We start from the raw sequence: 121896 nt of genomic DNA, 5'->3' as shown, positions 1-121896 counted from the left end.
TATAATGAAAAAAAAACTTGGGTGAGAAAAGGTATTGATATAACAATACAAGATGCAAGAATGAGGTGCATGGTTGGATTAAAAGAAAAGTTTATATCCGCTTATATATAATGATTCTTTTTTGGAGACTTAACACAAACTCAAATATTATCTTACATAAGTAAAAACTTCACATAAGCCTCAAATCTAATTTTTATGTATTTTCAACAATTACCCCTAACCATATGTTATCAAAAATAGTTGATTATTGAAATAAACAGAACTAATTATACACAATTCAGCCCTTACCAATTTGCATGCAAATTCTTGGGCAGCAATGCTTAACAAAGAAAAAAAGTAAATGTATTTGAAAAGATAACTGGTGAAATACCAACAAGCTAAATTATAAATCATATAAATGACTTTAGAAAAATAAGATTTGGTTATAGTTTATATTCTGCATAGAATAATTTTGTTAATATTATAAAATAAGAATTTCAAATCTGAAATCCTCTTTTTAATATGAATGAGAATAGTATAGTTTCAGCAAAGAAATAAAAATGTTCATCTGAGAGAACATGAACTCAAATTTTTCCTTTGAGTTTTATCAGCTTACTCAAGGATTTAAATGTGTATGTGTATCTTATTTGCTACCTCAAATTAGAAACTTTGGTGATCTACTGTGGTCCTCTGGTAGATTATGTAGTATTTCATAATTTACTAATCAACTTGTTAATGTGAAGATGGAATTAAACAAGTATATTTGTGTTGCTTTTCAATTAATAACACATCTCTTTAAGATATTTTTTTTCTGATTATATTATGCTATTTTTCTAGGAAACTGCTATAGTAGCTATCCAATTTTGCAACAACCTGATATAGGGACAGAGATTTTGAACTTCAAATTTGGATAGAAATATTGCTAGAACATAAACTAAATTTCCAGGTGAAGTTTTATTTGAATCTCCTCAAATTTTAAAATAGATTTTATTTCCCATGCAATATAAAAAGAGAAATTATACCCATGTATAGTATTGAAATCTTTGCCTGTGGTTTTCCTTCAATGAATATTTAAGGTTTTCCTTCTTTCACATTTATGTAGCACTAAAATGGAATTGCCTTTTAAAAGTTATAATAGCTTAAACTGAAAACCTAGTTTCCATTTTATAAACAACCCATATGGAAAAATCATCTTGGCTCATTTAGCAAGTACATATAACCCCCAAAATACGAAGAAAACACATCAAATTCATTAAAAATGAAACAAGAGATCAAAAAAGTCATTGCATTTTAGCTTCTTTAATAATACACTCAAAATTGTAACACAAGAAGGATTCACTATTTTACTTAACATTTAAACACAGTTATGAAGAATAGAAGAGTGAACACATTTATAAACAAACTGCAGTATATCTTTAAGTTCTTAGGCTGCCCAACAATTTAAAATGTATAGCATATGATGTAACAACTATAGGGCTACAAGAAAATCCTACAAGTTAATAGCTTAACTACATTCAGAATCATTTTGATATAGAATAATCTTTAATCTCATTTGATGGTTGTTTTAGCTCATCTAACAAACCATATAGATGTCAACTACAGGGCCTTGCAAATGCAGAGTGGCCAATTACATTTAACATGAAGTATAAGACAACCAGAATCAAAACGATTCCTTAGTTACTGTTTTCTACTTTTAATATGAGCACTTAAGATGTTAATATGAAATGAAATTTCACTATCTAAACTCACATTACATATTTGGAACTACAAAAATGAATACAGCAAGATTATAGACATACTGCAGCCTCTGGATTTAACATCATACACTGGCCAAAATATTTAGAAATCCAAAGCATATAAAAATCACAGTATAGTATGGAAAAACTTGAAAACAATTTAATTTGGCTCATTCATTTTACAGCTGACCAAACTTTGGAGACCTGGGGCAACAAGACTAACAATCCACATGTGCTTTTGCAAATGATTGAAATTACTTTGGTTGTGAGAATGCAAGTTGACCACTTTAAGAGAATGAGAATTTAATCTTCAAATTGGCAATTCAAAATCTGTCATTACATGTGAATAAAATTGGAAGGATGCTAAATCTCTAGGAAAAGTTACTCTTGTAAGTCTGGACGCCTTATACTGAACCTTTAGAATAAAAGTACACTTCACAAATGGAACACTGAACATAAATTATGACAAGTCAAGATAATAGTCATATAGAAGTAAGGTAATTTTTTGATACATAAGAATTGTTTTAATAACCTTTTTCAATAATGAATCTAGTATTAGTGCATTAGCTCCAAATACAGGACAAACATAAGCCACTTAACTTCAGAGCTCAAGTAATATTCTTGCTGAAAAGAGTTGCTAAAAATATCAACAAAATAATAGAATATCTTTAAGCAGTGTCCTCTTTATAACCTGTAATAATTTCATTTGGCAATTTTAAGAGGTATTCTCTGGACTATAAATTTTCTGCAAATAGACTTCCACTTTGTTGTTACCCAAATTACAGATATCCAAGATACCAATGATATGTACTCTATCCAGTTCAGTTGCTGCTCTTATAATATCACCTAAAAGTAAAAAAAAAAAAAACAAAAAAAACAAAACAAAACAGATGGTAAGTATTGTAAAATAGTTAAATATTTACTTGCATTTAGAATCACATTACCTGATGATTTGTCTTACAATATTAACGCTGTCCCCCATCTCCATCCAATACATCATATGCATTTACCAAATTTTTGTTATAGTAATCTAACTTCCACAGATAAAAGTGAGCACATCAAAGAGATACTACCAATAATTTCAAGATATGGCTTTCCAAAGTCATATTTAATTTTCTTTTCTTTCTTTTTTAGGTGAAGCAACATAAAAATACATATTTTCAAGGTCATTTATAATGTTCCAAATAAACAGCTTATATTAAACTTCAAAGAAATGCAAATTTAAGTTTTCCTATTTTGCAATTAAATTATCAATGTTTTTGTAAAATTTATGAGCCATAAAGCAAAACAACATATATCTAACATATACTCTAATGACATATGCATATGCATATATGTGTATGAATATATAATTGAGGGTTCTTTTAAGTGTATTTCCTTTGAAGTGGCTTGTATCAACTAGGGCATCTTTAGATACTCTCAAGCTTTACCAAAAATTGATCAGGTGAATGATATCACTGAAAATAGAATAGGGAATTCCAGGGCCCTGTCTCTCCATTAAGCATCTTATAAGCTGGGAAAAATTCTCAGAATCAACATTTGGCAAACTCTTAATCTAGACAAAAATTTAGAACCATCAGAGGCAATGATTAAGAAAGAAAGAAAGTGCTACACTATGGTAAGAGTGTGCTATGATGTTTTACATAGCCTGGCTATCATATTTCATACTCCAGATGATTAGTGACCATGAAGATGACAACTCACACTCCTTGGTGGAGGTTGTTAGTACCAAAGAGAGCAATGTAGAACTTATTCTCAATTATGCAGCTGTGTGTTTTGACCCATCTGACAGTTCCCTCAAAGTCCAGGTGCAAGGACTTGCTTTCATTTTACCCAGAGTGGATCATTCTCTCACTTGGGGTGGCTTTCCCCACAACTGCTTTTGTTGAAAGCATGCAAAGAAAAAGTATTGAACAGTGAAATTCTGGGCAGGATAGAGGTTGAGAAAAGAGATAAATGGGAGAATAGATTTTTTAAAAGTGCCTTTGAACACTGGGGAATCAAGAAGACTTTACACATATTCAGGTCTTGATGCATGCTCAGAAAAGGCCTGAGAAGACTGATCATTTACCTCTAGCTGACCTTCAGGCTCTGAGCAAGCAGGAAGTGAAGGCTAAGGCAGAGTTCTAAATAGCCTTGGCTAAGTGTCGAAGAAGTGCTGTGGCACAGGGTCAATCTGCAAAAACTAGAATATATTTTTCTTTATTTTCTTGGCCCTTGTTGTTTAAGGAAACTCTGTCAAAACATTAGTCCACTACTACTAAGCAAATATATTATACAGAGTTCAGTGGCTACAAATGACAGACTTTTTTAAATATGAGAAAACAAAAAACTTGAGAGGTTAAGTAATAAACTCACATGATTCTAATCCAGACAGTAAAGCTTCAAGGTATAAGCTTTCAGCCTTTTATGGTAGAGCTATATCTCTATAAATTTGCACTAAAATTTGGGAGTGCATCTAGTGCACTCTGAAAACCTCTAAAGGGAGGACCCTTTTATGAAACAAAATACGATCAGAGAACCAACAGAGGCAATGATTAAGAAAGAAAGAGGGATTTGAGAGGGATCTATGTATGCTCAGGATTCATTAACTTCACAGTAAACCCATCTTAGACATAAAATATCTAATGAATGATTTAAAATTGTATAAGCTAAATAAAACACATGAATGTTATAACAAATGCTAGTACTATATACTTTTGTTCTTTTTTGAGTGGGATGGACTTTCATCCAGGTAACTGGAAAGATTTCAAGACCTTCAGCTTTGATTTTAACATCAATAACCCAAACCTTACTAATTCTAATTGCTATCATATATTGACTTTTATAAACAATGATTCACATACCACCCACTTTGCCAATTATGTAATACTTCAAGCAAAAGACAACTTCTCTATGTCTCAATTTGCTTCTTTAGAGCAGTGTTTTTAGGGTTAAATACCACAAAGCACTTTAGAGTGGTGGCTAACCACATAGAAAGCACTCAAATAATTGCAGCAATAATTTCTCTTAAGCAAAACTATTGTGAAATAAAGATATCATTTATATGACATAAATGTTTTAATCAAATGACTACTAATTTTATCTATAAAATAAACTTTTGTACATTTTACTTGAAATTGATAGTATAACAAGAATTACACATTTTAGTAACATCAGACATATATAAAGTGAGACAAAGAAAGCTCTATGTATTCTCACTTTGTTTGCTATTACTGGTTACAGGGTAAGACAAAGTGTCCTGGCATCCCTTGAAACTAGGTTGATATCATGTAATTGGGTTCTAGAAAATTAGAAAATGAGTGGGAGTGATGTGTCACTTACATAGGTCAAAAAATAAGTGAGTTTATCCATCTCTTTCTTTCTTTGCCTTGACAACCTTAGAAGTCATCTGTTCTTGCTAGGGCAGCAACAAGAGGGAAGTTAACACAATAAAAAAGTTTCTTGCTTCAGTGTGATACATGCTTCCCTGTTGGATTGGAGATAAGTACTGGGAAGAGAGCTGGTGACTCACTGTATCACAATGAAGCAAGAAAGAAACTTTTATTGTGTTATGTCACTGAGACTTTAGAGTTGCTTTGTAACTAACTGCAACACAGTCCAACCTATCTTGTAATAAAGTGTGGTATTCCTTTGCTAAAAACAGGATGGAAAACCCTGATTAGCTAGAGAATAAAACCATTTTCATGAATGTATGAAAAAAAAAAAACCCTTCTGCCTGTGCTATACTTCTGAAATGTTTATCAATAGATGTGTCAACTCAACGCTTCCAAGGGGGTGGAAGTCATTCATATTCTTGTACTTCATAATTAAATATGACACCAAGAAGGAATTCATATCAGCAAGCCATATTCAAAAAGTGACTTGGGATAAATGACTGTCCATTTGAAAAATAAAATATAAAACTGGATCCTTATGTCACCATCTACACAAAATTCCAAATGAATTAAATTTTTAAGTTGCCAAAATGAAGTCACATATATAATAATGCCTCTGCTAAAAAATTGTAAAAATGGGCAAAGGAATTGAATAGAAATTTCTCCAAATAAATTATACACATGGCCCATAAACACATGAAAAGATACTCAACATCTATAGTAATTAGGTAAATGCAAATCATAACCACAGTGAGATACCAACTCACACCCATGTTGGTGGCTGCTATCAAAATGAAATATAACAGCTTGAAAGTAACAAGGGCTTGAGTGAGGATGCCAAGAATCTGGAATCATCATGGATTGCTGGTGGGATTGTGAAATAGTGAAGATGCTGTGAAAAACAGTTTGGCTATTCCTCAAAAAGTTAAATGTAGGAATACCATATGATCTATCAGTTCCACTCCTGGGTTTATAGCAAAAAAAGTTGAAAGCAGAGACTCAGATACTTATAGACCAATGTTCATAGAAGAATTGTTCACAATATCCAAAATACAGAAATAGACCAAATTTACATTAACAGAAAAATGTATAAAGGAAATGTAAAATATAATACAAAGAAATATTATTTAGCCATATAAAGGAATGACATTCTGATATATATTACAATATGAATGAATATTGATAATGCTATACTAAATAAAATAAGTGAGACACAAAACAATATTCCATGATTCAATTTGCATGAAATGACTAAAATAGACAAATTCATAGAGAAAGTGGAATCGTAGTTACCAGGGGCTGAGGAGGGGGGATTGGGATGTTACTATTTAATGGGTACAGTATTTCTGTTTGGGATGATAGAAAATTCTGGAAATGGATACTGATGATGGTTGCACCACATTGTCAATGTACTTAATATAATTGAAAAGACATTTAAAAATGGCTAAAATGGCAAATTTTGTGTTGTCCATTTGATCACAATTAAAAATATATAAGCAAAAATAACAAAGTTCTAAAAGTATTAAGGAAAAGTATAGTGAATTTTTAAAAAGTGTCTTGAGCTGGGTGATGCCTTTTTGAGTATGAAAAGGAGCAGCCACAAAATAAAAGATGATGTACTTGAGTACACAGAAACAAAATTACTTAAAATACCAAAGAAAACTGCTATTGAATAAATGTCAAACTAGGTAAATAAATTTTTAGCACATAAAAAAGGGTTAATTTTTAATATAAAAAGAAAAATTAATAAGAAAAAGAACATTCTTATATCTAAATGGAAAAAATAAGACTAGCACTGAAATTTCTAGAAAGTTCTTGGCAATAAAATTTAAGTGACTAAAAATCATATGAAGATTTTCCAGTTCAGAAATAATGAAGAAATTCAAATCAAAATAGTAACACATTAGTTTTTCCAGCAGTCTGCCAAAGATTAATAAGAATAATAATACCTAGTCTTTACAAGGGTGTGAATAAAGTGGAACTCTTGACTTTGGCTCTAGTGTAAATTAGTAGACATTAGTTCTCTTATAGAGAAGCATTTAAAACATCTACCAAAATTTTAAATGAACACATCTTTTGAGTTAGTGACTTCTACGAATTCTTCTTACAGATATAGTAGTATATCAAGATTACACACACACACGCACATATACACACATACAAATATATATGGAAACCCATTGCAGTACTATTTGATAATTGCCCCCCCCCCCTCAGAAAAATAAAATACTTGGGGCTGGAGCTGTAGCTCAGTGGCAGAGCACTTGCCTACCACATGTGAGGCACTAGATTCAATCCTCAGCACCACATAAAAAATAAATAAAATAAAGTTATAACAATGTTTTTTTTTTTTCCTTAAAAAAACCATGAAACAATCTAACTCTCCATTAGTTGGCAACTGGGGAAGTAAATTTTGGTATATCCACACAGTGAAATACTTTGTAGTTATTAAAAAGAATGAGGTATCTCTGTATATACTAACATGAAAAATGTCCAAGGTAAACTGTTAAACTGTCAAAATGAAAAAGATGGTTACAGAATAACACAGTTATATAATTCCATTTGCGTGTACTTTGAGAGACAGAGGATGAGTAAGAATATAAACTGCTTTACACAAAAATAATTTCTTTTTTTTTTACAAAAAAAATAATTTCTTCAAGGAATAAAAAATTCTGTTTATCTCCAGAGAATAGGTGAGTGGGTTGGTGGAAGGGGCTGGATCTGGGAAGGGAAGGAGGGGAACTTGCACTTTTATTCAACACCTTTCTGATATTTGGGCTCTTTGCAAATTCCAGATTTCTTAATTTATACCCTAACCTGAGGTTTAAATATTTCTGTACTAATTTTTGTTCCTTTGTTCCTGTTTCAATTTTTAATTATTAACATGTATATAGCTTTTGTAATAAAAAAAGTTAGTTTATTAAAACTGTTTAAAGGATGAATCCATGTCTCACTATATCACACCACTCTATTTTTATCTTTTAGTTAGAATCATGAAAGGAATGGAAAAGTTTGGATCAGACAGATTTTGGTTCAAATTGTGACTGTTACTCATGTTGGTGAATATCTCTGATTCTCAGTCTAGTTCTCTATAAATAGGAAATATTAATATGCACTCCACAGGGTTATTAGTAAAATTAATTTAAATGTATAAAATGTACAGGCACAATGATTACCACAGAGTTAAATGGACACTATTATTATTAGTGCCAAAGCAAGAAAAACATGGCATTACACTCAAGATGAATTCCTTTGCTTTTGGTTACCATTTTATTTTCTTCCCTAGTGGTTCTTGTCCTTCATATCCAAATATTAACTACTTTGATAGACTTTTCATGTGACCATATTAGTGACTACTGTAATAATATTGGCACTAACAATAAGCATATAACTGAGAACTCTGACCTGATATTTTGTATTGTTGATGGAATATACATATAGCAGAAGATATGTGACAGAAGTGAATATCGCAAGGAACAAAAATTAGTACAGAAATATTTAAACTACAGGTTAGGGTATAAATTAAGAAATGTGGAATTGCAAAGAGCCCAAGGAGCTGTAATATAAAAAGTAATACTGCAAGTCAACCAATATATCATCTCTAAAATGGGCTGTGGGAAAATAGAAAACCTCATTTCTTATGAAAGTAGATACTTGTGTTCAGTTTGCATAACCATTACTGTCAAAAGTTACTTCATTGGGTGCAGTTCATAAAAGATTCATTCAAAAACAACATACACTCAAGAGCTTTGTCAGCTTAGAAAGACCTACCACAAAATCCCAGGAAAATAAAGCCTTTCTTAAATGCTCTTTTAAATGTATTAACTTTTAAATGTAAGCTCAGTAAAAACTGCTAGAATTTCACTCTATGCTTCGGAAATATAAATGAAAACAGACAATAAACAGGGTAATTACCATTTGACAGATAATTTCACAAGTTTAAAGAAATAAAGTTTGATATATTATTTAGTAGCCTAAACAAATTTTTGGTTGAAGAGTTTCACTATTGGGACCTCATACACTCCTAGCCGTCCTCAAGGAATTTATTGTTTAGCACTTGAATAACTAAACATTTATAAGAGAGAAATTTTACTATATTATACTTTGGAGATATTATGATTTCAGACAATTATAAGGTAAAAAGACAAATTGTCTGGCCTGAGTTAAAAGAAGAGAGTATCTCCACAAGAATGGAGTCCTAATTAGAATAAGATAAAATCTATGCTTATATAATTTTATCAGAATGGATTCTACTGTCATGTATAACTAAAGAGAACTAATAAAAAATAAAAAAAATAAAAAAGACTAGAACTGCACAGTTTCACATGTATGTCATTTAGATCTGATGAAATAATTACATATCAAATTATATTATAAGAACATTTCTTAATGCCTGCCCAGAATAGAAACAAGTTGCTCAATTTATTTAAAAGATACAACCTCATTAGGGAACATTTACCAAATAAACCTTTAGTCAAACTACATCAAGTTTTAAGTCTAGAGTTGCTTACATAATTAAATACTGTCAATGGGAAAAGGTTAAAATTGTTTATGATTTTTTTCCTGAGTAAAAGGAACACAGATTTTCTTACTTGCAAGTGCTCGGGGGCCTGGAAATCGGTCACTGACAGTGACTTCTGGAGGATATACACAGCTGTAATTCATGCAGGTCAACAATGTGTCTATTTGAGATGTTCGGACATCTTCTGGACAATACATGGGTAGGAATGCAACATCAATTGCAATCTCATGGTTCAGACCTGTTGGAGAAAATTACACATTATTAAAAGTTTGATGGGTTAGTTTATGGTGCTAATAACGCCAAATTTGCTGTATTGATCTTTTTTTAAATCTTATTTTGTATTTGTTCTTTTTAGATACATATGACAGTAGAGAGTATTTTGACATATTATACATACATGCATTATAACTTATTCTAATCAGGATCCCATTCTTGTGGTTGTACATGATGTGGAGTTTTACTGATTACATGATGTACATGATGGTGAATTTATATATGAACATAGGAAAGTTATATCCAATTAATTCCACTGTCTTTTCTATTCCTATCTTGGTTTGATCTTTTTTTATGACAATATCTTTATTTTATTTTTATGTGGTGCTGAGCATCGAACCCAATGCCTCATACATGGTAAGCGAGTGCTTTACCTCTGAGCCACAACCCTAGCCCCTGGTTTGATTTTAACGTGCTGAATTGCTATAGGTTGAAAAAGTAGGTACTTCAGTGCAACCTATCACCACTTCTAGAAATAACAATTAAAAATGTTTTCCCTACTGATATAAAATTAATGTTTTATTATCCAGAGAATAGCCTTGTCACATAAGTGAAGACATAGAGAGTGATTCCTTGGTCATTCATGACAGGTATGAGAATTAAGAGAGATGATTTTTGGTTCCCTTACTGCCATCTGGATATCTGGCTTCAGAAAGACCAGGGATGATGTAACTCGGTCCCATTTGTCCTCAAATACATAAGACACAGTTCACATACTAACTATTAGGGTTAATAAATGGTTTCAGTAGAAAGGGTTCTTAGCCATAGTGAATACTGTCCTTTGACTGCCATCTCTTTATGCTTGCTAGGGTGGATAAAAACAAAACAAAACAAAAACACTTCTTGGAAGAAGACAAGGATTTGATCTGGGTACTAAATGATGAGTGGCAATTAAGCAACAGAGAGGAGGGCATTTCAGGCATGCCATGGAGTAACACAAGCCAAAGATTTAGATAAGAGTAAGGTGACCAGTCTGGCTACATCAAGGGTAAACAAAAAGAGAACAGCTTTAAAACTATGAACTTCATATAGTTTCCCAAGCCAGAAATCCAGGAGTTATCATAATCCTCATTAGCCCTTTTATTCTTCCTGGATATTTGGTCACCTAAATTCTATGTCCTTAATATTTCTCCTGTTCATCCCTTATAGTGATTCTTAAGTACTGAGTATGGGCCACTGATGGTTAAACAAATTCCTTCTTGTTAAGCTGCAAATTGACCCAGAAGTGCAAATTCTTTGCTATTTATGAGCAAATGACACTAGATCCCATAACTTTAAGGTATAACTAAGGGCTGCTTAAATTTTTTTAAAGATCACTAAAATTTGGTATTCATAATGTAAAACAATAATGTTATCTAGAATTTCCTGAGGACTCCAATTCAGTGTTATAAGAAGTGTAGCTATCCTATAACTCTTAGTAGTGCTGCAATGCTCCTGTGAATGTACATGTTGGTACATCTTATTTCTGTGATTCTGAGAGTAAATTTAACTCTAAGCTATATCATTAATGTAATAAGTTATTATAAAAAGAATACTCTGCATTAAATATATCATTGATCATATGATACATTCCAACTTATAAATGTATTTTATTTTTTCTTTTTACACTTGACAGTAGAGATAATTTTGACATACTTATACAAACATGGAGTACATCTTATTCTAATTAGGATTCCAGTCTTGTGGATGTACACAATGTTGAGATTCACTGTGTTGTATTCATATATGCAGATAGGAAATTTATGTCAGGTTCATTCCACTGTCTTTCCTATTCTTGTCCCTCATTTCTTCCCTTCATTCAGCTTTTTCTAATTCAATGAACTTCTATTCTTCCCTCCCTTGTTGTCTGTTAGCATCCACATATCAAAGAGACCATTTCAACCTTTGTTTTTTTTTGGGGGGATTAGCTTATTTCACATAGCATGATAGTCTCTAGATCCATCCATTTACTTGCAATATCATAGTCACCCTTCTTTATGGCCTATTAATATTCCATTATGCATATACACCACATTTTCTTTATCTGTTCATCTGTTGTAGGGCACCTAGGTTGATTCCATATCTTAGATAATGTGAATTGAGCTGCTATAAATATTGATGTGGCTGTGTCACTGTAGTATGCTGATTTTAACTTTTTTTGGATATACCAAGAAGTGGGATAACTGGGTCAAATGGTGGTTCTATTTCTAGTTTTTTTTTTTTTGAGGGATTTCCATATTGCTTCAACTTGTAAATGTATTTTGAGCTGCTTTCTAAGTTATAAAATACTGTGAGTTTAGCTTTAACATTATCAGTAAAATTAAAATTATTTGATTGAAACTAGACTTGAGAGTGCAAATTCTAGTGATGTGCCTAGGATATTCTTATCCCAGATAACCACTTGGCTTGCTCTTTCTCCTCCTTCAGGTTTCTGGTGAAATGCCATGTTCTCACTGAGACCTTTGCTGAGTAATCTATTTAAAATGGAACCTTTCTCCACCACAGCATTCTTGTTTGTTCTGTCACCTATCACCATCTCACTCTACAGTAAGCTCTTTTAGGGCAGGGATTTTATTTGTTATGTTCACTAATTTAACTTTAGCACTTAGACCAGTATTAGGCACATAGTGGGCACTCAATATATACTTGTTAATTTGAATAAATAAATGTATATTTGTATATTTAATCTATAATTTTCCAACATCAGACTTTAAGACATTTTTGTATTAGCATTCAAATACAAATTCATCTATATACCCACTGCCTGAATGTCCTGTACAAACCTCAATAATAATGGCTATGATATATGAGAGTTGTTAATATTTTTCTAAAATTTTTATCAAGATTTTTGGAGCAAATTTGCTCACATGTTTTTTTTTCTTGTCTTTAAAATTTAAATGATGATGTAATATATGTGTGATAATTATGTATAATAATACTATGAAATATATAATGATATTATAATAATTTAACAGTACTAATTGTGACATCAAGAAAGTTTGTTATGCTATAGTTATACTGAAATACTAAGACTTTATTTAATCTTGATTTTTTTCCTCCTATTAAAGTAAGTTAGCCAAGCAGAGCAACATAATTCCTGCCTTCTTTGGTATTAGCCCGTTTTGTTCAGGACCAATTATTTGTATGTACCCCTGAAGTATATACCTCCTTATTTGTTGAAAGCCCTATTTATACAATTAGTTGAGTAGCACTGGTTCCCTCACTATTTATTCCCTCACCAAATAATTCTATTATTGGTATTTATATACCATGATTTCCAAAAGACAAATGGATGGCCCTTAAAGACTTATGAAAGGTTGGCTGGATTGTCTTCCTTCCTTCCTCTCTCCCTCTCTGTCTCCTTCCTTCCCTCCCTCCTCTCTCTTTTTATTTTTTTAACCTCTTCTTCCCTTCTTTTTTCTTTCTTTCTTTTTTTGTGCTGGATATTGAGCCCAAGGCCTTGTACTTACTAGCCACTATATCCTCAACCCCTGGATTATGTTTCTAATTGTCTATGCCAAATACAAATTGAAGAGAGGACTCTTAAGTTTTGATTGACTCATAATATTTCATTGGCAACTAAATCAGTGTTATTGGAGCAAATGTTATACTGTTAACATTTGTAAGTCCAATCAAGCTTTTAAGAGATATCTTTAAGGTAAGAAATAATTCTTAAAATTGGGAACGAATGACTAACAGATTCTAAATTTTGTACCTCTGAAAAAGCACTAAAGTCTTTTTAAAAAATCTTTATTTATTGGGGCTGGGGATGTGGCTCAAGCGGTAGCGCGCTCACCTGACATGTGTGCGCCCTGGGTTCGATCCTCAGCACCACATACAAACAAAGATGTTGTGTCTGCCAAAAACTAAAAAATAAATATTAAAATTCTCTCTCCCTCTCTCTCTAAAAAAAATAAATCTTTATTTATTTATTTATTTAATGTGGTGCTGAGGATTGAACCGAGGGCCTCATATGTACTAGGTGAGTGCTTTACCACTGAGCCACAATCCCAGCCCAAAAAGCACTAAAGTTTTAATTTGACACTTCATCTAGATATATTCTCCTTAAAGTATGTGATCATGAATGGTAAGCAATGGGCTAAAGTTTTAGTGATTACTGTCTATTGATTTGAGGAGATTGAGATAGCAAAACAAGAATTTTAAGACAAGAACCAGTGCTTCTGTGATACATTTGTGATATTGACAAAGTATCCAACTGCTTGTTGAGAGCCATTAAAACTATGGAGAGATTAACAGTTCTTTCAAAGTTTACAATAACAATTCACCCTTTACCAGTCAGAGCAATGGACCAAATTTGGGATCCAAATAACATTTCTGGTTTCAAGAATTTGGCACATCAAAATTGCTGGGTCCTCCAGAGATTAGCAAGATAATGAAGAGAACTAAGAAACCAGTAGGAAATAGTGTCAATATATGTTAGACAATCTCTGTGCTAGGAGTATGTCGAGTATACAGATCCGTAAGTCTAGATTGGTGATGGCAGTCTTAGCCAAGAACAGAGCCCTGGAAAAGGGGTCAGAAAATTATATGTCAAGAGCTATGTAATGTTTTGAACAACCAATAAAAAAAATAAAGTAGTATTCTGATTAAAAAAAATTAGAACCTGGGGGTCAAGTCTACTCTGTGCCTGGTTTTGTACACACCATGAGGTAAAGTTTGGCTTTTACATTCTTAACAGTTAAAAAAACAAAGGAACAATATTTTGTGATGGACAAAAATATGAAATTCAAAGTGCAGTGTGCATAGACTTTTATTTAAACACAGCCATGCACACATTCATTTATATATCATTGATAGCTGCTTTCTCATGAAAACAGCACAGCTAAGTTACTGCAACAGAAATTGTATAGCCTTCAAAGCCTCAAACCTGTTTGTCCTTTGTCCTTTACAGAAGTTTGTCCCCCTTGAACAGGATATACTTAAAGTCATCTTTTAGTTTTAGGATTCTATCTTTAAACAGTCCATTCATAAAGATTTAGTCCTTTTTCCTGTGTTCATTTTTTATTTCCACACTTGAAATACTTTCCTAAACTGACAAATTTACCACTCTTACATCTGATAATCAGCTCTCATTTTAACCAGTATAAGAGAATGTCTAAACTTCAAATACTAGTTAGAGAATAGTGGTTTTCTTTTTATTCTTTTTTTTAAGAGAGAGTGGGGGGGGAGAGAAAGAGAGAGAGAGAGAGAGAGAGAGAGAGATGAGAGAGAGAATTTTTTAATATTTATTTTTTAGTTTTCGGTGGTTGCAACATCTTTATTTTATTTGTATGTGGTGCTGAGGATCAAACCCAGCGCCTCGCGCATGCCAGGTGAGTGCGCTACTGCTTGAGCCACATCCTCAGCCCAGAGAATAGTGGTTTTCAACCTTTATTCTACTCCTGCATGCCTGATGATCAGATGCATCTTTGCTAGTGGCTTTCTCTCTGTGACAATGTCTGCCTCAAGAAGAGAAGAAGACTGAATAAGCTGCTTCTCTAGCATATCTAAGAATTCCAAGGAGTTCGGATAAGTTTGATAATGTACCTCCCTCACTAACATTATATGAGCATCATTAGATCCAGTACTACTTATCTTAGTTGCATATATTTTATATTAAGTTATGCCATTAGAAAGCAGAGTGCATGATTACATAATAATAAAGTGAAAATAAACACCATTATAGAAGTGCCTTATTATGATATGTGTAATGACTGTATAAGTTTTATGCAGGAATCAACTATCATTTAGGACATTTTTAAAAAAATATTTATTTCTCTTTTTTTTTTTTAGTTTTAGTTGGACACAATACCTTTATTTTACTTATTTATTTATTTTTATGTGGTGCTGAGGATCGAACCCAGGGTCTTGCACATGCTAGGTGAGTGTTCTACCAATGAGCCACCGTCCCAGCCCCATTTCCACACCTTGAAAGAGAAAGCTATAGTTGATGAAATCGACTCATTTGTTATTGTGTGCTATTTATATGATAATTTCATACAGTATATTCAGACTTGAATTTTGTTTGAAAGAAAAAAAAAGAATTCCTCTATTTGAATGTTTTCTCTGCAACAGAGGATGTTTAGAGACTTCAGGAATACTATTTTTCATCATGATCTGGCTTCAACCTAGCCAGATATTAAGACTAGAAATTATCCAACTTTGTTTAAGTTTTAACATTGAATACGTAATCAGAAGCAAAACAAACAAACAAAAAACTCTTTCCCCCTTCCTGCAAGAAAGCTCAGGGAAAATTACTGCTGAACAGTAGTAATTTAGTTATCTACAAGGACCTACTAACACCTTCCTTTTCTGCTTACTTTAAAATGTTCTGTAATGTTTTAGGCATAAATGGATTATTTTTCACTTTATTTTAACTCTGCAAACCATCCTTGGAAACAGGCAAGGAATATATATATATATATATATATATATATATATATATATATATATATAATGCTTCTAACATGAATTAGAGCTGGTAAGCAGAATAAACTTGTCTTCTATATTTGATTCTTGCTTCCAGCTGACTCATAGCCAAAGCTACAAAAAGTTTACAATTAGATGTAAGATAGCTGAGCTGTCTTAGTCAATCTGTTTTAATGGATTGGTACCATGTTAAGAGGAAGAAAATCATTCAATTTCTATGTTTTGAGATGAACTCACTGTTTCCATGGTTACTTTTCTTGATGTATGGGAAATCTTGTTACAGTTTTTGCTTCCCAGATATTAAACTAAGATTGATAAACCATCTGAAGAGATCAAGTAATATAGTCTAGTGAAGAATATTTGAACCTTAGATCTGTAGAAGTCAGTGGAAATTCATCCTTTTCATACATTATACATATATTTATCCACATGCATATACATCTTTATGTTTGAGGAGATAGGGAAGAAGGGATAGGGGAGAATAAAGGGGAACATTGTCTTGATAAAAATCAGGGCAGTTCGTTCCAGAACTACAGATGTAAAAATCCATTAACTTTATTTTTTCCAGGCATTAAATTAATGTGCTCATGATTCTTCCTCATTGCTTCCTTTTAAGGCAGCAAGATCTAGTGCTAAGATCTTCTTATGAAACACAAAATTCTTTCCTTGACTCCGAGAATTATTTTGGCAAAGGTTTTATTTTAGAATTATCTTTGTATATATTTTTCTTTTATTTAGAAAAAAACAAGTAAATCTAAATTTAAAATTTTCATTTTAAATGTTTTGAGTTCTATAGCTAGGTATCTCTTAGTTTTGAATAAGATGGGAAATCAGTTTATTTCCCCTTATGAGACAAAATTAGTTTTTTCAATAATTTCTTTCTGTTCAACCTGAGTTACTTGAGAATTTTGTTTCCCCCCCAGAGGCTAAATAGACCTATTTTTTAATATTTATTTTTTAGTTGTAGTTGGATACAATGCCTTTATTTTATTTATTTATTTTTATGTGGTGCTGAGAATTGAACCCAGGGCCTCGCACATGCTAGCCAAGTGCTCTACTGCTGAGCCACAACCCCAACCCCTAAATAGACCTATTTTCATAGAGGCTTACCTTGATTATTACTACTTCTCTTTAACTTACACTTTACCCTTCAACAGTTCATAAAGACTGAAGCAGAGTATATAGACAACAAAGCAGTGGCTAAGAAATAATAGAACCAGTCCTAGAAGTACAGTAGTCAGATAGTTAGGGGTGAAGAAAAGTTCCTTTAATTTCAATTCTTCTCTTCTCAAATACTTTCCAAGGATTTGTCAATGCTGAAAAGCCCAAAATTAGAGCTTCATTTATTGCAGAATTAGTGCTCTATTCCTTTATTTTTAGCCAAAGGGAAGCTCCTTGTGAGCTTAATTTTCATGAGCATGTGTGGAGGGGGCTTAATTTTTTTAAAGAGAAACAGTATCGATATTTAAACTATGTCATTAAAAATAACTGAAGAGAAGAACGGGTGACTTACCTAGGATGGTTACTTCGAAATGTCCAAGGCTTCGAGCACTCATAAAGTCATCAAGTTTTGGGGGTCTTCCTTCTGGTGGTACATATTTTGCAGGCTGAGAATTGTACTGCTGAGTAAGAAACTTTCTGTGTTCTAAAATAAATTTCCGTGGAATACTTTCAGGGTACACATGGCTGTAATGTAGGTGGTCTATTAAGCCAAAACTTTTCTCTCTCCACATTTGGCTCTCCCACCTATCGCTTATGGTTTTTCTGCCCTTGCCTAATGTACTAGCACTTGTACTTTCTTGACCTGTTGAAGACACAACGAAACAAATGCATCTGACTTATAAGCTAGTTAAAACAAGGCATTCACTATGAAAAAAGTATAGATTAATCAGGACTAGATGAGAAATTTGAAAATCAGTCACTTAAAACGCAAAATGAATATCCAAATGATAACTCTTATCAAAGCAAGGAAAGAACTAGATTCACTGATTCCAATAGATTAAAAGCAATATTTTTTCTGTATTGTCAAAGTTATCGATATTTGTAATTATCTTTTTTATTTTTTGGTACCAGGAATTAAACCCAGTTCCATTCAACCACTGAGCCACATCCCCAGCACTTTTTATATTTTACAGTAAGGGTCTTGATATGTTGTTTAGGGCCTTGATATGTTGCTGTGACTGGCTTTGAACTTGAGATCTTGCAGCCTCAGCCTCCTGAGCTGCTGTGATTACAGGCATGTACCACTACACCTGGCTATTATAATTAATTTCTTTATATTTTTTTCTGTATTTTCCAAGTGTTCTTAAATAAACATACATTCCTTTTATATTCAGTCACAAATTCAAGTGAAATCAAATTCATGAGAATGGCACCATTTAGAGGTCACTCATTATTGGTAGAATTTGAGCTTAAAATAAAATTTTGTTTATCTCTGTTAAAAGTGACCTGAACAAATATGATCTTTACTCTAGATACATCTCCTCTTAAGAAGGATCATTTATTATATATGACAATCCTTTTATATATAAATAACATAGAAAACAAAGAAGGAACTAAATTGAGATGAAAGAAATTAATTCTTGCTTGTTAAATTTTTATATTTTTGTGATATTGGAGATTGAACCTAGGGTGCTCTATTGGTGAGCTACATCTCCAGCCCTTTTAAAATTATTTTTCTAAGTGGCCCAGGCTGGACTAAAACTTGTGATTTTCCTGCCTCAGCCTCCTGAGTAGCTGGGATTATGGGCATATACCATCACATCTAGCTTCCTCTTCAATTCTTGAATGTTCTAAATCAATTTAACTCTTATGTACAACTTACCTAAAATGTTTAGTTTCAAAGGTAGAACATAATTTATCCCTTAAACATTATGACATTCATTCAACAAATAATAATAATAATAATTGTTTTGTACAAGGTATTGGACCTAGGGGTGCTTTATCATTGAGCCACATCCTCAGGTCTTTTTTTATATTTTATTTAGAGACAGATTCTCATTGATTTGCTTAGGGCCTCAATATGTTACTGAGGCTGGCTTTAAACTTGTGATCCTCCTGTCTCAGCCTCCCGAGCCACTGGGATTTATAGGTGTGTGCCACCTTGCATGGCCCAAAAAATAATTATTGAGTACCTATTATGGGTCAGACATGATGTTAAGAAATTTGTACAAAAGATATTCTAATTGAATAATATACCCTAGGAACTGAAGACATATGGTAAAATCAGAAAAATGGATGTGGAACAAGACTCTCTAGTTAGTTCTACTAGCTAAGGAAAGCCAACAGCAACTCCCTTTCAGAGTTTAACGAGCTTGCTCTGTTGCTTCCTTGTAGACTGCCTATGTCCTGGTACTGATTCTTACCCTAGTATTAAGAAACATTATTGAGACAGAAGATGGTTTTAACGGCAAGATTTCAGTACAGTTAACATACCACTTCTGCTTTTCAGATTTTATTGCATATTCCAAGACTACTTGCTTGGTTTCTTAAGCCTAGATGAAGACTTACCAAAATTGGAGTACAAAGTAAAATATTATATTGAGTTATAAGGAAAGATTAAGAAATTTGAACATATATTTCTTACCAAGAATCTAAAACACTGCAATATTACAAAAGAGTTTTTTAAACACAAAATTCAGTTGATGAACATACTTAATTGACTTCCAATAATAATGCTTGACAACAAACGGGAAAGCAATCCTACATGGAAAAGAAAGGAATAAAATTAAATCTAAAAGAAATACTCAAGAGTTAATAGGACGAAACAGAGGAGTGGGAAATAGTTTCATCTTTTGCATTTTCTAGAAATAAATCTCCCTTATTCAAACCAATAAAGGCACATAATTTGAATATCATTAAGTTGCTATTACAATGACTGAAACCATAAAGAACATCTCTCTCTTATTTGTTCTAGAATACAGCATGAAAAAGGTATGTGCTGGGGCTGGGGATGTAGCTTAGCAGTACAGTACTTTTTAACATGGCCAAAACCATGGGTTTGATCCCCAGCACTACTATAAAAAAAAGTTGAATGCTACAGTAGTTTTCAAAAAATTAAGTACTTACATTTACCTTCTGGGAAAAAAAGTCATTCTTGACCCTTCCAGAAATAACAATTTTTTTTATATTTTTTATTTGGATGTTAATACTGAGGACCATCAAGATATTAATGCTTATAGGAAAAATTCCTCTAAATCATATGTTTTATTATTTTTATTTTAGCATCATAATTACCTATCCCAATTATATATTCATAATTAATTAATATAAATGGGTCTGAAACCAGTACAGGAGACATTGGAAATGACTGGTTGTGAATAGCAGCATTTCAAAGGAATGTAGGAAAGAGACAAAATATATCTACTACAGCTCAGGTTTTTCTAAATGTAGGATGGAAAATTGTGAACTGGAATTCTTTTATTTTTAGCTTAAATGCTGTTAAAATTGTTGTATGGAACATGTTTTAAGCCTACTTTTACACAGGTAAATACAAATTAATCATGTAGCAAAATTATTTTTCTATATTTTATAATTACAATTACTACTTTATTATTTTAGTTACTCATTTAACTCTTATTTCTAGTGAGATCAGTTTTATGATTTAATGAGGAAATTTTTAAATAGGAGACTACATTTAAGTTGTAAAGTAATGAAGGATGCAGTACAAAATATATATACAGGCCTGGAGATTTTCTTCATAATATCTACTTTGAAAATTTCATTATGAGGATAATAGTAGACAAGGATGTATAGAAGCATGGGGGAAGGAGAGGAACTATTTTCCTTGTCTCTTTCCCCTTTACCTCCACTCACCCCAGGTGGCGCAAGATCTACAAGGCTAAAGAAGAACAGGGTATTCCAGTCAGTGATAAGGTCTATGTTTGGTGGTAATTATATAATAGACTTTTTAAAGGATTATAAAAGCCAGGGATTACCTGTAATCCTTTAATGTCTTGTGATGTTAGATGTACCGTTCTTATTAATTGTGAACTTTTCAAATGTATATCACATCTACTTATCTAAGTTACTAGATATAAAGGATAAGATATTAAACTTTATAGACTTCAAAATACCTGTCACAACAAACTATGCACACATTAACTACATATTCATAACATGAATGAATTTTGAATTTGCAGACGTAGAAAAAAAAACAAAGCTATCATGAAATATGTCTGGGAATATGTTGGTAACAAGGTTGACAAATATAGATCTATTCTTTTATTTTCTTTTTTTGAAATTCTAGGGATCAAACCCAAGAACTTGTACATGCGAGCCAAGTGCTCTACTGCTAAGCAATTTCCCCAGGCCACATATAGAGATTTAATTCATTCACTGAAATTTCAAGATATCTTCTAGTATATGAATATGCTATATTTTATGTATATATCCTCTGTTAATTAACATTTAGCTTTCAATTTTGCCTATTATAAAAAATGTTCTAATAAAAATCTTAGAACAGATCTGCCCATGTGGCCAAAATGTAGGGGGAATCCTGGGGCACAAAGTATATACAACATATTTTCAACCAATTAGGTATTGCCATATTGTTCTTAAAAGGTAGTTAATATTAGTGCATTAATCTAAGAAGGGGGGGGACATGACTCTATTTTTCTCTGATATACACAAATATTTGCTTATATTATAGAAACAAATAATGGAAAAAATGAATGATTCCATTAATTAAAAAGTCATCCATGGTGGGAGTGAAGGGATAAGATGTGGGGGACGAGGATAGAAAACAAAATTCTTTAAATATATATTCTTTTGCATATTTGACTTTGGAACCACGTAAATAATTAACCAAATTATAAAACAAAAGTACATACTTATTTAAGGAAAGCAATATCTAAACATTAAAATAAAAGAGGTGAACCTAAATGTCTATCCAGTAGATGGTAGAACCTTACAGAAAGGAAGAGTATGAGTGATTTTTAAGCTATAATAATTTGATTGTACATCTTTAGTGGGGTAGAATTTAAACGAATTGCAACAAAACAAACCTTAAAATAATTATTCTGAGGTTGTTTTTATATGTGTTGGGTTAATGGAAATAAGTTATTATCTGATATTCTATCATCCCTAGGGTTTTAAGAACCAGGATTCCTACAGTAGGAAAAAAAAAAGCATTTTTTTTTATTTCCTAAGTGGAAGTTATTTAGTTGTGAATTTGAATCTGAAATACAAATGTGGAATCATTACACATTTTGTCTTAATTGACCAACCAGCTAACAACCAATCAATCAGAGCAGCATATTTTCTAGTTCTGTCCACTGCAAAGGCTTAGAGACAATAACTAGGCTAGTATAAATGAGTACACATAATGCCCAATCTTTAGTCTCTTAAGTATGAGAGCTCTGTGGAGAAATGTCTGATTCCATGTCTGGGTAAAAAATAATCAAGATAAGCCTGGAAATATGATGTCAAACAAGATAGCAAACAAGCAAACAAAAAAAGAAAACCAACTATGGAACATTACTAAGGTCATATTAAAAGCACTCATAAGGGCTGTGATTGTAACTCAGTGGTAGAGTGCTTGCCTAGCATGTGTGAGGCACTGTGTTTGATCCTCAGCACCACATAGAAAAATAAAGAAATAAAATAAAGGTATTGTGTCCATCTATAACTAAAAAATATCTCCAAAAGCACTCAAGCAAAAATGAATGGTTTCCTAATTCACCAAAGATTGAATAATGTGAGCAACAATGAGGGTGGTAACTGCAATAGGAAATAAAAATTCAGTATGTTTAAATCCATGAGTTTATAATATTAAAAACACCAAAACAACAATGACAACTGGTCACCTTTGGAAGATGCTAGAGATCCAACTCATTACTTTGAAAACTGATAGAGTGAAGTATCAAGCATTTAGCTCATCTTTACAAATAGAACTAAATAATGGGTAACCAAATAATAGATGAATGGAAGTTTCTTCTTACAGAGCTTTTCAGCTAATAAATAAGGAATGATAGAATTAGGATATGAATATTTTGCAACACTTCATGAATTAACAGACCTAAACATTTATCATCAATGGTTGATAACATTATAAAGAAACAATCAAACCTTATGAGTCTAGCAAAATGGCAGAATAGGTATCTCAAAGTTTCTGACACTTAACAGAAATATTGAAAAGCAAGCAGAAAATATCAGTACTCACTGCCAGAAATCTGGAAAACAGTCAAAGGTTTAGAGCAACCAAGTGAACACTAAATCAGGAAAAAGGGAATTTAACAATAGTAAAAGTTTTGTGGCATTTTCCCCTGTCCTGATCACTGAATCCAGAGCCTTGACATTTTGGCATTTTTTATTTGCCCTTGCTCCATGATTTCCTGGCATGGCTGCAGTCTTGAAGAGGGTAACTCGGGTTCTCACTGATGGGACTCAAGAATTATTATGTAGTCATGTTCTAACCTGCCCAGGGTGTACCTGAAGTACTGACTGAAGACTCTGGTCTCTGTTTCACCTAACATGGAAATGATCCAGCTGAGAAAGCAGTGGATATGGCTTGAAAACATTGTAAATTGGACAAACAACCTGCGGATACCTGGGGCAGAAGATTATGGTTTAAACATAAAATCAACTGCCTAAGACCATGGAGGAAAAGCCAAACAGAAACTTTTGTTGGGAAATTGGTGCATTTAAAGCCATCCTGGGGAATTAAAAAATCCAAGGACAGGCCCAGTACAAGGTACACAGTCAGAAAAGACCTAAGATATTAAGGTATTAACTCAGGCTGCTCCTTAGGTCAGTGCAAGTCTAGCTAAGTTTGATAGAGGACCCAGGCACAGAACCAATCTGCAAAGACTGGGAGAGGTAGTATTTCATTTTAGTTTCTACTGTTCAAAGAACTCTCTGTCAGAACAATAGCTGAAAATAAGCTAAGAAACAGAGTTCTGTGGCCACACACAACAAGTAATAGTCTGCAAAAATTTGGGATAAGTTACTAGACAATGGGATGACTACAGCTTTTAATAATAACCTCCCCCAGCAAACCCTGAGAAAGGGAATCATCTTATTTCCATAGTTACCAAATTGTAATATTTGAATGTCCGGTTTTCAATGAGAAATGAAAGGCATACAAGGAATTAGGAAAGTAAAGTGCAAAGGAAAAACAACAACAACAAAAGCAGTCATAGAGGAAGCCCAGATACTGGACTTGTAAGACAAACACTTTAAAACAGGTATTTAAATATGTTCAAAGAGCTAAAAGAAAACAGACATAGTTCTAAAATAAACCAGAAAAAACAATGCATGAACAAATGTGAATATCAGTAAAGAAAAAAAAAAAACATAAAAGGAAGTGAATAAAAAGTCTGATATTAAAAAAAAATGAAAAACAAAAATTCATTTGAGGGTTTCAACAGTATTTTTGAGCAGGCAAAAGAAGAAACAGAAAACCTGAAGGTCAACTGGAATCATCTAATCTGAGAAGAAAGAAAAAAGAATGAAGAAGAATAAACAGAGCATAGGGGACTGGTGGGGCAACATCAAGCTGCCTGACATTCATACTGTAGGAGTTAAAATAGGAGAAGAGAAAGAGAAAGATGTAGAAAGTCATTATTTCTTCAAATAATGACTCAAAACTTCTCAAATTTCAAAAGAGATATGAATCAACACTTCCAGAAAACTCCAACTGGGATAAACTCAAGGAGACCTAAAATGATTCAGATTATAATGTAATTGTCAAAAGACAAAGAAACACGGAAACAGCAAAAGAGAAGCAATTTGTCAAGTGCAAGAGTCTTAATGTGTTTAACAGCAGATTTCTCATCAGTTACCAGAGGGCCAAAAGGCAATGAGATGATATTTTCAGAGTTGTGAAAAAAAGTCAAATAAGGATTCTATATGTAGCAAAACTTCCTTTCAAAAATGAGGAAGAAATTGAGATGTTTTAAGATGAACAGCAGCTGAGGGAATTTGTTACCATTCCACTTATCCTGCAAAAAGTGCTAAAGTTAGAGTGCTTCAGATTGAAATAAAGGATACTAGGCAGTAACCTGAAGTTAAATGATGAAATAAATATAAAATTAACATTTTCATATTTTAGTTTGTAACTCTACTTTTTATTTTCTATATGAAAACAAACGTATAAAACATAACTATAAATATATGTTATAGGGCATAGAATGTGTAGATACAATCTGTGCTGACAACAACATAAACTGTGCAGGGTAGGGAGAGCTATACAGGAGGAACACAGTCCTATGCTATTGGAATTAAGTTGCTATAAATTCAAACTACATTGTTATAAACTTAGAATGTTATAGTTAATCCTCAGAGCAACCACAAATGAAACAGTCTGCTCTCTCCCTCTCTTTGTAGGCTCTATAATAGTAGATTCATTCAACATTGGATTGAAAATATCTGAAAAACAATTGCATCTGTATTGAACATGTGCAGACTTTTCTCCTTGATATTGTTCTCTATATAATACTGCATAATAACTATTCACTTAGATATCATAAGTGATATACAAATGATTTAAAGTACATGGGAAGATGTGTGAAGGTTATATGCAAACACTACTTATTATATAAAATTTGAGCATCTGAAAATGTTGGTATCTGTCCTGGCCTCAATCCCTTGATCAGTCTATTTCCAGTTTCTGGAGTATAAATTCTTTCATGTGTTACATCTGATCACATTGCTTTAAAGTAGTACATTTCCTTGGGAAGTTTATAATTTTTTAACCATAATTAATTTTCTGTAGTTATTTTCCATGGAAGTTGCAAGCACCCAAGCTTATAAGAACTCCCTTCAAGGAAGTTTCACATTTAACCCTTGTCAATACCTTAAGATCATAATATCACTGATTCTGGACCAGCTATCAAAAGATAATTCCTTATCTCAATGTCCTCACCAGTTGAGTCATGTGAATTATGACCACACTTCCAGGCTGTATAGATCTGATATTCTAATTTATCACTGGTGACTTTCCCCTACCTAGTACTCAGGGAATATGGGAAGCTCTTCAATAATTCCCTACACTAAGAGGCATAATTTCTCTGGCTCCCATAACTTCCCAATTTTATATTGGTTCTTCTTCACATGAAGGAGGCCTGTGGTCTGGAATCTCTTTTTCCATGTATTGATTATACTTTAGCTCAGGAAAATTAAGGACTTCATTTAGTTCTGAAATGCCCATGAGCTGTTTTAGTTTTGGTTCCTATTCATTACTAGATTTAAATTATATTTGTGTTGCTTTTATGTTTTTTCATTCTTATTTTGGACTTGGTTATATATTTGTATTATAATGTTTTCTCCTTTGTTTTACATGTTTTTTTTTGGAGGGGGTAGCCAGATCCCAGATCCTTTTGTGGCTTTTTGATCTGCCAGAATTGGCTAGAAGTCAATCTTTTCTTTTATTTTCAATCCAACAGACTATTATTTAAGTTTCTTCTTTCTCTAGTCTAAAACTTAATAATTTATATTATTTTATTTCAGTTAGCACACAAATGGTAAATTTATAGGCTTTTTTTTCAGAAAAAGTATGGAACATGAGGGAAAAGATGAAATTAATTTACAATAATCACTGCCTATGAGATAAATAATATAAATACAAAATCTCAGCATAGAGCTTGGCACATGAATGTTCAATCAATGGCTGGTACTATTATTATATGAATTTGTAAAGTACCATGTTGTTTTCTGTAGGAAAAACTGAAGGGATAATTTAGAGATGTTAATGTAAAAGTTTTTATGAAGTGTGATCATCAGCTGACAAACAGAATTACAGGAATTTAGTCAATTTCTTGGACATGTAGAAACAAACAAACAAAAACCTAAAATCAATTATGGTTTTCTCCTTAATTTTTAGAATTTAGAATCCAGGTAAGATCCATTTTCTGAGAAACATTTTCTTTTTAAGTCTCAAGTTATGCTTAGTTAGGAAAAATAGCCTTTTCTCCATGAGTTCTGAGGTTATTTAATTTATTTATTTGCTAAAACCAACCAAAATGCTCATTGAAACATTATTTAGTGAACAGCCTGTCTAGAATATGACACATGAAATAAGAAAAAAATGTCATTAGCTAATGCATATAAATGTAACAGATAAGGCTAGTATAGATGGCTATTATTTAAGAAAAGAAAGACTAAAAATTTTTACAATAGAATCGTTCAAAATACCACAATTTCATATTATGTAACAAACACCTTTATTGAAATACTTTGGAAAAGTTCATTGAGAATTCAAATTTAATGAGAATATAGAATAAAATGACAGTGTTGCCTCTGTTTAGGTGGGAAATGAAAAAAAAAAAAAGAATAATACCAAAAAGAAGGATGGACATAAAATGCTAAAACATCTAAACCAGAGAGATGATCTGTTTCAAATAAGATCTTATACAGGGATCAACTCTCTGGACTAGATTTTTATAGTACTTTACCCTCATCTCACTTTTGTTGTTGATCTTAATTTTTTATATCACAGTAAATCCCACTTTCATGTGTAATTATAAGGTACTAATTAAAAAAAATAAATAAATGGGAGACCAGAAGAGTAAAGGAAGGGGATCAGAGGAAAGAAGGAGGGAAGAGAAAGAAAAAGTACTGGGAAATGAAATGGAGCAAATTGTGATATATATGCATATTGAATAATCACAGTGAGCCCACCACTATGTAAAATTATAATGCACTAATAAAATATAATAAAAATAAAATAAATCCAAAGTCAATAGCAAAGAAAGGAAGTAAAACTTTTAAAATTCATTTATGTTTATTCTCAATTAAAAATTAAACTTCACAATTAGTTATTCTTTGGTTAACTAAAAGAAGTATACTTGCAGGGCTATACTACCACCAAAGAAACCAATATTTGTTTGTATTTACTTTCACTTTTAAAAACATCACTACTATTAACCAATTTACTATGTCAAATAATTTGTACCTGATATAGATATTTGATAGTAGGAAAATTTTTAAAAGGAATATGGACTAAAAAGACAAATAAGAGTCACTTTTAAAATGAAAAAGTATATTGCACATGTAGAAAAACTGCTTTCATTTTGTATTGACACTGGTTATAGTCTAAGAGTGTACAAGAGCACCTCCAAATGGACAATAAGATACATGTTGCTAAATATAAATGGATTTCTTTTGTTAACAAGGAAAATATTTTACAGGCTTTTTGATGAATTCTAACTTATAATAAATGCCCCAATACTGGAGAACATTAACCAACATTGTTGGGCAATATTCAAATAACATAACATTTATTTTCCTACCAAAGTCAATGGCACTAGACAGAATCATGTGCCAAAATTGCCAACTTAAGGAATTTTTTACTTTCAGAAAGTTGCTATTTCTTGGAATGACACTCACTTAGGCATATAGTATACTATGCATATAGGTAGATTTATTAATATTTATTTTACTTGCAAGATCAACTCACAGAAATGGATAGGACCATGAATCCACACCAAAAATATGATGGTCATAGTCACAAGCAAGACTGATAAGATTTTGACTACTTCTTTCCTGTGTACCACACATGTGCTGCTTCTTGAGGGGGATTAGCCTAACTTTCAACTCTGCTTTGTCAATATTTTCTACTTTCTACTAGAGGTTAATGGAGTCCCTCTCAAATAGCATTTCTGTTTAAGGTCATGTTTTTTTCATATTTTATCATTTTAATACATGGTGGCTGTTCATATAGCCTAACTACTTGTTTTTAAAAATATTTTAAGAATTTAATTCACATATTGTTATACAAATTTATGGGGTACAGTGGAGTGTTTTAATAAGTAATAATCAAGTCAAGGTAACTGGCATATCTACCACCTCAAACATTTATCATTTGTGTTGAGTCATTAAAAATCTCTACTAGTTATTTTAAAATATACAATTAAATGTAAACCATACTTACATCACTGTTCCATGGACTATTAGAAGTTATTCCTCTTATCCTGTTGCAGGACTTTTGCACAGAGACACAGGACACCAGGGCATTGGGCAGGAAGCAATGTTTATCTGTGCCTACACAGACTCAGAGCATTCTTATTCAAAGGCTGAGCATTTAGTGTAAGGAGGCCTAGCTTTATATATTTTTGTTAGTTTCCTTTTATATACTAGTTCTTTGTTTCCCATATAAGGTAATGCACATCCTAGTTGGACATTTTATTTCTATACTATAGAGTACCAAAAATGTTACAACTGAGTTGTGGAAGGCTCACATTGATACTGATGGTACCATGTTATCTTTCCTTTGTTCTGAGAAAATCTCTACCACATTTCTACTGCACCCCCTGTACCTGTTAGCCATTTTGTTTTTCACTCCTCTTTCCCAGCCTGTAGTAACTACTATTATAATTACTTTAAATTTTGGGATGACACAAAATTTATCAGTATTTTTGACAATGATCTAAGCTAAGATAAACCACTTATATTTTCCTAGTAGCAAGTATGACACAACAAGGCAGAATCAAATCAAACAGTAAGATACATATAATTGTTCCATATAGGTTTCATAAATAATAAAAATAAATAATAACAACATACTTTGGAAGAAGCTTGACGTGCCAGGCTTATTTCCTTTTGTTTGTGCCAAAACCTCTGGCTGAGGTACAGCAACTCTACAAAGAATCAAAATAAAATAAATAATAGTTTAAAAAAGTGACACTAATGGGAACAAAAAATCCTAGCTGGTTCTATTCAAAATTTATTTCAATTCAATAAATGTAGAAAATATGCAGGCTGTTTCTTAAAGTAATGTATTAAATATGAATGTGGATATAATTATGAAAATATCCATACATAATATCATTTAAAAACTGAAATAAATTTAAATTTTCTTCTAAGGAGTATTCCATTTGAGGAAGAATTTGACTTTATTAAATTTCAAATAAAGATGGAAATATTTTCATTCTCATGTTTGCTTTGTTCAACAATTCTGAAAAACAACCTTGCCTGTTTCTGCAACTTTGTTTCATTGTGTTTTTAAAGACCCATGGTCCTTCAAACTTTTGTGCTTTTCTTTCCATATGGAAAAATCCTATACCCCTTTTGTCTTGTTAACTCCTATTTATCCTTCAATATTTAGCTCAGGCTTTAAGATGCCACCTCTGATCTCTAGTCATGGCTAACTGCACCTTGTACATGCTGTTACAGTACAATGAATAGACTTCTAACATAGCATGCATTACACTGTATTGAAATTATAGGTTTATAAATCTGTACCTTACATAAGATCAAGCTTTCTACAACAGTATAGACTTTATTTTGTTTTTGTATCTACCTCAATAACTATTCATTGAACTGAAATGAGTGAATGAAAGGGGAATCATCTTATTTTGAAGCTAAGGAGAATCATGCTTTTCTAAGGAAAATTTTACCTTATGAGCTTTTTTGCAATATTGCTGAGATTTTTCCAATTGTTGCATTTCCAAAATTAAGAGCATAAAGTGAAACAGAAATATCATATTGTAAAATACCACATCACATTGCTCAACTTAAATAATCAACAGATTTATCTCCTCTAATAGTATTATTAATTCTGCTAGTCAGTTATTGATGAACCAAAAAGAAGTAGTGTTAATGAAGGAAGAAAGAATCATTTAACTATAAAAGTCTGCAAGTAAAAATATATTTTACAGTTGAGTTTTAAAATTTTTTCAGCTGTATGTAAAAAATAAATAAATAAAAAATATTTTTTTTCAGCTAATGAAAACATGGTTATTTCTAGAAATTGGTAAACAAAAAACATAAACCCTAAGAGAAGTCTAAATAATTAAAAATAAATTATTAAATTGCACATATTTTGAGATCCTTAAGCATAATGTACATATTTCTTTAAAAGGGTGATTATAACATGATTTTATTTCATCTGAAATAAATGAGGATAAAAAGTTTTCAAATTCTAATGTTGCCATTATATGGAATTTTAAAGAAGTGGTTGAAGAGAGTCTCACTGGAATATATAATCATTCATCCCAAGAATTTGGTGAACGGTTAAATGTGAGAAGCGGTATCTGTGTACATCAACCGAAGAAACTGGAAAAAAGATGAAAACAAGAATAAAAGGATAACTGAGTATAAAAAGGGTAAACAGGGCTAAAAGAAGAGAAGATAAAGATATATATGGTGCATAGTGGCAGAATATTATAAAAATTATGTCAGGGGCTCTAAATTACACTATAATCTTGCCTTTATTATCAATTTATTGACTTCAGATAAGAAATTTAGATCCTATAGTACGCCATTTCCTCATCCTATTTAACAGGATTATAGTTAGTATTCTTGTAAACTTATAAATGATCTTTAATGCAATGAAATTAAAGGTATTTAATATATTAAATATAATAGATATATTATCTAATCTGTACAATTGAGATAATTATCTTGCTTCTCCCTCACAGGGAAGTTGAGGATCAAATGAGGTAATGTAACTGATCTTGCGTTGTATATTGAAATGCTCTATATAATGAACTGAAGGAATGTTTTCAGTATCTTCTTCCTAAAAAAAAAAAAAGCAGAAGACATTTCACATGTCTTTTTTTGTTAAGTTGCTAATATAAGCAAATTAGAAAGTTTATAATGATCAAAAATGTTATAATCCTTGTTTTTTTTTCAGTGCTGGTGACTGAACCCAGGACTGCATGCATGCTAAAAAAGCACTTTACCACTGTGCTACATCCACAGCCCAGTCAGTAATACTTAATTCAAATTAGCAAATGACTTCCAGGCAACAACCATTAAAAAAAATCTTTCCTACAGTGTTTTTTTTTTTCCTTAGGAGATGCTGAAAATGATTTTTAAGAGTTCACCTAACCTTGGTATGGTTCACTTTCTCTGTTTATAGAGTAAATATATTAAATAGAATTAAACAAAGAGGTTTCAATGACCCACTTACTATAATTTATTGGATTTTTACTGTATTTTAAAATCTAACATAGAACACTCAGTAGCCCTTAAGTTGACTATCTATCATTAGAATTAAATTGTTGGTGGATATAAGCTCCTAAATACTGTTATAGTACCAATAGTTAATCTACATATTAGAGTTAACAGGTCATGATTTCAAATGGTCTGATTAATACATTCAAGAAAACAGGAAAAGATGGACAAAACAGATACAGAATCTCAACAGTAAATATTTAGAAAAAGAAGCAAGTGGGCTTCTTAGAACTGAAAATCAGAATAGCTGAACTTAAGAACTGTGGTTATAGAACCATGGTAAAGGCTATATTTCGTGTTTTTTTCTTGCACAGTTTCAAACATGTTTGGAATTTCTAAGTGACAGGAGTACCTTTTTATGCTAATGAGTTGACTCTAGTGTGTCCCTGGATAGTTTCAGGATTGGGGCTTGTCTCCAGAAAGACCAAGCAAGTAATCTGTGAGTTGGAGCACAGAGCTAGCTCAGACCTCCTGGGAAGGGAGGATAGATGGATATTTACTTCACTCACATAGTCAATGAATCAATTTATCATGCCTAGATAATTAAATACGAACAACACAAAACAAAAATCTGGGTAACAAGGCTTGATGGAGCTCTATGGTCTGTGAACACATTGATATGCCAGTATTACATAAAGAAAGGGCACAGAAGCTCTACATTCCTTCACAGTCTGTGTCCTATGTGTTTTAAAATTTGGCTATTCCTGATCAGTCTTTATTAATAAAACAGTGATTGTTAAGTTCAGTGATTTCCTAAGTTCTGTGAATTGTCCTAGTACATTATCAAATCTCCGAGGTCTGAGGAACCCTTGAACTTATATGAACAATTTTATAACAACAAGTACTACAATTTAGATGTGAACATTAAATTCTTTTGAAAAACAAAACTGCCAAAGAAATAGAAAATATGAATATTCCAAAAATCTACTAAAGGAATTGAATTTCTTTCCCCAGTGAAAACCTCAGACCCTAATGGCTTAACTAGAGCCCATGTAAACATTTGAGGAAGAAATAACACCAATATTACACATTATCTTCCAGAGAATAATTATTCTTCCTATTATTTTTAATGTGGCCAGCATAAACTTGATGTATAGCCCTGACAAAAATATCATGAGTAAAATATTTATAGACATTTTTATTATAAACGTGGGGACTAAAAATGCTAACCAAACTACTGAAATCAAGTCCACTGATATATAACAAAGGCAATATATCATAAGCAAGTAAAATTATAAAAATGTATAAATGATTTAATATTCAAGAAATTAATGAGTGTAATTAACTATGTGACAAGAATAAATGGTAAAAATTAATAGATAAATAGAATCAGAGTAAATATTTGGTAAAATTCATCTTAGATTTATAAGAAAATTTTAGCTTCTAGGATTGAAAGGGAATTTACTTTATCTTTTAAATTTATTCACCAAATTCCTACATGGTGAAATCTTGAGAAATTTGAGTTCAGAAATAAGACAAAGATGCTCTTTATCTTTGATCAATTATGTTCAATGTTGTACTAGAGGTTGTAAACAGTACAATAATGCAAGAAAAGGAAATAAAAGGCAAAATTATTAGAAAGGAAGACATTTGCTGATTACATGAAAATAAAAAAAATCAGAGAAAATCCGCAATAATCCTAAAAACTTTTAGAAATAATAAGTCAATCTATCAAGGTTGCTACTTGATATTTGGCACAACTACTATAAAAGACTAGAGGTTGAAAAATCTTAAAATCTAAAATGATTCTGTAATCTGCTTTATAATTATCTTTGTATTCCTGACACTTCAAAGAAACCAAAACTGTTGATCATCTACAATTTATAATAGTTGCACTTTACATAGGTAAGACCCATGCTTGAAAAATTGGTAAAACATGTAAGCTATAATATATTAAATTAAAATAAAATTCAAAATAATATAAACATATATATATATATATATATATATTAATTTTTTATTGTGGGTTGTTCAAAACATTACAAATTTCTTGACATATCATATTCCACACTTTGATTCAAGTGGAAACATATATATTTTTAAAAGTAGTACCTGCTTAAACTCTTTCAAATTAGTCCATGCTGAGCATGGCCATATAAGATGGCACCTGCTATAAGTTAAATTGTGTTCATTCCCTCCAATTCATATGTTGAATTCCTAACCACTAATATCCCATATGTGATTTTATTTGGATATAGGGTTACTGCAAATGTAACTTAGTTGATTTAAGACGAGAACATACTGAAGTAGGTGGATGCCTAATTCTGTATGACTGATGTCCTTATAGAAAGTAGAAATTTGGATACAGACAAGCATACATGGAAAAGTCCATGTGGAGACAGAAATGATGCTTCTGTAAGCCAAAAGAAAGCAACAAAAGTTGCCAGAAAATCACCTGAACAGATTATTTCTCACAATCCTCAGTAGAAACCAACACTACTCAAAACCTGACCTATGGCATTTAGCCTCCCAAACTGTAAGATAATACATTTCTGCCATTTAAGTCATCCAGTCTATTGTATTCTATTTTAGCAACCCTACCAAATGAATACATATTTTAGTACTGATAAGTGTAATTGCTGTTGTAACGAATACCTAAAAATGTGACGGTAGCTTTAAATTAGATTTCAAGTGAAAGCTGAAAGAACTTTGAAGGGCATATAGAAAAGGCCTAGACTGCCTTAAGGAGACATTCTTAGAAATATGAACTTTAAAGGAGGACTTTGCAAGGACTCAGAAAGAACTGCAGAGAGAAAGCTCCTGTCATCTTAGACAATACATATCTCATCACAAACAGAATGCAGTTAGAAATATGAATGCAAACTGTGCTTTTGGTGATGTTTCAGAGAGAAATAAGGAAAGTATTATTATAAAGGTGAGCCTTATACTGTGTGGCAAAGGACTGAATCAAATCTCATTTGGTTTAGATGGAATGTTGAACTTGTAAGTGATAAACCTATATATTTAGCTGAGGAGATTTTTTTAAAGCAATGTGTTGACGTTATGGCCTTGTTTTTCCTTACTGTACATTAAAATATAAGAAGAGAAAAATCAGTTGAAAGGGAAATTGCCAAGCAAAAAGAATCCAGAATATGAAGATCTACAAAATCATCTACAAAATCATCAGACTATCAATATTGAAAACAACGAGAAAGCTTGCTCTGTAGACATCACTACAGGTGCATACAGAGAAACATTTGTTCAAGAGATTAGGCTTGTTACTTATGGATCCAATCATCCATCAAAGCAGAAAGGGCTGACAGACTACACTGAAAGGATCATATATGAAACGAGATGGAAAAAAATGCTGTCAGACTTCTGGGATTCTATAGGCAGAAAATGAGCTTAGAGAGATATCTAGCTGCAAATAAGTGTTATTCTCCAAGAAAAGGGGAGAATGACCCTGAGGGTAGGGCTAACTCCTAGGTTCCAGAGAACAGGGCTAACTTTCCATTTCCATAGGGTGAAATCATAACCTTAATTCTAGACCAGGGGAACACCATGCAGTGCTGAGGGAGTGGGGCTATCTTGGTGGGCATAAAGAACATAGCATCCAGCTAGAGAGGATAATTCTGAAATCATAAAAATATAATGGAATTTTCTCTGCTAAATTTTGGAGTTGCTTGTGAACCATAATCCCTTTTGTCCTTCGAAATTCTCATTTCAGAATGGAAATATCTATCCTATGCCTGTGCTATCATTACATTTTGGACAGATAACTTGTCCATTTTCCCAGGTTTACACATGGAGAATTTTGCCCTAGGATATAAATCACCCTGAGTCTCAACTATATGTGATTTAGATTTTTATACATATAAAAGTTATATATATGTAGCATAATATGTACACATATATGTAATGATAAATGGCATATGTTTATGTGTATATATTACATATATTATGCATATATATTAAATGTCATATATAATATATATGCATAATATATTTAATATGTAGTATCCAGAATATATAAAGAACTGAAAAAACTTAACACCAAAAAACAATTCAATCAATAAATGGGCAAAAGAACTAAACAGATATTTCTCAATATCTGTTTATTAATATTATATGTAATATTATATATTACATATAATATATATAATCACACACATATATATTTCATAAATTAATTCATTTTTCCAGTGCTGGGGACTGAATCCAGGACTTTGCACATGCCAGGAAAACACTCTATCACTGAGCTAGATCCCAAGGCCTTTTTGTTTTATTCTGAGATATTTGTCTAAAACTTGTCTGGGCTAGACTTATACTTGTGATTCTCTTGTCTCGGCCTTCTGAATAGCTATGATTACAGGCATGAAACACTGAGCTCAGATTAGATAATATTTAGGTAAGATTCTGGACCAAAATTGATCTTGGTATGAGTTAAAAATTTGGACGATGTTATGATTGAGTGAATATATTTTGCATGTGAGAAGGACATGAATTTTGGGGAACCAGCAGAAAGATTGTTAAGGATGGAATTGTGTCCCCCCACCACCAAATTTGTATGATGAACTCTTAATCCTCAGTACCTGAAAACATGACCTTATTTGGGAGTACGATTATTAAAGATGTGACTGGTTAAGTTAAGATGGGCTCATACTGGAGGAGGGTGTGCTCCTAATCCAGCATGTCTCGTGTCCTGATAAAAAGGTGAAATTGAACAGACATGTACACAGGGAGAACATCATGTGACGATGAAGGTAGAGACTGATGTGATATTTATACAAATTAAACAATTCCAAAGATTACCATCAAACCAGCAGAAGCTTGGAGGAAAGCATAAAATAGATTCTTAACCCTGTCAACACTTTGATCTTGATCTTGGATTCTAGCCACCAGAACAGTGACACAAAGGATTTCTATGTTTAAGCCACTTAGTTGCAGTATTTTTGTTATGAAAGTTCTTGTAAATTAATATGACTTTTATCACAATTGCTTACTTTACAGAATATGTGTAAACAAAAAATTATTTGCTTTACATATACATGCTTCATACAAGTGACTTACGGTTTAGCATATGGGCCCTGAAGAATTCTTCTTTTCTTGCTGGGACTCAAACTTGCAGATGTACTTTGAAAACACTGAGGACTCATAGGCCTGTCATCTTGATGCCATTTACCATCTCTTTCCTGCCTATGACTTTCATCTCTAGCTGCTTGAGATGTTGAGGGTTGGTTATCATTCTAAAACCAACAATTTAGAGAAAACATTTTAAAAATAATTCACAAAACTATTAATCTTTTAGAAGAATTCAAATTATTTTTGTTTGCTGATGACACGATTCTATATTTAGAAGACCCATAAAACTTAAACAGAAGACTTCCAGACTGACAAATGAATTCAGCAAAGTAACAGGATACAAAATAAAATACTTGGGAATCAATCTAACAAAAGAGTTAAGAACTGCTACAATGAAAACTATATGACACTAAAGAAGGAAACTGAATCAGACCTTAGAAGATAGAAAAACCTCCCATGATTTTGGATAGGCAGAATTAATATTGTTAAAATGGCCATACTACCAAAAGCAACATATAGATTCAATATAATTTCCATCAAAATACCAAAGTTATTCTTCACAGAACTAGAAAAACCAGTCCTTAAATTCATTCGGAAGAATAAAAGAACCAGAATAGTCAAAGCAATCCTGACCAAGTGATACAGGAAGCATCACAATACTTGATCTCAAATTATACTACAGAGCTATAGTAACAAAAATAGCATGGCACTGGCATCAAAATATATATGAAGACCACTGGAATAGAATAAAAGACACAGAGGCAAATGCACATGATAATTCATCTGATCCTTCACAAAGGTGGCAAAAACATGCATTCGAGAAAAGACAGCCTTTTTAACCAAAGGTGCGTGCTAGAAAAACTGGATATCTACATGTAGATGGATGAAACTAGATCTATACCTGTCATCCTGCATTAAAGTCAAATTAAAGTGTATCAAAGACTTAGGAATTAAACTAGAAATCTTACAAATGCTAGAAGAAAACACAGGGTCAACACTCTTATCATATTGGTGAAGGCACTGCCTTCATTAACAAGACTGAAAGCTCAAGACATAAAACCAAGAATCAATAAGTGGGATGCCATCAGATTAAAATGTTATTGCACAGTAAAGGAAATAATTAAGAATGCAAAGATAGAGCCTACAGAATAGCAGAAAATCTTTGCCAGATTCTTCTCCAACAAGGTATTAATATCCAGAATATATAAAGAACTGAAAAAAACTTAACACCAAAAAACTATTCAATCAATAAATGGGCAAAAGAACTAAACAGATATTTCTCAAAAGAAGAAACATAAAAATCCAACAAATATATGAAAAAATAAGTTCAATACCTCTAGCAATTAAGTGAATGCAAATAAAAACTACACTGAGATTTCATCTCACTCCAGTCTGAATGGCAAGTATTAAGAATAAAAATAATGAAAAATTCTGACAAGAATGTGGGGGGAAATGTATATTTTTATACATTGTTGGTAGGACTAAAAATTAGTACAACCACTCTGGAAAGCAGAAGGGAGATTCCTCAAGAACTAGGAATGGAACCACCATATCACCAAGCTATCTCAATGCTTGATATTTATCCAAAATAACTAAAATCATCATACGGTAGTGATATGGCTACATCAATGTGAATTGTGCCCATTCACAATAGCCAAATCAGCCCAGGTGCTGGTCTATAGATGAATGAATTAAGCAAATGTGGTATACATATATATACACAGAAAAGTTTAACTCAGCCCTAAAGAAGAATGAAATTATGGCATTTGCTAGTCAATAGATGGAAATTCAGAACATTATGCTCAGCAAAATAGGCCAGACTCAGAAAATCAAGAGTTGAATGTTTTCTCTCATATGCAGAAGCTAGAGCAAAATAAGGAGAAAAAAGACATGGGTAGAATATCATAAAGATATAGGGAAAGTCAGTGCAGTAGAAGGAGATTGAGAGGGAGGGAGGAGAGATGGGAAAGGGAAAGAAATGCAGAATAAATTTAACACAATCATATTATGTACATATATAAGTATACCACAGGAAATTTCATCTTTATGTATGTGTAAAAAGCATCAATCAAATATAAATAAATAAATGAATAAAACGAAGATCAGCAGAATAGAGCAGGAGAATAGGGGGTGAAAAGAGGGAGGTAAAGCAGGGGAACAGGGACTAAATGAAGTAAATCAAATTTGATGCATGTATATGATTTTGTCAAAACAAACCCAACTACTATGTATAACTATAATACTCTAATAAAAAATATTTCTCTCTTAAAAGACTTTAATTTTAGTTTATCTGTGTTTTCATCATTTTAAGAGTTGGGCAAAACTTAATATTCATGATAACTTGATAATTATGATTTTGCTTTTATGAAGATGATGAAATCTAATCTATGTGCTATTAAATATTTTAAAGAGGAAGATAAAAGTCTTCTTAAGTAGTATATCTAAAAAATTTTGACTAAATAATTTTTCTTTGGTAGGGGGGGATTGAAGGCAGAGGTGCTTTAACACTGAGCTACATCCTCAGTCCTTTTTATATTTTGAGAAGGGTCTTCCTAAATTGTTGAGGGTCTTGCTAAGTTGCTGAGGCTGGCCTCGAGCTTGCAATATTCTTGTCTCAGCTTCTAAAGTCCCTGTGATTATAGGTGTGCACTACGGTGCCTGGTCTAAATGCTTATTTATATATAAATATCAATAACCATAGACACAGTTTTTAAAAAGATAAACTCAAACTCAGGGGGAAATTATTTTGTCTTGATTGTGCCTAAATTCCAGAACTGGCCTCTTTTACTATATCATTTATTTTACCAAAATATTGCTATCTCTTATAAAACCTGGGAAGTACTATCATGTCAGATACAGAGGTAAAAACTTTCTGTGGAAGACTTCTTGTAATTTTGGCCTGGACAAAAATTAAGAAATTTAGTCATATATACCAATGGAAGTTTAAGACATTCATGATAGGCTCAAATTATGCAGAAAGCAAAAAACAAGTTTTGAGGGCCTTGGGAAATGTCAGAGGCTGTAACCATTAGCTCCATCTACTACAAAATAAATGATGGAAAAACGAAACAAACAAAATGCTCAAGTAAGATTTCTCTATGAGGTTTACATCATTAAGAGTCAATATATAATGTACAAGGTACCAACTGTAATTATGATCACAGTGCTTTCTCTGGCACCATACCAGAAGTGTTTCTGATGCTGAGGCACTTTCAGTTGCACAGCCATGGGGGATATACTTTATAACAGTAATTATCCCCTGAATTGCAATGCGCTTTTGTTCCCTATACTGCAAGTCTTCAATCTCCTTCCTCACTTCACTTATAGCTGTCAAGAGCGACTCAACTGAAAAAGAGTAATTCCAAAGAAATTGTAAGTTTTAAAGAACTGAAATGATAAAAATTAGATTTGCAATATAATTTCACAACATAAAATTATAAACTTGCTACATTAAATGTGAGACTTTGTGTTTATATTTGTCATCCTCTTATGTAATTTTTGTAAAATAGACAAAATTAATTTATCAGTTAAATTGTGATACAGGCTTCCAGTCTGAAGTATTCATTTGTAACAGAAATTTTGCATACTGAATGTAATTTATATATATCATATTTCAAAGTATAAAGTGTTGTCTATTGCTGCATAAAAACACATTTTAATTTTTCAACCATATATAAAACATTGCTAACATTATGATATATAAGAGGATGCCAATATTTAGTTAGTAATAGTTTAGCTCTGCAAAGTTTATGTTTTCCCCAAACTGTTCAATCATCTCATAGCTTTTAAAAATGAACAATATTATGTTAAAATTTTCAACTGTTATATAATAATTCTATTAAAAATGTAAATGTTAGGCCTCCCATCAGTACTTCAATTATAATTTAGCTACTCATTGATTCTGTTGTCATTTTCATTTAAAGGTTGCACTCAATTACATTATACACAATATATCATTTCACAAGAGTAGCATAATACAGATGTCAGTATATACACATTAAATTTCCCAGAGTCTCTTTTAAATATCTTTAGTCTTTCTGTATAGTATCATAGTAGTTGGGACCTACCAAAGTCAGATCTGTTCTCAATGACATTAAATCAAAATATTACCCCCAGTTATCTTTTACATTTTCTCTTTTCTTCCAGTCTAATAAAAATCAAACTTTAATCTTTAGGAAACACAACATGTATTTTTAGGTCTACAGTAAGACCTCATGATCATCATTGTGTGTTGCTACCCTTGAATTCACTCCTATAAAAGAATACAGATGACTACTTGAAATAGTATACACCATATGTATAGCATATAAACAAATCATGAAGAAACTGGCAATTACATTAGTACCTTTGACAGAATTACTATACTTGGAAAATGTTTCTGGCACTGGTGGATAGGGGTAATATCCACCAATAACAGTATTCTTCATTTCCCCAGAATCGGTCTTTGTTTTAATCCACTGAATAAAGTTTTTTACCTTGGTATCGTAGGTATATGGCTGGCCTCTATGACCTTTTTGCAAGAAGGGTAGAACATAAAAAAAAAACAAGAAATAAAAAGGTCACTGTAATAAACTGTATGGACTTCTTTGTATAAAAGTTTAATATTAAAACAGTTTCATATCACCAATAAAAAAGTCAAGTTCACTTATTCACTATGTTGCACAGTTATCCAAAGATAGTAAACAAATCCCAAGAAAATAAGACACATTAGAGTTTAAATGGACTGAACTGCAATTGTCTACAAGATGCTAAAAAACACAGGAAAAAGGAAAAAGATTACTTATTAATCTGAATGTATAAGATCATCCAAAAACTAAACTGTGTATTAAAAACAGTTTACCATTTAAATTAATGTTCTTAAAACATACTTAAAAGTGGCATATTTACATCTGATATTGTCTGTATTTTTAAAATAAGGTATTGACTAAAATATATGTTAAATCTTTCCTGGAACTTTTCTTTGACATATTCATAAATTACCAACATTGTAGAATTCTGGTAAAAATTCCATTCCACACTATTCTCTGATTTGGAAACTTTTATCTTACTTGTTTTTTGAGAGAATAGAGAAAAAGAATGTACAGTTGTTCCTCAGTATCTGTGGGGGATTGGTTCCAAGACTCCTGCAGATAACCAGACCTGTGTATTCTGAAGTTCTTTGTATAAAATCTATTTATTTTCATGTAACTCATGTAAACCTTTCATATATTTTAAATCATTGCTAGATTACTTATAATATTTAATAGAGTATAAATGCTATGTAAATTACTATATTGCTTAGGGATTAATAACAAGAAAAAACTGTACATGTTCAGTACAGATAATTTTTTTCAAATATTTTTGATTCATGCTTTGTTGAATTTTGAGTATGAAACCTACAGGTCTGGAAGTCCCACTTATACACAAGCAGTGAGATTCTTCTTAATATAAATAAAATGTGAGATCTTGGGTCAAAAATTGACACACATTTTTTATTGAGTATGATTTAAAAATAATGTCAACTGAATCTACATTGTGGTACTGGGCCTACCAGTCTTCAATACAGCAAGCAATTTGGGATTATCTACATTCTATGTCAAGCAGAAGTTAAAGTCAACTAAAGTACAAAACCCACAAATTTCTAATGAGTCACAAAATTACTTCTTCAATCAGAAATAATCTAGAAGCAATATACTTCATAGGCCAAATAGTCTTTGTTAAAGTAGGTTTATAGTGATAATGGAGGTTAAAATAAAGCTTTTGTTGTTGAATGTTACAACCAAAATAAAATAAAATGAAATAAAACCCTATGCTAAAGGTTCTGGTAAAGAAAATATGTTACATTTCCAGTAAAGAATATACAAAGAATTTACTTACCAGTAATAAACACTCGGCTCTCATTTGTAGTAGTGAGGTAAAGAAGTTTAGGTACTTGAGTGTCATTTCTGACAACTTTCAACTGTGTACACACAAAATATGTCACTGTAGAAAATGAAAACACTTATGAAATTAATTTTGCATTTCAAAGTGTACATACCAAGATGAGGAGCTCACATACTGTTTCTCAAACTTTAAAGAACATAGGGATCACAGAGGACTATTGTGAAAACACAAATTCAGATTCAGTAGATCTAGAAGGGGACATGATATTCTGCATTTCTAATAAGCTCCTAGGTGATATTGGTGATAATGGTCTTCTCACCACACATGGAGCAGCTTGTAATGAAAGTCATTTGCCTGTTGCAAAGATGAAGAGTGTGACAATCATTCTAATTGGGCAAGCAACTGAGTATGAATAGTTATTTCCTACAGAGAAAAAATTTTCTCCATGATGCTTTCACTGATTAACTAACTCAATTTAACACAAAACCCCAAATTACTCCAACTCCTTTTACCATATATGGCTATAGATTATTTGTATTTGCTTATGTGAGTGTTTTGTATTTCTCATGTATTTATCTGAATTAGACTTCAAGGCTCAATGATGGTTTTATATCACCTGTCTTTTTTTTTTTTTTCGTCTTCTACCCTATTGGATAGGCTACAAAGAATTCCTGAATGAGTTTGCAATGACTTGAGACTCAAAAATTTCATTAATACAACATTATTTAACTTATCACATGTCAAAAGAGTTATCTTACAAAATAGAAAATGAAGAAATAAATGTAAATTTAACTTATCACATGTCAAAAGAGTTATCTTACAAAATAGAAAATGAAGAAATAAATGTAAATTTGAGTTATTACACAAAGTGGGTTCTTTTTAAGATAAAAAATTTTCAATAGCATAACTATAATTTCATTTTCTATATCTCTTCTATAAGTTTTTTATTCTGTAACAAAAAAGGAAATCTGTTTAAATGCTAAGAATGATACTAATTTATATAATTTTTCTTTATTTCAAAAACTAGAAACATATGAATATTAATGGCAAAAGATGCTAACATATCCATACTAAAGACACCTCTAAAAATCTGCTAGAAGACTAGATCTAAGATTGCATTATTCCCACAAAAAATGAAATTAAGAAATAAAGAAATCTCTAATTCTAACTTACAGCCATTAAAAATCTAATGATTTCTAGTGATTTGACATCTAGAAAATAACTTAATCCCTCTGGATCTTTGCTTTCCCACCTGAAAATCTGTTATAAAATCAACATTCTAAAAGGTAACTGGGAACAAAAAATGAGATAGTAGCTTTAAGCATCTAGTACATAATAAACACACATAATTAGCTCCCCTTAGTTCTTTACCTTCCTAACAGTGAAACAAAACAAAAAACCTATAGTTCTATCAAAGGATTTTGGTATTCTTCCAGAAGACCCTTGGTCATGCTTCCCTAAACAAGCTAAAGCACACTTAATATTTACCATTCATTTAATGATTTTTTTCTCTTCATTCTTGGTTCAATGGCAAAAATGAATTATAATTGTTGTACTAGAATAAATTTCACCAAGGTCTATAATACCTTTCTTAGAAAGAGGTATTTCACATTATCATTAAAAAATAGAACATGTTTGCTTGACAAACTTTCTGTGAGCTTTATCCAAAACTCATGTCAGCTACTTGCTTAAAGTAGCTACAAACAGAGAGTACTTGAGTATAAAGCCCACATAAAATGAGGTAATGGAATTATCACGAGAGGTCATCAGTGCCAATCACTTTTGCCCTCCAAAGAAGTTACATGAGAGATCATAGAACACTGACCATGGAAGTTAATTTCCTTGATATGGCCCAAACTCTCTTTTTGTTTCATCCCTGATAAATTAGAGTGAGATTCAATTGTATTCAAATATATTTAAAAATGTTATTTCATAAGCCAAGGATAGACTCTTATGAAGCAGATGTGTAATACTATATTGCATAGAGAACAAAAGAGCAGCAAAACAGTACTGTATATGGTCTGTAGGTCATATAGGGATCTACAACTTCAATCTCATTACTGGATTAAAAAATCATAAACAGTAAATATTGGAGACTTCCTCAGTGTTGGCAAGTAAAAATAACAAAACAGTATGCAATATCTAAAAGTCTGAATTCAAATAAGAAAAATCTCATTAAAATTGATTAAAAGTATTAAAAGTACTTTTTATAATGATAAATATAAAGAATAGCCTATGTATCTAAAATATTTTCAAATAAATAAAACTAGGGGAATAATACCTTTACAACTGAATGAACACACTGGGAAAAAGTCAATGCCAAAGTAAGCAAAATACTGACCAGCTGGAATAATACCACCAAACTAATATAAATTTAATACTCAAATGAATCATACTTGTCATTATCACTATTTAATTACATAGTCTGCCAATCATTTACCAATTAATGTCACATTAGTAAAGTCTTTGATTTTTTTGGTGGGGTGGGGTAGGCCAGGGGTTGAACTCAGGGGCACTCAGCCACTAAGCCACATCCCCATCCTTATTTTATATTTTATTAAGAGATAGGGTCTCACTGAGTTGCTTAGCTCATTGCTTGTACTAAGTCTGGTTTTGAACTCATGATCTTCTTGCCTCAGCCCCCAATGCCACTGCAATTATAGGTGTATGACAACATACCTGGCAAGTCTTTGATTTTTTAATGGGTCTATTTAGTCAATTTCCAAATGGATACAAAAGAAATTGTATTTTTTATGTGTGAAATTCTAACAATGAAAATGGACAAGAGCACTGGATTCTCTGAAAAGCTGATTTCAATTCTAACATAATTTTGAATAGAAAAGCAGCAGGTAGTTAATATCTATAACACTAAATATGATATTAATATAGAAAAGATCTAAACATGCTGTCAGACTGCTTGAGATTGCTAACTCAATATCATGTCACTTCTGTATGTCAGCTTATTATACTATTTGAAAAGCAAACTCTCATTTCCCAAAATAAAAAATATTAAGAATTGAGTACTTGGGTAAATATTTTCAAAGATTTCTGGCTGAGATGTAGAAAACAGTTCCACTATAAATGGTTGCTCTGACGTTCCATCAGCAATGTGAATCCAGCGATATGACCAAAAGTCTTCACGGTTTTCTATATGGATAGAATATTAAAATAAATGAAGGTAGCTGATTTATGCATTTGAAAACAAGACTGAAATACTTTTTATCATTTTCAAATTTAATGCTTACCTTTCTTTTTTGACCGTTGCACCCTTCCTACAAAAGCTAACATGCCAATAACATCACAGATATGATTTTCTGGCATATCATCCAGTTCTGATCTAAAAAAAATCAAAATTATTAAATAGATATTATATATTTAAATAGTAAAAAAAAACATTGTATAGTAATACCTATGAAAATGTATATGTTCATAATTTCTAAAGCAAATTCTAGATAGATTTTAAGCAAATTATATTGCATTACTTTTCAGTAACTAATGTTCGAAAATTAATATTGAAGACATTTTACAAGAAACTGTTTTACCTTGTGATAAATCTGTGGTTTAATTTCGGCAATCTCCATTCTGGTTTCACCTGCTTTTCTGGAATTATAATTATATTAGTTGGAGGATCTCGAAGATTGAGGCAGATTTCTGAAAAGCAAATATATTACTTTAATAGATACTAAAGAATATGTATGTGTATAAATTACACAGCAAAAACATAGACTATGCACTTTTGATCTGACAACTAAAAAAGTAGACCAGTATTAATGGTTTCTTCCACCTCCATTACAAATTCACTTATCTTCCCACCAAAGCTTAACCATATCTTTGTTTTTGATAATTTCCTTAAGTTAAGAAAAGTTTTCTCTTATGACTTTTTGGCTAAACAAAATACTGCTTGGCTTTGCTTTTGAACGTAGTATTCTGGGGTTATATTTCACTTAACATTATATCACTAAAGTTTATACATGTAGCTATATGTAATTGGGATTTTTAAAATTTCCATGGCTGAATAATGTTCTGGTGTGATAAAATACTATAATTTATCTAGCCATTACTGTGTTGATAGATACCTGGATTATTTCCATGTTTTCCTTATTGCAAACAAGGTTGTTATACATACTTTTATATATACCTTCCTGTGCACATAGGCAAGAGATTCTAAGTTAGTATCCCTAGAATTGAAATTCCTGAGTTGTATTATGTGTAAATATTCAACTCTACAGGATAAGCCCAAATTATTTTAAGTAATGAACATACTTACAGTAGCAATATGTAAATTCCTACTGATACACATTCTCTCCAAATTTTGTTATAGCCAAATTTCTTACTTATTGTCAACCTGGTAATGTAACAGTTTGTTGTGATACTGGTCTTCACTTCCATTATATTAATTATTTTGAACAATATTTAATATACTTACAGTTCACCTATGCATCTTCTTTTTAAAATGGCTGTGTATTTTGTCATTTTTTATGTTGTATTAACTTTTTCTGTTTGTAATTGTTTATATATTGGTTATTAATTCTGTTGATATTGAACTTACACCTATTTTGTTTCTTGTTTTTTTAAATTCTTTTTATGGTGTCTTTTAATGGGTGTATATCATTCTTTTAATGGGTGCATATCACACTTTTAATGCAGTTACGGTTATTAATATTTTTAATGTTACTACTTCTTATATGTTCTCTAAGAAATCCTTTCTCATCCCAAGGTCAAACTCCAGGTTACTTTCTATAAATTCTCCTGTTAAGTTTTAAAAGTTTTGCCTTTCACATTTAAGCATTTTCTATACCTGGATTGATTTATATAATGGGATGAATAGTGCCTCTTTCCTTGATGCTCTATATGACACATCTACATCAAAATTCTATGTATAGGGCTTTATGTTGGCTCTATATTTGGACACACTGGTCAATTTGTCCATATTTTTTTTACCAATACCATATTATTTTAAACACTATGGCTTTATAATTATTGATATTTATAGGACAAGTCCTCATTCTCTTTATTCCCCTATTCTTCAGAAGTGTTTTGACTATTCTTGGCAGTTAATGTGCATCTACATGAATTTTAGAATCAGTTTGTTAGTTCTAGAAAAAAACCCTGATGGAATAGCTTTAAAGCAATATAGATCAAATTTGGGGGACTTTATATAGTGATGAAACGGAGGATGACCTCCTACCTGTGAATATGGGATACTTCTTTTTATTTAGGGCTTTCTTAATGTCTTTCCATAATCTCTAATAATCATCTCCAAAGAGGTTTTACATATCTTCTGCTAGATTTATTTTTAGATACCTTTTACCATAAAATTGTTGACACCATAAATAATACTTTCTAAATTATAATTTCTAACTCTCTAGTATTGAAATTTACAAAATTAGTTGACTTGTAAAGTTATGCTATAGCTAAACTTGAAAATATATTATTATATTTAACACTTTGGATTTTCTGTGTAGAAATACTTCTAACTTGTAAATAATGAGTGTTTTGTAGTTTTTAAATCCTTATGTCTTTTTTTAAAAATATTTTTTAAGTTGTAGTTGGACACAATATCTTTATTTTATTTACTTATTTTTATGTGGTGCTGAGGATCAAACCCAGTGCTTCGCACATGCTAAGCGAGGGCGCTACCGCTAAGCCACAACAGCAGTCCCTAAATTTTTGTATCTTTAATGCATTTTTGTCTTCTAACACTGGCTAGGACTGCCAGTGCAACATTAACCAGTTGTGTCCCATCATTCCAGATGTAGAACTCTATAAAAACTTAAATATAGTATATGGTATATAATTATATATATGATATGATTATTATATATCATATAATTAATCATACCATGATGACAATTACATTATATTATAGTATAATATTAATATTATAATACATAAGCTTTATATTGTTATTTCCAAGTTATTTAACACACCTGTGTCAATTTTGCTAAAATATTCACAGAATTGAAAATTTGGGACTTAATGGGTTAAATAGAAACATTAATGGGAGGTATATATGATCTTCATTAAAATTTTATTAAAATATTAATTTTACACATTAAAGGGATTCATAGTGATATTTCCATACATGCATACAGCATGCATTGATCAAACCATTCACCCTTTTCCACCCTCACTTCTTCCCCTACCCAGTCCCTAGTAATCACTAGTCTACTTTGAGGCTGACTTTTTTTCTTTTCTCTTTTCTTCCCATTCTTCCCCTTCCCCTTCTACTTTTTAGTTTGTACTTATGAGACAGAATATGCAATAATTGTCTTTCTATGTCTGGCTTATTTCCCTTAACATGATGTCCTCTAGTTCCATCCATTTTCCTACAAATGACAAGATTTCATTTTTTTGGTGAAATAATACTCCATTGCATATATACACCATATTTTTTGTAATTCATTCATCCATTGATGGGCACCTAGGCTGATTCCATATCTTAGCTATTGTGAATAGTGCCTTGATAAACATGTATGTGAGAGATCTCGTCTGAGGACAGACTTCATTTCCTTCAGATATGTACTTAGGAATGGTATAGCTGAATCATATGGTAGTTTAATCTTTAGCTTTATGAGGAATCTCCATCCTGTTTTCCATATGGCTGAACTAATTTACATTCCCTTCAACAGTGTATTGGAGTTCTTTTTTCTCTACATCCTTTCCATCAATTTTTATTTTCTTATTTTATAAAGGAGTATTGTAAACTTGTCCCATTATAATGGTGTTTGCTATTTTATTTTGATATTGTAAATACCTTTTGTCAGGTTAAGAATGGTTCCCTTCTCTTTCTATTTTCTATTTTTTATCTTTATTTTTATTTTTATGTGGTGCTGAGGATCGAACCCAGTACCTCATAGGCAAGCACTCTACCTAAGCCACAACCCCAGCCCTCCATTTTCCTATTTAAAATGAAGAATGGTTTTAAAATGCCTTTTGTGTATCTCTTAGGATGATAATTATTTTCAATCTGTTAATGTGATAGGTGATACAGATTTTCATATGTAAAATCAACTGTTGGGAAAAATATAACTTGGTCACATTGCATGATTTTTCTATAAACAAACAAATTGAGTTTGATAATATTCTATTCAAAATATTTGTATATGTGTTCATGGCTGAAGCTGGCCTATAATTTTCTGGTTTCACACTATTCTTGTTCAGTTTTGATTATTATAGGTATATTGGTGTTAAAGAATGAGTTAGAAAGTATGAACTCAGTTTATTCTCTGGAATTGTTTGGAAGGATATATTCCTTGAATGTGGTAGACTGTCTCCATGAAATGATGTGTACCTGATATTTTCCTTGTGAGAAGACTTTAAATATATTTCAATTCATTTAATAGTTATAAAGCCATTTGGGCTTTCTAATTCTTATTTATCTCAACTAATTACATTTTTCTAAGAATTTGCTATGTTGGAAACAATTAACAGGATGAAGACACCTGATTTCTATTTCTAGCCATGTGATTAGAAAAATTCATTTCACCTTTATGATATTCAATTTATTCATATAGAAGCAAATAAAGCTTGTATTACATAATATCACCTTGTACCTAGAAAATAGTTTGCATTTTACAAATTTGCTTTTTATACTCATATTCTTACTGGATTACATTCAAGTTTCCTCACAGCTCTAAAATGCTAGGATTCCTAATTAAATAAATAACCTCCTCCCCCAAACCAAAAATATTTGATACTATCATCTCAATTTCTATTATTCAATATAGTCTGGAAATCCCAAGATCTTAAATAGTTTATTATTGGGTATGCCATCTGAATATTATTTTATAAAAGACAGATAGAATAATGTATAAAAAATACAATGCCACAACCAGCAAATAAATTATTTTGCAATAGAATTTTCATTTTTATAGGTTTTCATTTATTTCAACTTTTAAAACAGTTACACCATGGGCTAGAGTTGTAGCTCATTGGTATAGTGCTTGTTTAGCAAGTTACAGGCACTGGGTTCAAGCCTCAGCACCAAATAAAAAGAAGAATAAATAAAGTAAAGGCATTGTGTCCATTTACAACTGAAAATAAAAAATTACATCATAGTTTCTCTAACTTAGTGCTACATTTGTAAATATGAAAAATAAGCCAAGATAAATTACCATAATAGTTTGTTTTCTAATATAAAAACCTAGAAGATTGTGATGGTACCTAAGTCCCCTATTCCCTACTAACCAACGCTACCCTGATTGCATACTATTTCTCATTCACATTGCTCATAACATTTAAACAACCATGTATTTTCCTAACGTTTGCTTACATTTTCTCCTACCCAATCCATTCTACTCATTTGCCCATTCCTTCTTCTACTACGTTTCACTCATTTCTTTTCTTCTTGTCTATCACATCTTTATCTGTTTATTGTCATTAATGTTTCTTTGTACTTTCATTTGTTTATTGTACATAACTGTCCCCCATTAACTAATTTTGAAGGATAGAACTGCAGATTACTTTTTACCTCCTGTGCCTAGTGTGGTTTACAGAAATGCCTTCCCTCCCCCCCCCCATAAGATCATTCATCAGTTTGAGATAGGTAATTTTTAAAGATCATAAATTCATAGTTCTCAACCCTGGATGTATTATTAGAATCAGCTATGGGTTTCATTTTTCATATTTATATTTGTATTTATTTTTTTCTGTTATTAGGAATTGAACCCAGGGCCTCATGCATGCTAGGCAAGCACTCTGTCACATAGCTACACCACCAGCCTTTTTAATTTTCATTTTGAGACAGGGTCACACTAATTGTCCAGACTCACCTTGAACTTGTGATCTTCTTGCCTCAGCTTCCCAAAGACCTGAGATTAAAGGCACCACTGTACACCACTGTGCCTGATTCCTGAGGAATTTTTAAGACATATAAATGCCTTAGTCTCCTTCTTAGAATAATTAAATCAATTGGGAATGCCAATGGTTCTTCAAAGCTCCCCAAGCAATTCAAATGTATAGCCAAAGTTCAGATCTACTTATATATGTAGGCTATGTAAACTACAGATTACAGGTGGCTATTTTTTGTAAATAAGGTTTTATTACAACACAGTAATGTTCATATGCTTATATATCATATATGTTTGTCTTCACTCTACAAAGGTAAAGCTGAGTAGCTGCAATGGAGACCATATAGCTTGCAATGTTTAATGTATTATCTGAAACTTTACAGAAACAGTTTGTTGACCCCTGATAGAGAAGGAACTCTGTCACTCATCAAGAAAATATGGGATAAAATTAATGACTAAAATTAATAAGCAGTAAAACTCTTTTAAATGATAAAAGGCATGTTTTAAAAATATTTTGTTTGGTTTGAATATAAGATGTCCCCCAATCTCATATGTTAATGCTGTAATTCACAGCTGAAATTTAAATTATGAAAACTGTAACCCAATCAGTGAATTAATATATTCAATAAATTAACAATGTGAGTGGAATAACTGGGTTTTAAAACTAAGCATGTGGTGCATGGGTGGATGATGTAGTAACTGGAGCATGCCTTAGGTGGGTTTAATCTTCTCTGGGGCCTCCTCCTCCCCTGACCTCTGTTTCCTGGCTACCTTGAGGTAAGCAGCTTTCCTCTGCTCCATCTCACCTTGGGCCCAGAATAATGGAGTCAGCCAGCCATGAACTATACTTCTGAAACCATGAGAAACTTTTGCTCCTCTAAGTTGTTCTCATCAAGTATCTTGGTCACAGCAACAAAAGTTGGCAAACATATACTTTCATCAAGGTTATTGTTTTAAAAATAATTTATATATCTGCAATTATTTATTTGAAAGCATAGTATTTACATATCTTAAAGAGAAGATTTCCATTATGAAAATCTGCCCCTATAATTCTATATAACAATAGTAGCAGCAGTGTTTGGTTTGGTTTCAATGTTAATTTTTTTAATGATTGATTATGTACTGACTACACGCTGTCTATTGCCCTACTTTTCATACATTTTTAAGGTTTAGAAGCAGCTATTAGTTAGTACCAGACATGTTAGACCTTGTCCACAGGCATATAAAAACTATTGTTTGAATTAACTCTCTTTATCCAGAAAACTATTTATCTAGTAGAAATATATAGGCTAGATATCATGAGAACTAAGATTTGATTTCCATTGTTCCAGTGATTCTTACAAGTCATTGACAAAGTCACTTACCTTATCTGTTATTAATAAATAATGCCTCAATCCTTACTAAAGGAATTTTGTCACCTGGATATGCCTGGTTGTGTAATATAAAAATGTGTATTTGGAGCTGGGTGTGGTGGTGCCTGCCTGTAATCCCACTGATTTGGGAGGCCGAGGCAGGAGGATTACAAATTCAAGGCTATTGTCAGCAATTTGATGAGACCCTAAGCAACTTAGTGAGACCCTGTCACAAAATAAAATATAAAAAGGACTGAGGTTGTAGCTCAGTGGTACAGTGCCTATGGGTTCAATCCCTAGTACTAGAAAAAAAAATCATTCTGTGAATTAGCTTCCTCTTGCTCACTTTTACTATATTTTCTCAAGTAAATCACAATATTTCTATCAATTTAATTTCTTATCTTTCTATAGTAAATTCTGATTAGTCAAAGGACTAAGCATAAATTACCTAGGTAATAACTTCTTCATTTAGCAAGACAGGCCAATGTCTGAAAAATACTTAAGTTTTAAATAAAAATCAGGTGGCACATGCCTGTAATCCCAGCAGCTTGGGAGGCTGAGGCAGGAGGATCATGAGATCAAAGTCAGCCTCAGCAACAGCAAGGCAATAAGCAACTCAGTGAGACCCTGTCTCTAAATAAAAATATATATGTATATAAAAGAAAGGGCTGGAGATGTGGCTCAGTGGTCGAGTGCCCCTGAGTTCAATCCCTAGTACCCTGAAAAAAAATCATATGAGGTTTTCTAAATAAACTCATATTTAAGAAAACAATGAATAATTGCTATAATTACCTGAACGATATCTTGGTAATTAATTTTAATGTATTAGCTGAAGAATAGATATTACACAGAAATAAAGATTCAGAATAAAACTATTACAAGATAAAAACAATCTATTGAGGGATGCTATCTATAATTCTGAAAAAGGAAACTAAAAATTACATCCAAATATAAAAGTAATCATTTAAATTATTAATTCTAGGCTGGGTGAGGTGGCACAAGACTATAATCCCAGTAGCTAAGGAGGCTGAGGTAGGAGGACTTCCAAGTTCAAAGCCAGTTTCAGCAACTTAGTGAGGCCATAAGCAACTTAGAGTTATCCTGTCTCAAAATAAAACATAAAATGGACTGGGATGTGGTTAAATTTTTAAGCACTGGTACAAAAAAATTACATTAATTCTAATGCTTCTAAAGTATTTAAGATTTTTAGATATCAAAACTTTGATATCAATACTAATTTGAAAAGCCCTTTAAAGATTGCAATTGGAAAAATCTGAACATTGACTAAATATTAGAAATAGTGTATCAATTTAAAATTTCCTGATTTTTGTAACTGTATTTTGATTATTTAATAAAATGTTCTTTTTCTTCAGAAATATACACTGAAATACTAATGATAGGCTTTCAAATAGATCACATTCTTTCAAATAGTTCATAGGGAAATATATAATGTAAAGAGAGAGAATGTTAAAGCAAAGGTAAACAATTGCTTAATGTTAACAATTGTTTAATGTGGGTTAAGGGAATATAAGTTCTTTATACTATTCTTTGAACTTGAAATAATCACAAAATATAAACTTAACAATAGCCCTTTCAAGATAACACCTAGTAGTAACTTTAAAATAAATTCAAGTTATTAACTTAATATTATATAACAAAAACAAAATTTAATAGACTAAAGGAGAAGGGCACAGTGGTGCACGCCTGTAATCCCAGCAACTTGGGAGGCTGAGGCAGGAGGATCACAAATTCAAAGCCAGTCTCAGCAAGAGTGAGGTGCTAAACAACTCAGTGAGACACTGTCTCTAAATAAAATACAAAATAGGGCAGGGGATATGGCTCAGTGTTTTGAGTGCCCCTGAGTTCAAATCACGGTTCTGCCCCCCAAAACAAAACACAACAAAAAATCAAATAGATAAAGGAATTTGAAAATTTGTTAGATTCTAACAACTTCGGTGTTTTTATGGTCCTTTGCCTGATATGATACTTTGCAAATTTTTTTATAAGCAAAATAACCATAATACAGTAAACTGATTGAATACTTAACCCATTGTAGAAATTAGTTTGATCTGTGGATCCACAGGGAGAGGCTGCATTCTGAATGGATAGCTCTTTTTAACAGAATAATCTTGAAGTAGAAGAACTAAACCAACACGCAAACTTTTATACCACTCAGGACATAGGGCATTCCACATAATCACTGACACCGTGCCTGAACTGTCAGCAACTTCCAAAAAGGTCTAGGAAAAAAAAAAGCAAAAGCATATATATATATATATATATATATATATATATATATATATATATATATATATAAATTTATTTATTTTTATTCATATGGATGATATATAGCATATTGTCTGTGAAAATTTAGACTTATGGAAAATAATATTAAGATTTTAATTCTTTATTATTAATGATTCTGTTGCCAACTCTGCTAATAATGGTAATCTACAGGAGAGATTACTATAAGAGGCTTGGAAGTCACAGATGTGCTATTAACTCACTCTTTGATTGTGAACTATGAAGCATAGTCTAAATTTTATTTATATTTGGTTCTCTCATAATTTTTAACACAGTGCCTTAAACGTAGTAACCACCTAATATCTTTGCAAATGAATCAGACCACCCAAACTTGGAAATTTTAAATGAAGATCTTGGTATAATTCTTGATTATTTAAACTGTGAGAGGGCCTTGATATTTGTATTATAGAACTTCAGACATGTCACTAATTGGATACAATGTTCTGATTATATTAATTTATTTAGACTGGTATTTGAGGCTTTACTATAAATTACATGGGAATTATTTGTGAGTTACTACGTGAAAACTTATTGGAGCAGAAAAAGGCAGTATAGTTAAAATAGAGAAATCTGTTGTAGTAAAAAGTATATTTTTTCAATTTTAAAATATAATGACAATGTTAGTCCCATAAAAAGGCAGTGTTTCAAGTGTTTTTGATAATACTTTCTTCTTTTTTGAATTTACTCATATTTTATTCAAAATAAGTTGGGAAATTAATCAGTGGTCACTCTGAAGTATTTCAGTTCATTTGGTGCTTGAATATATAATTAAATTTTTGAAACAGTGAGGTAGTCAAATACCACCAAGGTCCCTCTGGAACATCTTCATAAGGTGGTGCTTCCTAGACTCCAAATTTCTTCTTAAATGATGATTTTACATTCTCATATCCTTTTTCATACTGATGACTATACATTTTGAGTTATCTTTCTTTTTATTAACTAAACTTGCACTGAGTTTGCATGATACTCCAGACATTGTTAGACACTGGGATGAAGATGTGAATCAGCATCCCTAATAATAATAGCCAAAATAGATATAGTACTTACTTACAGGCATGTAAGTCCTTTACCTATATTCACTAATTCAAACCTTGCATCAACTCTGGAAGGAAAGTACAATCAATATCCCCATTTTACAGATGAGTAAACTATAACATTGCTAACGTCATAAAGTTAATAAACAGAATGAAGCTTAAACAATAAACAGAAATGAAGCTTCCAATCAGACCATATGACTACAGGGTAAATATTCTTAAGCATAATACCACACTGCCTCCCTATAGTCAGAGAACTTGCACAAGAGTAAACTTGGCGAATCTACTAAAAATATACATAACTGAGTTATGCATGTTCTGATAGACAAATATAAGGCCATATAGTAGAATGCAGTTGATTTTCCTTAGTAAATATGCATATGGTTGTGCAGTAAAAGGCTTAAAATAGAGGTCAGTATTGAACTGAATGTTAGAGTTGGCTTTGTCAACCTGATGAGAGCTGAGAGGAAGAACATGCCCGGAAGAAAGAACAACAAGAAGAAGCATGAAAGGAAGAAAACAACTGGTTACCTTTGAGAAATTCTTAGTAGGGCAATTTGGCTAGCACAAGGCATGAAAAGCTCAGGAGGAGTTAAGTCTGGAGAAGCAAGCAGGGACTAGTTGAGGGAGACAGAGGAGGTAAGACAATGGAAAAAGTGGGGAGGAAAATTCAAGGAGGAAAGTATTTAGAGAATGAGGAAGCAAAACCTATAGGAAAATCACTGAATAGTTTTATTATATCACATGACAGAATTTGTAAAGTATGAAAAATGTTGAATGAAGAATTTTGGTGATATGAGAAAATAAGAAAATGTTAAATGATACAGAATTCTATGTACACTTGTACACTATGGTTTCCATTTTGTCAGATAATTTAATGTGCTATATGACATGGTCACATGCAATATATAATATACAGGCACATATGTGCTATGTATGATACACATGATATGATAGATATGCATATATTGAATATGTAGATATATGTATATACATACATACAAGAAAGGGAATAAAGCCAACCAAGTTGACAGTGGTTTTCTTTGAGTCATAGATAATACTATTCTCTTTATATAGGTGTCTACATTTTCCAAATTCCTCCCAGTAAGTATGCATAATTTTTATAATAAAAGCTTAATAAAACACCTAAAATGGTTCTTGATTAACATGAGAAACTACAGTATACTAGTAAGCAAAACAATCAAACAGAACACAAATATATCAAGAAAATAGTTCTGATCAGCATTATATGGCACAGAGAGTCAAGATAATAGAAAAGTATGAGATTAGAAGGTCATTCATGAATAACAAGCTAAAGAAAAAGCTAATGTGGGCTGAGGCTGTAGCTTAGTGGCAGAGCGCTCGCCCAGCATGTGTGAGGCACTGGTTTCAATCCTCATCACCACGTAAAAATAAAAAATAAAAAATAAATAAAGGCATTCTGTTCGTCTCCAACTACAAAAAAATTTTTAAAAAAAGCCAATGTAATTGTTTTGTTTTGTTTTGTTTTTACATTTTATTGACATTTATTAATAAATTTGAATTCATGTATTACATATAATCCACTTACCCCACCATATGTAAAATATTTATAAAACATTTATATTTAGAGACAAATAAAAATGATACTGTCAACACCATGAAAAGACAAACTTGAAACAATTCAGGTTCCATAGCAGTTCAATGAGTGAATAAGTTGGGTACAACAGAGCCCCAGACAGCAGCACAGCAACATATGTTCAACAGACTGAGGCAAAGAAATGGTTAAAAAAGAAAGAAACAAAAACATTTAACATAATCCTAATGGAATAACAGTGTAGACTACTACTTTAAGCAAGTTTTTAGTAAGTTACTAAAAACTCAAAAGAAATACAATCAAGCAAAACAAGGACTCTTGAGAAATACATGGTGAAATTATTAGGAACAAAAGAGTCACAGAACTCTTACCATCTCTGTATACAGAAGTAACATGATATCAGTGAGACACACCAGAACTGCCAACAACCCATGTTTTTCTAAATGGGGACTTTATGGGTGTTTAGATTCTTCTTATTTAAACATAGCATCGCTTTACTGGTAGAATTACCTTGGCTTCTTCAGGGCATATCACCCCATCCACTTACATATTCAACAATATATTGAAAATCTTAAATCACAAAATAGAAATTTTAAATACTTGGACAAACTGGATTTGTATGGCACCATATAATTGTTTTACCATAACCCATGCATTGAGCTGTCAGGGAAAGGCTATTACCTAGCTACCACTTTTAGTTACAGTAACTTTATTATTTTTTATTTGTTCTTTTTTATTTACACATGACAGTAGAGCTAATTCTGACATATTTATACAAACATGGAGTACATCCTATTCTAATTAAGATTCCAGTCTTGTGGATGTACACAATATTGAGATTCACTGTGGTGTATTCATGTATGTACATAGGAAAGTTATGTCCGATTCATTCCACTGTCTTTCTATTCCTATGCCCCTCCCTTCCCTTCATTCTCCTTTGTCTAATCCACTGAACTTCTATTCTTCCCCTCTCTCCCTCACCTTGTTGTGTGTTAGCATCCACATATCATCAAAAAGAACATGTGACCTTTGGTTTTTTTTGGGATTTAGCTAATGTAATTGTGTTGAAAAGTAAATGGGAGGCCATCAAGTGAAAACATCCAGTGTAGACTACTACTTTAAGAACCTTGCTTGAAGAAGAAAGAGGGAATAGAGAAGCCATAAGGTCAAGGTAGATTTTTTTCTCTTTATATTTTTTAAATATGATACTACAGTATGTTTATATGGTGGTATGAAAAACACAGTAGAGAAGAAAAATTTGGAGACAAAGAAAAAGATGTGAAGGAGATCAGCTGTATGTATGAAGGAACTAAAGAGCACCAATATAGAAAGAATTTATTTTCTCTTTTATTTTTTGTAATGCTGGGGATTGAACTCATGCCCCACAAATGCTAGGCAAGTGCTGTACTACTGAGCTATATCCCCAGCCCCCAAGAATTTCTGTCTTACTATAAATTACAAAGAAAAATACTCTGCAATGCATATATATATATATATATATATATATATATATATATATAATTGAAACTTTGGAATATTATTTAAACTAGTATTTTATCCTACATAGAGTCAGCTATATAAGTTATAATCTATAAATGCAGATTCATATATATTATCTTGTCATTACTTGTACCTGGTAAGGTTCAATCATCTTTTTATCAGGTTTTCCATAGTATCGTAGTTTTGATTTATGCAAGATCCTCACAAGCAAGGCAGGAAAATTCCTTCTGTTAGCCCAGGTCATTTCAAGATGAGAAAGGGAAATGATTCTGGTATCTAGAATATAAAAAAGAGAAAATTTTTTTCTACTTAATATGTCATGGTAACTTTCAAGATCTATTTTAATGTTTAAAGATGGTAGTAAATCACACCAAATGTAATATCTTGCCAACTATACTTATATATACTTCTACATGAACTATGCCTCATTCCTAATAAATATAGGTTTATATATACCATATATATGTGTATGTATGTGTGTGTGTATATATATATATATATATATTACTATATGCCAAATATATAGGTGAATACCTATATAAACTAATGCAGTATTTCATCTAGATTGCCCTCCACCTTACCAAATCATTTGATTACTGCCTGGAAAATTTAGATCTTACCTTACCTCTTAATTATTTTCCCATTATGAGGCACTTGTTTAACATACAGATTTTTTCACGGTATTTGCAGGGAAATGGATGGCATTAGAGCAGATTATGCTAAGTGAAACTAGCCAATCCCTAAAAAAAAAATGCCAAATGTCTTCTTTGATATAAGGAGGGCAACTAAGAACAGAGCAGGAAGGAGGAGCATGAGAAGAAGATTACCATTAAACAGGGACGAGAGGTGGGAGGGAAAGGGAGAGAGAAGGGAAATTGCATGGAAATGGAAGGAGACCCTCATTGTTATACAAAATTACATATAAGAGGATGTGAGGGGAAAGGGAAAAAAAACAAGAGAGAGAAATTAATTACAGTAGATGGGGTAGAGAGAGAAGATGGGAGTGGAGGGGAGGGGGGATAGTAGAGGATAGGACAGGCAGCAGAATACAACAGACACTAGTATGGCAGTATGTAAAAACGTGGATGTGTAACCGATGTGATTCTGCAATCTGTATACAGGGTAAAAATTGGAGTTCATAACCCACTTGAATCAAATGTATGAAATATGATATGTCAAGAGCTTTGTAATGTTTTGAACAACTAATAATAAAAAAGAATAAAAAACATATAGGTTTTTTTAATGATATATTTCTGTAGTATTCTCACCTCAGTTTCATATAAAGAGATATCATCTTCCTCAAACATGCCAGATATGGTTGTTTATCAGTGCCTTTGTACTTGCTGTTCTCTGGAGCTGGACTATCTTCCTCTTAGATATCCAAGTGTCTTCCTCCCATCCCTCTTCAAGTTTACTTAAAGGTCACTTTCCCAGTGATGTTATCCCCAACCACCCTATTGAAAAGTAACCTCTTTACTTTACCCTGTCCCAGAGAGAGCTTATTATCTTTCATATGCTATATAATTTGAAACATTTTAATCTCCAAGCCTGCTTAAGGATAAAAACTACTTAAAAGCTATTCATCATCTTAAAGGATTAACTCATACTTTTGATTTATCCTCCCTTGGGTTAAGAAGGGTTCCATCTGCAGTTTTCTCCTAATTTTACTCTCACAGACCATAGTCCTGACTTTTAAAATCCGAATTTGCAAGAGTTCCAATATTTTCAGTTTGTTAAGGCATCCTCCTTTTCCATCTTTTTTCACATAATATATTACCTAGTCAACGTTTTGGCATAAAAGTCATACTTGTAATTTATTTTTACTAAGAGTTTTAATGGTATGCTATAATTATGCTTATACCATAAAACAGAGATTTTTCAATATTACTAGGATACCTTGTGTAACTTTCTCACTAGATTTTCCCAAAACATTAGTAGCCCAGAATCATAGATCTGAATATTTGATTTTTTAAAATATTTTTAAATATTTCTTTTTATTAAACATGGTCAGACAAATCATGGATCAGTTTTGAATTATCTAGAACATACACATAACACTCTTGATCAATGAAGGCAGATATGACTACTTTATCGACTGAAATAAATTCAAGAGCTACATGGTTTTGCAAAAAACAGAGTTTTAAGAGCTACTGTTCTGCCATAATTAGGTCCAGACAGTTAGCTCCAATCAAATATCTATCAGCTCAATTAACATTTTTCCAAGTCTGGGTTTTTAACTCACAAATTTAACAGAATATACATACTTCTCAAATTCAAAAAGGAACTAAAATCTATTTACAGAGAATGAGGAATACCTGCAAATTCACAGCAATAAGTGTGTACATTATCAAAAAAGAAAGAATAAAAATAAAAGGTATACAATAAGTTAGAAAATAAACAATGGAAGAGTGATTCTAAAACTTTTTGGTCCTGGGACCCCTTTACATTCTTACAAAGTATTTAATATCTCAAAGAGATTGATTTTGTTTATGTGGGTTGTATCTATCAATATTTATTGTGTTATAAATAAAAATAAAAAGAAATTTTAAAAATCATCAACTTAAAAATAGTAATAGACCTAAGATATAATTATAATTTGAAAAATGACCATATTTTCCAAAATAAGTATAGTGAGAAGAGTAGTATTGTTTTCCAATTCTGCAAGTATCATTAGTATCTAGCTTATTAAAAAACAGCTATATTCTCATGTCTTCTTTGGCATTCAGTCTGCTTCAATGTCACATGTCAGGCAGCCTCTGGAAAACTTCATGGTGCAGTTGTGAGAGAATAAGAGTGGAAAAAGGTAAGTAAAGCCTTAGTATTATTATTAAAATAGTTTGACCTCAAAAATCCCTTAAAATGTATTGAGTACACCAATGGTGATACTTTAAGAATTATTGCAGAAGAATAAATTTAAGGGATGCAGAAAGGAATAAAGATAAAACCTGAAAATAATGAATTAGAAAACACTATGCCACAATAAACAAAAAGAAAACAGTAGTACTAATAAATCAAATCATCTGGAAAAACTAATGAAAAGGTAAATTTCTGGCAATTCCAATCATGAAAAACAATACAAAATATAATATTCAGAATGTACTAAAACTTACACACAATGAAAAAATTGTTAAAAGAGTATTATGTATGATTCTATATAAATAAATTTGTAAGTATAAGTGAAATAGGTAATCTTCTAGGAAAATACAAATCACCGGTATTGTTGTAAAAAGAAGAAAACCAGGACAGGTCATTAATCATGGAAGTAAATGAAAAATGTGGAAAAGGAAATAGTGGCCTCAAAATGGCAGCAAGTTCACATGGATTTTAACACATTTTAAGGAATAGCTCTGTCCCTGAGCCACAAATTGCTTCAGTGCCCAGTAAAATACACTAATTATACCTATTCATTTATAAACTTAGAATAATGCTGAAAAATTTCAATAGAAGTAGTACAAAAGAGAAAAATTATTAATCAAAATAATTTGTGATGGTAAAAATCTTAAATCACGTTCTAATCTACTATAGCAGCATGCCAAGGGACAAATGTGCCAGGACTAATTAGAGTCCTAAACTTCTTTTCTTGTTCAGGAGGGGAATAGCGTAAATTATGAAGACACACATGGACATGTAAGTTTGAATAGTTGAGTATTCATGACTAGAAAAAAAGTACTAGAAGAAAAAAATTATCCTGCAAAAGTCAAAAAAATAACCACAACCTAGTAGGGATTTGAAAGTGACTCAACATCAGCAAATCCATCAGTGCAATTTATTTCATTCATTTCGTTATTCAAAAAGCACTTACTTAATGCCTACTGTGTGCCAAACATTGTTCTAAGTATAAGGGTGATGTCTCACAATGGTGAAAAAAAGTTACAAATCTTATGAACAGTTCAGAAGAGAAAAAAAAAAGAAAATATTTTCAGAGTATTATGACTCAATGAAAGGCATTTGCAGGGTGCTATAATAAAAATAAACAGGTAGGGAAAACTTACTTAGATATACCTTTCTAGAATGTTTTATATATTTGAGTTGAAACCTGGGAATGGGAAGAAGCTATTCTGAAAGGGGAAAAAGCAGGTGCAGAGTACCTGAGGCAGGCAAAAGGCTGGAAGTTTGGGAATCAAAAGGCTGGCATTGCTAGAACAAAATGAAGAAAAGAAGGGGTTAGAGATGAGGTTAGAGAGGTGAGTAAAGGGATTCTGTATGGCAGGATCAACAAACCCAGGTCCATAGCCAAATCATGCTGCTGCCTATTTTTGTAAATGAACTTCTATTGGAACACAGACCCATTCATTTACACATTGTCTAGGCCTGCTTTAACTTATGATAGCAAAACTGAATAGTTTTGAAAATGACCATATGTCTTGCAAAGGTAAAAAGATTTATCATCTGACGTTTTATAGAAAATTTGCCAACCACTTCTGTAGGACCTTGTGGATCCTAGTGGGTAGTTTGAATTGCTGTGTAAATGCAATGGGCCACTGCAGAGATTTAATCAGACAATTGGCATGATCTAACCTCCATTTTAAAAAGCTTGTCTTTGAGGTCACAATAGGAGTTACCTTTCAGTCACGGTTCTGACTAGGAGAAGGCATGAGAGAATCTTTTGGGGTGCTTGCAATATTCTCTGTCTTGATGGGAGTGTAATGACACAGGTGTATATATCAGTAGAAATTTATCAAACTGTATTTTTAAGACTTTTTCATTTTACCATGTAAAGTTATACCTTAATAAGAGGTTTAAAAAGCACAAAAATATACAATAAACAAAGTTTAGAGAAAAATGGACAGAGTGTGAGAAAATAAATTAGAGTATATAGCAGACAAAAATTAATAACCATTAGCAAAGAAATTTTACTAATAAATAAAAAAGTCAAAAGATATCATTTTAAAATAGCAAGACATATGAAAATGAGCACTCATACATATTAGTGAATATAAATTAGTACAAATTTTTCAGATGATTTGTCAATTTCCATTAAATTGATTCAAATATTTTTTTACCCCAGAATTCCACTTCTAGGAATCCATCTGTTTTAATATAAATACTTGAATACAATCAATATGCATATAGCCTAACAATGTTCAACACTGTATCTAATATGGAAAAACTAAACACTGCCAAAGTTACAAATTACCATTAACATGGGCATGATTATAGAAATTACCGTATATCCATTCTATGGAATATTATATATACAAATATACATGAAAGATATCTAAGATAAATTAAGTGGAAATAGCAAATCATGCGATGCCATATAATTCATTATTCTTCAAAGGTGCACACAGAACCATAGACAGTTTGGAATTTTGAGAGAGAAGTTGAAGGTATAGGGGAAGGTTAAAGAGGTCTTTCATTGCACTCCAGAATTTTATGATTAACAATTTCAAACATAGCAAACCTGAAAGGATTTTTCAAAGAACAACAATAAACTCACTTCCTAGATTTTACCACCACCATTTTAGTATACTTGGATCTTGCACTTTTAGCACAACATACTTTTAAATGTATAGTTTCTTTTAGCATAAGGACATTGCATTTTGTAATAAAACATGTTTCTGATAAATGAATAGATACTACTTTAATAATAACAACAAAAACCAAATATACAAATTTTTAACTCTTTTAAAAGCTAGAAATATATACATTTTAACTCTTTTTAACTCTTATAGGACACCAATGTTTCATTTTACATATTCAATTCTAAAAATAAAAATTATCAACATTTAGAATAGTATGCTTAAGATAAAATCAATCTATTATTTACATCATTACCCTAAGTACATGTATGAAGACACGAATGGTGTGACTCTACTTTGTGTACAACCAGAGACATGAAATATTGTGCTCTATATGTGTGCTAAAAATTTAGAATAAATAAATAAATTAAAAATTAAATTCAGTCCATTATTTCACTCCAGAAATAATTTTTAAAAATTTACTTATTTAAATCATCCTTGACTACAAATTTCTATAACATTTTCTTTTTGCTTTATAACTGGATATGACTATAACTGTGTATTTTTCAATTAGTTATCCTTTCGCTCTCATTTGTTACTGTTACAAATCACAGTAAGATGACCTGTGGTTTAGCAGCTTGATTAAATACTGAAAATCAGTAAGTGTAGAAAATTATATTTCTCCTCCTAGTACTTTTTATTTAAATTTTTGTATTTTATTCTTGTCCCATATGTGTTCATGCCCACAGTATTTTCATTCCCCTTAATTCCATCTCATAGGAATAATAAAAGCATTTTAGAGCAGTTACTGATGAGGAGCTGGCATTTTCTGGGTAACTTCCCACTTCTGATACTGAAAAATTGAACTTCATAGGTCAGTAATGTTCATAATAAGTAATAAAAAACATAAAAAGGAGAATTCTGAGCCTTTCCACAAAATCATGCCCTCAAAAAGTGATATTTAAATAACTGTTACAAGGATATAAAAGTGGCATTTTGATTAATGTAAACTATTAAGAAATAAATCATGGGACATCCTTTATGAATGAAGGTCAAAACCTGCAAACATGCAAATATTTACAACTTCCATGCAAAATTCAAATCTACATGCTCTTCAACCAATACAACGTACTATTTCCACAAATGAAACGTGATGCAACAAAGCTTCATTCACCATAGCCAAATATATAACTAATGCAAGAGGAATACTGAGTTCCACATTAGTATCTTTGCTACACTGAATTTAAGATGTGTTAAGGCACTTCAGAATGGCCACTCTGCAATCAAACCGAGAGAGGGGCTGCACAAATTTCATTAAGAAAGCTTCTGTCACTCTTTCAAGAAAACTTGTTTGCTCCTACCCTTCACTTGTAATCAACAATACAAAAGCACCTTCATTTCCTTGCCTTTAGCGCAAGCTCCTGGAAAAAACAAAGCAACTTTTGGAAACCCTTTGCTGTTCCCTCCAATTACTTACTGTTAAAATTGTATTCCTCAGGTTGCTTGTCGGTTAACCAGATATCTCCATAAGGATCTTCATTATTCCACAGCGCCAGGTAATGACTCTTCCCGCCCCTTAAGGGTCTCTCGGGTTTCTCCTCATGTGCTCTATTTCTGAAGGGAGTTTCTAAAGAAATTGCGTCTAGGGTCTCCCCACAGTGGACATTATCTATGCACAGGATTCCCTGGCCTACCCTTTTCTCATTGTAAAGACACGAGACTCTGGAAATTTTCATTTCTATGCCAACTTTAAGAATATTCTGATATACAAGAGAGTTCAAGCTGGGGTCCAAGTAGCACTTCTCCTGGTACACCCCGTCTGAGATCGTCACATCATAGCAGTAAAGGGGAGGCTTGGGCACTGTGTCCCGTGGCTCATCCTCTAACAGGTACCTTTGGACAGCCAGGACAGTGACAGGCACCACTTCGGAGGGGGTGACCCACTGACGAGGTGAGCCAGTTATTTGCTCAAGAACCTTTTGGATCCAGGACCTGGGCCCCTGGGCACCAGCCCTTCGGATCACTCCTCCTGGGACCCCAGCCCGATCTCTCTGAAGGTTTGGCCAATCTAGCCCAGCGTGTGAGGGGCCAGCCTGAGGCTGACCTGACTCACCAGACATTGTGATATAACCTCGAACTCTCTGTACTCCTAAAAGCTAGTTTGCCGGGTTCAAAGCTGGGAGAAAAGAAACCGCGCGCTTTGGCGACGATCGCTACTCTGCCCCTGCTAACTGGCAAGTCTCCGCCCCGTAGCGAGGCTGCAAAGACGCTACGCCTGCGCGCGCTCCAGCTTTCCCGCCCCACCCCTCGCCCGACTTGCTTCTAATTCTGAGGCACTGTTACTAGGCAGTAGCACCAGCGGGTTACGTAGCAGGTCTTCCGACCTGGTGCCTGCCTGATTGTGGTCTGGGGGAGGAGTGGCCGAGGAGTAGGAGGTGGAAGCGATGTCATCAAGGTTCTCAAAGCTTAGCCAGAGGCAGGGGAAAGAGAGCTCCTGGCTCCCACTAAAAGGAGAGTACAAGTGGCAATTGGAAAAGAAAGTGTAAGGAAGTAGGGTGCATGTAATCAAAACTCAGAGGTTTGGGGTTTGGAACTTGGGCCAAGAACAGAAAGTAATTTATCCTTGATTAATATACATGAATGCGATAACATGGGTCTCCTGTAGTATGAACAAAACTGGATAATGTATGCTTTCAGGACAGCCTTCAGGACAGTCTCTAGCGCGCGCGCGCACACACACACACACACACACACATACATACACAGAAAGAAAAGAAAAAGTCCTCAATAAACATTGATTGCTACTGCTTTTATGATTAGCATAATTGTCTGCAGTAGCTTCTTGAGAGCAGGGTGGGTGAATTAGTGATTAAGTGCAAATTAAAACAGAAGATAGTAGAGTTGACTTGATAGAATCACTTTTAGATTGTGCTTTCTTTCTTTCTATTTATTTATTTATTTTTTATTTAAAGGTGGACATAATATGTTGATTTTATTTTTATGTGGTGCTGAGGATCAAACCTAGTGCCTCATGCATGCTAGGTAAGTGCTCTACCACTGAGCCACAACCCCAGCCTACATTGTGCTTTCTTAAAATGCACTTATTTTTAATATAATAACTAGCCTAATATACAGATAAGCTACAGACTTTCAATACCTGCATTTCATTAGTACAGAGGAATAATATCAGGAATAAGTTTGAAGTGAAAAAACTTATTAGAATAGCCAGAATTAAAAATATAAGGGCTCAGTGGTAGAGTGCTTGCCTTGCAAGTGTGAGGCAGTGGGTTTGATCCTCAGCACCACAAAAACATAAACAAAATAAAGCTATTGTCCATCTACAACTAATTTTTTTTAAAAAATATGATATTTATTAGATGTATCCAGAGGTGCTAATATTACACATAATGTAGTAATTGTCCTAAGAATATTTGTAAGGTTTTATGAGCTGATTTTGTTTTTATTAATTTCATTTTGCTATTTTATTTTATTATTCTTTATACACAGTTTATTAAGACCCTACTATGAAACAGGTACTGTTCTTGTCTACTGGGGATAACTATGGTCAGGGTTTCATAGTCTAGCTTTTCACTGCTTGGGCTGAAGAACTCTGCCATTTTTAATATTTAATTATTTCACTCATTCTACATATATTTTTCTGAGCTGTGTACAGTTGGCTGTGGAGACAAAAAATCATAGTAATGGGAAAAGGAGTGGAGGGACAGGAGTTAATATTTTAGAGTTTGATTAGGGAAAGTTTCTTTAATACCATTGAGTACAAGAGACCTGCAGAAAGTGAGGGGGTGACCTATGTGGATATCTGGGGAAACACTTGAATCAGAGAGAACAGCAAGAGCAGATTCCATAAGAAACAGAAAATACGTTGGATATTTTCAAGGAAATGCAAAAGCAAGTAGGTTGTAGTGCAGGGGAGAAAAGAAGAGGGGTAGATGAAGTCAGGTAGGTAGCTGGCCCAGAATGTTTTCCTTTTTTGAGCAGAGGATTGACATTACACTTCAACTTGAGCTCCATTTCCTTCATAGCACCTCACTGAACCAATTAAATCTAGAATGATCTTTCTCTTCTCAGTATTGCCTTGTATATATCATTCATTTAACATTTGTCATCTAATAACTTTCCATTAAAAACATGTCATATACAATGGAGATTCAATCAACCATAACGAAGAATGAAATTTTGTCATTTGCTGGTAAATGGATAAAACTGGAGAACATCATGCTAAGTGAAATAAGCCAGAATTAGAAAGTAAAGGGTTGAATGTTTTCCCTCATATGCAGAATCTAGACAAAAATGAGGAAAATAAGTGCGTGTGAGAGAGAATCCCATGAAAATAGAAGAGAGATCAGTCAATGACAGAAAGGGATAGAAGGGGAGAAAAGAGGAACTGTGGTGGAATGAAATTGACTATTATGCTATGTACATATATGAATATACCATAGTGAATTTCAACATTATGTTTATCTATAAAGCACCAATTTTAAAAACCATAAATAAATTGAAGGAAAAACAGCAGAGTACAGAAAGAGGAATGAGGGAGAGAGGATGAAAGAAAAAGAGGAAATACTAGGGACTGAAGTGGAACAAATTATATTCCACGCATGTGTGTTTATGTCAGAATGAACCCTAGGAATTGTAAAACTATACTGCACTAATAAAAAACATTAAACAAAACCCTTTCAAATTATGTATTCTGTCTGATTATGGCACTCTTTACATTTTTGGCTAGAAAATTAGTAGTTGTAAGACTGTCTTGTGCACTATAAGATGTTAAGAATTATTCATGGACTCTACCCAGCACATGACTATATTACCTACTCCCCCAGACTCCATTGTGACAATCAAGAATATCCCCAGTCATTGCCAAATGTCTCATGGGGTACAAAATATTCTTGGTTAGGTGGCATTGGAGTAACTAGATTAGAAGCTTTTTGAGAGCAAAACCTGATTTGTTCCTTTTTTATTTCCTATAGTTCTTTCACAGTTACTATGCATAAAAGGAATTTGAATATTTTAAATAAATGTAAAACACAATTATCACTGCCTTTCTTCCAAAAGAAATATACAAGTGTATCTTCCCATAAGCACACAAATGCAATAAACACATATTTTAATTTATAAAGCATAAAATAAGTTCCCTCAACGTAGGCACTTTGTGACTTTCACTGCTGAATCTCCAGTGGTAAAATCAGTATCTAGCATAAAGTAGATGCTCAACAGTAATTGTTAAATGATTAAGTGAAATTGTGGATTTTTATTAGATTTACTGTAGGAGTCATTAAATATCAACTATCTATTATTTATCCTTTAAAAAGAACATAATTGAAGTATTTAAAATCTGATTCATCAGCATCTTTTGAACTATGTACTCTATGCAATTTATGCATAATAATACTGTATCATCACATTCTGGTCCCTCCAGCTAATTCATGAAAAATGGATTTTGATTGTACTGCTTGGTAGTTGAAATTGGGAAGAAATAGCACCCATGTTTGTTTTTACACTACAATTCACAATAAAGACGTACATGACTAAGTGTACACTTTTGGAGTCTTTTGTATTGCTCTGGCAATCTGCTGATAATGTGTGCCACACTAAGAATTTAGGTGTCTATTTGAGCATTTGTTACACTTACAGGAGTATGAATGCTCCCTGATGTGGTATTATTACACCTGTTTTAGGATCAGTTATAGTACACAATAAAAGTAATTAAGGGAAGAGACTTTTAGAGTGACTTTTAGGGTAACCTTTAGGTTAGTTTTTCTACCTCATCTGGAAGTATTGTTACAGTGCCCTCCAGAGGTTAAATTATAAAAACAGACAAGGCTATAAAATGGATATGTTCTAAGTAAGATATTCAAAACACTTTAAATATTTCACAAAATGTATTTTGGTAGAACACCAAATTTGGTGCACATCGATTTATTCATCTTTAAAATTGTACTAATAAAAGTAGTCACATTTGTTGAAAATTACTTCATATGGGTAAAGTACTTAAAATAATGAATGGCACATAATAAAAATTCAATAAATGCTAGCTATTGTTGCTATTATTCTAAAAGGAAGATAAAGGCATGACATAAAATCATAGAATACTACAACTATAGGAAGCTATTAGATACTCATTAGTTCAGTGTTCTTCAAACTGTGGATTGTGAAGCATTAATGAGGTTATGAAATTGATTTACTGGGTCACAACCAGCAATTAAAAATATGAAAAAAGAATAGCACAGAAAATATCAAAGTGCATCACACATAGTAATTGTAAGAATTGCTTCATAAAATTCTTGTTTCAGATTTGTTTTCATGTATATAAGTATACTGGGCTGTGCTGTAAAATGTATTTCTTAGATTAGGTTATGGCCAGAAATGTTTAAAAGTAGCTATTAAAATTCAGCTTCCTTTTATTACAAATTAAAAAGTTAAGGTATAGAAAAGGGGACTAACATGAACAAGATCACACAGTGATAAATAGAAGAGCATCAGAAGTATAAGTCAAGATTCTTGGTTACCAAGCCTTAATAAAAAGGTTTTTTAATGGGTTGGGGTTGTAGCTCAGCAGTAGAGCGCTTGCCTAGCACGGGTGAGGCACTGGGTTCAATACTCAATACCACATTAAATATAAATAAATAAAATAAAGGTTTTGTGTCCATAATAGGTTTTTCAAGACCTTAAGTCTGATAAATCCTGCATTATTTACTATATATATATATGTGTGTGTGTATATATATATATATAATTTAAATAAACTTATTTTGATCTATTCTATTATTCATTAACTATCCTTTCATTCATATCCCAGGGCAGGCAAATTAGCATCATTCCTTAGCCTTGGACATTGGAGGTACACTTGTAGGTGCATCAAATTTGTAAGATTATAAGAGTGTAGGTGGAGTTGTGGGGGAGGAGTAAAAAGAAGTGGCATGACTAGTTGGTGCTAAAAGGATGTGGAGAGTTCAGATGCTATCTCAAAGAGTGTTTAGGTAAGCTCTCCAAACATCACCACGGTAACAAGAGAGGGCCTGAGGGTGGCTGCCTGGCAACCAGAGCACTACAACCTCCAGCTCAGTGCTGCCCTTTTCCAACATCTTTCCCTTTTATGGTTGCTCTTGATGATTTTATTAACTAAATTGCCTCTATATACACAGATGGATTTGTATAGCTTTTAATATCACCTATTTCATTGGAATCAAGGATGTTCCTATGTTATCTTTCTCTCAGATGTGGAATATAGTTTGATTCATTTATTGGAGAGCATAAACAGAAATCTCTAACACAGACCCACCATTTCAGTGGTTTTAGTCCCCTTTTGCCCCTCGGTGTCTCAAAATAAATGCTAATATTTGTCCATATACCTTTGGTTATACTGAGTACATATTAGATGCACTATAAATGGTTTATGATGTTCCCTTTTCCTTCTCTTTTTACCCATTCAAATCCTACTTCTATTTTTCATAAAAATCTCCGTATGTTAGCTTTTCTTCTGTGTTCCAGTGTTATAGATTTGTAAGAGAAGTTAGTATTAGAATGCATTTGCTTATTTTCAACTTATTAGACCTTTCCTTTTCCTGGCATTTTCCTTGAAGAGAAAGAAGGACTGCCAGTAAACTTCTGGGATTTGGGAAATTAACTTTTCACTATTATCCTTATTTATCAACGTAGTATGATGTGTACAGCCTCAATGCTTATATTATTTCAATAATTTATGTTTGGTAAAATGTGTAGCTAAACTTTGATAACATTTTTGGAAATCTGAACACCAGTGTGTATACCGGGTTGTCTTATGTGAATGAGAACCAGGCCAGTAATTTTGTTCTCAATAAGCTATTTATCTCAAGATGTCTGGCTAGTTTTTTTTTTTTTTTTTAAATAATAGCTTTGTAGAAGTATAATTCATAAAGCACACAATTTACCCATTTTAAGTGCAGGATTCAGTTGTTTTTACTACATTCAGAGTTGTGCAGTCATCAAAACAACATAATTTTAGAACATTTTATCACCATGAAAATAGTCCTATAAACATTAGTAGACTTTCCCAATTCCAGCTCCCTGCACCAGCCCCAGGCAACTACTAATCTACTCTCTGTCACTATGGATTTGCCTACTCTGGATATTTCATGTAACTTGAAATATGCATTGTGTCTGACTTTTTTCAGTTAGCACAATTATTTCAAGATTCACCCATGTTGTTCACTCCTTTCCTTGACTGCTAATATTTCATTCTATTGATATACCACATTATATTTATCAATTCATCAGCTGATGAACATTCTTTCCATTTTGGACTATAGTAAAAAATGATATATTAATGTATACTAATTTCGGGTAATATATGCTTTCAAATCTCTTGTATAATTACCTAGGAGTGATATTGCTGGCTCATAAAGCAACAATATGGTTAATTTTTTGAAGAACTACTAAAGTGTTGTTCCATTTTACATTGCCACTAGCAAAATATGAATTCCACTTTTACCACATCTTTGTCAATAACACTTGTCATTGCCCACTCGGTCTTTTATTATAGTCTTTCCTTGGTATGCACATAGCTGTGCACTGCATATTTTCTTCTAAGTTTTCAGGAATATATCAGATATTTTCAAATTCTCCCCTTAATACCTCATTATTCAGTTTGGGCATCCAGATTGTTCTTGGAAAAATAAATGGTTTATTTTTTATGTAGTCTAATTTATATATTTGTTTTCTCCTGCTTGTACCTTTGGTACCATATCTGAAGTCATTGTATAAGCCAATGTTACAACTATTTACTCTTATGTTTTTAAAATTAGAGTTTTATAATTTTAGATCTTACATATAGGTCTATATTATATTTTGAGTTAATTCTTATATATAGTGTAAGGTGGAAGTTCAAATTCATTGTTTGGCCTATAAATATGTAGGTGTCCTGGCACTATTTGTAGAAAACATTTCTTTCCCTCACTGAACTATATTGCTATTCATGCTGATAATCAATTGACCATAATTTTAAGGATTTATTTTTGGCCTCTTGATTCTATTGCATTGATTTTATATATATTCTTATTCTAGTGCCACAGACTTGATAACTGTAGGTTTGCAGTAAGTTTTGAACTTGAAAAATATTAGTCCTGCATTTTGCTTCTCTTTTCTCAAGATTGTTTTCACTTATATTCTAAGTCCTTTGCATTTCCATATGAATATTAAGATAAGTTTATTAATTTCTGCAAAAATGAAAGCTGGAAGTTTGAATCTTTAGATCAATTTTTTTTGGGGGGGGGGTGTTGCCAACTTAACAATATTCAGTCTTTTGATAAATGATCATGGATGTCTTTCCATTCATTAAGGTTTTATTTAATGTCTTTCAAGAATATTTTTAGTCTTTAGTGTACAAATCTGACACTTCCTTCATTAAACATATATCTAAGTAGTTTATTCTTTTTGATATTATCATAAATAGAATTTTTCATAATTTTATTTTCACACTGTTGATATTATACATAGAAATTGAGTTGACTTTGTCTTAAAATCTTGCTATACTTGTATTTTAGTTCTAATAAGATTTTGGTTGACTGATTAGTACTTCCTATATATAGTACTTCCTATATATTAGTACTTCCTATATATGAGATCATGTAATCTGTGAATCAGGAGTTTTATTTCTCTTTTTCAAATCTGAAAGTCTTTATTTTTTTTGTCTAAATATTCTTGCTTAATTGCCAGTATAGTTTCAAATAGAAGTGGTCATTTTTTTTCTTTTTCCCAGTATGATGAGAACATGCAATCTTCTTAACAGTTTTTGCTTTTAATATTTTGTTAGCTTCTTGTTTGTCTCAAACTGTAACACTGCCATAGGCAGTTTCTATATTAAAAAAATCCCTGCTGGTTGATACTGACAAATGCCCTGGATATAGTGCTGTTCATGTAGAATAATATATGTGTTCAAATAAAGACAAGTTTTGAGAATGGAGCTTTGTAGTAAAGGTGTCAGAAAAAATGAAATGTAACAATTCTCTGAGGATGAGATATTTGGGGGGCAATGGACCTTTCTGCCCCATCCAGTAGCTGCAATGTTTCTGGTTTTCTTTTTCTTCCTTTTAAATGATTCCTTATTTCGTTCTTTCCTTTCCTCTTTCTTTCTTTTGTGGTACTGGGGATTGTACCCAGGGGTGCGTTATCACAGAACCACATTCCTAGCCCTTTTTATTTTAAAAGGGTCTCCCTAAGTTGCCCAGCCTGGTCTCAAACTTCTGATCCTCCTGCCTCAGCCTCTTCAGACATTGGGATTACAGTCATGCATCACTGTGTGCAGCATGCCTCTGATTTGCATATATACTACTGCTAGTGAGGATGTTTCCAGACTTTTATAAACCTGAATAGAGGGGAATAGGTTTTGGAGAGTTAAGATAAACAATACCACATAGATCACCATTCTTACTGAAAACCATCCATTTTTCTCTAGTAACCACCCCCTTTGGATTGTGTAAGCCTTTGGATAATTTTAGAGTTCAAAAAAAAAGTTAATTTTGACATTTTTGCCAATGTTATTGTTGCTTCTATGGAGGAGTGGATTTGGGAGGTTCTAACTCCAGTATTCAGGAAATTCCTCCTGTGTTAAGTTTCAATGAAGAAAAAACATTCTATTTTTTTTTTTTACAAATAATTTCAATAATGTTAAAGTGAAAACAACTCTGAGGTAAAAGGTAATATTTAAATATCATATTATTGCTAAGTAGTTACTTTTCTTAGCATCTTCAAACTTGATCTCATAGACCATGTTTTACTTACTCATAGAATCCTTAGTGCATAGTACTTAGTGCACAGTAAGCAGTCAATAAATTATTGTCAAATATATACATGTGTGATGAAATGATATTCCCTTTAAAAGTTACCTGTCATATACAGGTAATTCTTTAAAAAAAATCTCAAAATTGGCTGTAAGACTTCAATATCACCTAGAATTTATTTATTTATTTATTTTTTCCTTCCTTTTAAAAATTCAAGTTCTTTAAACCATTTGTTATTGATTTTTTTTTTAAAAAAAATCGATGACACTGGAATGCATTGCAATTCTTATTACACATATACAGCACAACTTTTCATATTTCTGGTTGTATATAAGGTATGTTGACACCAATTCGTGTCTTCATACATGTACTTTGGATAATGATGTCTATCACATTCCACCATCCTAGAATTCTTTTAGAAAATGTCATAGGGCTTTCCTTTCTGGAGTTTTCTGAAAGAATATTGTTTCCAAGCTATTCAAACTGTGTATAGTATAAAACACTTGTTCAATCAGCAAAAGTTGTTTAGGGCCTCACTAAGTTACTGAGGCTGGCTTTGAACTCATGATCCTCTTGCCTTAGCCTCCCAAGCCACTGGGATTACAGGAATAACATTGTAGCAAAGTGTCATAATGTCTAGGGTCAGGGTTTATGCGTAAAATCCGGAAAAATTAGAATGTGTGCTGATTAAACAAAGAATAAATGTAGATTATAATAATCAATAATTGTGGAATATACATGGATTAAATGAACTTACTTACATTAATATGCATTGTGTCCCAAGTTCCTGAAGTCCTAAACTATCTACATGGAGTCAGTGGTTTCCAATATTTGATTTAAAGAAAGTTTATTATGATAATATCAGTGACTTATGCAATCATGCAACTCATATGGATATCTTAGGGTAACTGCAGGCTCAAACCATACTGTCACTGGATGGATAGTATTGTTAGGGGTAATAGATTCTGTAGATTCCTCCCACAGATCCCCTTTACTAGGTTTTGCTTAGGAATACTAGAGAAGTTATATCTTGTTCTAACCCTCTCCTATCCACAGCCAAGGGGTAATCAATCCAGTAGGAGGCACAAATGCATGTATGTCTCAGTGTGGGAAAATTCTGTGGTGCATTCATGCACTGGAGCTTCCCTTTGGATCAGGCTAAAGTTAGATTTAGGTAGAAACCTGACATTTACTTGATTTCTTACTCAGTTGTAGCCAGCTTTATGTACTTTCTTACAAGATTTTCTTAGGAGAGTACTTCCACCATGAAACATTCACCCACGAATTTCTATCTCCTTCCAGGGAAATTGATTCCACACAATGCAGACATTGACTATTTGGAGATGGTGGATTATGGAAACAAAACAACTGTGTTTGGAAATAGCACTTTAGAGCAACTTGGTAAGTGAGTTCTTAAGAGGTTAGATAATTGAGAGGAGGAATGGTTGTTGGAACAATTCCTTGTCAAGTGTCAGTTCTGGCTTACTCCTATGAATCATATGTGGCATATAGCCTCTCAGCAGACCACAAACACTAACTGATAAAACATTTCTACAAATATAAGATAACCTCTCTCAGATATGTGTATCACCTACTCCTTTATATCCGTTAACTCCTTGCTCAAAATCAGAAAGGCCTACCTTGATTTCCCTGTATAGGATAACATCCCTGCTCCTATTACTGCTTTCTTTCCTAAACTGTTTTTACTTCCATTACATTTATCTTTACTTGCTTTATTACACATATGCATATTTATTCATTGTCTATCACCATAGACTATAAACATCATAAGAGCAAATACTTTTATCCTGCCTTCTTCAGTATCTGGAATATTATTTGATAAGTAATAGATATACAGAGATTTGTTGAAAGAAAGATCAAAAGCTGGGCATGGTGGTGCACACTTGTAATTCCAGTTACCTGGAAGGTTGAAGCAGGTGGATCACAAGTGTGAGACCAGCCTCAGCAACTTAATGAGACCTTTTCTCAAAATAAAAAAAATACATAAATAAAAAGGGCTGGGGATATACCTCAATATAGGGAACTTCCCTAGCACGTGTGAGGCCCTGGTTTCAATCCCCAGCAATGAAAAAAAAAGAAAGAAAGAAAAGGAAAGAGTAAATAAAGATTAAATGAATTATAAATAGATAAATATTTATTTGATCTGCATAACATACATCACATCATGAACTTATGACAATTCTCTTTAGAATATTCAGGAATCTTATATTTCTGTTCCCCTTTCACATAGCTAATGGAGAGAAAAGTATGTCTCTGTATGTCTTTGATTTTTTTCTTTTGGGGGGCCTGGTTAGTGGGGAATGAACTCAGGGTCACTCAACCACTGAGCCACATCACCAACCCTATTTTGTATTTTATTTAGAGACAGAGTATCTCTGAGTTGCTTAGTATCTTGCTTTTGCTGAGGCTGGCTTTGAACTCTCGATCCTCCCAAGCTGCTGGGATTATAGGCATGCGCCACCATGCCCTGCCTTTGATTTTGTTTTATTTTATCCATCTATTCTTCAGTGCAAGAGAACTAGTATGAATAAAGCTTTACAGAGCCCCTCACTAGGGAGACTTGTCAGCTAAGATGACTTGAAATATGTCTCCTTAATTTTTTTTTAAAGAGAGAGAGAGAGAGAGAGAGAGAGAGAGAGAGAGAGAATTTTAATATTTATTTTTTAGTTTTCGGCGGACACAACATCTTTGTTTGTATGTGGTGCTGAGGATCGAACCCAGATGCATGCCAGGCGTGCGCACTACCGCTTGAGCCACATCCCCAGCCCTCTCCTTAATTTTTTGCTCCTATCTCACTGTATGTATTGGGATAAAAGCATGTATACAGAGCTGATTTTTACATAAGATTGAGTCTTAGGTTTCAATTGCTATGGCATATAGCAACAGACAAACATCCTGCAAAGGATGGAAACTGGCAAACTATTTTCCCAGAGTGGCTCTACCAGTTTATATTCCCATCTGTGGTGTATGAGTGACTCAGTTTCTCCAGTATCTCATGAATATTGGGTATTTTGTCACTATTTTTTATTTTAGCTCTATTTTTAGAAATAGTGATATTTCGTTGTGGCTTTAACTTTCATTTCCCTAATGCCTAGTTGTGCTTTCCATCTTTTCAAGTGCTTACATGCTGCTCTGGTTTGAATGTATCTTCAAGAAAGCTTGTATTAGAAACTTACTCCCCAATGCAATAGTGTTAAAGGGTGGGACTGTGAAAAGGTGGAACTGTGGTGAGGTGATTAGACCATAGAATTCTGCCATAATGAATAAATTTAAAGAAATTAGATTGGGAGAGTTTGATCCCCTTCTGACTTATACGCTTGACATTTCACACTGAACCATGGAATGACCCAACACCAAGGCCCTCATCAGATGCTGGCACTACCTTGATATTAGACTTCCCAGCCTCTAGAAACATGAAACAGTAAGTTTCTGTTCTTTATAAATTACTCAGTCCCACATATTTTGTTAAAACAGCACAAAATGGACCAAGACATTTGTCATCCATACAGTCTCTTCAGTGAAATTTCTCTTCATGATTTTTACCCATTTTCTAATTGAATTATTAGTTTTCTTTTACTGTCCTTTGTCAGATATTTGGTTTGCAATTATATTCTCCTAGAGCCTGTAACTTGTCTTTTCATCCTCTCAATAGTGTCTTTCATAGAGCAAAATATTTATTGTTATTTCTTGTTAGTGTCAAGTTGGAGAACTCTTTGCTTAGCCCTTGTTTTTTTTTTTAAATCTTCTATATAAGTCCATCACAATCCAATTTGAGTAAATTTTTGTATAAGTTAGGTCATGAATCATTTTCTTGCCTGTTGATATCCAATTGTCCCAGTACCATTTGTAGAAGACTAACCTTCCTTCATTGAATTACTTTTGCAACTTTGTAAAAAATCAGGGCCTATTTCTCTATTTCTTGTGTTAGGATATTTTCAGGTTTTCAAATTTGTTAAATTGATCTATGTGTATATCTGTCCATCAATACTCACATTCTATATTGCTGGAGCTGTATAAGGCTTAACATAAGAAAAACTCATTTCCCTTTTTACCTGATTTCTCAAATGTATTTAATTATTCTAACACTTTTGATTTTCTATATAAACTGTAGATGCATTTTGTCAATATCTACAAAAAACTTGCTGGGATTTTGATAGTAATCATTACAAACCTGTATATATATTTGGGGAGATTGACATTTTTACTATAGTGAAGCTTCCAATGTATGAACTTCATTTACTTAAATCATTATTTATTTATTTAATCAGTATTTTGTAGTTTTGAGCATGTAAATCCTATGCAAGTTAGATTTATGCTTATTTCAAACTTTGAGCAATTGTTTAAATCAGCTTTGTGTCACTGTGATCAAAAGTCCTGGTAAGAAAAACTTGGAGGAGGAAAAGTTTATACTGCCTCATGATTTCAGAGGTTCAATTGTGGTTGGCCAATTTCATAGCTGTGGGCATCAGGTAAGGCAGAACATCATGGTGGAAGGGTGTGGCATAGGAAAGCAGCTCAGAACATGGCCACAAGCAAGAGATACAGCACCATTCACTAGGGACAAAATATAAACCCAAGTCATACCCCCAATGACCTACTTCCTCTGTCACACCCTATCTACCTATGGTTACAACATAATTAATCCATATCAGTATATTAATCCACTGATGAGGTCATAACTCTCATAATCTAAACATTTCACCTCTGAACCTTCTTACATTATCTCACACATGAGCTTTTGGGGGACACTTCATATCTAAACCATAATGGGCTCTGTGTTTTATATTTCAGTGTTAATATACTCATTGCCAATATGTAGAAATACAATTGATTTTTGTATGTTGAAATTTTATCTTAGAAACTCACTGAACTCATGTTTTAGTTCTAGAAATTGTTGGTAGATTCCTTGGAATATTTTATGTAGTACAGACCATCTGCAAATAGGGATAATTTTATTTATGCCTTTCTGACTTTAATGTATTTTGCTCCTTCTCTTTTCTTATTGTGGTGATTAGGATCTCCAGTATAATGTTTAATAGCATTAATGAGAGGAGATATAATTGTTTTGTTCCCAGTCTTTGAAAGGTAACTTTCAGTCTTTCACCATTAGGTTTAATGTTATCATGGGATTTAAAAAAAATATATTTATTTATTTATTTTTATTTATATATAACATAGAATGCATTACAATTCTTATTACACATATAGAGCTTAATTTTCATATCTCTGGTTGTATACATAGTATACGCACACCAATTCGTGTCTTCATACATGTACTTTGGATAATAATGATATCACCTTCCACCATCATTAATTATCCTATGACCCCTCCCTTTCCCTCCCAACCCTCTGCCCTATCTAGAGTTTTTAAAGATGTTCTTTATCAAATTTTGATAGTTTCCTTCTATTCTTAATTTGTTGTGAATTTAAAAAAAATAATGAATGGGCCAGGCACAGTGGTGCATGCCTGTAATCCCAGCAGTTCAGGAGGCTGAGGCAAGAGGATTGTGAGTTCAAAGCCAGCCTCAGAAAAAAGTGAGGTGCTAAGCAACTCAGTGAGACCCTGCCCCTAAATAAAATACAAAATAGGGATGAGGATATGGCTCAGAGGTCAAGAGATCCTGAGTTCAACCCACTATGACTCTTCCCCAAAATAATAATAATAAATGGATGTTGGCTTTTGTAAAATGTGCTTTTTTCATTAATGGATAATGGTCATGTGATTTTTCTTCTTTATCTAATTGATATGGTGAATAATAGTAAATGTTTTTAAAATGTGGAACAAATCTTGAATATCTGGTATGAATATCACTTGGACATGATATATTATTCTTTCTATACATTTCTTAATATGTTTTATGAATATTTTGTGGAGAAATTTTGTATCTACATTCATGAGAGCTATTGATCTGTAGTTTTCTTCTTTTATAACACTGTCCTTGTCCAGGTTCGGTATTAGGGTAATAATGAAGCGAGTTATTTCACTCCCCTTATTTTCTTGAAAAGGCTTTTTAGAATTGGTGTTAAATTTTCTATGAATATTTGTGGTGTTTGCTAATGAAACTGTTAGAGCCTGAACTTTATTTTTCAGTTTTTTTGTTTGTTTGTTTTTGGTGCTGGGGATTGAACCCAGGGCCTCCTCCATTCTAGGCAAGTGATTTACCACTGAACTACATCACCAGCCCTTGTGACGCTTTTAAATGTAAGAGAAAAATAATCTATTGTTTATTTAACCACAATTTTTCGTAGCTTCCAAGAAAATACTAGTTTCAAAAATTACTGTGACTTATAAATGATCCCTGATCTATAGTCAGGACCCTGCCAAACAAATGTGTTCTTTTTTGTAAATTCACTTTTTAATTTATTTTTTTGGCAGCAGAATGCATTACAATTCTTATTACATATATAGAGCACAATTTTTCATATCTCTGGTTATATACATAGTATATTCACACCAATTCATGTCTTCATACCTGTACCAAATGTATTCTTATAATGATACTTTTAATTGTTTATCCAATAAATTATTTCTTAAAATATATGTTTTGTGTAGTATATAGACATAATGTTGGCTGACAAAATTTGCTTATAACACAACAGTAAAAATTTAGGTAATATTATTTTTGAAATTAGTGTGTGGTTGGATTTTATTATATCATATGTAAAGTTAGTTACCATGCCTGAATGGCAGCCTCTAAATGTCTGGCTACCTCATTGAGATAAGTAAGATTCTTACACTCTGGATATCTGTTTGCCAATTTTGTTAAACGATAAACTTTGCAAAATAGAAGTTCCAATGATTTTATCTCTTAAACATCTTATAAATAATTCATACTATTAGTCTGTGCCATTGTTCTTATAACCTTTGAATTATGCTTTAAAAATGTGCTATTCCTTCTCTTACCTGACAATATTTCTGGAAGTTTTGGGGGGCACCCTCAGGTCTTGAAATAATTTCATCTACTAATGTACCCCATCTGCATCTATTAATGTATCCTATGTGCTGAAGAATTATGGGAAATTGCAACTCATTTTTTTTTTGTTTGGGGATATTGCACCACTGGATCTCAGAATACAGGCATTGATAACAACATGTGTGCTTTATCCATAGTTTGCTTCTAGTTTCACTACTAGAACTGGAAAACTAGTTTTTAATTAGAATAATTCTTATTCTCCCACTTACTATTTGTTTGTTCCTGAACTAATTGACCCCAAATCTCTACTCCTATATCTTCCTTTTAACAGTGTAGTACAGTACCTACCTCACAAGTCTGTTATGGGATCTAAATAATAGTGTGCCTAGAAGGTGTGGGACATAGCCTACTTGAAAGTTAACACTATTTGGAGAGCTTAAATAGGAATTTCTAAAGGTTTATGTTCAATAAAAAGATGTTTTCTAATTTAAGGTATAGTACATAATATGAGCTTAGAGATATAGTAAGAATTAAATGAGTTTGATTAATGTCTCTCTGAATGGGTATATATATACACAAATACATATATACAATCTAAATAACCAATAAACATATGAACAGTGTCTAACTTCTTTATTGGCCAAAGAAATGCCAATTAAAATTACTTGCAAAATGGCCAAAAGTTTTTAGAAGAGTGATAATGGGTTATTGGGTGGCAGCCATTTTATCTCATCTCCAAGGAATTGAACCCCAGTGAGGCCTGAGTTTTGGGGAGAAGGTCTTGTTGACTGAACTGTAGAGAAAGCATCTGTCTCAAGGATACTGAGCTACATTAGAATGTGGTTGGGCTGCTTATAGACTTTTCATTGTTTTTCTTGTCTCATACTATGGGACAGATCTAAACTCAACACAATGTTAAGTCCAGAAGACATATATTTTCTTCCCTGTAATATCAGAGGGTGCCTCTAAGACAGAGGCATATTTTAAAATGTAAAATTTGTGACTTGAAAAGTTTTGGCTTTTACTTTCATTTGCAATAGAGTAGCTAGTATTAAACTAACTTTATTGTTGACAATAACTATAAATGCTTGACAAATATTTTACCAGAGAGAAGCAAATTATAAAATAGAATCAAATGAAAATTCAAAAATAAATAACAGAATAACTAAAATTAAGAATTCAATAGATATTGGGGGCTGGGGTTGTGGCTCAGTGGTAGAGTGCTTGCCTAGCATGTGTGAGGCACTACGTTTGATTCTCAGCACCACATATAAACAAATAAATGAATAAAGATCCATTAATAACTAATAAAAATTTTAAAAAATTAATTCAGTAGATAAATTAACAAAGACAAGGCAGAGGAGAAGATTATTGAACATCATAAGAGGCCAATATACAATATTTAGACTAATCCCAGAGGAAAAAAAGATTGGAGGATACATAAAAGAGAATAAGAAACACTGATAACATGATCAACAGGTCTAACATAATTAATTGAAACCCAAGAGGAAGAGAAGAAAGAAAAATCAGGGGGGAAAACAATATTTAAAGAAATACTTGCCAAGAATTTTCCAAAAACTTCAGGAAAGCATTAAGTTTCATGTTCAAAAGGCTGTATACATCCAAAGTAGCATGAATGTAGCTGGAAGAAGATGCCTACACCCTAATCCTCAGAACCTATGAATATGTTATGTTACATGGAATAAGAGAATTAAGTTTGCAGATAATTGATAATCAGATAACTTTAAGATAAGTAAATTATCATGAATTATCTAGGTGGCCCTTAAGTGTAGAAGAGGATGGTAGCCATATTGGTTAGAGAAAAAATGTGGCAAGAGGACAATCACTTTTGGCTTTATAGATGGAGAAAAGGAACTGTGAGTCACACAATGCAGGTGGTCTCTGGAAGCTGGAAATAGTCATCAGCTTACCACCAACAAGAAAACTAGAATTTCAGTTCTACAAGTGCAACAAGTGAATTCTATCAACAACCTGAATGACCTAGGAAATGGATTTTCCCCTACAGCCTCCAGAAAGGAACTCATCCCTACCGACAACTTAATTTTAGCCCAGTAAGACATGTATTATACTTTTGACCTATAAAACTGTAAAACAATGAATTTGTGTTGTTTTAAAATGCTAAATTTGTAGGAATTTGTTATGACAACAATAGAAAAGTAATACTGCAAGAAAGAAAAAAAGCAGATTTAGGTACATCCAAGTAAAATGAAGGGTACCAGAAACAAGAGAACAATTTAAGTGGAAATAGGCAATAAAGACTCATTATTATTATTTTTTAACATTTAAAATATTTATTTTAATCAAAAGATAATTATAAACCCATTACATTAGTATAAATAACATTTTTATGAAAAATAGATATACTTTATATATAAAAATGAGAAGAGGAGAATACCAAGGTTTTACATTTTTATAATTTTTTTAAAGAAATCTGGTTTTATTAAAGACATTTGAATCCGCACATTTGCTTCTACATTTTGCAATATACTTGTTAGCTCTATATTAAGAAAATCTAACCTTATAGAAAAAAAGTATTTGGAAAAAGGAAGACTTTGTGGAACCCCTGGGGAATCTCAGGGACCATGCTTTGAGAAACAGTGGGTCTACAAAGTCCAACATGCCCTAGCTCCTATGTCTTGCTCCAATTCTGCCCTTAACAATTTCTATTCTTTCTCACTGTCTGTTTTAACCAGAAAGGCCTCCTGCTGGTCCCTGGACTCTCCAAGCAAGTTACCACCTCAGGGCATTGCATTTTCTCTTACTGTTCCCATACCCAAAATTGCTTTCTCTAGATATGTGCTTGGATCTCTCCTTCACCTCCTTTAGATATTGGGTTAAATTTTATCTCACACAGATTTTATTGAATCACACTTTTCAAAACAAAAATAAAAAAACAAAGCCCCACTTATTTCCTCTCTTACTGTTTTTTGTCACCCTACCCTGACTTGTTTATTTTAATAAAACTTATAACATTTGGATTTAGGTTAACATTTGATGATATGTATTCTATTTTATTTTATTATTTATTTATTTATTTTTATTGGTTGTTCAAAACATTACAAAGCTCTTGACATATCATATTTCATACATTTGATTCAAGCAGATTATGAACTCCCATTTTTACCCCGTATACATATTGCAGAATCACATCGGTTACAATCCACTTTTTTACATACTGCCATACTAGTGTCTGTTGTATTCTGCTGCCCTTCCCATCCTCTGCTATCCCCCCTCCCCTCCCCTCCCCTCCCCTCCCATCTTCTCTCTCTACCCCATCTACTGTAATTCATTTCTCTCTCTTGTTTTTTTTTAAGCTTAACAGCTGATTTTTTTTTGACAAAACAGTGAATAAAAACAATGGTATGGCTGTTCAAAATGCAGAAAAAAATGCCAAGCTAGAATTTTTTTTCCCAAAATGAAGACAAAGAAAATTTAGTATAAACAAAAATTGAGATAACTTTTCAGACATGTACTAAAATAAATACTAAAGAATTATTTAGGCAAATTGAAAATAATCCCATATGGAAGCACTACATATAAACAAATAAATGAATTTATTCATTTATTCAAGAAGGAATGAAGAAACTGGAGAATATTATGCTAAGTGAAACGAGCAAGTCTCAGAAAGTCAAGGGTTGCATGATTACATATGCAGAAGCTAGAGAGATATAAAGAGGAATAATAAAAGGGGGGATTTTCTGAAAACAGACAGGAGACTAGTGGAGTACAGGAAGAGGATTGAGAGGGTGGGAGGACTGAAAGCATGGGTAAGTACTAGGGAATGAAATGAATGCAGTGTCCATGTCATTTATGTATGTTTGTATGTAATTATAATGCACTAATTAAAATAATAAATAATAGATGGAAATCAGCAAGTGTATCTGGAGAGGGAGAGGATGGAAAGGGAAGGAATTATGGAATGAGATTGATCAAATTATGTTGTGCTTATGTATGAATATGACATAATTAATCCCACTATTATGTATAATTATGATGCATCAATTAAATAAAAAAAATGAGTCAGGTGTGGTGATGCATGCCTGTAATCCCAGCTATTCTGGAAGTTGAGATAGGAGGAATCAAGTTCAAATCCAGCATCAACAATTTAGTGAGACCCTGCTGCAAAATTAAATTAAAAGGACTGGGTTAAGCAACTCTGGGTACAATCTTCAGCCAAAAAATGGGAATGAAGAACACTGAAAAGGTTTAATATGGATAAATCTATACCAATATTGACCATGTAAAACAACAACAATAATAACTTGGGGAGTTTAAAATATATGTGCAATTAAAATACATGATTGCAGCACAAAAGGTGGGAGAGTATAAATGGAGTTGAAGTGTTTCAAGGTTCTTACTTGGTGTGAAAAGTGGTAAAAGCACTATCTTAAGGTAAATTTTAATAAGTCAAGAAAAAGAATAGGAGAAGCTGGGTGCAGTGGTGCCTGCTTGTAATCCAAGCAGCTCAGGAGGCTGAGGCAGGAGAATCCTGAGTTCAAAGCCAGCCTCAGCAAAAAGTGAGGTGTTAAGCAACTCAGTAAGACCTTGTCTCTAAATAAAATACGAAACAGGCTGGGGATGTGGCTCAGTGGTCGAGTGCCCCTGAGTTCAATTCCTAGTACCCCCCCCCCCCAAAAAGAAAGAATTAATAGGAAAGAATAGATAAGAAACAAACAATAAAACAGATTAAAACCCAAACTTCCAAGTAATCACATTAAATATGAAATGTCTAAGTATCCCAAATAAAAACAAAGATTATCAGACTGGGTAAAAACGTAAATTACAAATTACAATTATGTTCTGCTTATAAGAGATAGAACCTTAATTATGATATATAAAGTTTTAAAGTAAAAATATTGAAAAAGATATACCATACAAAAATGAATAAAAATAAAGCTACTATATTTATATTAATAACAGATGAATCAGACTCTAAAGCAAAAAGCATTTTGACAGATATTATGTAGACATTTCACAATTATTAAAGGGTCAATTCAACAATAGGTTTTAAAGAAACTTTGGTTGGCTGTGGTGGTGCATGCCTGTAATCCCAGCGACTCAGGTGGCTGAGGTAGGAGGATTGCAAGTTTGAGGCCACTCTCATCATCTTAGAGAGGCTCTAAGCAATTTAATGAGACTGTCACAAAATAAAATAATTTAAATGGCTGAGGATATGGCTCAGTAGTTAAGTGCCCTTGGGTTCAATCCTTGGGACTAAGAAAAATAAAAATAAAAACCTTAATTAACATGTATGTATACAGTAGTTCCAAAATACATAAAGTGAAAGCTGACAGAACACTAAATAAATATAAATAAATAAACCTACAAAGTTGGATATTTTAGCCCATACCCTCCAATAATTGATGGAAAAGCAGACAAAAAAGAAAACAAGAAGTGTGGGTATAAAAGAATAAATAGGAAGACTAACAAATGTGTCCTAACACAAGTAGAACATTGCATGGAATAAGTGTAGAATGCACATTCTTTTCATATGTGCATGAGCTATTTATCAAAATTGACCATTTGCTGGATCACAAAGCAAGTCTCAACCACTCTACTACAAACCCAGTCCAGATAATTTCTTAATTCAATAAAGAGAACTTTTAAAATGTGCAGTATGTAGCATAATAATGGTGGATTATTGAAGGCTTCCCATGTGACACCAGAAATGAGACCTAAATCTCTATACGACCATTCTAATCAATAGGGTATTGACTATTCTAGCCAGTCAAATAAGATAAATGAATCATGAAAAGATTAGAAAGGAAGAAATAAATGCTTCATTATTCACATATGACAGAATTGTGTGCTTAGAAATTCCAAAAGTATTTACAAATAACTTAGAATTAATAAGTAATCATTGCAAGTTTGCAAGATAGAAGTTAGGGTGGAAAATGAATTATATTTCTATAATATTAGTAACAAGCAGAAAAAAATAGAAACTATACTATTTTCAAAAAATCACCAAATACTGAACATGTTTAAGACCCTTACATAGAAAATTATAAAATATTGAGAAAAATTAACATATACCTAAATAAAAAGAAAATTGTATACTGACAATGGACCATACAACTTTATACTTTAAAGAGGTTAATTTTCCCAATTTGATCTTTGATTCAAAATAATAATTACAGTAGGCTTATTTTTTGTAGAATTGACAAATGGATTCTAAATTTCAAATATAAATATTAATGGCAAGAATGGCAAAGAGAATCTTGAAGAAAAAGTATGATGATTTACAGAAATCAAGTTATTAGATGAACCTATAATAAACAAAATAATGTGCTATTGTTGTAAGTATAGAATAACAGAACCATGGTATAGAAAAGATCAAAAAGAGATCCATGCATATATTGATACTCAATTTATGACAAAGAATTCATTATAATGCAGTGGGGAAAGAATGGTAATTTTAATAAGTGGTTTCTGATTAACTGAGTATCTAAAGTGATCCAAATGAAACTTTGTACCTATTTCAAACTTATACAATATTTAATTCCAAGTGGATCACAGATGAAATGTGAAGGGTAAAACAAAATTTATTGAAGATAACATTGGAAAATATCTTAATGACCTTGATATAGTAAAGCATTCCTTTTAAAAAGACACAAAACCACTAACTCTAAATAAAAAAATAAAAAATACACATAAATATATTATAAACAAATACATTTAACTTCATTAAAATTAAAAGACATTATTATTTTTTTTTTATTTTTTATTTTTTATTGTTGGCTGTTCAAAACATTACATAGTTCTTGATATATCATATTTCACAATTTGATTCAAGTGGGTTATGAGCTCCCATTTTTACCCCATATACAGATTGCAGAATCACATCAGTTACACATCCATTGATTTACATATTGCCATACTAGTGTCTGTTGTATTCTGCTGTCTTTCCTATCCTCTACTATCCCCCCTACCCTCCCCTCCCCTCCCCTCCCCTCCCCTCTTCTCTCTCTGCCCCCTTTACTGACATTCGTTTGTACCCCTTGTATTATTTTTCCCCTTCCCCTCACTTCCTCTTGTATGTACTTTTGTATACCTCTGAGGGTCTCCTTCCATTTCCATGCATTTTCCCTTCTCTCTCCCTTTCCCTCCCACCTCTCATCCCTGTTTAATGTTAATCTTCTTCTCATGCTCTTCGACCCTACTCTGTTCTTAGCTACTCTCCTTATATCAAAGAAGACATTTGGCATTTGTTTTTTAGGGATTGGCTAGCTTCACTTAGCATAATCTGCTCTAATGCCATCCATTTCCCTGTAAATTCTATGATTTTGTCATTTTTTAATGCAGAGTAATACTCCATTGTGTATAAATGCCACATTTTTTTTATCCATTCATCCATTGAAGGGCATCTAGGTTGGTTCCACAGTCTAGCTATTGTGAATTGTGCTGCTATGAACATCGATGTAGCAGTGTCCCTGTAGCATGCTCTTTTTAGGTCTTTAGGGAATAGACCGAGAAGGGGAATAGCTGGGTCAAATGGTGGCTCCATTCCCAGCTTTCCAAGAAATCTCCATACTGCTTTCCAAATTGGCTGCACCAATTTGCAGTCCCACCAGCAATGTACAAGTGTACCCTTTTCCCCACATCCTCGCCAGCACTTGTTGTTGTTTGACTTCATAATGGCTGCCAATCTAACTGGAGTGAGATGGTATCTTAGGGTGGTTTTGATTTGCATTTCTCTGACTGCTAGAGATGGTGAGCATTTTTTCATGTACTTGTTGATTGACTGTATGTCCTCCTCTGAGAAGTGTCTGTTCAGGTCCTTGGCCCATTTGTTGATTGGGTTGTTTGTTCTCTTATTGTCTAATTTTTTGAGCTCTTTGTATACTCTGGATATTAGGGCTCTATCTGAAGTGTGAGGAGTAAAGATTTGTTCCCAGGATGTAGGCTCTCTATTTACCTCTCTTATTGTATCTTTTGCTGAGAAAAAACTTTTTAGTTTGAGTAAGTCCCATTTGTTGATTCTAGTTATTAACTTTTGTGCTATGGGTGTCCTATTGAGGAATTTGGAGCCCGACCCCACCGACTGTAGATCGTAGCCAACTTTTTCTTCTATCAGATGGCGCGTCTCTGATTTGATATCAAGCTCCTTGATCCATTTTGAATTAACTTTTGTGCATGGCGAGAGAAAGGGATTCAGTTTCATTTTGTTGCATATGGATTTCCAGTTTTCCCAGCACCATTTGTTGAAGATGCTATCCTTCCTCCATTGCATGCTTTTAGACCCTTTATCAAATATAAGATAGTTGTAGTTTTGTGGATTGGTTTCTGTGTCCTCTATTCTGTACCATTGGTCCACCCGCCTGTTTTGGTACCAGTACCATGCTGTTTTTGTTACTATTGCTCTGTAATATAGTTTGAAGTCTGGTATCGCTATACCGCCTGATTCACACTTCCTGCTTAGCATTGTTTTTGCTATTCTGGGTCTTTTATTTTTCCATATGAATTTCATGATTGCTTTCTCTATTTCTACAAGAAATGCCGTTGGGATTTTGATTGGCATTGCATTAAACCTATAGAGAACTTTTGGTAATATCGCCATTTTGATGATGTTAGTTCTGCCTATCCATGAACAGGGTATATTTTTCCATCTTCTAAGATCTTCTTCTATTTCTCTCTTTAGGGTTCTGTAGTTTTCATTGTATAAGTCTTTCACCTCTTTTGTTAGGTTGATTCCCAAGTATTTTATTTTTTTTGAAGATATTGTGAATGGAGTGGTTGTCCTCATTTCCATTTCAGAGGATTTGTCACTGATATACAGGAATGCCTTTGATTTATGCGTGTTGATTTTATATCCTGCCACTTTGCTGAATTCATTTATTAGCTCTAATAGTTTCTTTGTAGACCCTTTTGGGTCTGCTAGGTATAGAATCATGTCATCTGCAAATAGTGATAATTTAAGTTCTTCTTTTCCTATTTTGATGCCTTTAATTTCTTTCGTCTGTCTAATTGCTCTGGCCAGTGTTTCGAGAACTATGTTGAACAGAAGTGGTGAGAGAGGGCATCCCTGTCTTGTTCCAGATTTTAGAGGGAATGCCTTCAATTTTTCTCCATTCAGAATGATGCTAGCCTGAGGCTTAGCATAGATTGCTTTTACAATATTGAGGTATGTTCCTGTTATCCCTAGTTTTTCTAGAGTTTTGAACATAAAGGGATGCTGTACTTTGTCGAATGCTTTTTCCGCATCTATCGAGATGATCATATGGTTCTTATTTTTAAGTCTATTGATGTGGTGAATAACATTTATTGATTTCCTTATATTGAACCAGCCTTGCATCCCAGGGATGAATCCTACTTGATCATGGTGCACAATTTTTTTGATGTGCCTTTGTATCCGAGTGGCCAGAATTTTATTGAGGATTTTTGCATCTAGGTTCATTAGAGATATTGGTCTGTAGTTTTCTTTCTTTGAAGTGTCTTTGTCTGGTTTAGGTATCAGGGTGATGTTGGCCTCGTAGAATGAATTTGGAAGTTCTCCCTCTTTTTCTATTTCCCGAAGTAGCTTGAAAAGTATTGGTATTAGTTCCTCTTTAAAGGTTTTGTAAAACTCTGCTGTATACCCATCCGGTCCTGGGCTTTTCTTAGTTGGTAGTCCTTTGATGGTTTCTTCTATTTCCTCAATTGATATTGGTCTGTTTAGGTTGTCTATATCCTCCTGACTCAATCTGGGCAGATCATATGACTTAAGAAATTTATCTATGCCTTCACTATCTTCTAATTTATTGGAGTATAAGGATTCAAAATAATTTTTGATTATCTTCTGTATTTCTGAAGTGTCTGTTGTGATATTGCCTCTTTCATCCCGTATGTTAGTGATTTGAGTTCTCTCTCTTCTTCTCTTCACTAGCATGGCTAAGGGTCTGTCGATTTTGTTTATTTTTTCAAAGAACCAACTTTTAGTTTTGTCAATTTTTTCAATTGTTTCTTTTGTTTCGATTTCATTGATTTCAGCTCTGATTTTAATTATTTCTTGCCTTCTACTTCTTTTGCTGTTGTTTTGCTCTTCTTTTTCTAGGATTTTGAGATGAAGTATGAGATCATTTATTTGTTGGTTTTTTCTTTTTTTAAGGAATGAACTCCAAGCAATGAATTTTCCTCTTAGAACTGCTTTCAATGTGTCCCATAGATTCCCATATGTTGTGTCTGTGTTTTCATTAATCTCTAAGAATTTTTTAATTTCCTCCTTGATGTCTTCTATAACCCATTGATCATTCAGTAACCTATTGTTCATTCTCCAAGTGATATATTCTTTTTCCTTCCTTCTTTTATCGTTGATTTTCAGTTCCATTCCATTATGATCAGATAGGATGCATGGTATTATCTCTACTCCTTTGTATTGTCTAAGAGTTTCCCTGTGACATAATATATGATCTATTTTTGAGAAGGATCCATGTGCTGCTGAGAAAAAAGTGTAACTGTTTGATGTTGGGTGGTATATTCTATATATGTCAATTAAGTCTAGGTTATTAATTGTGTTATTGAGTTCTATGGTTTCCTTATTCAACTTTTGTTTGGAAGATCTGTCCAGTGGTGAGAGAGGTGTGTTGAAGTCTCCCATGATTATTGTATGGTGGTCTATTAGACTCTTGAACTTGAGAAGAGTTTGTTTGATGAACATAGCTGCACCATTGTTTGGGGCATATATATTTATGATTGTTATGTCTTGTTGGTGTATGGTTCCCTTGAGCAGTATGTAGTGTCCCTCTTTATCCCTTTTGATTAACTTTGGCTTAAAATCTATTTTATTTGATATGAGTATGGATACTCCTGCTTGTTTCCGAAGTCCATATGAGTGATATGATTTTTCCCAACCTTTCACCTTCAGCCTATGTATGTCTTTTCCTATCAAATGCGTCTCCTGTAGGCAGCATATTGTTGGGTCTTGTTTTGTGATCCATTCTACTAGCCTGTGTCTCTTGATTGGTGAGTTTAAGCCATTAACATTTAGGGTTATTATTGAGATATGGGTTGTTCTTCCAGCCATATTTGTTTATTTATGTTACTAAACATGGTTTGTTTTCCACTTTGATTATTTTCCCCCCTTTAGTGTCCTACCTCCCACTGTTGGTTTTCATTGTTATTTTCCATTTCCTCTTCCTGTAATGTTTTGCCAAGGATGTTTTGAAGAGATGGTTTTCTAGCTGCAAATTCTTTTAACTTTTGTTTATCGTGGAAGGTTTTAATTTCATCTTCCATCCTGAAGCTTAATTTCGCTGGAAACACAATTCTTGGTTGGAACCCATTTTCTTTCAGTGTTTGAAATATGTTATTCCAGGATCTTCTAGCTTTCAGAGTCTGTGTTGAAAGATCAGCTGTTATCCTGATTGGCTTACCCCTAAATGTGATCTGCTTCCTTTCTCTTGTAGCTTTTAAAATTCTCTCCTTGTTCTGTATGTTGGGCATCTTCATTATAATGTGTCTAGGTGTGGGTCTCTTATGATTTTGCACATTCGGCGTCCTGTAGGCTTCTAGGATTTGGGGTTCTGTCTCATTCTTCAAGTCTGGGAAGTTTTCTCGAATTATTTCATTGAATAGATTGCTCATTCCTTTGGTTTGAAACTCTGTTCCTTCCTGTATCCCAATGACTCTTAAATTTGGTCTCTTGATGTTATCCCATATTTCTTGGATGTTCTGCTCATGGTTTCTTAACAGTCTTGCTGAGCTGTCTATGTTCTTTTCAAGTTGAAATACTTTATCTTCATTGTCTGATGTTCTGTCTTCTAAGTGTTCTACTCTGCTGGTAGTATTCTCAATTGAGTTTTTAAGTTGGCTTATTGCTTCCTGCATTTCTAGGATTTCTGTTTGTTTGTTTTTTATAACCTCTATTTCCCTGTATAGTTGATCTTTTGCTTCTTGGATTTGTTTATGTAATTCATTGTTGAAGTGATCTTTCATTGTCTGATTTTGGTGTCTGATGTCTTCCTTGAGACTCCAGATCATCTGAAGCATGTATATCCTGAATTCTTTATCTGACATTCCATCAGCTGCAGCTATTACCTCTTCTAAAGTTGAGTTGACCTGCAATGCTTGTGGTCCTTTCTTTCCTTGTCTCTTCATACTGTTCGCGTTCCTTTCTTCTTGGTGAAACTGTTGTGCTATTGAATTTTCCCCCTATATATTTATATTGGTCTTGTATAGTTGCAAAGTCTCCCTCGCAGGCACGGGCGGCGGCTCTGCCCCTCCGCCAATTGGGGCAATGTGCCTACCACGCCGGCAGGCCGCTGGGCCTGCTCTGCCAGTCGGTAGCAGGTCCGCCGTCCTTGCAGGCGCGGGCGGCAGCTCTGTCCCTCTGCGGGCCGCTAGGCTTGTTCTGTCGGTGGTCGCCGTTCTGCCTACTTTGCAGGCGCAGGCAGCGGCACTGCCCCTCTGCAGGCCTCTGGGGCTGTACTGCCAGTGGGTCGCAGGTCCGCCTACTTTGCAGGCGTGGGGGGGGGGCGGCTCTACCCTTCCTCAGGCCACTGGGCCTGTTCTGTCTCTCGGTTGCAGGTCTGACCTGTTCTGATGGTGGTCTCAGTTCCGACTACCTTGCAGGCGCGGGGGGGAGGGGGCGGCTCTGCCTCTCAGCAGGCCGCTGCTCCTCTTCTGCCGGTGGGTCGCAGGCCCGCCTACCTTGCAGGAGTGATTGGAAGCTCTGTCCCGCTGCGGGCCACTGGGCCTTTTCTGTCGGTGGTCACCCTTCCCCTACCTGGCAGGCGAGGGGGGTGGGGGGCGGCTCTGCCCCTCAGCAGGCCGCTGGGCCTGCTCTGTCTTTGGTCCCAGTTCCCTCTACTATGCCGGCGCAGGGGGAGGGGGCGGCTCAGCCTCTCAGCAGGCGGCTGCTCCTCTTCTGCCAGTGGGTCGCAGGCCCGCCTACCTTGCAGGAGTGATTGGAAGCTCTGTCCCGCTGTGGGCCACTGGGCCTTTTCTGTCGGTGGTCACCCTTCCCCTACCTGGCAGGCGAGGGGGGTGGGGGGCGGCTCTGCCCCTCAGCAGGACACTGGGCCTGCTCTGTGATTGGTCCCAGTTCCGTCTACTATGCTGGCGCAGGGGGAGGGGGCGGCTCAGCCTCTCAGCAGGTGGCTGCTCCTCTTCTGCCAGTGGGTCGCAGGCCCGCCTACCTTGCAGGAGTGATTGGAAGCTCTGTCCCGCCCTGGGCCACTGGGCCTTTTCTGTCGGTGGTCACCCTTCCCCTACCTGGCAGGCGAGGGGGGTGGGGGGCGGCTCTGCCCCTCAGCAGGCCGTTGGGCCTGCTCTGTGTTTGGTCCCAGTTCCCTCTACTATGCTGGCGCAGGGGGAGGGCGCGGCTCAGCCTCTCAGCAGGCGGCTGCTCCTCTTCTGCTGGTGGGTCGCAGGCCCGCCTACCTTGCAGGAGTGATTGGAAGCTCTGTCCCGCCCTGGGCCACTGGGCCTTTTCTGTCGGTGGTCACCCTTCCCCTACCTGGCAGGCGAGGGGGGTGGGGGGCGGCTCTGCCCCTCAGCAGGCCGCTGGGCCTGCTCTGTGTTTGGTCCCAGTTCCCTCTACTATGCCGGCGCAGGGGGAGGGGGCGGCTCAGCCTCTCAGCAGGCGACTGCTCCTCTTCTGCCGGTGGGTCGCAGCCCCGCCTACCTTGCAGGAGTGATTGGAAGCTCTGTCCCGCCCTGGGCCACTGGGCCTTTGCTGTCGGTGGTCACCCTTGCCCTACCTGGCAGGCGAGGGGGGTGGGGGGCGGCTCTGCCCCTCAGCAGGCCGCTGGGCCTGCTCTGTCTTTGGTCCCAGTTCCCTCTACTATGCTGGCGCAGGGGGAGGGGGCGGCTCAGCCTCTCAGCAGGCGGCTGCTCCTCTTCTGCCGGTGGGTCGCAGGCCCGCCTACCTTGCAGGAGTGATTGGAAGCTCTGTCCCGCTGTGGGCCACTGGGCCTTTTCTGTCGGTGGTCACCCTTCCCCTACCTGGCAGGCGAGGGGGGTGGGGGGCGGCTCTGCCCCTCAGCAGGCCGCTGGGCCTGCTCTGTCTTTGGTCCCAGTTCCCTCTACTATCTAAAAGACATTATTAAGGCAGGCCACAAAGTGAGGGAAAATAATTGCAGTGATTACATCTGAAAAATGACTTGTATTCAGAATACATTCAGGACTATTAATCAATAAAAAGGCAACCCAATTATTTTTAATGACAAAAATTTGAACGGCCACATCAAAATTAGGATATTCAAATGGCCAATAACATAATAAAAATGTGCTTAATTTTTATATACAAATGCATTTCATTTATATGATAATAAAATATTTATGTACTCAAAGCAACCAGATTTATACCAGGTTTTAAAATGACAGTGTGGCCCTTTTATGCCAGATATGATGTATAAAATATAGCACTTATTGTTTACCTTTCCTGTATTAAGCCTACAGAAGCTTCTATTTTACAAACTTTTACATAACACAGTTTTTCCATAACAAAGCTTGGACAAACATTTTGCTCTCAGATGTATACATATCTCAAGTAACATATTTAGGGTGCTAACTATATTGTAATAATCTAAAATAACTCTTGTTTATCTAACTAGCTATGGAGTTATAATTTTAAAAACTTTAAAACTGGCACAAATTCTAATTATTTTAAGACTTAGGTTTCCTAACCTAACAGAGTCAAGAATTTATCTTGATAAGTATCTCAAAGTTTTTAGAAATTCTTGTTGTTTCTTTGTTTTATTAGACTTTTTTAGTACAAAATCTGACCTGGCAGGGATCTTAAATACCTCACTGTGCTGATTATATCCAATTTAATCACATGCACAAACATCTTAGAATCCATCTTCCACAAATCTTTTGCATAAAAACACAAAAATGTGCTGAATTCTGTTAGTTATCAAGTAACTGCAAATTAAAATCACCATTGGATAATGCTGTGTGTTCACCAGGAATGCTAAAATTAAAAAAAAATAATAAGCAGTACAGTGTCAACAAGGATGTCGAATATGGGAACTCTAATGCATTACTTTTGTGATTGTAAGTTGGTACAAATACTTTGGAAAACTGATGCACTGAATATCTTAGGGTTTATCATATTACCTAGCAATTCCAGTTAGACACATGAGCATAATGGAAATGCCTGTATATGTTCACCAAAACAAATATATGAGAATGTTCATCTTAACATTATTTGTAGTAGTCAAAAATATTAAATAACCAAAATGTCTATCCACAGTAGAGTGAATAAATTATGTTACATTCATACAGTGGAATTTGTAGCAGCAGTGGAAATGAACCACAATTTTAAAAATGGATACATTTCACAAAATAATATCAAGCAAAAGAAATTAGATATAAAGAATATGAATGTATTATTCTATTTATATGAAGCTCAAAAATAGGCAAAACTAATCTATGGTGATGGAAGTGAGAATAGTGGCTTATGTTGTGGTGTCAATGACTCTGTTGAGAGCCACAGCCGAAGGGGCCCCAGCAAACTTTCAGACTGCCAGCTGATGATTGGCTCACAGAGGCCCCAGCAACTTCTAGCTGATTGGCTCCTCTGCGGTGATGCTCATTGGGCTGTTTCCCCGCCCTTTCAGACTACGGAGCTGCTCATTGGGGGACTTTTTTGGCTCCGCCCACACGACCCAGCCAATCGGCCTCAAGAGGAGGAGGAGTGTGGGAGGTGGAGAGGCTTGTGGGAAGCCGGTGGTGGCAGTTGGGCTCTGAAGGTTTTTCCTGAGGAGCAGTTTTGTTTGGTGTGAGTGGTTCTAAAAATAAAGTTCGTTTCTTTTGACAAGTGGCTCCTGAATTGTGCCCAGCCAGACTGCAGCAGACTCAAAGTGGTATGAGGAAGGCTTCTGGAGTACAGGTGATGTACTATATCTTTATTGAGGTATTGGTTTTATGGATATGTTTGTTTTGTAGAAAATTATCAAGTTGCATACTTATGATGTGTGTACTTTATTGTACGTGTGGTATAGTTTGTTAAAAAAATTACAAAAATTGTGTGATTTTTGTAAATTTCCAGCTCTTTCTCAATCTGGAAAGAATGTGTGGGAATAGGTACTTCGTATATTGTTTTGAAATTTGACTGCTATATCCCTTTTAAACATTGAAAATGTAAAATATTCGTATCATTGATCAAGCAATTCCACTTCTGGGACTCTATCTGTATTAGCTGATATATATATATATATATATATATATATATATATATATATATATATATTTTTTTTTTTGCTTAATAAAAATTGGTTTCTACTATAGGTATATGATAGATAGTTCTTCCCAGTTCACTTGGACTTACATATTGCCATGAATGATCTTTGGTCAATGAGATTTGAGCAAAAGTGACATTTCCACAAACAAAATATGTTCAGTGGTTGAGTAAACCAACCAACCAAAACCACAAACAAACCAATCCCAAACCAAAAACAAAAACCCAATAAAAATGTTAATTCAAACAAGTAGAACTGAGATTTCTTTTTACACCAATTTAGACTTACAAATTAGAAAAAGAAAGACCATATTGACAGTAGGGCAAAGAACTGAGCACTGCTGGGAACATGATCTGGGCCACATAGCTGCGATGTGTGGAAGCCTAAATCAGAACCCAGGTCTGTCTGTATCAACACCTCCTTCCTTGAAAAGCATAGAACTATTAATAAGTACTAGCAGTTCACCAGAGCTAGTCATCCTCTATAATCTATGTATACCAGGAAATTTGGACACTGAGAGACTATACACACACACACACACACACTTATGTGTATATATATATTACATATATATTGCACTCTTCAGCTATGGGAATTTTACACTCTTCAGCTATGGGAAATTCCATTCTTCAGACAATGACATGTGAGTATATTTGCGTGTATGAAAGTGTATGGTGTATAACGAAATGGGATATGTCATTTTAAGTTCCTTTTCCTGATTATAATACTGTGATCTGAAGAGTAAGATGACAAAAGAAACACTTCTGAGCAGCAAGGCAACTCTTAACATCAGGTACACATACATCGCTCTACTCTGCAGCCCCATGGAGAATTCCATTCTCACCTAAAGATAAGTGTGTGTGTGTGTGTGTGTGTGTGTGTGTGTGTAACAAAACGTGATAGGCCATTTTCAGCTTCAATTTGTTTCTGATATCGTGATGTTTATTTGAAAAATCTAAGAAGATGCTGAAACTTATAAAGAAGGAAATACAGAGTAGTCTCCTCACCCAGAATCTTTTGTTGTTAAAATTTAGATCAATTAACTTCCAAATTTTTATTCTATTTATGTGGTTGAATGATGTCCCTACTTCCCCACCGCAAATATGCTGAAATTTCCATTCCTGTTACCTATAAATGTGATCTTACGTGGAAATCATGAATTTTCAGATGTAATCAAGGTAATATAAGATCACACTGGATTGAGGTGGGTCCTAATTCAATATTAGAAGAGACAAAGAAAAAGAGAAAGAGTAGAATGCCATGGGAAGACACAGACTCTGAAATAAGTGAAGGCCATGTGAAGACTGAGGGAAATTGATCAAATTACATTTTATGTATATATGAACATACCACAATTAAACCCACCATTCTATATAATTAATATGCACTAATAAAAAGAAAACACAGAAGATACAATTTACCTAATTGTTCAAGAATGACAATCAAATATTTAGTTTTGTGCAAACTTTCTTCTATTATTAACAAGTTTACTACCACGTGCTTGTGTACACACACATACAGATTAGAGTGATACAACTAAAAGTCAAGGAATACCAACAATTTTCAGCAATTCCCAGTTAGAGGCAAGGAAGAATTCTCTCCCTAGAGTTTCAGAGAGAACGTGGGCCTGTCAACACATTGATTTTGGACTTCTAGGTTTTATACTGTGAAATAACAAATTTCTCTTATTTTAAGCCACCTAATATGTATCATTTCATTATGACAATCCTAGGAAGCTAATACACTATTTTAAATTAACTATTTGAAAATCATTCCTTAAAAAAAACATACATGAAATTTATATGGAGCTGGGTGCAATGGCACACACCTGTAATCCCAGCAGCTCCAGAGACTGAGGCAAGACTGAAAGTTCAAAGACAGTCTTAGCAAATTAGTGAGGCACTAAGCACCTCAATGAGACCCTGCCTCCAAAAAAAAAAAAAAATATATATATATATATATATATATATATATATATATAGAGAGAGAGAGAGAGAGAGAGAGAGAGAGAGAGAGAGCGAGCGAGCGCGAGCGCGAGAGCGAGCGAGCTGGGGATGTGGTGAAGTTTTAAGCACCCCTGGTTTCAATACCTGGTACCAAAACATTTTTTTAAATTCATATGGAAGCATGAAAGACACCAAATAGCTAAAGGAATCTTGAACAAAAATAACCAAACTATAGGCATCATGATAGCAGATTTCAAGATATTTAAGGAGCATGGTACTGGTGTAAAGTCAGGCTTATAGACAAATGGAATGAAATTGAGATTATAGAAATAAATCTATGTATCTATGGCAAACTTGTTCTTAACAAACTCATAAAAAACAAACATTGGAGAAAGGACATCCTTTCCAATAAATGTTTCTGGGAGAACTGTGCCGCAGTCTGGCTGGGCACAGATGCCGCAGTCTGGCTGGGCACACAATCACGAGCCACCACACAGCTTGTAGATTCAAACAGCAACTCTTTATTTCCGAACTCACACCAGCCGTCTACAATCACGTTCTGGGGAAATCCACGTTCTCTGCCCAAATCCACACCCACTGGGCTTCTATCTCCCAAAAAATACTGTCTGAATCCCGTGAGAACTCAAGGGGAACTCAGGCAGCAGGATACGCCCTATTCCCAGCAGGAATAATCTTAAACCTGGAACGCCCTAAACCCGATTATCCTAAACCGGGAACACCCTAATCCCGGATCCGCCCTGGTCCTTGAGCAAGGTCACCTAACTGCAATGTCACTGCAAAATGTCCTATTTCCACGAGTCCTTCCACTAAGCAACATGGGATACGCTGGCAAGGAAATTGTCATACCTACTTGGCTAATGGCTCCCAGCAGAACTGGATATATACATGCAGAAGATTAGAACTTGTCACCTGTTTCTCACCCTGAAAAATAATTCAAAATGGAACAAAGTCCTAAATATAAGGCCTGAGACTATAACACTACTAGAAAAACATAGTACACATACTTCAAGCATCTGAATAGGCAATAATTTTTTTGATATGACCCCCAAATCACAAGAAACAAAAGCAAAAATGGACAAGTGGAGTTACATCAAATTAAAAAGCTTCTGCAAAGCAAAGGAGACACAATCTACAGAGTGAAAGAAAATATTTGCCACATATCTATCTGGCAAAGGATTAATATCCAGAATATATAAGGAACTTTAAAAAATATAGCAACAAAACCCAAGTAATCCAATTAAAATAGGCAAATGATCTGGGCTGGGGATATAGCTCAAGTTGGTAGAGTACTTGCCTCACATGTACGAGGCCCTGGGTTCAATTCCCCAGACCACCACTGAAAAAAAAATAGGCAAATTATCTGAATAGATACTTCTCAAAAGAAGAAATACTAATGACAAACGAATATATGAAAAAAAATACTTAATATCATTAGCCATCAGGAAAATGACTACAATGACATTTCTTCTCACCTCAATTAGAATGGCTATTATAAAACAACAACAAAAAAATGGTGGTGTGGATATTGAGAAAAAGTAACTTTCACACATGGTTGGTGGCAATGCAAATTACTACAACAAGTATGAAAAACAATATGGAGGTTCCTCAAAAAAGCTAAAAATAGCATAAGATCCAGCTACCTCACATCTAGGTACATAGCCCAAAGAAATGAAAGCAGTATACCAAAGAGACCTGCACATTCATGTTCATTGGAGCACTATTCATTATATCTAAGATATGGAGTGGCCTAGGGTCTTATCAACAGATAATTAGATAAAGAAAATGTGGTATATATACAAAATGGATTATTCAGCCATAAAGAAGAACAATTTCTTGTTGTTGGCAGAAAAATAGATATAACTGAAATACACTATGTAAAGAGAAATTAAGTCAGACCCCCCCAAAAGTATCATATGTTCACTTTCATATGTGAAAGTTAAAAAACATAAATTAAACTGGATATATAGTAATTACTAGTGGCTGGGAAGGTACAGGGAAAGTGGATAAAGCAAGGCTGGATTTGATATATTGGATACATGCGTTCAAGTATTACACTGATTCCCATAATATGTACAATTAATACATGTAAATAAAAATTAAAAACATTAAGAAACTCAATTACATATTTAATATCTTTATATGCTCATACTGTCTATATCATTATTTTGTAAATCACTTGCAGAAGGAATAGGTTTTACAAAGTTTATATTTTATTTACTTTTCTGATTACAAAGGTAGTACATATTGACGAAAAACAAATAATAAATTTATTAAGATTTTATTGCCCTGTGACCCTATAGCTAAATCCCTTTCTGAGATATTCTCTATGAACAGTTTGTGTGTGTGTGTGTGTGTGTGTGTGTATAAAATATTCTAAATGTCTTTCATTTAAGATTTGGTACCAAGAGAAATGTAACTCTTATTCTTTCTTTTCTTATACCAATGAGAGGTGAATTTGTTTTTACCAATATACTTTATTAGCATAAGAATGCTTATTGAAGCATTTTCTATGATGGCAAAATACCGGAAACTGATTGCATATCCACCAATGGGTGGATGCTTGAACAAATTGTGCTGTACTCAGACTATTTTCTTCAGCTGTTAGAGAAAGAATGAGTTATATCTGTATTAATAAATAGAAGGGCTATTTGTGATGTATTGTTACATGACATGAACACATACACACATAATGATTAGTGAGAAAAGTGTGTACTAAGCAGTATATTATCTAGAGTTTGGAGGTAAGGAAGGGAAGGGTATATGTGTATGTGAAATTTAATTATTTATGAGATCACTATACTATTTCATTCCATTTCTTGCAGTGAACACATGTTAATTTTGTAATTCTGGAAGAATAATTACAGATAGAAAAAGTATACACATTTGAAAATATTTTATTTAATATTTATATATAAATTAAAGAATGTGTGGTGTCATTATCATTTATGTTTTAAATTGATAATAAACTTATTACCTAAAAGAAGAAAAATAATATATTATATAAACTTTTAGTATTAGTGTCATAAGCATAAAAATATATTTAACTTATTAGTTCTCTCACAGAAAAAATCTCTATTTTCAATATATACTTCCTTCCTTAAAAGGGCCAAATCATCATTCAATAATATGAATTATAAAAATTTATTTATTCAAAAATCCTCATTGATGACAGATAAAGGTTGGGTAAAATTACTTCCCAGGAGATGTAATAGCATTTGCAGAATCCAAATAAAAGGATGTTACAAATAGCTCTTTTGAGAGGCTCTTCAGGGTCATTTACTTGCTCTAGCTATGCGGTTTCCTTTTCAAATTTCTATTTCAGCATGTAATTTTGCAGTATCTACTAATTATAGTAAATGACCATTGTTCCACAAAATATATGACATTTTAGAAAAATGAAATAGCCTCTGCCACAGTAATTTTCTTCCTGTCAACACATTTCTTTCATCATGGTCTTCACTCTAATTTATTGTGGGGACTATAACAGTGTCAATATTTTCCCAGTCTGTTAAAGACTGGTAAATGGCTGAGAACTGTCATAATGCATATGTCACAAGTGGTGCTGCCATTATGTCCCTGAGACTCTGTAGCTTTTACTGGTCGTGATCACAACTTAGTGGATCACAATGTCTTTTGGTATTATGTATCATATAAAATAATTAATTAAATGAATTTTGGGTGCCAGAAACTGTGCTAAGCATTGTGAAAGCATAAATAAAATAACAATTATCCAATTAGGCAGGTATTATTATCTGCACTTTAAACTAAAGCTCAGAGTTTAAATCATTTGTCAAGTAGCAAGTGTCAGAGAACTAGGGCTTAAATTTAGAGTTTGTGAATCCAGGTGTTGTCTTTACCTATAAGCTACACTACTTCCAATAGTATCTGATGTTTTTATTACTATAGCTCAGCAATACCTGATTCTTCTTCATTTTATAGGCACCAGAAAGCTATAGTTTCTAGACATCTTGTAAGTAGACAGGGCCATTTAATTAGTTCTAGCAAAGGATCTGTGTGTGAATGAAAAAAATGATGTTTTGTTTCCAGGTTGAAACATTTAATAGCTATTGTGCAAATCTCTTGACATCTATTTTTCTTGGTTGTAGCAACTGAAGAGGCTTCATGTTGAGATGCTGGAACTTAAAGTTTGAAGAAGCCTGATTACTTAGTCCCCATATAGAGAAGATACATGTAAGAGTTGTCTAAATTCACAGTGTAATGTATATGTGTCAGTAGCATGTTCTTGTTGTATTAAGTCACTGATATTATAGGGTTATTACCCATCTTAATATATCCTGATTAATAGAAAATGGTACTGAAAGGTATATTACCTTGACAAAAATCTGAAATGTGACATTGGTGAAGTGGTTTTGTGGTTAGATTTTGCAGTGGCAAAATTTGATAAAATTGTCACCTGCAGAAGATTGAACACATATAATTAGGGAACTTATAACATTAAAAGAGATAAGGGGGGATATGGCTATAGCTCAGTGGTAGCACACTTGCCTGGCATGTGTGAGGCACTGGGTTTGATTCTCAGCACCTCATATAAATAAATAAATAAATATCTATCAACAACAAAAATATTTTTAAAAGAGACAAGGGGGCTGGGGATGTGGCTCAAGCAGTAAGGCTCTCGCCTGGCATGCACGGGGCACTGGGTTCAATCCTCAGCACCACATAAAATAAAATAAAGATGTTGTGTCCAACGAACACTGAAAAATAAATATTAAAAAATTCTCTCTCTCTCTCTTTCAAAAAAAAGAGAGAGAGATAAGGGAAAAATGCTTTTAGAGGTATTCTACCAAAAGTTCCTGGAGAAGAGAATGTTAGTAGCATTACTAGTTGTGGTAGTAGGGTTTATTTATTGCTGCCAGATTTGATTGGCAAAATAAGGCAAGAAAGGGAAGAGCATAGAAAGAAATAGTTTGTAAACAAATCATTCACATGAATTTCAGTCCTTGTATGTTTGGAAAACCAACTGGATTTTAACCCCAAACTATAAAATATAAGATGTAGACAGCTTCTGAGGAACAAGCACACATTTAAAACATTTCAGCTTATTAAAATGTACTGGGGAAAATTAGACCAATATAATACCATTTAAAGTTTTAAATTAAATAAAATTGCTCAGAGCAAAGATTAACTTAAGAATATGGTATGTTCACAGAAGACTTAACAGCCTAAAGTTAATCCATATCAAAAATACAGGGAGAAATGGGAACAAGAAAGGGTAAAATGTCTATATATATGAGAATCATGCCTTTAAAAATACTTTTAGTGTGGTTATTGGCATATGGGGATGACTGAAACCAAGTTTACTAAGTTTTGGGGACAATTGAACCATGAAAAAATCCATGATCCTAAACTAAGAAAGCTTATGAAAAAGATTTAAAATAATCCTTTGGTCACTAGGAATGAAACTATCTGGGCTAGACTCAATTTAAGTGTAAGAAAAACAATCCTTTAGCTAACAAAATTCTTTGGCAAGAAGGTGATTGAGAAAGATATATACCTCATAGGGTACATATTCTGTAACATTCACTTTAGACACAGCTAAGGAACATAATGGAAAATGAAGAACTATGTAGAGGGCAAATCATGGAACCTCAGAGAACAATAATGAAGAGAATCATTGCAAAGAAATTAATTGAACCCCAATAAAGGAATATTTCCAACCTCCTAGGTAAGAGATACCCACAATTTCTGCTACAATTTGCCTCTGTCATTAAGAATTTTTACTGAGGTGATTCCATCCTCATTAAACCATTGCATATTGGGTGGGTAGAGGAGAGATGACTTGTCTTTTTAGTTTATGTATCTCTTGACGAATGGGAGCCACAACTTAATCTGATAGAGAGAGTAGATTATGGACTTTTAAATTATGACTGAGCAACATTTGCATTGTCCTTCTTTCAGAAAAGGTGAGTGTGTTTTCACTATGGGAAGAATAATGAAGCAAATATTTGGTGGAGTATGGTACTGGTTACTAGCATTCATCATATCCATTTCTCTCTACTTCTAGGGCATAGAACATCATACTTTCAATCTCCTTAAAAATTAGAGTCACATGACTAGGGTTTGGTAATGGTCTGTGCTTTTGTGCATTCTATTACTTTTAGTGGCAGAAGTGGAATTGAGATAGCAATACCTAGTTTGTTGCATCACCACTTATAGAACTACCTAATTGCAGTTAGCATTCTGAAACAATTAGGTTCTTCCACTTAGACTTATAAGATGCTTGTAAGGTGGAAGTGAGGTGGAAGACATCTTCCTCTTGCTGTGGTGATACTGGCAAAGTCATGGATAAAAGAATGACAGTTGTCGTGTTTCTGGACTCAGTATTCCAGAAACTTGTCAATAGTTTTGTGGGTATCCAGATGCAATTAGAGGCCAAATTAGCATTAGCTTCATGGGTGTTGCAGGAAGTTGGGTGGAAACAGTAGTAGCTTTCCCTGAATTCAATGATATAGCGTAACACCCTGTTTCCATTCTCTGGTCACTATGGTAAATTTGTAAGGACCAAAAATCACTTTAAGTTTCTTTCTGTTTATGAAATAGAGTGGCCTCTGCATCTACTTTGACATCTGCTTTGAGAGACTTGCATCAGCTGAGAATCAGTGTCCCATGATCCTCTTATAGTTTGGCTATTTCCATTCCCCTGTGTATACTTATCCAAATAAATAATCATAACTGCCTAGACTAGGAAAAATATTTATAGTATGTTCTATAACTGTGTTATAGAATCCTGCTTCCAGGTTAGTTGGCTTTCCCTTCATGCAAGGGTACCGGGTACTCTTTTCTTTTAGAATAAGAATAAATTTTTATTTACCTAATTTGTTCTCCAATGCTCTTCCTATTTTTCTGTAGATTTGAGTTTCTGACTTATGTACTTTTCCTTATCTGTAAATCATTTATTTTTACATTTCTTGCAAAAAACAGGTCTACTGGAAACCCATTTTCCAAATTTTTGTTTTTCTGACAAAGTCCTTATTTCTTCTTTATTATTGAAGAATAATTGCATGGAATACATTTCTAGGTTGGTTGTTTTTATCTCAACAGTAGAAAAATTTTGCTGCACTCTCTTCCTGCTTACATGATTCATGAGAAACTAGATGTAATTCTTATCTTTGCTCCTATATAATTAAAGTGTTTTCCCTCTGGCTTATTTTAGGATTTTCCCTTTACCTTTGATTTTCTACTCTTTGAAAATTATATGACTAGAGTTGTATTTGTGTCTACCATTAATTTAGAGAAATTCTTAGTTATTATTCTTCTAATATTTTTCCTGTTACTTTCTTGTCTCTTCTTCTTATTGGATTCCTATTATGCATATGTTAACATTTTGTAGTTATCCCACAGTTCTTGAATACTTTCTTCTTTTTAGTCTTTTTACTCATTACTATTTTTGTTTTAGTGGCTTTATCAGAATCCAGTCTACCAATAAGCCTGTCAAAACCATTCTTCATTTCTGTTACAGTGGTTTTGGCCTCTAGCATTTCCGTTTTATTATTTATTAGAATTTCCGTCTCTCTTTTTACATTGGTCATGAGTTTTTGTATTCTTACTTTATCATTTAGAACCCTTTGAATATTCATCATTTTTTAAAAAAATTCCCAGGCTTATGATTACAATATTTCTGCTATATCTCAGTCCAATGCTGATGTGTGTTTTTTCTCTCTCTCTCCCTCCCTCCCTCCCTCTCTCTCCATATGGGACTTCTGTCCTTTTAGTATGTTTGCTAATTTTTTTCTTAATAGCTGAACATGATGTACTGGGTAAAAGAAAATACCATTAGTAATATGATGGTAAGGTTGGGGGCAAGAGGACAATTTCTACAGTCCTATGCATAGGTCTCAGTCTTTTGGTGACTTATACCACTAGACTATGAATTTCACTTGCAACTATGAATTTGCTTTTCAGTTTCCTTCCTCCTTCTCTAGGGTATAGGATGACTAAAGGAAGCAGGAAATAGATATTTCTCTTTCCCAAGATCAATTAGTTTCTGATAAAATGCCTCCAGGTTAGACACTGATTAAATAGTTTCTCCTGAGGGCAAGCCTTGTTAAGAAGAACAGAATGCTCTGGTGTATTTCAAAAGTTTCATTTCCCTATCCCCTTTTAGAGGCACCGGGAGATTATTTCTGTGATCTAAACCATGAGAACGCGATTGAGAGTCTGGAGGTAAAACTAACAAATATGTGACCCCTCCCCAGTGTTTGAGCTCCCCTGGAGTTTTTATCTCTCAGTCTTGTCATTGTTAGTGTATAGTAATATCACTGAATGTTTGTATATTGATCATATGCAGTGTAACATTTCTAAATATGTTTATTTGCCCTAATAATTGTGTATATGTGTGAACATGTGTGTGTATTCTTTAGGATTTTCTATATATGCAATCATGTCACTTGGAAATAGGAGTAATTTTATTTCTTCTTTTCTTTCTTTTAGTACAGCACTGAACAGCAGGGACCAAAGTGGGGAATCTTTTTTCCCTGTTTGTACTGGGGCATATTAATTCTACAGAATGATGGTTTTCATTGTTGCATATTCCTGTGTACCTAAAAACATGAATTGATCAATTACACTCTCCAAAACCTACCCACCTTATCCCTATTCATGCCCCTGATCCCCTTCCTCTACCTAATATTCTCCCTTCTACTTTCATGGCACCTTTTTTCCCTCTAATTTCCACATATAAGAGAGAAAACATATGATAATTTTCTCTCTGAGTCTTTTATTAAATTTTTCTTCTTTTTAACTATTGTATTTATTAATATTATAAATATTAACTCATATTAATTGTACAAATCAATGGGCTTAATTGTGACAATTCCATATGTGCATCTATCGTTCTTTAATCATATCCACCATCTTTACTACCCTCTCTTGCTCTGCCCTGTCTCCCTTCTTCCCTTGGACCCTTCCCCTTCTATTTTCAGGTCATATTTTTTATTCATTTTTTTAAGTTTCCACATAGAAGAGAAAACACTTGATAATTGTCTTTCTGTGCCTGATTTATTTCACTTAACACAATGATCTCCTGTTCCATCAATTTTCCTACAAATGGCATGAATTCATTCTTCCTTATGGTTAAATAGTATGCATGCGAACGTGCGCGCGCACATTCCCCAGCATTTATTTTTATTTGTACTCTTGATGAATGCTGTCCTAACTGGAGTGAGATGAAATATCAGTGTAGTTTTGATTTGCATTTGCCTGATAGCTAAAGATGTAAACTTTTTTTTTTTCATATAATTGTTGGCTATTTGTACTTCTTCTTTTGAGAAGCATCTGTTCAGTTATTGAAAGTGCCATTTATTGAAAGTGTTATTTGAACTTTTGGTGTTCAGGTTTTTGAGCTGTTTATATATTCTTTATACTAATCCTCTGTCAAAAGTCTACCTGGCAAAAATTTCCTCCCATTCTCTAGGCAGTCGTTTTACTCTGTCATTTCCTTTGCTACACAGAACTTTTTAAATTGATGCCGTACCATTTATTGATTATTTCTCTCATTTCTTGAGTTATAAAGGTTCCATTCAGGAAGTCTTTTCCTACTCCTACATTGTGTTTCTTTTATTTTTTCTTCAAAGGGCTGCAAAGTTTCTGCTCTTATGTTCAGGTTGTTGATCCATTTTGGCTTTACTTTTATATGGGGTGAGAGACAGGGTTCTATTTTTTTCTTGATATTAGTAGGGGGCTTTCAGTTTTCCATCATTGAGTATGATGTTAACTGTGGATTTTTCATAAGCTTTCTTAATCATGTTGAGGTAATTCCCTTCTATTCCTGGTTTTCTGAATATTTTATGATGAAAAGGTATTGGATTTTTTTCAAATATTTTATCTGCCCCAATATGGATAACAGTGTTATTGATCATCATAATTCTATTCATATGGCTTATTATATTTATATTTTTATGTAGAACTGTGGTTGCATTGATATGCATTCATAAATCCAATCTGGTCATGGTTTCTAATATTTTGGGGGTTGGCTTGTTAGTATTTTGCTGAGGATTTTTGAATGTATATTCATAAGTGATATTCATCTGTAGTTTTCTGTGATGTTTGTGTTTGGCTTTGCTCTCGCCATAATACTGTTTTCATAGAATGGATTAGGAAGGGTTCATTCTGCCTGTGTATTTAGAAGAGGTTGAAAATTATTGGTGTTAATTCTCCTATAAATGTTTGATAGAATTCATCAGTAAACCCTGTGGTCCTGGGCTTTTCTTTGTTAGGATTTTTGTGATTACTGTTGCAATCTTGTTAATTTTTAAAGGTCTTTTCACACTTTCTAGTTTTTCTTTACTCAATTTTGGTAGTTTGAGTGTTTCTAGGATTTTTTTTTCCTATTCATATAGATTATTTATTGGCTTAAAACTTCATAATATTCTCTTATAATTCATTTATTTCTGTAAGATTGGTAAAAATGATCTCTCATTTCATGTTATAGTCATTTGCTTCATGTCTTGTTCTCTTAGTCTGGCTAACATTTTATTAATTTTGTTTGTTGAATTTTTTTAAGAATTAATGTTGTTTTTTTATCATTAGTTTCTCCATTTTTAAAAATTTCTTATTTAATCTATCACTACTCCAATCTTTATTAGTTAATTATTTTTGTTAGCTTTGGGTTTAGTTCCCCCCCCCTCTCCTTTCTAGTTTCTAAAATGGCAATTCTAAGTTATTAGTTTGAGATAATTCTCATTCTATTTTTAAAATTTTATTTAATTTCTAAATTAATTTTAAAAATTAATTGGTGCATTATAATTTTACATCATAGTGGGATTAATTGTTACATATTGATTTATGCACACAGCACAACAACACAATTTGGTCAATTTCCTTCCCCATTACCTCTCCTTTCCCTCAGATCCTCATTTTTTAATGTAAGCATTCATAGCTGTAAACATCCTTTTAGCATGGCTTTCACTGCATCCTGTAAACTTTTGTATATTGTGTTTTCATTTTCATTCAACTCAAAGTATTTTCTAATTTCCCTTATGAATTCTCCTTTGACACACTGGTTGTTTACAAGTGTGTTATTTAATTTCCACTTATTCATGAATCTGTTTTCCTTATGTTATGGATTTGTAGTTTCACTCCAAGGTGGCCAGTTAAGATTCTTTGTGTGATTTCAATATTTTTACAACTGTTGAGACATTTTAGCCTAACATATGGTCTATGTTAACATATGGAGAATTTCCAAGTATATTTGAAAGAATGTGTACCCTACTGTTAAGTGGAGTGTTATGTATATATCTGTTAGTTTTATTTCATTTATGGTATTGGTCATGTTCTGTAATACATTGTTGATCTTGTGGTTAGTTGTATTCATTATTGTTTTTATATTTTTATTTTGTTTATTTATTTTTTATGTGGTGCTGAGGATCAAACCCAGGGTCTCACACGTGTGAGGCTAATGCTCTACCGCTGAGCCACAGCCCCAGGCCTGTATTCATTATTAATAGTGGGATGTTGAATTTCCTATTATTTTATAACTGTCATCTTCTTCCTTCTCATTTCTTTCAGGGGTTGAGAGACCTGTACTTGCCTTTGCCTTTCTATGGGACACACATACCAGTATCCAATCCTTGTGATTTTTGCCCTCTCCTATTCAGTTTGGGCAGTGGATATAAAGTAGGGAGATCCTTTGGGTCCAAGACTGATATTCAGCATTCACCTCTAAACTCCCAGTGCTAAGTATGGTGCTTTCCACACTGTAGGAACTCAGTCTAGGTTTGGTTGAGAAGAAACAATGGCACAGGACAATTACACTCTCTAATCATTGCCTAGTCCCATCCCATGGTTTCCCAGTTGCCTGAGGATAAAGTCTGCTGTATTTGTTCTGTCTTCCAAATCCCACCATAGATTGTATCTAGGTTTAGCGCAAACTAGTTCCCATTACTTGATTTCCTCCCCCAATTGAATTAAACATATATGTTCTTGTTGTAAAAAAATATTTTTAATTGTAGATGGACACAATATTGTTATTTTATCTATCTATTTTTATGTGGTAATGAGGATTGAACCCAATGTCTCACACACTGAGCTACAGCCCCAGCCCCAGACATATGATCTTAATGTAGTCCTGAAACTGGCAGTGTCTGAATGAGATTTTTCATGTCATGTCCTGCACATGTTCGATTAACAGGACCCACTGTTATTATTACAACTATAGCTAGATATTTTTTAGAGAGAGAGAGAGAGAGAGAGAATTTTTAATATTTATTTTTTTCGGTGGACACAGCATCTTTATTTTATATTTATGTGGTGCTGAGGATCGAACCCAGCACCCCACGCATGTCAGGTGAGCACGCTACCGCTTGAGCTACATCCCCAGCCCCTATAGCTAGATATTGATGGAGGCAAGGATGAACTATGGTTTCCTGACTGAGTCCAGTGTTCTTTACTCTCACTGTACATATACCTGTACATAACAGGTATACAGTTAATCCTGGAGAGTGGAATTTTATATTCCACCTTCCTTGGCTCCATCTGTATTCCCTTTTTATGTCCTGTGGGAGTGTACAAGGGATTTACATCATCAGATGATAAGACTGGCTTCCCCCTTGGTAGACATACAAGTATGAAGGATCAGAGTTCTATGGTTAGAAGTTACCTTTGACATTATTTCCTTCACCAATGCACAAATCATTTCTATAGCACCCATTATACAGGTTCACTCAGCTTCTTCCAATGGGTATCTTTTCCTCAAAAGGCTGCCAGCCCCAACACTATTTAGCCTTGATGTTGAGAACTGTCTTTTTCCTGCTGACTTTTGTCACTTCTGCCAATGGAAATCATTCTGTCTGCTGAAGAGACACTTTGCTGCATGAACCTAAACCCCACCAGTTCTGACAATCATTTGTCTATTTTGTTTCAGACGAAGGATCTAGCAGCCAAAGCAGTCCCCCAAATTGAGATCTTATAATTTTTACAGCTTTTTTTCCCTTTTGGCCTTGGTTTTGTGCTTCAGCTTTGAATACATCATTTCAGAGTTCATTTCAGGGATTTTAAAAATAAGCATGCTCTAGTTTTGCAATAGTGGGAATGTTATAATGATAGAAAGGTGTTGCTTTCTGAGAGATGTGAGTGGCTTCTTGTGCATATGTTGGAAGTAATTTTTCTCTTTGGGAATTCTGAACATCTCTGTTAGCAAATGAAAGTTTCAAATAACCATAAACTCCAAGTTCCTAGGACCAGGGGCCAAGGTTTAAGTGTTGCCATTTGATAATTGTTCTTCTAATGAATCTCAGCCTTTTACAGACAAGAGGACTCTGATGCCAATATGGAGATTGGATAGAGTGGTGGAAGGAGGGAGGTTGGGATGGAAGACATAGTAGTCAGTGTTACCTGCCAGGAGCTGACAAAGTGGTTGTGGTCATGTACCAAGGTAGTAGAAGTAGGGATCAAGAGATGAGTAAATTGTGAGAGGTATTCAGGTAGTATTCATAAGGCATCATGACTCATTATAAGTGGAGAATGAGAATGAATGATGCTGTTATGACTCCCAGGTTTCTGGCATGGGGTTCTCTACAGACAGTCATGCAATAGACTGAGATGTGGAATGAACATGAAGGAGCAGGCTTGCAAGGTGGGAAGATGATTTGTTCACTTTTGGAAACTTGAGATTTCTAAATTTAGACTTAGAATTGTGTGGACCATCCTGGTGAATGTATCCAATAGGAATCTGAATAAATGGCTAGGAATTCATAAGAACAATCTATACTAGAGATATATTCATTTAAAAATTTCTTTAAAAGATTTATTTATTTATTTTAGTTAGAATAAGATATATTCCATGCTTGCATCAATCTGTGAAAAATGTGTAATTAATTTATTTTAATTAGGTATATATGACATCAGATACATTTTGATTCATTGTACATGGTTGCAGGACAACTTTTCATTTCTCTGGTTGTACAAGATGTAGTGTTGCACCATATGTACAGTCATACATGTACCAAGGGTCATGATGCCCATCTCATTCCACCATATTTCTTGCCTCCCATGAACCCTCCCTACCCTCCATCCCTTTTGCCCAGTCAACAATCAATGAGGTGAACAGAGATATATATTCTTTTGTGAGGTTGTATTGATTTCTGGGTGTAGTTAATATAATCCAGAAAAAGGATGGAGGTCTGTGGAAGGAGCCCTGGACCTGTCCTGATTTGGGTCTCTTCCATCTGATCCATCATGTCCATGATTATTGCTTATTCCATAAATAACCACTTTTTTCATTGCCTTGTACTCTTACAGGCTCAGAGCATCTTATTCCTTATCTTTCTGGCTTCATTTCTAGTAATTTAGAAATGATGCACATGGATATAAGAATAATGTTGTTGGTCTGGGGCTGTAGCTCAGTGGCAGAGAACTTGCTGGCATGCTTGAGGCACAGGGTTTGGTCCTCAGCACCACATTAAAATAAACAAATAAAATAAAGGCATTCTTTCCCTCTACAACTACAAAAAAATTAAAAAAGAATAATGTTGTTAAGGTGACTTATACATTAGAAATGATTAGGTGAGGGCTGGGATTGTGGCTTAGTGGTAGAGCGTTCACCTGATGCGTGCAGGGCCCCGGGTTTGATCCTGAGCACCACATAAAAATAGATAGGTAAAATGAAGATATTGTGTCCAACTATAAATAAAAAATAAATATTTTTTAAAAAGAAAAAGAAATGGTTAGGTGATAATATTGATAAGAGTGATCTAAAATGCTATTATATTTTCATCTTTTTTGTTGTTTAGAAATATTTCTTCATCTTCCTTGCATCACACAAACACAAAGATTTCAGCACATGAACCTGCTCATTGGTCCGTAAACTACCACCTTTCCATTCCAATTAAAGATATATTTTGAAAATTATTCTCTATTTTTTGTTTAGCCAAAGAAAGTATGGATCTTCTCTCATATAATATCTTATGCATTTTATCTTAAAATACTAAATTAAAGAATAATGCAATCCAAAATTCTAATCTATAAAGAATAATATATGCAGAGACTTTACTGGTTTTACCTAAGGGATTTGGTTCAAATAAAAAGTGATTCAATTTTCATAAATATAATTTACTCACAGCATTTTTATAATGTTGTTGTTACATCCAGATGAGTCCATGACATTATTTCTATGGCCTCAGCAAGCCACTTCTCCTATGCCCTGCTCCTATTAGATGCATCATCAGCTTTTCAGTAGAAAGAGGCCCCCACCCAGCCCCTGGTGAGTGCAGCATGAAACATTTTCTATTGTTTTGTTAATCAAGCTGAGTTATTATTTTTTGTCTCTAAGACAGTGTTTTGCCCAGCTAAATACCCCTAATGATTTTACCACCTCATCTCTTATAGATTTCTGTTAGTCATACTTGTCACCATGACCAAAAGACCTAAAAATAACACCTTAGAGGAGAAAAATCTATTTGGGCTCATGGTTTCAGAGGATAAGTCCATGGTCAGATGAATCTGCTGCTTTGGGTTCAAGGTGAGGCAGCACATCATTTCAAAAGGGTAGCTGTGGAGGAAAGCTGCTTAATTCATGGGAACCAGACAGTGGGGTGGGGGAGGGAGGACAAGATAGAATCCCCAAGGGTATGCTCCCAGTGACCTAACTTCCTTCAGCCACACCCCACCTACCTATAGTTACCACCCAGTTAGTCCATTCAAATTAGGATGGGCCAATCAGTTTATAGCTCTCATAATCTAATCATTTTACCTCTGAACATTGCTGTATTAACATAGGAACTTTTGGTGGATAGTTGACATTTGCCTCAACAAAATGCCACTCTCTAGAAGATGTCATCCATCAATGCTGGCTTTGCATTCAACCTGTACTGGAGGTTCACTATGGAGATCCCAGACCAGAACATCTTTTCCCCTGGAACATTTCTGAAGTTTTGGACATGTTTTCCTTTGGGATCTGCTTCCAAACCCAAGCTCACACTTTGAAGTACTTGGAGTTCAATCTCACAGACACCTCAATGGCAGAGATTCAGCAGGGCAGCATATGATCTGTTCACTGAATTTTCCATAGAAGTAACTGGAATTGCAGGTATAAAACACTGTCTCTGTTAGGAAGTGGCTGAATCTATTGGCAAAATTGTTCAATTACTTCAAAACATGGTAAAACCTTCTATGAGACCTATGTCCTTAAGAATCTGATTTACTTCTAGGTCCATTTACTGAGCAGTCTAAACATGTTCTTAGTAATACAGAAACTGGTAGCAGTAGTGGAAATTTTGTACATTAAGTTTTCCAAGAAGCAGACTGAAACAGAATTTATTGTACACGATGTTTATGTGGGAATGACTTTGGGACTGATGCCTATAAAAATGAAAGGAAATAAATAGAATTAAGCAGGGGTAGAAGTCAACCTGAAATGCAGGCCAAAACAGCAACAGCCTTGGATGACTGCATGAGGAAATCTGGAGCAAAATTGGCCAATTATAGTTGTCCTGTGTAAGTTCAAAATGGTTAGCTTTTATACACCCACCTTAATCAGTTACTGGTTCTGAGTGGATGTCTCTCTGCAATGGAGGTTGTCACTGAAGGAACTAAAAGCTGAAAACTGTCTGCTAACAGGACTCCGAGCATGTGGAACAATAAGTCCTTTGTTGAAAAGGATATCTGTTTGGAGCACTTTCATGTTCAACACTGTTCACCTGTTTTACTGAACAAATATACTTTATAAAAGTCTGGGAAATAACTCGTCCAGGGTTCTGATGGGTCTTGATTTGTAGAATGAATTACAACTTCTGCTGCTGTAGCAGGTCTCAGGATCACAACTGCTAACAGTCATTTCCCTTTTGCACTGTCCATTGTAGATTCCCTTATCCCTCACCTGGTGTCTATAGTTTACCTGGTGACATTCCTGATGAATCTGAAGTCAGTGATTACAAGATTTAACTTTGGCTAAGGTTATTGCACTTTTCCATTTGGGTGAAGGAGTACAAAGAGACACCCATAGAAATTAATTGGTTACCAGGAATATTCTGTTTATCTCTATTATATAAAACATACATTCATTTTTATGATATAAAGGGTAAATTGCACCTCTCCAGGTGGTATACTAAAGAGTCTGACTCCATGTTTTGATGTTTCACTGCTGCTATCTTTTAAGCCTCTTCTAAACCAGATCTTAATACTTTATTTTGCTTTTCTAGTTGTTCTTTATAGAAAATTTGGCTTATCATGAACTACTCCATTTACATGGAAGGAAAATGCATATGTGTTCTTTAAAAATTTCCCAAGTTATTTGAATATATAGTCCAATTTTAGAACCACTGCCCTAGACAAACACTTGCACATATGTACTTAGAGACATGTGACAGGAAGTTCAGCAATAGAAAAACTGCAAACCACCAAAATATATATCGATATGGAAATTAATGACTAAATTATAGTATATTCACAGGATGAGATATTATTCAAGCACTAAAATTAATAAACTATAGCTGCATGTATAAACATGAGCATATATTTTTAAAGTTACCTGATAAAAATCAAGTTGAGGAAAAAACAAAATGTGACATATCACATCATTAAGAAAACCACATAAAACAATACTAAATTCTTGGACACATATCTGAAGTAAAGGCATAAAAATATGGATAGGAAATTAATATATCATATTCATGATAATGCTTAGGTACAAATGAGTATTAATGCTATTGTTTAAAATAATAAAAATAAATTTTAACTTTTGAAAGTTATGTATAATGAGGTCTAGTTGTAGGAAAATAGAAAACTGTAGAATAATATGAACTGAATGATTACACTCCTGGAAAAAAGAAACAAAGTCATTTATGAAAAGTAATCCCATGGTTTACAACTCTGTCATTTTTTAAAATTTTTATTTATTTATTTTTAAATTTTTGTTAGTTGTCAATGGACATTTATTTTATTTATTTATATGTGGTGCTGAGAATTGAGCCCAGGTTCTCATACATGCTAGACAAGTGCTCTAGAATTGACTGAGCCACAACCCAGCTCTGTCATTTTTTTAAAGGAGGAAAAGTTTACTTTGGCTCATGGTCTCAGTCCACAGATGGCTGACTCCATAGCTCTGGGCAGTAGGTGAGGCAGCACATCATGGCAGAAGGGTATAGAGGAGGAAAACAGTACATGACATGGAAATCAGAAAGCAGAGAGAGAGTTCCACTCACCAGGACAAAACATATACCCCACAGGCACTCTTTCAGTGGCCTACCTTTTCCAGTTATACCTTACCTGCCGAGTTACCACCCAGTTAATTCATATCAGTGGATTAAGCCATTGACTAGGTTACATTTCATAATCTAATCATTATATCTCTGAGCATTCTTGCATTGTCTCATACAATATCTTTTGGGGGACACCACATTTCATCCCTGACCCCCTAAAGCTCATGCCAATTTCACAATGCAAAATAAATTTACTCCAAGAAGTGGAAATGCTAATATATTCTAGAAAATAAATATGTTGTTGTAAAAAATTAAATTTATTTCCATTCCCAAGAATCTCATAGTCTTAACATTTTTTGCCTTGTCCAAAAGTCCAAGTCCAAAGTCTTCTCTGAGACTCAAGGCAAACTCTCAGTGTAACACCCTGTAAAAATCAAAAGATATATACATCCAATATATAAGGGCACAGAGTAAACATTTCCATTCTAAAAGAAAGAAATAAGGGCATAGAAAGAAGGGATGAAACCAAAGGAAGAATGAAATTGAGCTGGGCAAACAAATCCTGTAACTCCATATCCAGCAACTGGGGCACATGGCATCACAATTTCCTCTCCAAAGGGCTTCTATAGCTCTACCCCTATGGCCTTTCTGGTTGCAACTCACATGACCTCTCTCTTGGCTTGTTTCTGCTCCATATCTGTACCTTTCCTTGGCAGACATCCCATAGTATTGGCATCCCTTAATCTTGGGAGTCTCCACTGCAATTTCAGCTCAAATCTTCATGTATCATCCTCTCAGACCCCTGTAGGGTCTCCAACCCTGCTGCACTTTGCCTGGTCTCCCAGGCTTTCCTTTGGAATCTCATTGGAAGCTTCCAGTTATCCCCTAACTCCAGAATCCTGTGTTCCTGCAGAACCAGCACCATGTGGTTGATGTCAAGGTCCTCCACCATTTTGAGCAGCAGCCAAAGTTCCTGCAGTAGCCTTTGAATACCCGGATGACTGAGCATAGTGAAACAACTTCCTAGATGCCCTGTGCAAGCAGGTCTCTTCTCAAAGGAATTCTGTCATTGGATAGTACTGTTTGGACATTATGGTAATTTTGTATTGAATTGGGTATTTAATACAGAGGAGCTTTACCACTGAGCAATATCCCCAGCCCCTTTTTATTTTATTGTTTTTGTTTTGTTTTGAGACAGTGTCTCACTAACTTGTCAATGGTCTCTTCTCAAAGGAATTTTTACTTTTACATATTTGAGCCTGAGATGCGTGTGGTCTTGCCAATTCCTGAGACACCCTGAAACCATTCTTCCTACTGTCTGTACGTAAAGTACTTAGCATCTTTTTAGTGACTGCAATGTCTTTAACAACCATAATGTCCCACCCCAGGTTTTTTTGCACTTTTCTGGCCAAACTGCAAGTTTTTCTCAAATCTTTCTGCTCCTGATTATCACAGTAAACTTGGTTAAAAGCTGTCAGCAATATCCATGCCACTGCCTGATTGCTGAGCTGCCTTGAATTTCCTCTGCCAGATTAATCAGTCCATCATTTTTAAATTTGGCCTCAAACAAAATCTCAGGACATGGGTAAAATGCAAACAACTTCTTTGCCAGTCTATAAACAAGTGGACTCTGGTCCAATTCCCAACCGAGTCCCCATTTTCATTTGAAACCTCAGGAGCACAGTCCACATTCCTATCAGCATTCTAGTCTTCTGAGCTTCTACCAGAATTACCCATTAAGCTCAGTTACAACATTCTGAAGCATTTCTGCCTTGCATCTCTAAACTTTTCAAAATCCCGCCTTCCAAACAGTTCCAAAGGCTCTGAACCATATAATCATGTTAATCCCAGCAAGGACCCTATTTCTTGGTACCAATTTCTGGTTTAGTCAGCTTTTTTGTCACAATAAACAAAAGATTTTACAATTCACAATAGCCAAGCTATGGTACCAACCTAGGTGCCCTTCAAAAGATGAATGGACAAAGAAAATGTGGTATAGATACACAATGGAATATTACTCAGCCATAAAGAAGAATGAAATAATGGCATTTGCTAGTAAATGGATGGAACTGGAGAATATCATGCTAAGTCAAATAATCCAGTCCCCAATACCAAAGGCTGAAAGTTCTCGCTGTTATGACTATTATGTGGATGCTAACACACAATAAGGGTGGGGAGGGAAGAATAGAAGTTCTTGGGATTAGACATAGGGGAATGAAGGGAAGGGATGAGAATAAGAATCACAGTAGAATGAATCAGACATTACTTTCCTATTTTCATATATGAATACATGACTAGTGAAACTCCACATTATGTAAAACCACAGGAATGGAAAGTTACACTCCATGTGTGTATAATATGTCAAATTGCATTCTACTGTCTTGTATAACTTTTAAAAAGAACAAATAATTTTTTTTCTATGTCCACCTGGGTGTGGTGGTGCACACCTATAATCCCAGAGACTGGGGAGGCTAAGACAGGAGGATCACAAGTTTGAGGCCAGTCTTGACAAGTTAGTTAGAAACAAAACAAAACAAAAATAACAAAATAAAATAAAAAGGGGCTGGGGATGTAGCTCAGTGGTAAAGCTCCTCTGCATTCAATACCCAGTACAAAACAAAATTACCATAACTTCCAAACAGTACTATCCAATGGTAGAATTTAAGTTCAGCAAGTCTCCTGGAATTCAATTTTCCCAATAAGATATGTCAGTTCTTATCTCCTAAGGCCTTTATTATGCAGGGCACTGTGATTGTTTTTGCTCTTTTAGGCAACTATATCCTTCTA

General features: G+C 33.7%; 1 protein-coding gene across 2 annotated transcripts; it reads right to left on the bottom strand.

Annotated features, from left to right (window-relative positions):
* Window positions 1–2288: 2288 nt before the first annotated feature.
* On the bottom strand, window positions 2289–67216 carry Radx (RPA1 related single stranded DNA binding protein, X-linked). 2 transcript variants are annotated; one of them, XM_027932755.2, is made up of 14 exons: window positions 66574–67216; window positions 59768–59910; window positions 55268–55460; window positions 46619–46727; window positions 46322–46413; window positions 46101–46223; window positions 43071–43175; window positions 41560–41724; window positions 40399–40559; window positions 37203–37378; window positions 29799–29872; window positions 17809–18099; window positions 9685–9852; window positions 2289–2561 (listed from the first exon to the last, which is right to left on the bottom strand). In XM_027932755.2, exons 1-14 carry the CDS (start codon window positions 67214–67216, stop codon window positions 2431–2433), a joined length of 2574 nt encoding a protein of 857 aa, XP_027788556.1. In that variant the 3' UTR covers window positions 2289–2430. The 2 variants fall into 2 exon arrangements, with proteins under 2 accessions (XP_027788556.1, XP_027788572.1); XM_027932771.2 differs by lacking the exon at window positions 40399–40559 and having other exon boundaries at window positions 41690–41724.
* Window positions 67217–121896: the final 54680 nt, after the last annotated feature.

Source organism: Marmota flaviventris, chromosome X (assembly GCF_047511675.1).
Source record: "Marmota flaviventris isolate mMarFla1 chromosome X, mMarFla1.hap1, whole genome shotgun sequence".
Classification (NCBI taxonomy): domain Eukaryota; kingdom Metazoa; phylum Chordata; class Mammalia; order Rodentia; family Sciuridae; genus Marmota; species Marmota flaviventris.
This window is presented reverse-complemented; position numbering and strand designations above follow the sequence as displayed.

Excerpts from the sequence above, each read along its gene's own strand:
- Radx (XM_027932755.2), bottom strand. The coding sequence starts at position 67,216 with ATGTCTGGTGAGTCAGGTCAGCCTCAGGCTGGCCCCTCACACGCTGGG. Across the intron at positions 59,911-66,573 it reads TGAGGAATACAATTTTAACA|ATACCAGAATCATTTCCCTT; the intron begins GTAAGTAATTGG and ends TTTATATTCTAG. Across the intron at positions 41,725-43,070 it reads GAGCCGAGTGTTTATTACTG|GTCATAGAGGCCAGCCATAT; the intron begins GTAAGTAAATTC and ends TCTTGCAAAAAG.